This window comes from Danio aesculapii, chromosome 14, assembly GCF_903798145.1.
Source record: "Danio aesculapii chromosome 14, fDanAes4.1, whole genome shotgun sequence".
Classification (NCBI taxonomy): domain Eukaryota; kingdom Metazoa; phylum Chordata; class Actinopteri; order Cypriniformes; family Danionidae; genus Danio; species Danio aesculapii.
In genome coordinates, this window is record NC_079448.1 from 14,250,445 (window position 1) to 14,394,623 (window position 144,179).

Here is a 144,179-nt window from a genome sequence, read left to right on the forward strand (position 1 = left end):
AAAGGGCTGGGTCTGCCTCCTCCATGGGCAGCGCTCGCAGGCTTACTACCTGGCCTCTAAAGGGTATGGTAGGAACCTTGGGCACATATCCAGGCCTAGGTCTCAGGATAACGTGAAAATAAGCTGGCCCGAAATCCAGGCATGAATCACTGACCGAAAAAGCCTCCAGGTCCCCGACCCTCTTGATCGATGCCAACGACCATCCGAGAGAATAGAGCACTTCTCTCACTCGAAGCTTGGTAGAAGCACGCTGAGGAGTGGGAGGTCCGCAAGCCCAAGGGTGGTGGAATGACCCCCACTGTAACCCTCAGATCTGAGTGCCAACCGACTCTGCCAACCAGTCATGCAAACTAGTGCTTGTGCCCATCATCCGAGGAACCACCACATCAGAAACGCACGGTCGTAATGACATCTTTAAAAAGATGCGCACGATCATGTTGCTCTTTTAGGAAATTTGCTCTTATACAAACTGCTCTAGGAGAACCGGACCGGAGAACACCCATGGATTGGAGAATGGACCCAGTTCGACCGTCTGCCACTGCGTTGTCGCCCCACTCTGAGACCAGGAGAAAACTGCCCATCGATCCCCGGCAACTTCTCTTGTTCACTCTCTCAATGAAGGAACCAAAGACTCTCTCAGTACCATGAAGCTCTGAAAGCAAAAAGGAACTTAACAACACATGACTGGCATCTTTTTTCACAGCTGTAATTACTGCCAGCTGCGTATGCTGATGCCGCCAATTCATTGGCATTTCATTGGCCTGTTTTATTACTCTTTCAGATGATTGGCTTTCTGGTAAAATCCCCATAGTAAAAGTTTTCAACATAGCATTGGAAATCCCCTCCTGCTGGGGAACTACATAAATACAAGACACTAAAGTATTTTGATACAAAATATTAAGCCATTTTCATCAACCCTATCAAATACAAATTACAAAATACTAATTTGTATTTGAAATACGTTGTAGCAGCTTTCCAATTGCTGATAATGTTGGTAGAGTAAGCAATTTTTGTAAGCGTAAATGTTACAGTCCGTAGGCAAAATAGATACAAATAAAATGTCTTTATTTGTTTTCCAAAACAACTGCATTCTATTATCTGTACTGCACACTACTCTTTAGTATGTACGGTCAAAAACTGTGCTTCCTACCAACACACTTCCTCAGTGCAGTGATGCCACAGTTATATAGTATCATACTGCCACCTAGTGACCAGATGCAATTACAAAATGTATGGCTCCAACATACCGACCCCTTAATTGTTTGTCAAGATGGCATAACAATTACAAATTCATATAATATGGAGCATTACATTTGAATTCAAAATTCAAATATAAATGCACAACCTCTGTTTAGTTTAACACCTGTTTAACTGCTTATCCCATAATTTGCCTATGTTGCTTACAAAAGAAGGCAAAGCTTACTAATTGAACGTTCAAAGATGTTGCATTTGGTTTTAAATTTTATAAAACAAACTAAACCTCTACTGTCTGGATAATTCTCAATCATTCTTCCTAGAACCCATGATCCATGTTGTGCAGTAGAATCTGCAATGATCAAAATGTCTCCAACAGAAAGATTTCTATGTTTCTTGATCAATTTTGACACTTCTGCAACAAGGGTAGGTATTCACGTATATTGGAATATATTGCACTTGTCTCCATCTTCGTTTGCCATATACTGTACATCAGACCTTTCAAATAAATCAAGAGGTAGCGCAGGGTTTCCATTTAAAAGCAAAAGGTGGTAGGTGTGAGAGCTTCCAAATCATTAGGGTGGTGGGAGAGATTAGAAATGGGCTGATCATTTAGAGTTGCTTCAGCTTCACATAAGACACAGTTTGCAGGGTTTCTTTATCCAATGTTTGTTGTCGATGAACAACACACAGACTTTGTTTCACCAGTCGAATTAAACGTTGCCACACTCCTCCAAAATTAAGGCTTGAAGGTGGATTAAATCTTCTGTAACAGGGCTTGTTAAATCTTCTCCTTGCATAGTGCCTCTCTTAGCTCCCATTCAGCACTGAAAAAATTAGTCCCTTTATCAGATCTCATAAGTGAACATGTTCACAACGACAGATAAATCTCAGTAAAGCATTGATAGATGAGTCAGTGTCAAGTGACTATGCCATTTCCAAATGAACAGCACTCCATAGCTTTTCACTGTGCCACGTCCTTTTTTTACTTCTTTTGGGCCCAAATAATCTACCCCTACATTACTAAAAGTTATAAATCAGGAGTGATTCTTTCCACTGGAAGGTCTGCCATCCATTGTTTACCCAGCTTTCCCTCAAAACGTTCTACAAACAGAGTTGGCATTTATTAACCAATACTTACATCGAAGCTTAGAAAGCATTTCATTTCTGCCATTATGACCCAGTTTTAACCCATGAATCACTTGGGTGGGTTCTGTACATCACTTGGCTTCCTTAGAAAACAAGGATCATTTAGCCATCATTTATTATTCAAAAAAGATTTCACATTCAAACCATGAGATGCATCGTCTGCTGGGTTTTCTTTAATGTGGTACATACTTCCACTGTTGAGGATGTGGTTGTGCCTCTTATAAAGGACACTCTATTAGCGAAAAAATGTATGGAACCATTTGTTCTCACTCTTCATGTAATTAAGAACAGTGGCACTATGCTCTAAGACAGAATCCTCCAATGGTAGTTGCAGCATTTTCTTAAACATGATGTCCTTCTTGACAGCCAAGACAGCTGCTGTAAGTTCTAAACAAGGTATGGTCCACAGGTTTCAATTGTGTTACTCTGGACTTACCCATCAAAAAGTCACATGAACCTTGTCTGCACTGTTCAGCATCTTCAGGCAATAAACTGCGCCATACCCAGTCTCACATACATCTACAAAGTGATGTAAACTAGCCTCTATGCACATTGTTCGGCTCTGGTTGTTGCGTCTTCACAGAGAGACGGCTGGGTCACTGTGAGAGAATCTAAAGGTGGGAGAAAACACTATATCCGTTCCAACCTCAAACAAGTTTAGCCCCCTCAGTGATGCACCCACTGAGAAACCTGATGAAAGTGCCCTAGTAATTTGCAACTCCATAGCACGGAACGTGCAAATACAGACACCAGCCACCATAATCAAATATCTGCCGGGAACCAGAGCGTCTGACATCATGTGAAATTTAAAAATGCTGGCTAAATCTAATCTAGTGTTCAGTAAGCTCGTTATCCACGTCGGTGCTAATGATGTTCGGCTACGTCAGTCGGAGATCACTTAAAGTAATGTTAAAGAGGTGTGTGATCTTGCAAAGATGATGTCAGACACCGTGATATGCTCTGGTCCCCTGCCCTCCCCTGAGTTCCGCAGCTGACTCTCATTACTCAATGACTGGATGTCAAAGTGGTGCCCACTGAATAACATTTTGTAGACAATTGGCCAAGTTTTTGGGGTAGACCTGACCTGTTGAAGAGAGATGATCTTCATCCCACCCGAGCTGGGGTAGCTCTTCTCTCTAGTAATCTGGCATATAGATTTGGTGTTGACACTTGACTAACTGGGGCCCAGGGCAGGGAGCAGTCAGATTATCTTAACCAACTGTCTGCTAACCTTCACAGTTTACCTAACTCAGATAATCTACAGCACGTAGAGCCACCTAGATGTAAGAACACTGTGTCTGTGTCTGTTCCCTGAACCTCTAAATATAAAAAACTCCCAAACCCATTCGAAGGTAACAATCTAATTGATGTTTCTCAAATAAAAACGAAAGGTAATCAATAGATAAAATTTGGATTATTGAACATTAGATCAGTCTCCTCTAAAACTCTTTTTGTTAATGATTTGATAAATCATAAAGCTAGATGCGCTTTGTTTAACAGAAACCTGGCTAAAACCAGATGATTACATGATCCTAAACAAGTCTTCACCTGAAGGATATCATTATAAACACAAGCCGCATCTTAAAGGCAAAGGTGGAGGCGTTGACATAATATACACTAATATTTTTAGTGTTACTCAGTGATGTGACTTCAAATATAATTCATTCGCCGCTGAGGCTGCAGCTCTGCACAAGACATTTGGTCAGCGGAGAAATGGAAATGATCGTGCCCAACTGAGTCTGATTTCTCTCAAGGTTTTTTTCTTCACTTTCGCCAATTGATGAAGTTTTTTTTTTCCTCGCCGCTGTCGCCACTAGCTTGCATGGTTCAGGATCTGTAGAGCTGCGCATCGATGAATTTGCTCTTCAGTGTTTGGACTCTCAGTAGTGGACTATTAAACCATATTAAACTGAGCTAAACTGAACTTAAACTCTGAAATTAAACTGACACTGTTTCTATTTACTATGATCTTTTATGTGAAGCTGCTTTGACACAATCTACATTGTAAAGCGCTATACAAATAAAGGTGAATTGAATTAAATTGAATTAATAGTAATGTATATTTCAGTGTGCAATTTAAACAATAAATGTCAATCTAAAATTTATATTGGCAACTGTATATAGGCCTCCAGGGTACCATCCCGACTTTACAAAAGAATTTGTTGATTTCTTATCTGAAATAGTTCTGGCCACATTTAAATTTTAATTGTTGGTGATTTTAATATTCATATAGATAATGAAAAATATGCTTTAAGTCTGGCCTTCTTAGACATATTAGCCTCTGTTGAAGTGAAACAGCATGTCTCAGGGCCTACTCATCGGCATAATCATACCTCATACCATATTCATAAAGACTGTCAGTAACCTACCTGATCTTTCTACTTACCATAATATTCCAGGCAGCCTAGAAGAGCTTGACACTGAAACTACGGATTCTATCCTTTCTAGCATGTTAGACATAGTTGCTCCATTACACTTAAAAAAAAAGATTAGGGAAAAAAAGCTTAAAGAAAGAATCTTAAAGGCTTAAAGAGCCCCTATTATGCATAAAATAGGGTCATATTTTTATTGTAAACTTTACCATCCACACGATTAAGTTAATAATCAGGTACCTTCTCAGCACAGCCCTTGTGTATAATGTCATCAAGAAAAGGTGAAATTCTTGGTTTATTTCCAATTTCTTTTTTAAACCAAACAACCATTGCTTAGCAACACAAAGTTTAGTTGGTAATGTGACATCAGACTTAAATGGCAATCTTAATCTGTAATGTCCATCCTGGAGCATGACTGTACTGTTCATAATACTCATGAGCCAAAGATCTTCTCCTTGACATTTCCTTTTTCTCAACAGTCTTTTCACTGAAATTCTGATTAAACTGGTTGTTAAGCCAGCTACTCCAATCTAACAGCAGAAACTCTGTTAACATTAACAGCAGAATGTCCAAGTTCATTCTTATGGTCACTGTTTCCCTCTACAGTCCCATTGACAACCTATCCAAATATTGGACAGTGAGGCTGATGTTTAGTTGCTGACAGAATGCCTTCCATAATCTTGATGTGAATTGCGGTCCGCGGTCAAATGTAATGTCATCTGGAAACCCATAGAACGAAATACCAAATTTTACAGTTATTCTGCTGTTTTCAAAGCAGATGTTAATTTAGGGAAGGGTATCAGGTGACAGGCCTTGGACAATCTTTCGATGACAGTGAGGATGGTTGTGTTAACCTGAGAGATGGGCAAGTCAGTGACGAAGTCAATAGCGAAATGTGACCAAGGGCGGTTGGGGATGGGTAAGTGCTGTAACAAACCTGCCGGTTGGAGGAGAGAGTGTTTATGTGCATTGCAAAGGGTGCACTTACGGACAAACTGGATGGTGTCTTTCTGCATGTTGGGCCACCAGAAATGGTTTTGGAGTAGTTGTAAAGTGCCATTAATACCAGGATTACCGAACTTAATGCAGTGTGTACTGAGTGTAGAACGTTCTCACTGAGGGACTGTGGAATGAACAATGTGTTGCAGTTGGAAAGGTGGGTTTCTTGGGCTTGAGCTTGAGAAATTTCTGTCATCAGATCCGATTGTACTGGTGCGATAAGTGTCTTCTCTGATAATATGGGTTCATTGGTGGTTTGTTGTCTTTCACGCTCGAATAATCGTGAGAGAGCATCGTTTTTTGAACCAGGCTGATAGGTGACCGTGAAATTAAACTGGTTAAAGAACTGGCTTGCTGTGAATTTAATCTCTTAGCAGATTGAATGTATTCAAGGTTCTTGAGGTCTGTGATCACAGAGAATACCTCTTTAGCTCCCTCTAGCCAATGTCTCCATTCTTCTAGGGCGGCCATTATAGCAAGAAGTTCTCTATTACCTACATTGTAGTTTCTCTCTGCTAAGTTGAGTTTACGTGAAAAAATGCACATGGGTGGAGTTTAGCCGACGAATCATGCCTTTGCGATAATGTCACTCCAACTCCGCTGTCGGAAGCACACAATTCAACTACGAATAATTGTTTTGGGTTAGGAGGACACAAAATGGGTGCTGATGCAAATCTAGATTTGAGATTGTTAAATGCCTGTTTTGCCTCTGGTGTCCATTTCAGGTGTTTCCTCTCTTTTCTAGTCATAGACGTGAGGGACGCAGCTATTGTGCTGAAATTTTTAATAAATCATCAATAGAAGTTGGAAAAGCCCAGAAATCTTTGTAATTCTCTTAAGGTGGTGAGTTGTGGCCAGTTGAGCACAGCATCTACTTTTTGTTCTTCTATCGCAACTCCCTCCGGCCCGATCACATATCATAAATAGGTTACAGGTCTGATTAAACTCCAGAACTCCAAAACTACATTTTTCCAGTTTGGTGTATAGATGATGATCTATGAGATGTTGTAGCACTGCTCGGATGTGTTGAATGTGTTCTTCCTGAGAGTTTGAATAGATCAATATATCGTCTATGCAGACAATCACCCAGCGATTTAACATGTCCCTGAATACATTGTTAACAAACGCTTGAAAATTTGATAGACTATTTGCTAGCCCGAAGGGCATTACAAGATATTCATAGTGCCTGTTACCTGTAGAAAAAGCTGTCTTCCATTTATCCCCCTCCTTTATTCTCACCAGATTGTGTGCACTACGTGGATCAAGCTTGGTGAAGATCTTGGCGGAGCGAAGTTGTTCCAGTGCAAATAGGATGAGCGGAAGTGGATATTTGTATTTCACTGTTATCTCGTTCAAACCCCTGTAAACAAAGCATGGACAGAGGGCTCCATTCTTCTTCTTTACAAAGAAAAAACCTGCAGACGCTGGTGAAGTCGATGGGCAGATGAACCCTTTGTCGACCTCCTCCTCGATATACACTTGCATTGCTTCAGACTCTGGTTGAGACAGTGAGAAGATTCTGCCACAAGGGGGTATAGTGCCTGGTAGGAGATGATTAATCAGTGATTAATACAGCATTGATTTGAAGAGGCGATATGAGTTGTATGCACTCCGTGAAACAGGATTCACTCCATCGGATGATTTCTCCACTCCTCCAGGATATAATGGAATCATGTTGTTGTAACCATGGTAATCCTAGGATTACAGGGTGTGTGGGTGATTCGATGACGTAAAAACGTATTTTTTCAGAGTGTAATGAGCCCGTCTTTAGTGAAAATGGTTGCGTCAGATGATGGACTTCTCCAGTCCCCAAGGGGTCGCCCATCTAACAGTGAGACTGCTAAGGAAGAGTGAGAGAGAGTTAGAGGTATGGCATTACTTTTTACAAAAGTATAATCTATGAAGTTGCACTGGAATCAATCATAGCCTTAGTAATAATTTTCTGTTTTCCAAAAGACAGGATTATGCAAATGTCCAGGCTATGATTATTGATAGACTGTATAGCAGCTGAACTCATGTCTCTAGATGTGTCTGATGGGACAGGCATTTTTAATGTGCCCGGGTTGACCACAGTAAAGACACTAGTTGTGTTAAAATTGCCGATTATGCTCTTCTTGTGTCAGGTGAGTTCGCCCAACTTGTACCAATGCCCATCATCCGGAAATAGGAACCACCGTATCCAGAAACGCATGGTCAGAACAGCATCTAGAAAAAGATGCGTTGCCTGACAGTGTTGATCTTAGGGGAAATCTTCTCTTTTATTGGACTGTTCTTTTAGAAGTACTCATTGAAACACCCAGGGATGGGAGAATCACTGAGCTCATCTGCATCTTCACCCTCACTGGATACATGAAGCTTGATTTCTCTAGATTCAGTTCAGCAGATGTTGTTTCTTCAGTCACGTGAGGCTTCCGAGGTTTGCTCTCCTCCAAGGTGCTGGCTTTAAACTGATTAGATTGGCAGTATCTGTGAGGAGCAAAGGTATGCTTTGTCAATTCATAGGCATTCATTTTCTTACTCTTCAGAGTGATTGGTTATCTGGCTATTCCCGATGTGTCAAGTCACACAACATGAAAGCACCAACCCGAAACTGAATCCAACCTGACGGAATCACTAGACTGAACATCACGCTGCAGACAAACAACATATTATCTACCAATTTAGAAAACTGTAAAGGGATCTTCTTGCATTTTAAAGATGTGTTTTGAGGCCTGGCAAATCTGCGTTTGACTGACAAGGTCGGTAAAAAACCTCCATCTCATGTAGCCTAGTCAACTGTGCATGTGCACAGAGTCACTGTGCTGCAAGGGCCCTGAGTTTGAATCCCGACTTGTACAAATACTCTTAAACTATGACTTGATGTATTTTAATAATGTCACTTTTTTATGGCCAAACAAGACATATTTGATCCACAAAGTGTTCATTGGGATGTCAGACCAATGTTAAAACAAAACACATTACAAGAACAGAGCATTTAAAAACGAATGTCTATAGCTGCATCATCCTGGATTCAAAGCCATTATCTCAGCATGCTATTCTGGAACTCTCACCACTCTCACTAAATCACTTAAAGCTCAATTCTATAAACATGTAGTTTAATACCTCGATTTGCTTAACTGTTTCTTTGCTGAAGCTGTTCCAGGGCAATACATAAAAAACGACCACTAGGTGTCACTGTAGAGACAGGTTTAGAAACATTTTGAAGCTTCGACACATTTGCTTTGACTGTTTCAGTGTTTCATGAAGCCTCGCTTTGCCGACCACTACAAATGGGTACATACAAGGAAATCCAGCAGCATAGTCAAGGAACAGGTCAATGCAGGTGGCAGACAATGTAAACAATAAAACAAGGCAAGGGTCAAAACACGGAGAGACTAAACCAAGAAACACTTCGTACTGTTGCAGGGTTTGCACCAACAAGACTCAGCAAGGTCTGTGTGTGTGCTGTATATGGTCTATGTAATTAGTCTTCGCAGCTTCCAGCTGTGTGTATGAGTAATGAAAGGAGAACTGAAACAGGTGTGTGTGTGTGTGTGTGGTGGATGACAGGATTTGTACTTCCTATAATGACAGAATTGTTCTCCGGGTGTGGTGAATGTTCTCCAGCAATATATACAAGTTAGATTGCTGGTTATTGTGACACTAAGTAAGAAGCTAGCTGGAGTTTTTTCCCCTGACTATTTGGTTCAAATGCACAAAATGAAAATACAAAACAAAGTTGTAATATATTTTAATAACAGAGCCTTTCAGGCAGAGGTCCAGCAGGCTTCGACTACATTGCTTTGTATGTACTGTAGTTTATATTTAGTCCCAAAGAGATGACGACAGTTTTTATTTAGATTGTTATTTATTTTCAGTGTTAAAGTATTACTTTTGTGTGCCAAAAACCTTTTATCACTTTTCTATCATTCCAAAGAGGGAAACTGAATTTTGTTTGTTTTTATTATTAATTTGTACTACTTTATTTGTAACAAACAAGTAAGCTTCGGTCCCATGATTGAAGTTGACACCATTTTTATTCTTAAAAAATCATTTTGCAACAACTTTGTAAAAAAGACTGTTCCATGCACATTTATTTTAACTACACTAAGGGCTTTATCTACACCATTTTCTCTTCATCAGATTTTTGTAATTTTGAAACTCATGTCATGATAAAATTTCTCAAAAAAAGACTCAAAACAATTTTTTTTAGACCTCATAGTTAAATTTTTCTAATATCAAAATTCATTTAACACAACACTGACTTGTACATCAAGGGTTTATTTAAAGATTTGAATACTTTAAAAAGGAACAAATTCTTCATTTTGAGATGAAAACCCATTAAAAGCAAGACATTGTTCACGTCATCCCAAATAAAATGAATGCATCTGGCTCAGCATTCACCCTTTTTGGAGATTAATATGATGTTGACCTTTTCCTCACTGCAACAAGATGGTCAGTTTAAAGAGTACATTAAAACAAGTAGATAAACCAAACATTACAAAATTGAATTACATGTAGGTCTACTTACAAAATTTTCACACACAAATTACACTCATTTGCGTATGTATTTCCATCTGTACCGCACACAGGCTTATATTCCTTGGTGCAGTGGGGCAGGTGGTATTTAATGCAGTTGGGCTGTAAATAAAGCATATACAAATAGCTGGTAAAAGACAAAAAAAAAAAAAAAGATAGAGAGCATAAGGATATATTGCTCAACTTACCACTGTAGGACAATCATCAGCTGCTGTTGCCATGGCTGTTTATAAGAACGTAGAAGCAAAAAGCAATTATTAAAGTTTTTTCTACACAACTATAGCTTAAACTTTCAAGTAATGACTAAACATAAAAACAACATTACTTTTGATACAAAACATGCTGGAAACATCCTAAATGATGTTCCTTTAAAGTCAAAATTAGTTTTCAAACTCACCTGACAAACAAAGTAGAAGAACAATCTGCGCCAGCATTGTGGTTTGTTTACAGAGACGTGTTGAGAAAGTAATTAATCACTTTCAGAGGCAGTGAGCTCCTTTTATTGCACTTTATTTCCCACCCACAGACCAGAGTGGGTTCATATTTAGTTCTTGTGTAAAACTTCCAATGGGTGGAGTTTATGTGAATGGTTAAAAAATTAAAAAAAAAAAAAAAAAAAATATATATATATATATATATATATATATATACTGTATGAGATACATTCATACGTTCATATAATTATTAATCATGTAACCCCCCGTTCCCCCCTGTTGCTACACTACTGTGTATATATATATATATATATATATATATATATATATATATATATATATATATATATATATATTCATTCAATTTCTTTTCAGCTTAGTCCCTTTATTAATCTGGGGTCACCACAGCAGAGTGAACCACCAACTTATCCAGCACGTTTTCATATGTTGATGGAAGATAATATTACATATAGCCTATATAAATCTTAACAATTTAAAAGGGGAATAAACTATCAAATATTTGACAGCCTTTAAATTACAGATTATCATATACATTACAGTCTTTATTTTTTTTAAACGTCTTGCCCACTAAGATCATTAAAAACTGACAAGAAAAATATCACCAAAGGGCACTGAAAAGAAGTCTCTGTTTCAACCCACAATTAGCTTTGAATAACTTTTTTTAAGATACTGCAGAATAAACAGTTTGAGATTGATTCAGCATTTATAGTAAGAATTTAGAGTAATGTCTCATTCCATTGTGACACTGTTCTGGTCAATTAAATAACAAAACATCAATTAAATAACAAGTAATCAATTGATAAGTGGTATAAATAAAATATGAAAAATATATAATGATAAATTTTACAAATTGCTAATCATTTTAAAGTAGTAGGAAAAAAGAGCACACAAAGATAATTCAACAAAATATAATTTAACTTAACATAATATAATATATGAACAAAATATAATTGCTCGAACAGCTATGACATTACCACAGTAGATAAAATTGTTGATAAAATGCTTCATAAACAGTTGTAAACAAAATTCTTGCCAGCTCTTCTTACAGTCTGTTGACCAAACTGAAATTGAAATTCAGCTGTTTGTTAAATTTCAGCTTCTATGCTGGTAGTTGCAGCCCCTAGATGGAGAACTAACAGATACTTTTAGAGATAGTAAGCTAGAAAGATAAAAAAAAACTTTTTAGATCTGCAGCAATAGAATTACTTAATAAAATGGTAATAGATCAGTGAGTGTCATTCTCTGCCAGAGATGGCAATTTGTTCCTGGGTGTATGTGTGTGTAGGTTTTCATCATGACTTTCTTGTTTCTAAATTTATGCATTTTATATTGTGGTACAGTGTATTCATGTACATGTGGAATCAATTTTAGTGATGGACTGCTAAATTTCCTCTCTGTGAAACTAACTTACATTTGTAAAATGTATTTATATTAATAAAGACACCTTGATCTTGAAATAATGATCTTATTGTCCAGTCACAGAATGAGGAAGTGCCTTGCCCATTGTTTTTATCAGTGTTGTCAGTTTATCAAAGTCATGAAGATTATCAAAGTCTGTTTCATATTTTGTCGAATTACATTTACATTGTGTTCCACACTATTATGCAAGTGACAACAGTAGAAGTTTAGTAATGATTTGTTAAAAAATGTGATGACCTTGAAAGTGGAAAATATATTTAATCCCCTTCTTGTACAACTACATTTTTGGCCTAAATTCAGAACCGTTACTTGCCATTTTAATTAGAAGTGCCATACAGGGCATTGATTCAATAAGTTAAATTGTTTTCTGATATCAAGTTCAAAAATGACCTAGAAATGGTAATTTTTAACAATATGCAAATTTTTACCCTTAAATAGCCATTGAACCAGAAGCTCCTTGATGCCCATATTTGGAATGATTGTGAATATTAATAAACTCTGCGAATGTACTCTGAAAAAAAATTGCAAAATAATCTTCATTTACTTCGATAATATTTTATTTGTCAAAAACAATTAACGCATAAATGTAGTGTAAGGTCCACCCAGTTGGTCCAGTGGAGGTGTCCACTGGTGGATGAAGGTTCAATGCCTGTTCGGTCTTTCCAGTGCACAATGTTGATTTACTTTAAATTTAACTCACATCTGACTCCAATTTGAATATGAGGTGGTTTAGAACATTAATATATTTTTTCTTTTGTTTTATCTGACTCCAATCATAAAACATTAAGATTATATCAATATATAATTTAGATAAATGTTTGAACCTTTTATCTTCACTCGTAACTATCACATTTGTTCATTCGGGTGCTCATGTCGCTCAGAGAAATAGCCCCGGCTGTAGGCATCACTCACGGTCACACTCTTGTCAGTCTTGAATACTAAACAGAGGTAGATGACTACTACTTTTAGATGGCCGCTCCCATGCTTGCTCAGTCTACAGTATTTTTGATTAGTCCTCCTCAGATATACACCCTTGAGTAAAGACATTATCATTTCCAATCAGAGGTTAGGGCCATTATTATAAATGTAACCGACTACTGTACTCTATAATAATTTTGGTTTAGCCAAGCCCATGGTTTCCCATATACACTTAATTTAGAATAACATTACTTTCAAACCAGGGTCGGGTACCCTATCTAGGTTAGTCGTGCAACTCCTTGTTTGTCCTAGATGAAGTTAACGCCCTTTCCATCTAAGTACACTTGAATCAATACCAAGAGTCAGTCGGATCCCTAAAATACAATTAGTGTGCCCAATGCTCCATCTCAACTGGATTTTAGTCCATCTACTGACCTGACACAGGAAGTGCGGAAACAAGGATACAGCGTAATCTAATAGAATGAATAATTACAGAGTAAGCAAAATGTGTTCAAACATAACAATTTAATAGTCAGGTAAATGTGTATTATGCCAATTCATTCAGTCAATTCATAAACGATCAATATAAGACATCAATTTCTCAAAGATAAATCCAAGATTAAAAGATGCATACCTGACTTCAAAATATACGTAGCATGGAACATAAAGTTCCACACTATGGGCTGATCTGGATAACAGATTTGCCCTGAACATTTAGAAACTTTCCCTTAAGTAGTAAATCCAAGAATGCCCTCAAGGAAAGGGGTGTGTGAATAACAAAAGACATTTGCATTTAGTGGAAGAGTTTCTGCCTATAGGAAAGGCACACCCTTCACAGTGGTTCAAAAGATACCTGAAGTTACATATCTATTGTTTTGATTATGTCTATTTTTGAGGAAATGAGACAATTGTACCAGTCGCACTGAGACATTTCAAATGATATCAAACATGATAGATATAGTGACTTGGGTTGATTTAGAACATTCCGACTTTGAAATGACCATTCTGTATGAGTACAGTATGTAGAGAGGGTGATTGAACAAATGGTTGCAGGGGTGCTTCAAATGTAAATGAAGGCCCTGGGAAGGCTCTTTCTGGAACAGACACAGGACATTCACTATTAATAGTAAGGACAAGGAGTGACAGGATCTCATCAATAGACTTGGAAAGACTGGAAAATAACTCAGATAAGGCCTCTGCTGCAGAGTCAGTGAACTACTTGGGACTCAGCTCATCAGCTTTGAAATGGAGAGCAAGGTACTCGTGCTTGCCTCTGTGGCCATACCGAGCAGCCAGAGCCTCAGGGATGGTCTCCGTGGCCAAAATCTTGAGCAATCTGCTCAGGAACAGTTCCTGTGTAAAGAACTGACTGCGCAGATCGTTAGACTTAAGTTGACTGGCATCGGTGGACACAACATGGAAATAAGATAGTAGGGAAGGGTTCAGACAATTCCATTTTTCCCTGCCATCTCTTTAAAATATAAACATTTATTTTACCCCAGTATTTTCAATGGAGTTTCTGTGCTAGCCTGCTGCCACTGTTAGTGTTTACACAGTCTATCATCTCATTTTATGCTTGAACAACTAAATGAATGCTTAATTTATTTAACTGAATGTATTTGAATTATTGATATAGCCACATTAACCTTTCACCGGAAGTCTACAGTTGGCTGAAAAACAGTAACTGTGCATATAGCCCATTGACTGTGGTAGAGTAGAGATACTCTGGATTAACAGGAGTGGGATCAGGTAGTGTGATGACTGTGGTAGACTTTACTGACTTGGAAAACTTTCTTGAGTCTTTTTTGGAAACAGTGCTCATGCACAGCTCATGCCCTCACTGTAAAGGCGTTGCACAATTAAGAATTGCAAAAGGTTTGTTGTTTTGTACTTGCAAAAGAACAAGTCACCCTCCTTGCTTCCTACAGTGGAGAAAGCACTCTGGCTGGTTTGAGTGTTACAATGGGTCTAAGCTATCAGCCGAGTCAAGCCCCACACCCCCCCACCGCCCCACTCCAACATAGCTTGCTCTATTCAAGTTTGATTCTGAGTGGCAGTTCATCCCCCATTATGATCGCATTCTCATTCGATGACACCAGTGACATGATGTCCATCGTGGCATTAGAGGGTGAGCTGTCATTTTCAGAGGAAGGTCTAGATCCCCTACCACTCTTTGAGGTGCTTGTGGGCCAAGACACAAAGTCCGATGCTTCAATGGGAAAGAATTAATAAAAAAATGTGTAAAAGTATTTTTAAAAGATCCATAGACATATGGACATCCATGATGTGAAATTTTACAGTTGACAGAGGGTGAATATCCTGAATGGTGAGCACTGTACAAGTCAACATTAAAGGTGCAGCATGCAAGATTGACACTCAGTGATTTACAGTAACTAGACATTGTCTTTTTAATTCAAAACACTTTTTCACCCAAGTTACCTTGCCACTCCGCAGGAACTACTGGCGATCTAGCCCTATTATTTAAAAATGGAAAACATTGTAATCCCTCACTAATTACTAAAAATGCGTTACTGCAAGAACCCAGCATTATCAATCATGTGTGATGGTGCACGCTTAGATAACAGTATCTTTATCATATGTTTAAAGAACAAGCCCCATTGACATCCTTTTCCAATGCATTGATGAAATTAGCAATTGGAAATGTCAAAAATTTTATTTTCTTCAGTTAAACAAAGAGAAATCTGAAGTCATTGCATTTGGGAATAGAGATGAGGTTCTCAAGGTGAATGCGTACCTTGGCTCTAGGGGTCAAACAACAAAAAAATAAGCTCTACATTTCAGTAGTCATGTCAAAGCAGTGACTAAATCAGCATTCTATCATCAAAAATATTGCAAGAATTATATGCTTTGTTTCCACCGAGTACTTGTTCATGCTTTTATCACCAGCAGATTACTGTAATGAGCTCCTCACTGGTCTTCCCAAAAAGGCAATCAGACAGTTGCAGCTTATCTAGAATGCTGCTGCTAGGATTCTGACCAGAACTAGAAAATCAAAGCACATCACACCTGTCCTAATGTTAGGGAAGCAGACGGACAGACAAGGTGAGTAGATTATTTACAGTGTTTATTTTCAACAGTGGAGCACGCAAGGAGAACTGATGAGACGTGACTGGAGTTTGGTGAATCTGATGATCCTTGGTGGCAGGTTAGATGACAGACACTGAAGGAGACCGAATGCACACACCAGAGGGCTTGCGGGGAAGACAGACTGACGATAAACACAAGGCAGACAGGATACCGGGAACACTGGACAGACTAGGAGAAACAGAGAGTAGGTAAGTACAATATGCTGAGATCGAAGGCTAGTGATTACCAGGAGGTGTTCACTCAGAGTCCGCTTCGTAGGAACGAGACCGGACCATGAGTGAAGTGAAGGTGTGTGCTTATATAGTGACTATGAGTGATTGGGTGCAGCTGTGTGTGGTTAATACTCAGGTGACGGTGATCGTTGCGTGATGCTGGTGGAAGAGCCTGGCCAATCTGTGACATTACCCCCCTCCCCAGGGCCCGCTCCTGAGGGCCTATACCTCCGACGCCGTGGTGGTCTACCACGTCCACGAGGTGCTGGAAACTCGGGGTGATTGGAGTGGAACTCCTCCATAAGTGCGGGATCTAATATATCTGATCTGGGGATCCAAGACCTCTCCTCCGGACCGTATCCTTCCCAGTCGACAAGATATTGCAGCTGACCACCACGACGTCGGGACCGTAGAATGTCCTTGACCTTATAGATGGACCCGACTTCCGACATCAGTGGGGGAGGAGGTTCCTCTTCATGGCCAGGCTCTGTGGAGGGAATCAGAGGGTCGTGAAAGGGTTTGAGGAGTGACACATGGAATGTGGGGTGGATTCTATATTGTGGTGGTAACTGTAACTTAAACGTGACGGGGTTGACCTGTTCCAGGATGGTGAAGGGACCAACAAATCTGGGACTAAGTTTTCGGGAGGGCAGTCGCAAGCGGATGTCTCTGGTGGAGAGCCAAACTTTCTGCCCCGGCGCATAGATAGGACCTGGAATCCTCCTCTTGTCGGAGACCTCCTTGGCTCTGCGAACTGCCCTCTGGAGATGGTGATGAGCATCGTCCCAGACCCTCTCGCTCTCCCGGAACCAGTAATCCACTGCGGGGACATCAGAAGGTTCGCCATCCCAGGGAAAGAGTGGAGGTTGGAAGCCCAGAATGCACTGGAATGGCGTAAGTCCGGTGGTAGGTTGCCGCAGGGAATTCTGGGCGTATTCCGCCCAGCCCAGAAACTGGCTCCAGGAGTTTTGATGACCGTGACAGAATGTTCTGAGGAACCGCCCCACTTCTTGGATCTTCCTCTCTGTCTGGCCGTTGGTCTGTGGATGATAGCCAGACGAGAGGCTGACGGTCACACCTAGGAGTCTGAAGAAGGCTTTCCATAGTCTGGAGATGAATTGGGGTCCTCGGTCCGAGACTATATCTTCAGGTAACCCAAAGCATCGAAAGACATGGTTGAATAGGTTTTCGGCGGTTTCTAGGGCTGTGGGCAGACCCTTCAAAGGAATCAGACGACAGAATTTGGAAAATCGATCGACAATGACTAAAATGCAGGTATTACCTTCAGATGATGGGAGATCTGTCATGAAGTCAACTCCTAGGTGTGACCAGGGGCGGTTCGGGATGGGCAAGGGATGAAGTTTACCTGCAGGTAGATGGCGAGGACTCTTCGACATAGCGCACTCTCTACAGCCTTGAACGTATCTCCTCACATCCCTCGCCATGTTTGGCCACCAAAAGCGTTGGGATAGCAGCGAGAGGGTGTTGTTGGCCCCGGGATGCCCTGTGCCCAAAGATGTATGGGTGGAATGAATCAGATCTACCCGTTGGTTTTCAGGAATGAAGCGACGATTGGGGGGACAGCCCGGTGGAGTCCTGGATTCGGGAGTGGCGACGACCGTAGGAGCGGACCAGGTGATGGGACAGACTGTGATCTGTTCTGGGAGGATCCTGGCTGGGGTCTCCATGATTTCCGGCTGATCATAAATTCGGGAAAGTGCGTCTGCTCGGATGTTCTTTGACCCAGGTCGGTAAGATATTGAGAATTGGAATCGGGAGAAGAACAGGGACCATCGGGCCTGACGAGGACAGAGTCTTTTGGCTTCTTTGAGGTACTGGAGATTTTTGTGGTCTGTAATCACCTGGAAAGGATGTTTGGCTCCCTCCAGCCAGTGTCGCCATTCTTCCAGGGCAAGCTTGATAGCCAATAGCTCTCGATTTCCGATGTCATAGTTTCTTTCCGCCGGGCTGAGCTTCCCTGAGAAATAGGCGCATGGATGGAGTAATGCTGGTGTACCATGATGTTGTGATAGGATGGCTCCCACTCCAGTGGTCGATGCATCGACCTCGACCACGAACGGTAGTTCAGGATCTGGGTGAGTCAGGAGTGGAGCTTGAGTGAAGGATTGTTTGAGGGTTTGGAAGGCTGCGGCGGCTTCGGGAGGCCAGGAGAGTTTCTTGGGTTGGTTTCGGAGTAGGTTGGTCAGCGGAGCGGTGATGAGACTGTAGTTGTGGATGAAACGTCGATAGAAATTGGCAAACCCTAGAAATCGTTGGAGTTCTTTAACAGTTGTTGGTTCTGGCCAGGAGACAACGGCAGTGACCTTCCCCTCGTCCATGCGAACCCCTCTCTGATCAATGATGTACCCCAAGAACTGAACAGATGGTAAGTGGAAGGAGCATTTTTCAGCCTTGAGGTACAACTGATGGTCTCTGAGGGTTTGTAGGACCTCCGCAACGTGGTGGCTGTGTTCGGCCTCACTCCGGGAGTAAATCAGGATGTCATCAATGTAGACTATGACGGAGATATGGAGGAACTCCCGGAGGACTTCGTGAATGAAGTTCTGGAATACGGAGGGGGCGTTGACCAGACCATAGGGCATGACCAGGTATTCGTAGTGCCCTGTAGGGGTCACAAACGCCGTCTTCCACTCGTCCCCCTCGCGTATTCTAACAAGATTGTAGGCGCTGCGGAGGTCCAACTTTGTGAATACCTTGGCGGATCGGAGTTGTTCCAGGGCCGCAGGGACGAGAGGAAGGGGATACCGGAACTTAATTGTTCCTTGATTCAGAACTCGATAGTCGATGCAAGGACGCAGCCCTCCATCCTTCTTGGCCACAAAGAAGAAGCTTGAGGCAGCGGGTGACGTGGACTGGCGGATATACCCCTGACTCAGTGCCTCCTGAATATACTCCTCTATGGCCTTAGTTTCCGGAAGGGACAACGGGTAGATCCTACCTTTGGGCATAGGAGCATCTGGAAGCAGGTCTATTGCGCAGTCCCCATGGCCGATGTGGAGGTAGCTGGGAAGCTCTCTTGGGGCAAAAAACGTCTTCGTATGCGGAGTAGATCTTCGGGATTTGAATGGATCGTTTATCGACTGGACTTTCGACAGACGTGACATAGATGGTAAGGGGTCTCTGAGGTTGAACAGGTAGGTCGGGAAAACATCTGGATCTGCAGTCCTCACCCCATCTCTTTATCTCTCCTGTGCCCCAAGAGAGGATGGGATCGTGCTTCACCAGCCACGGACGCCCTAGTATTATATCCATAGATGCGCCCTCCAGAACCAGAAATTGGATCTCCTCCTTGTGGAGCAATCCCACTTGGAGATTGATAGGTTCGCATTTACGATGGATACGTGCCTGGGAATGGATATTGTTGGTTATGGGTTGAATCTGGTAGACATGCGTCGAGGCTTCGGTGTTAAGTTGGAGGTGGCGACAGAGGGCGTACAAAATGAAATTTCCAGCTGACCCAGAGTCGATGAGGGCCGTGACTGAAACAGATACAGAAGGGGTAGTTAACTGGACATTGGTGGTGAGAGGATGCATTTTTTCAATGGGAGAACTGAACACACTCACCAAGGGACGTGCTGGACGAATGGGACAGTCCAGCCTGACATGTCCATCGGCACCACAGTACATACATAGACCCCGGGTTTTGTTGTTGCTTTTATATAGAACACAATTTAAATCAGCCTTTAGCCTCAGTAGTTAAAATAGTCAAACAACAGAACACTATTCTAGATAGGTCACGTTATGTTTTAACAAAGGTGTGTTTTGTTTTTGTTCATATTTAAATCTAAATAAATAAAAATATGCAATGTTCTCTTGGTCTTTTTTAAAATTATCAACAAAAATACAAAGCTATAAAGTATACAACAAAGCCAGATTTAAACCTTAGTAACAACAAAAGATAGAGAACAAAGTGTAATTTGTCAGTTTCATCCACACAGCATTAACATGTGTTGTCAGCCAGTCATTTCCCATCATGCTTTTGGTGAGCAAAATCAGAGGAGTGCTCAGTGCCAGAGTTTTTTGGCACACATCAGCATGACATCAAAGCTAGGCGAAGACACATAAGACACATTTCTAACTGAGATGCATCTTTCGGTGATCACCAGTGATAGATTCTGCTCAGATTTTGCTCATCTTAAATAACCAAATATACCTAAAAATCTCAACTGGATTTTGATGTCGTCCATACATGACACTTTCACTCTCCGCGTTCTAAAATGATACCAGCAAACATAAACAATATTTTTCACATATACAACATTTTAAACCATAATTTAGAAATTAAACATAAACAACAATTTTTCACTCAACGGGCCTCAGTAAAAAACAGTTTGCATCATCAGATTCAGCGCTCATATGAACCCTTTTCACAAAACTGTTATTTCACGTTTAATGCTCATCTTAAATCATTGAATATTTTAATATTTCTATTTTTTTTAAGTATGAATGTTTAAATATATTTCTGTATGTACAGTATTACATCAACTTTGCATAGTGTATGGGACAGTAAATTTTACATCGTTCTCTCTTCTGGCATCCGTTATCAGTCTTTCACAATTTTTTTCCTTTTCTGAAGGTCTTGATAACACCATTGTGGCATTTTTTCATTTATAATTTCAGCAAATAGGATTGTAAAAAAATATTTGTTGTATTCTCCCATTCACTGCACTCTTTATCCAACTATAATGACTTCTGCTATTGAGAAACTCAGATGTGGCGGGGAAGATGTGGTCAAACACTCCGCAACAACGGAGAGCAGTTTAGGAGACCGGCGGCTGAAAAGTGGGTCAATCAGGGTTATGATCAACACCTGTTTCTTCTCAGTGATTGGGTCGGAGAGACGTGAAGAGAGGAAAGAGCCAGAAACAAGGCTCAAAATGTGTGTTGATTTGCCATATGACAAAAATTACCTTAATCGTCGACCCTGCCTTCTTCTTCCTTTATACAAAACGAACTGTATTACAGTGGAAATGTGAAAAGGAGATTGATGCTCAATGTAGCTGTTGTCAGAAAAGTGTCTGAAATCTTCTCACACTGCCAGAACTTAATCATAGCAAAAATCTGAACACAATGATCATTAAGCAGTGATCTATGAACACGTTAAACCAATGAACAAAAATTTGCTTAGGATTTGTAATATCAAATTTGTCTCGGATGATCAAATCATGGCTAAAATCCTACAGTGTGAGCAGGGCTTAAGACAATGCCTTTATAAAACCAAAATATTTAGCTTAATACACATTCAAATGGTTGTCAACTACAAGTTCAAGTGTGGTTAAAAACAGAAAAGGAAAAATGTATTATAACACCAGAGAACATTCATAAAGCTTTATTTTAATATAATTAGACACATCTGAGTTTTATTTCAGTAATTTTTAAGGATAGTGTAGAATACTATTAGCACTTTTAAACACATTTAAAATATAGGAAAAATAGAAAGTAAAGCAATAGAAATTACAATATGTGGAAAAGTCTCCCTTTATCTGAAGAGCTGTTGCAATCCGTCTAACAGTTTGAATTCTGTTAGAGCCAATATAGAGATAAAGAGTTTTTGAGCCCTCATTTTCCAGACTTTTAAAGAGTTTTATCTTGGCCAAATAAACTTATTTATTTATAGCTTTCAGATTATGTATACACCTGAATTTCCAAAAGTTCCCCCTTACCTTTTGTGGTCCAGGGTTATATTTGAATTTTGAATTAAACAGTTTAGTATTAGTTTTTGGTATCTAAAATGTTGTTATAAGGCTGTATATAACTTAAATACAATGAACGTTATAACTGCATTCGTTTAATTAAGCACGGATTTCGAGTCCCTGGCTTTCTCCACGTGTCTGCATTGGTTTCTTCAGGGTGCTCCGGTTTCCCACCACAGTCCAATGCTTTGTTAGTTAATGAAAAAATATCTAGACAAGCATTTTATTTAAAAAATATTTAAATATTGTTTTGTTTTGAGAAATAATGAATCAAAATTAAGTGAGTTTTTCCTTAAAACAAGCTAAATAATTTGCCAGTGTGGTAAGTACAATAATCTTCTTTTTGGTTTGAAATAACAGTATTTTTCTTTAATTTAGGTTGATAAAACTCCTAATATTGACTTAATATTTCTGAAAACATTTTTACTTATCTAAAAAATGCTTCTTTCTAAGAATTTTTAGACATTTTAACTAAAAACAAGACAAAAACTAAGCTTTTTTTTGCAGTGGACGCTATATATTGGTGCAGATTTAATAGAAAGTACCGCTTAAGCAATTGTCACTTACTACACATGCTCACACAGAGAGCTGGGATGAAATGGCAAAAATTTGTTGTTTCCACATGATTTTTATCTGAAAGATTTCAGAAATTTCACATTGCACTGATCTTTTATCTTCAGAAACACATTTCTTCCTCCGCATACTGCATTGAAAATGTGAATGTCTAAAGGATGAGAACCTCTTTAGGTGGCTTTTCAGGTTCATGTTAAAACAATGTTTTTAAGTGTGCACATCCCATGAGGTCCCAGTTATGAACAGCAGTGAAGTGATACAGCACATTAGGTTACATGATAATGGTAACATTCCAGATTCAGGTTTAGTAGCTGACATCTCAGAAATGCAAATAAACGTAGGGTAGTCAGGATTCAGGGTTGTAGGTTCAGCCAACTGGTAGTGCCTAACTTGTATTGATATGGCACTATTGCAATATTTTACAAAAATATAATCTGCTTAATTTTGAAAAAAAAAAAAAAAAAACTTGATCACCACTAAATAAAATGATTCCTTATGATCATCTTACTCCAGAAATGACATACCAATTAATAAGTAAATCAAGCAGTAAAAGAATTATCACAAGAAGTGTAACCAATCAGAATTGCACAAAACCAAACACAAAAACTGTTTGTAAAGGTATAAGTATGTCTTTTTAACGTGTGCGTGCATGCGTGCGTGTGTGTGTGTGTGCGTGCGTGTTATTTATGTGATGTAGCAGCCTGGTTTCTCTCAAGGTTTTTTTTCCCTTCACTTTCATCAATTGGTGATGTTTGTTACTTGCCACTGTCGCCACTGGCTTGCATGGTTTGAGACTTGTGGAGCTGCGCATCTTGCTCTTAAGTGTTTGGACTTACAGCAGTGAAATTTAAACCACACTGAACTGAACTGAACTAAACGGAACTTAAACTCTGAAAACTGGACTGACACAGCTTCAGTTTATTATAGTCTTCTATGAGAAGCTGCTTTGACACAATCTACATTGTAAAAGCGCTAGATACAAAGATGAATTGAATTGAATCAAATTGAATAAAAAAAATCAGTGTTTTTGAAACTAATGAAGACAGCAGAAGTCATTGATTTATTAGAATTTTTTAGCCTGACATGTTAACGGCTGCAGAATATTTGAAATGTTTCTTAAAATATATTGTATTCAATGAGGGCAAATTTTACCCATACAGTTAAGACATATTTTAGAGCAGTAATTACAATGAAACCGTGATATATTTATCCAAGGTTATCATACCATCAGAAACGTATACAGGCCCATACATTTTCAGTTCAAGGTAAACTGTCTGTAATAGTCTGCTGATTGAGTTAAAAAGGCAAAAAATATTTAAACATATTTCAAAGAGATTTTTAAAAAGTGGTTAAAACAAAATCAGGTTTGTGAACACTGGCTGTCATGCAGTTTCCACCTTTTTCATGTATTGGTATTTTGAATAGGTAATGTATATTTATAGGTGTATTATAAATACATGTGTACTGTTTGTTAAGGGAAGCAGATGGACAAGGAAGGTGAGTGAGTTATTAACGAAGTTTATTTACAACATATAAGCACATCAGGAGAACGGAGGAGAAGTGAGTGGAGTCTGGTTGTTTGTAGAGATCCTTGGTGGCAGGTTGGATGACTGATACTGAGGGAGACCGAATGCACACACCAGAGGGCTTGCGGGGAAGACAGACTGACGACAAACACAAGGCAAACAGGATACCGGGAACACTGGACAAACTAGGAGAGACAGAGAGCAGATAAGTACAAAATACTGATATCGAGAGTTTAGTGATTACCAGGAGGTGTTCACTCAGAGTCCGCTTCGTAGGAACGAGACCGGACCCTGAGTGAAGTGAGGTGTGTGCTTATGTAGTGACTATAAGTGATTTGGTGCAGCTGTGTGTGGTTAATACTCAGGTGATGGTGATCTTTGCGTGATGCTGGTGGAAGAGCCTGGCCAATCCGTGACATTACCCCCCTCCCCAGGGCCTGCTCCTGAGGGCCTATACCTCCGACGCCGTGGTGGTCTACCACGTCCACGAGGTGCTGGAAACTCGGGGTGATTGGAGTGGAACTCCTCCATAAGTGCGGGATCTAATATATCTGATCTGGGGACCCAAGATCTCTCCTCCGGACCGTATCCCTCCCAGTCGACAAGATATTCCAGATGACCACCACGACGTCGGGACCTTAGAATGTCCTTGACCTTGTAGATGGAACCGACTTCCGACATCAGTGGGGGAGGAGGTTCCTCTTCATGGCCAGGCTCTGTGGAGGGAATCAGAGGGTCGTGAAAGGGTTTGAGGAGTGACACGTGGAATGTGGGGTGGATTCTATATTGTGGTGGTAGCTGTAACTTAAACGTGACGGGGTTGACCTGCTCCAGGATGGTGAAGGGACCAACAAATCTGGGACTAAGTTTTCGGGAGGGCAGTCGCAAGCGGATGTCCCTGGTGGAGATCCAAACTTTCTGCCCCAGCGCATAGCTAGGACCTGGAATCCTCCTCTTGTCGGAGACCTCCTTGGCTCTGCGAACTGCCCTCTGGAGATGGTGATGAGCATCGTCCCAGACCCTCTCGCTCTCCCGGAACCAGTAATCCACTGCGGGGACATCAGAAGGTTCGCCATCCCAGGGAAAGAGTGGAGGTTGGAATCCCAGAATACACTGGAATGGCGTAAGTCCGGTGGTAGGTTGCCGCAGGGAATTCTGGGCGTATTCCGCCCAGCCCAGAAACTGGCTCCAGGAGTTTTGATGACCGTGACAGAATGTTCTGAGGAACCGCCCCACTTCTTGTATCTTCCTCTCTGTCTGGCCGTTGGTCTGTGGATGGTAGCCAGATGAGAGGCTGACGGTCACACCTAGGAGTCTGAAGAAGGCTTTCCATAGTCTGGAGATGAACTGGGGTCCTCGGTCCGAGACTATATCTTCAGGTACCCCAAAGCATCTGAAGACATGGTTGAATAGGGTTTCGGCGGTTTCTAGGGCTGTGGGTAGGCCCCTGAAGGGAATCAGACGGCAGAATTTGGAAAATCGATCGACAATGACTAAAATGCAGGTATTACCTTCCGATGATGGGAGATCTGTCATGAAATCAACTCCTAGGTGTGACCAGGGGCGGTTCGGGATGGGCAAGGGATGGAGTTTACCTGCAGGTAGATGGCGAGGACTCTTCGACATGGCGCACTCTCTACAGCCTTGAACATATCTCCTCACATTCCTCGCCATGTGCGGCCACCAAAAGCGTTGGGATAGCAGCGAGAGGGTGTTGTTGGCCCCGGCATGCCCTGTGCCCAAAGATGTATGGGTGGAATGAATCAGATCTACCCGTTGGTTTTCAGGAATGAAACGACGATTGGGGGGACAGCCCGGCGGAGTCCTGGATTCGGGAGTGGCGACGACTGTAGGAGCGGACCAGGTGATGGGACAGACCGTGATCTGTTCTGGGAGGATTCTGGCTGGGGTCTCCATGATTTCCGGCTGATCATAAATACGGGAAAGTGCGTCCGCTCGGATGTTCTTTGACCCAGGTCGGTAAGATATTGAGAATTGGAATCGGGAGAAGAACAGGGACCATCGGGCCTGACGAGGACAGAGTCTTTTGGCTTCTTTGAGGTACTGGAGATTTTTATGGTCTGTAATCACCTGGAAAGGATGTTTGGCTCCCTCCAGCCAGTGTCGCCATTCTTCCAGGGCAAGCTTGATAGCCAATAGCTCCCGATTTCCGATGTCATAGTTTCTCTCCGCCGGGCTGAGCTTCCTTGAGAAATAGGCACATGGATGGAGTAATGCTGGTGTACCATGATGTTGTGATAGTATGGCTCCCACTCCAGTTGTCGAGGCATCTACCTCGACCACGAACGGGATTTCAGGATCGGGGTGAGTCAGGAGTGGAGCTTGAGTGAAGGATTGTTTGAGGGTTTGGAAGGCTGCATCGGCTTCGGGAGGCCAGGAGAGTTTCTTGGGATGGTTCTTGAGTAGGTTGGTCAGTGGAGCGGTAATGATACTGTAGTTGTGGATGAAATGTCTATAGAAATTGGCAAACCCTAGAAATCGTTGGAGTTCTTTAATAGTTATTGGTTTTGGCCAGGAGACAACGGCAGTGACCTTCCCCTCGTCCATGCGAACCCCTTCATGATCAATGATGTACCCCAAGAACTGAACAGACGGTAGGTGGAAGGAGCATTTTTCAGCCTTGAGGTACAATTGATGGTCTCTGAGGGTTTGTAGGACCTCCGCAACGTGGTGGCGGTGTTCGGCCTCACTCCGGGAGTAAATCAGGATGTCATCAATGTAGACTATGATGGAGATATGGAGGAACTCCCGGAGGACTTCGTGAATGAAGTTCTGGAATACGGAGGGGGCGTTGACCAGACCATAGGGCATGACCAGGTATTCGTAGTGTCCTGTAGGGGTCACAAACGCCGTCTTCCACTCGTCCCCCTCACGTATTCTGACCAGATTGTAGGCGCTGCGGAGGTCCAACTTCGTGAATATCTTGGCGGATCGGAGTTGTTCCAGGGCCGCAGGGACGAGAGGAAGGGGATACCGGAACTTTATTGTTCCTTGATTCAGAACTTGATAGTCGATGCAAGGACGCAGCCCTCCATCCTTCTTGGCCACAAAGAAAAAGCTTGAGGCAGCGGGTGACGTGGACTGGCGGATATACCCCTGACTCAGTGCTTCCTGAATATACTCCTCCATGGCCTTAGTTTCCGGAAGGGACAACGGGTAGATCCTACCTTTGGGCATAGGAGTGTCTGGCAGCAGGTCTATGGCGCAGTCCCATGGCCGATGTGGAGGTAGCTGGGAAGCTCTCTTGGGGCAAAAAAACGTCTTTATATGCGGAGTAGATCTTCGGGATTTGAACGGATCGTTTATCGACTGGACTTTCGACAGACGTGACATAGATGGTAAGGGGTTTCTGAAGTTGAACAGGTAGGTCGGGAAAACATCTGGTTTTGCAGTCTTCACCCCATTTCTTTATTTCTCCTGTGCCCCAAGAGAGGATGGGATCGTGCTTCACCAGCCACGGGCGCCCTAGAATGATGTCCATAGATGCACCCTCCAGAACCAGAAATTGGATCTCCTCCTTGTGGAGCAATCCCACTTGGAGATTGATAGGTTCACATTTGCGATGGATACGTGCCTGGGAATGGATTGCGTTGGTTATGGGTTGGATCTGGTAGACGTGCGTCGAGGCTTCGGTGTTAAGTTGGAGCTGGCGACAGAGGGCGTACGAGATAAAATTTCCAGCTGACCCGGAGTCGATGAGGGCCGTGACTGAAACAGATACAGAAGGGGTAGTTAACTGGACATTGGTGGTGAGAGGATGCATTTTTTCTATGGGAGAACTGAACACACTCACCAAGGGACGTGCTGGACGAATGGGACAGTCCAGCCTGACATGTCTGTCGGCACCACAGTACATACAGAGACCCCGGGTCAGCCTCCTCTGTCGCTCAGTGATGGTGAGTCTACCAGATTCCACAATCATTGGTTCAGGTTCTGGAGGGACTACTGGCTCTGGCGAACGGAGGAGTGCTTGGGGTGCAGATGGAAGATCGTGCTGGTAGACCCTCAGACGATCTGAACAGCGGAGGGATTGTTGGATGAATTTCTCCAACCCCATGGTATCGTCGAGGGCTGCTAGCTGTAGTCGGAGGCTGGGCTCCAGTCCGAGCCAGTAGGTGGTGAGGAGAGATCGCTCATTCCATCCGCTAGCAGCAGCCAGAGTACGGAACCGGAGCGCATAATCCTGAGTGGACATGGCTCCCTGTTTGAGATGGTATAACTGTTCTCCAGCTGCTACTTCTGCATCTGCGCGACCAAAAACCTCCTTAAAGTACTTGATGAAAGCTTGAATGGAGCTGGTTACCGGCCCAGACTGTTGCCAGATGGTTTCTGCCCACCGAAGAGCCGATCCAGAGAGAAGGGAGATGAACGCGATTTTGGACCGATCTGTGGGATATAACTCAGGTTGCATGGTGAATATTAGAGAACATTGCAAAAGAAATCCATTGCACTCCTCCGCCCCGCCAGAGTAGGGCGCTGGTCGAGCCATGGGACTGGATGAGTGGGTGGACGGTGAAGAAGTGCTCGGTGCTGGTGGTGCTTCGGGAAGTGGAGTAGATGGCAATAACACTCTCTTCAGTGAGTCCACCAACTCTTGAATGGGATCGTGAGTGCTCATGCTGTTGATTGTAGAGGTCCGGTCTTCTGTTATGGGAAGCAGACGGACAAGGAAGGTGAGTGAGTTATTAACGAAGTTTATTTACAACATATAAGCACATCAGGAGAACGGAGGAGAAGTGAGTGGAGTCTGGTTGTTTGTAGAGATCCTTGGTGGCAGGTTGGATGACTGATACTGAGGGAGACCGAATGCACACACCAGAGGGCTTGCGGGGAAGACAGACTGACGACAAACACAAGGCAAACAGGATACCGGGAACACTGGACAAACTAGGAGAGACAGAGAGCAGATAAGTACAAAATACTGATATCGAGAGTTTAGTGATTACCAGGAGGTGTTCACTCAGAGTCCGCTTCGTAGGAACGAGACCGGACCCTGAGTGAAGTGAGGTGTGTGCTTATGTAGTGACTATAAGTGATTGGGTGCAGCTGTGTGTGGTTAATACTCAGGTGATGGTGATCTTTGCGTGATGCTGGTGGAAGAGCCTGGCCAATCCGTGACACTGTTTTAGTACATAAAAAGCCTAACTGGGCAAATTAGCCAATTTAGTTGAAAGCTTTGCTGGTTTATTTCACCGTCACTATACTGACTGGAATTATTGTTATAAAATGTTTGTCATTAATCAGACTTGAAAATGTAAATGGAATTAAAAGAGAAATCACCCACATAATGCACTCAAATATAGGGAATTTTCTTTTTTAAGAAGGCTCAGTCTAAAATTAAAAGCAACATGTATTAGTTTTACTTTGATTGTGATTTGATTGCTGAAAGAATCACAGTTCTTGGATTTTCACCTTGCTTTAAAACTTTTTTCAGTGTGCATAATAAAGCTCTGTTTAACGTAGTCCCTTTATTAATCTGGGGTCACTACAGCGGAATAAACCGCCAACTTATCCAGCATATGTTTTACACAGTGGATGCCTTTCCAGCAGCAACACAACACTGGGAAAAATCCATACACACTCATTCACTACGAACAAGCTTACCCAATTCACCTATACAACATGTTTTTGGACTTGTGGGGGAAACCGGAGCACCCAAAGGAAACCCACAGGAACACTGGAGAACATGCAAACTCCACACAGAAATGCCAACTGACCCAGGCGGGTCTCGAACCAGCAACCTTCTTGCTGTGAGGCCATTATTATTATTTCATATTATCTTGGTATGTGCATCTAAATCTAAAAACATGCATACTGATAAAGCAGTGTTAATACATTGCGTACATGTACAATACGTATGTGAACAATTAATTAACATAAAACCAAGTTAAATCACATTTTTAAAAATGTTTAAGAAAAAAAAAAAAGATCTGAACACTCAGCAAGTCTGGATATTCAAAAGTATTTTTGTTATGTTTTGTTTTCTGGTGTATCTCTTTTTGGTTTAAATACACAGGAATACAATTTGAATACGAACATGAAATTCTTGCTTTTACAAAACTTTGCCAAACATTTAGTTTAATATTCACTGTGGCCTGTCAAAAGATTCAAATGTTGTTTTTTGAGACAACTAAATTGTTTTAAGCTCAATCTACTTAAATTTGTAAAAAACTATTAAGTTAACTTAATCGATACGAGTTAGGACAACATGAAGGAATTATGTGTAACCCTGCATTTGTTTTACAGTGAGAAACGCATTGTAATACCAGTAAATGTTCAAAAAGCCCAATTTTAATAGAATTAGACACATTTGAGTTTTATTTGTCAATTTTTGTAAAAGTTAGGATACTGTAGAATAAACAATTAATAAGGAGCACAGTTATAAACAAATTTAAAACAAAGCAAAAACAGAATGAAAAGTAATAAAAATATGTGTTGAATTTGTGAACATTCACACTCCTCCCATTAGAACGTATTTTCACAAGAACTGAATACTACACAACACCGGTCTGTGGGTGGGAAATAAAGTGCAATAAAAGGAGCCCATCGCATGTGAAAGTGATTAATTACATTGTCTCGTCACCGTAAACAAAAAACGATGCTGGCGCAGATTGTTCTTGTGCTTTGTTTGGCTGGTGAGTTTAAACTAATTTTGACAATCAAGGAACATTAAAGTTTGATGTTTCAAGCATGTTTTGTGACAAATATAATGATTTTAGTCATTACTTGAAAGTTTAAACTACAATAGTTATGTAGGAATACACTTAAATTATACAATAATTGTTTTTCTCTTCTATGTTGTTATGAACAGCCATGGCAAGAGCAGCTGATGATTGTCCTATAGTGGTAAGTTGAGCAATATAACTTATGATCTCTTTCTTTTTTTTCCTTTTACCAGCTTTAATGTATTTATTTACATATATTATTATACATTATTTGTTAATGTATATGAACTATAATACATTTAATGTGTTTTGTGTGCTTTTATTTAAAGCCAAATTGCGCTGAATACCATGTCATGTGCCCCCGGAACTATGAGCCTGTGTGTGGTACCGACGGAAAAACATACTCAAATGAGTGCATGCTGTGCATGAAAACTTTGTAAGTAGGCCTAAATCAAGTGTGTTATGTTTAGTCTTTATCTACTTGTTTGAATGCTCTTTTTAAACTAACCATCTTGTTGCAGGGAGAAAAAGGACATCATATTAATTTCCAAATTAAGTAAATGCTGAGCCAGATCCACTCACTTTATTCTGGATGGGGCATAAAGACTGGAACCACATGTTGATGGTTTTAGTCACAAACTAAAAACAAATGTTCCTTTTTAAAGTATTGTGATCTTTAAATAAAGGATTGATATACAAGTGAATGTTTTGTTATTTGTACTTTGAGCGTCTGAAAAAAATACTATTAATTATATAATAATAATAATCTATTTGGGTTTAAATAATATATAGAAAACAAATGTTGTCAAAAGCAAAAGGACATCTGTCTAAAAAAGCTCTTTTGATCAACTACATTACAATTTTGTTCTGTATTTTCATTATGAAAAATTGACGCATGTGTCGTTCAGTGTTAGCACGCTAAAACAAAAGTATATTTTCAAATCAAGGTTCAAACTAGCGAGCCAGGCAATTGAGACAAAAGTGAAGCAAAAACTTTTTTGAACAAAATTCCAAATTAACAGGCTGCACTCTTCAGCTCTGTTTAAAAAAACGAATTCAATTAGAATAAAAAAAAATTGGATTATTAACAGTCATGTAAAGTTATTTTCATTTTGATTGATTTCTCTCAATACCGAAATGCTTTACACAATTGACAAAAAGAAATGATTTAATATAAACTGATATATTTTCAAAATGATGCGACAAACCTGAAAGAACATAATTAGATTCTACACATGTCTTGATTTTTTGTTTTTTATTAAATGAATTAAAGGGCACCTATGAACAGGGGCGTAACAGCCATTTTAAAAGTTTGGGGGGGGGAGGGGGGGGACAGCTGTATGGTCACCCAAAAGTGATTAATGATTTATTAGCAATAAAGTTTATTTTTAATCTTTTAACCAAAATTCTAAAATAATTACAAAATATTTATAATAACAATAAATAAACAGAACCACACACATTTAAATTAAGCATTTCTCTGTGTGAAAATATTTTTAAATACTACAATGCAATTGCAAATTTGCAAGTTGATACTACACATATAACGTGAGATGGACATCGCCATGTGTACTTGCGGCCGATGCGTCATTCATAAAAGCAGAACACGCAGGATTTAACATGTAAATTCACCAATCACTCCCCAAATACATGCAAGTAAGTGGTTGGTGAACGTAAAGAGGAGTAGATTCAACTTTATAGTTACTTTCAGTATGTGTATCTGATATGATTAAAACACATCGGCAAATTATATTTGAATGGATTGTTAGACTTCCTTGTGTGTTTTACAAACGCTAAAGTTCTTGTTTTACTAGTACTTGTGTGTATTTACATGTCTAAATCATAAATTAAGCAATAGACCGTAAAAAAGGCTGCATAATTGTGATAATATAACACGTCTTTCTCAGCAGAGTTAAGTTGGTCTTGTTTTCGGGAAAAAAAAACGAAAAAAAGAAGCACTTTTCCGACGGTCCCTTATTGAGAGCTTAGCTCTCAACGCATATAGACTGATTTCATGCGACCGCCATTTTTAAAAGCGAAATCGAGGCTGCGGTGGGAAGAAACCAGGAAGTATCGTTGGGAGTTACATTGGAACGTTGTGTACTTGGCTGTATATCTTATCAGCGAAGAGAAAGTGACACAAATTTATCATTTCACCACCTTCCAAGTGACCCGAAGGTCCGTTCTGAATGAATGGTGAAAATAAAAAGGCATATCAGAGCTCATTTTCAGCTAAGTTAAGGGAAATGGCACTAGTTAGCAAACGTTTTCTTTCCCAAACACACATTTTAGACACCTTTTATCAAACTCGAGTTAATGAACTGATTCTTTCACTATATTAGACTTGTCGCGATACTGAATTAAAACAAAAACTGTCAATTTCCCGCTAACATTTAAGCCACTGTTGATGGCTTTCTTAAAACAGTGCTGATTTGCCATTGTGTCACGTGCTCAACAGAAATGCTTGTGATTGGCCGAGAAGGTCATCAGTTCACCCTCCGCTGTTTACCGAGCACAAACACAGACGAGCGATCTGCTTGATGATTCGACTGGTCTTCACGGCTGCTTCGCACCCCAGTCTCCATGTATCTGTGTTTGCACTGGGTGAAGAGCGGTAAACGGAGTGCAAACACAGATACACTGAAGAGTGAAGTGAAGATCATTCGAGTCATCCGCGCTCAGCGGCGTTTCAATGTTAGCGAGAAATGGACTTTTTAAAACTTCAGTACCGGGACAACACTATTACAGACAACACAAGGGTGTGCTACAGAGGACTGCAGTGTTTTATCACTCACCGGGTTACATAGGCTGAAGCAGGAAAGCATCCCCACGGTGTTTAACTGGTGCTATGAACTGAAGCCTAGGAGGACACTTGAGCGTATTACTCTTACAGAGATTGTGATGTTGTTTGATGCTAAATTGCTTTTTAATTGTTTAAATTAAACTTACTGAATGATATTAAAGTGATGTTTATACCATTTCTGCATTTTGAAATCTCGGTAACAGCTGGAGGTTTGTAGTCCACAGCATGTTACTGCAATGTTTACAGTGCTGGTCCTATACTTCCGGGTTTCTTCCCACCGCAGCCTCGCTTTAGATCTTCAAAATGGCGGCCGCGTGAAATAAGCGTATTGCGACTGCTCAAGCAGTGCTCGTAATATCGAGCGAAAAAAGAAAGACAGCTGTGAAACATAACCAGCTTTGTCTTTTTGTAGGGAATACAGTTTAGATCTTTTTAGGGTAAGAGGTTTTTTAGTTAATGCCGTCTGTCACTGAATGTGTCAGGAATACCGAAAACAAAACCAACTTAACCCCGCTGTCTTTCTCTGGCTCAGCGCCAGAGACACCAGCACCAGGGACTTTACGGTTCTCACTTCGAAACGGAACAAAAGTAGGATTCTGTAACGTTAGTGATTTACCATGATTTACCCAGCTGTAGTTGTTGCTCCCTTCGGCATCATCCCTGTCTTTGACTACAAAGTGAATGAATGAAGCTTGTGGCAGACGCTCAAGAGATTCGGGCTGTGATTGGCTGAGTGATCGTTCACTCAAATAAAGTAACAAATCAGAGAACACTTGCGGCCGCTAGGTCAAATAAAACGTGTGGGCCAGTCGGAGGACAGAATAACCTGTTTCCATAAAGTAAGGGGGACGTGTCCCCCCCGTCCCCCCCCCCGGTTGCTACGCCCCTGCCTATGAAAATAGAATTTTGTAAGCCAGAGTCACTGTCACTGTGGTGTTCATCTGACATAAAGCATAATGAGAAGCAGACGCGCGTGTGTACACAGATGTACAGCAGGAAGACTGACAAGTTACCAAGAAAATAATAATAAATTAAGATACAGCAGTTTTTTTGATCGTCTTTAATAAACAAAAATAATTAAACATTTTCATAGGGGAATTCCCCTCCAGCATTAAAGTGGCAATCTGCTGAGCAGTATCCTGGGAAGTCAATGGTGGAGTAGAATGCTCGCAGGACTCCCTTCCTTGAGGCTGTGCCTGCCTGACTGGTGTCACCGGGGGCTGTGTCTGCTGGGCAGATGACTGAGGCTGTGCCTGCATGGCAGAGGTCACCTGTGGCTGTGTCCGCTGGGTAGACGATGACTGAGGTTGTGAATCCTGGACAGATGATGACTCAGGCTTGGTCTGCAGCACAGCTGATGACTGAGGATGGGTTGATGGGGAATGCTGGCTGGCAATGCGGTTTAGTAAATTTGCCCGAGTTAACACAATCACTGAACAATAGCAGCAGTGAAAGTGGGATTTTTCTCTACATTTTAAACCACATTTTACGACATTGAAATCTGAAGTAGAATAAAAAAACATATATATTTTTTAAATTATGTACAATAAACCTTACTTGTGTCTCACTCTGGCCTTTGGACAGTTGAATGACAAGCACATTTTATATTATTTAAGCAACAAAGACCCAAGATTTATGAAGTATGATGGTTCATGTTAAGTAGAAAATGAAGTTTGCCTGAGCCTTAATATAAAAATAATAATAATAATAATTACAAATAAGAATGCAAATGTAAATACAATTTGCAATTTTGGCTAGTTTGACAACAAATTAGACTAAAGTGTTGAAAGCAAAACCTTTAAACTCACCATGATGTTGTACTGCCCACTGTAAATGATTTTTGATGTGATAAAGCATAATTTGTGGCATACTAGTGTATGAGCAGAATGGGCACTTGTCACTGCAGTTTTTTAAATACTACTCACATTCATCCTTGCATAGCACGGTTTTATGCATATTAGCAAGGGGAAATGGCTCTTAAAAGAGCTGTTGGGTTATGAAATAAATTAAAAATAAAATAAAAAAAGTTGTAAACAAAAATGTAAAAAATAATTAAGAGCAAAATAAATAAATAAATCAAAATAAAAGAGGGAAAGTACTGAAGTAAAGCAAATGTACTCCACAAGAATTGTAGGGACGAATATATCAATGACAGGAATCTGCAAACAGAAGGTAGTACAGATCAATAGGTTAGGAATCAAACGTTTTATATTGCACATATTTAACAGTAACATTATCAGAGTAACATATGTAAATTAGAGAACAATCCATTGAGTGGATTTAATTCATAGAAGTAAATCCCAAACAAATTTATATTTTGTTCATATCTTTGATATCAATAAACTTCATGTGATAGACTGCATTTACCAAACTGAAAAAGCTGATTTTATATTCGCACATTTGTTAGGTTACAACTGATGACACAGTCCTTATATTGTTTGCCACGCTATTTTGAATATTCTGTATGAAATGACAAGTTAGACTTGAAAACAACATTAGCACTGTTTAATTGACCGTGAACAATGGTGTAGGCTACTTTGGCAGCCGTTGGCTGTTAATATGATTTGCCGATTTAGAATTAGTAAATAATATTTTTTTGAAATTATATTATAAAGAGGACGTCAGTATGTGACTGCGGTCACGCCATCTGCGGTTCCGAGAGAGACGGTCACGCTATCTGTGCTTTAAATTGTAGTGTGCGTCTACTTTGTGTTTTGCGGTAGATTAAAGACGCGTGTGTTTAATGCGCTGCAGTTTTATAATCTTGTTTCACTTTTATTCGCGTAAATGAATACAAATGAGGGATAATAAAAAAGCGTCACTTTTGTTCATATTTGGGTATAATATTAATCATGAATTTGCTTTTAGGCTATGCTATTATTTCTTTGTTTTGCTGTAATTGTGTTTTATTTGCGAGTTTAAAACAAAATTAATTGTATTAAAGTCATTACCCGGCTGTCATGACTATTCACATTCCTTTTCATATTCACAACTTACTATTAAGGTGTTTACTGTGTAATTATGACTGTTTTATTGGTTTATTTGTGTTTTTCTGTAAAAATTTTCCCCTTTTTCATGTGGAATGTTGAATTATAAAACTGCAGCGCATTAAACACACCCGTCTTTAATCTACCGCAAAACACAGAGTAGACGCACACTACAACCAAATTTACCTCAATACGATCTACCTGGAAAACACCAACACAGTAAACATTCGTTTTTTACAATGCTTTAAAACTTTACATCACCTTTTAATAAAACACTACACACTACTAATGAATAAAGGATTTAAATTAAATGATTACACATAATATGTAGCTTGTAACATATACTGACATAAGACGTGTACTCACCATGCGATGAAAACCGGAAATGAAAGCACATGCAGCCCCGCCCCATATGCAGCCCCGCCCCAATCTGCGGGCCGCAGACAGGGGCTTCTCCACGCATGTGGGAATGGTGGGCGGGGAGAAGCAGCTCATTTGCACTTAAAGCCACAGGCTACAAAAAAAATCTACAATGTACTCAGACCTCAAAATGGGCAAATTCTGGAGGCTATAATAAATTATCTGATGGGTATTTTGAGCTGATGCTTTACAGACACATTCTGGAGACACCCAAGGCTTATCTTATATCTTGTAAAAGGGGTAAAAAAGGTGTCATTTAACACTTACTGAACATGGGTGGCATTAATGATAAAGTTAATTATTTCTGTAATTATTTTTAAGTATACTTTTTCTAGAATAAGATTTTTGCTAAAAACAACAAAAGCATGAAAATAAATAACCATGTCTCACAACATGACTCAAAAAAACATGTACACATGAAAACATAGACTTAATGTGTATTCTCTTTTTGTGTGCATATGTGTGCGCGCGCACATTAGTTTGCACTGGGGTGTTAAGTTAAGGGTGGAATGGAACTTACAAATTGACAAGACAGTGGGATGGAACTTACAAATTGACAAGACAGTGGGATGGAACTTACAAATTGCATTTTCAAATAAAAACCTTACAGAGAAGTTCAAATTATTTAACTTAATTATTATTTAGCTTTAAATTATTAACAACTTAAATTAACATAACTTACATTTAAACTGCTGAAGTTATGTTTTAATAATTTTTTTGACAGGCTGCAGCAGATTTAATAGGAGGCTTTCATTTTAAATGTACCATATAGTGCATTGATTTAACAAGTTACTGCATTTCTGCCAGAATGGGTTGGATAAACCGCACAAAGATGAGGCATCAGACTGTTTTGCCATAATGCCTCTTCTGTGTGTGGTTTCATGAAGTGAAAGAGGGTCTCCATCCCTTTAATGAACATCGTCATCATACCATTGTAAACAAATTGCAAAATTCTAACTCAGGGGATGTATTCATCATCTAAAAGCTGAATAAATAGGCTTATTTACCCAAGATACAACTATTTGAAAGACTGGAATCTGAGGTTTTATAAAATCATAATACTGTAAAAATCACCTTTAATGTTGTGCAAATTAAGTTCTTGGCAATATAAATCTGTAATAAAATAAGTTTTTATATATTTATGGTAGGAAATTTACCAAATGTTTTCATGGAAGATCTTAACAAATAATATATATGAAAAAATCTATTTCATATAATGCATTTTTGGCTATTCCCACAAATAAACATGTGCAACTTAAAATGGTTCTTTGTGTTTGGGGTTCTTTATTTCCCACCTTTTTGTTTTTCAAACTAATAAGGCAACTGCAGCTCATTACTGGTTTTATGGAGCTCAAGCATCAACTACACAGACTATCAGCACTCTCAGGTTTAAAAAAAAAATCTTTCCTAGAATGTCTGTAAAGTTTAACTTTTGAATAGTAACCAGTATCATACCAATCTTTTTTTTTTTTTTTTTTTTTTTAACAGAACATGTGACCAGGGTAGGAGATATTGAATTTATGATTCGTATCAATATTTTCTCTTTAAATAAGATTTCTTTAAATATAAATTCTTTAATTATAAAAACAGAAAAACTTGACTTTTTGCTACTTTTGGCCTTTATTAACAAACTCACTTGCATATCTCCTAAATGGAAGAGACACTAATTTCAAACTCAGAGTTTCTCAGATGCTGTGAAATCTTATCTGCAGAAAGAAAATGTCACTCAGTTTCACCAAAACACACTCACAATGATAAACAAAGGCATCATGGATAATTGTGAAAACATTTAACTGGACTTAATTCTTTGTTGCATCTTCTGTTTGTTTCTTTTTTCATTTAAGTATTTATTCACGTTCAGTGTCAACCGTTATAATGTATTCAGCTAATGACAAGTTCACATCAATTTAAATAAAGCACCTCACTGACATGTGCTGCTGGGTATTTATAAAGGTTTTTTGTTTTTGTAGAAATAAAACAAATAATAAAATACAACATAATATACCCCATGTAAAAATTAAATGAAACTGATTCTACTGCGTAATATTTAAAATCATTTAAAATGTCTATCATGCTTTTAAAGCATGGTGCTTTTTTGGAATCTATATGAAAGTACATAATTAGTACCACAAAGACTCTGCCATGGTGACAAGCCCTATTAGAACTCTTTCTTAGTCTTGTTACTTGCCTTTTTTCCTTAAATACATTCAAACTGGTACACAAATTACAGGTAGCAAATTAAGTCCAAAACACCAAAAATGTACATTAACTTATAATTGCACATACAATTCCTGAGTGAAAATTGTTCCTACACCAACTTTAATTGAATTTTTAATTCCTTGAAATGTAAAAACATGTACAGAAAACTTGAAACTGAACACATTGTATTGACAGCCAACGTGACTAAAGTCATTTTTTGCTGTGTACAAACTAGCTTGTTCTATTTTAACTCAATTGGGAAATTAATCCTGTACACTAACAGATAAAGTCTGGAATTTCCCTTTCCTCCTCATATTTTGCTATGCTTGAAGACATTAAAAGCACTGTAAAAGAAAATGATTGTTCCAGACAGAGATTAATATTGTTTGACAAGTGTAAATCTGTATTACTGACAGTGTAGTCTAGTTTAGGAGCATCATGATGTTTTTTTTTGTTTTTGGTGTTGAAAATTACTACAGAATTTAAATTGTTATTCAGAAGTCGGAGTCAGTAGTAACAAAGCTTCTGTAATAATTTTGGATTCACATAAAAGTATCTTCTGTCACATTACTGAATTTCACCCCCCTTTTAACAAAACTTACTTTTATGAGAGAGAGAAGGCTTTACTTACACCATTTTCTTCTGATTCCATTTAAGTTTTTAAAAACCCCAACAGATGTTAGAATCACAGAGAAGGGAGAGAGAGAAAAAAAAAAAAACACACCATACAGACTCGTATATCAAAGTTTTATTTAAAGATTATATATAAAAAACATGAAGTTCTTCATTTTAAAACTAAAAAGAAAATTAAAAAGCAACATGTGGTTCCAGCCTTCATGTCACATTCCAAATAAAACAAGTGGATCTGGCTCAGCATGTACCCATTTTGGAGATTAATACGTTGATCTTTTTCTCACTGCAACAAGATGGTCAGATTAAAAAGAGCATTTAAACAAGTAGATGAAGACTAAAAATAACAAACTTAAGTTAGGCCTACTTACAAATTTTCCAGACACAGCATGCACTCATTTGAGTATGAGACTCCATCTGTGCCACAGACTGGGTTATAGTCCCGTTGACATATGGGCAAGGAGTGTTGAGAACAGTCTGGCTGTAAACAAAAGCACACAACACACATTAAATACATGTAGTATAGTTAGATTAATAAAAAGGCACACGTAAGGCTATATTGCTCAACTTACTACTATGGAGCCATCGGGGATAGCAGCCGCTCTTACCAAGGCTGCTCACAGAAGTAAAAAACAACTATTAAAGTGTTTCTTGCTCAATTACTGGACTTCAAACTTTCAAATAATAGCTAAACATGAAAACAACTTATATATATATATATATATATATATATATATATATATATATATATATATATATATATATATATATATATATATATATACACACTTTTTTTTTACAAAGCATCCTAAAAACATTTAACTTTGATATTTATTGTCAAAATTAGTTTCAAAACTCACCTGCCAAACAAAGTACAAGAACAAACCGTGCCAGCATAGTTATTTGTTTACAGCGATGTGTTGCCAATGTAATTAATCACTTGCAGGTGCGGTGAGCTCCTTTTATCGCACTTTTTTCCCACCCACGAACCGTTCACAAATGTGCAAAGTGCGTCACTCGAATTCTACAAGGCCAAAGGCTTGTTTTTGAATATTCATTAAGGTGCTGCACGAGTAGAAAGTATACTTCACTGATTGGCTGACAAAAAGGCATAGTCGTGGGCGGTTGTCAGCGTGGCGAATTAAAAATAAAGAGGGTACAGCTAATGAATATTGATCATGTTACGTGCCACTGCTCACTAATCAATGTCAGCAACGTGTAATAATCATGAGCTTGTCAGAATTGCAACACGCGTACGACATAAAAGGTCATTCAACGGATAGAGAACAGTGGTAAATACACACACAGCTCTATAGAACATAAAATTGTGATAACGATTATGTTTCGGTTGTTTTTAAGTCAGTTTTCTGCGAACTTTTACACTAGCGACTCTTATTTTGAAAATGACATACTCCCCACTGGATTTGCTTATTGTTTCATTGTTTACATTCACTATTGGGTCGTACCTGGGTCGTACTAAAGACGATGAGTGGTCTTCATTACAATAGGAAAACATATTTTTTATATATTTGCAGTGATTAATAAAATATTTTCGTTACAACAGGGGGACGAGGAGGTACGTGTCGTCATATTCAAAGACAAATAAATTCAAAGACAGTCAAGACATAAATGTAGTCAGTCGGCAGAAATAATATCTATCTATCTATCTATCTATCTATCTGTCTATCTATCTATCTATCTATCTATCTATCTATCTATCTATCTATCTATCTATCTATCTAGAACAAAAATTTATTTGAGGCAGAGGTGGTATATACTTGAAACAAACACATGTAGCATTTTCTTGTACGTTAATCTTATCAAGTAATATTATGCTATTTAAAAAGACTAACGTTATATGTAATTAAATGCATGGACAGTGCTTAAGCATCATTTGTGGTCTGTCAGTGTGACCGCCAGCCTGATTTTTGTTAAAGTTGTACGTACAAATTTGATGGAGGTGACCACCTTGTAATTCTCCATACAGGAAAAAAAAAAAAACCCTGTAAAAAAAACTGAGAATTCCAGATTTTTTAGTAATACATTTGTTGACCCATAATTTCATTCTGTGTAAATAGTCATATTATGCATAACATGTATATTCTGTTTTAGTCTTATATCAAGATGGACCAAACAATGCGAGATAAGCTATCTCAACTGGTTGAGGAGTTGACTACTTCTGGAGAACCACAGCTGAATCAAGATAAAATGAAAGAAGTGAAGAAAATTTGCAGGTATGTTTGGGAGTTTTTTTGGGGGGGATGAAATTGTTTTGTTCATACAGTTATCAAATTTACATTTACATTGTCATTTAGCAGACGCTTTTATCCAAAGCGACTTACAAATGAGGATAAGGAAGCAATTTACACATACTATACTATAAGAGCAGCAGTGAACAAGTGCTATAGACAAGTTTCAGGTGTGTAAAGTCTAAGAAGCAAAGCATTAGAAAAACACACACTAAAAAATTGAAGGAGAAAAGATAATAATGAGTCCTGTTATGTAAAAACAATGGAAAGTTCAATCAAATAGCACATTTATATTTGTTATGGTAGAAAAAACTAAATAAAAAAATTTTCAAATTCAAATTGCTAATAATTATGAATTAATACGAACAGTTAAATAAAGCAAAACACAAATATATATGTTGGCTCTCTTGAAGCAACTTAAAATGGGGTGGAGGTGGTCTCCAGATCATGAAATATTTGCTACTAGAGACTGGTACACGAGATAAACACACATTTTGCATCCGTCTTTCGGATGAGACGTTAAACCGAGGTTCTGACTCTCTGTGGTCATTAAAAATCCTAAGGCACTTCTCGTAAAGTGTAGGGGTGTAGGGGTGTCCTGGCCAAATTTCCTTCATCGGCCCTTAACCATCATGGCCTCTCAATCATCCCCATTCATCGAATTGGCTCTATCACTGTCTCTCCACTTCACCAATAGCTGGTGTGTGGTGAGCGTACTAGCACTGTTGTCCTGTGGCTGCTGTAGCATCATCCAAGTGGATGCTGCACACTGGGGGGGGATTCCGGGAGTTTTCCGGGAGACAGAACAATATGGGAGGTAGGCGGCAGATGGGTCTGAAATATGGGAGACTCCCGGGAAAAACGGGAGTGTTGGCAGGTATGTATTATCTTATTAAAAAGGCTAATAATAATGTAAATGTAATGTAATTAAATAGAGGACTAGTGCTTGGTTGTCCTTTCTGTTGGTAGCACTGATTGTGACCACCTCATAATTCTTTATGCAGGAAAAACCCTGCACACACAAACAGCCATACCATTATCAGTAGATAAAATGCACAATAACTGGCCTTGTCCAATGTTTTTATTAATGCCGTGTGTTTATCTAAGAAATAAAGCTTATCAAAGGGATATCTCAAGCTTATCAGGTTTCATGATTTGTCAAATGTTTAGAGTGTAATGGTACACAGAAGTCACGTTTCATTACGTACCTTGGCTTTGGGGTTTTGATACGAGTTGGGTACAACAAGAATAATCAACAAATCCCCAGTGCTTGCTTGTTTCCCTCAAACAGGCAGAAGTGTTTTGTTACAATCAGGCAGAAGTGTTTTGTTACAATCAGCTACAGTACTGAAAAGATTTGGGTGATACGAATATACATACAAAATAAATAGAATAATGACAAATAAAACTATTATAACTTATAAATGATGAGGATACTGTTTGTTAAACTTTCAAGGGATAACCCAATCCTCTCCTAAAACAAACTAAAAATATTAATTGTGCAATAAATTTTAGATAAGATAATACGTTTCAAAACTGAAGATCTTTAATAAAAATGCTAGCACCTTAGTTCAATCTCTCTGTTGTTAATGTAGTAGCAGGTGCGGCAGACACTGTTGTTGAATTACTGCTCTTGTGCATGTGTATGCCACAACTTTATCTGATGTAAATTCGATCAAAATAATGCAATTAAACTCATAATTTCAATAAGCATAATTGTCTTGACATTTTAATCAGAGTATATTAATCAGGTTTTAATCAGAGTATACAGTATAGTAATCAGAGCATACAGTAAATAACTCAACCACATTCTTATTACGATTCTAAACAAAGTGGGTATGGGGGTGGCTGCATTTTTTTGCGCTTTCAAAGCAGTTTGCTGCTCCAGTGGTCAGGTGAATGAATGAAAAACCCCGTGGACTCATTTAGGGACAAACAAGTTCACACAGATCAATGAATTAATGATATCTGTGACATTCTGACACTTTCCCTTCCTGAAAACTGTTAAACACTACTCACAGCCACCTCTGCTCCATCGTCCACAAACGGTGCACAGAACTTGACAGACAAACCCAGCTAAAGTGGGACTTTAATAAAAAGTATCCATTACTACTGCCTGTTTTTGTTTCATGCTGGTAACCAGATCTTACGTCATGATAATACATTTAAACAAAAGAATTTACATTTCAAATTCTTATGTAAAAATTGCCAATTTTCAGAAAGAAAGTAGCCAAGCAATATCGCACTGCAACTCTCCGCGTTCAGCATGTAGTTTTGAGGCTAAAATAATAAGTGCTGCCATCACTAAAACTGCTGCCATTCATGCCCATACAATGTAAAAAACTAATTATGTTGGCCTATATCTTATCTTAAATAATAAACAACAAAAATTTAACAATTAATTTTGTCCAAAACATATTTCTTTTTTTCTTTTGCTATATTGAATATTTTTTGTATTTTTTGCATTATGCTAAATCTGCATCATTCTCTTCAAACAGCAGCTCTCATTAATATTAAATGTTTTCAGTAATTGTTTGTTTGTTTTTTCATAGTATTGTGGTGGATATATTTTTATTTTGGATATAGTCATTAATGCTGTTAATTTATTTATTCTAAGCAAAAAAAGCATCATACACAGGCACAATTATACCCTCCCAAACTTTTTGCATGAACTTTTTTTTTACATGTGATAAATTACTGATTCTTTTCATTATAATTCATCCATTCATATAAATCACCCAGTATTATTACTTTCAATGTTCTAAAATGTTTTAGCCTACACTATAATTGGAAGTGGACAAAAGACTCAACATGAAGATTTTTAGCTCAAACTGTTGTACTTGCTTGAGGACTGTAGAACTATATTTCCAGCGAGTGTGTTACTTGTTATTTCTTTCTTTTTTTTGTTCTTCTTTCTTTTTTAAATATGGAAACAGATATATACATATATATATATATATATATATATATATATATATATATATATATATATATATATATATATATATATATATATATTATAGGTGACAGATCTAACATGAAAAAGATCAACAAATTCACATATTTCTTTATAACTGACATTTGTAAATACAACTGTGAAATTTGCTAGCAGTGCTGAGTGTAACTTGTTCGTAGTCAAACTTTCAGTGAATTTGATTAAACTGATAAAACAATCAATAATGTGATCACCTTTAAAATGTAACAAATACACACAGTAAACTTGGAATTGTTTGTATTGATTGACGAAAGCTGTCTGAAGTCTCTTTTGCTGTGTTCAAACCAGATTGTCATATTTTAACTCTTAAATGAATCTTGTATACTAATAGATATAATTTTCATTCCTGACACAATTTTAAGCTTAGAGATCATAAACCACTATAAAAGAAGATGATTGGTCCATGCAGTGGGGGTAATATTGTGTTTAACCTGTGTAAATCTGGCTATGCTGACAGTGCAGTCTATATTAAGAGCACTGTGACAGAATTAGTTGTTTTTGTTCAGTTATTATCACTCATTGTCCTTCGGCTTAGTGCCTGATTTATCAAGGGTCGCCACAGTTGAATGAACTGCCAGTTCACTTCAATTATCATATAGTTACATTTTCTATATGATACTATCAGAATGCAAATAACAAAACACAAATTTTTATTTATCAAGGATTTATTTATAGATGAGAATACTTTAAAAAGGAACAAATTCTTAATTTTGTCAATGAAACTATTCACGAACAAAACTTGGTTCCAGCCTTTATTCCACATCTCAAAAACAAACAAACAAAAAAAAAAAAAATGAGTGGATATGGCTCAGCATTCACCCATTTTGGAGATTTGTAAGTTGAAGTTTCCCATACTGCAAAAAGACAAAAGAACATTTAAAAAGAACATTCAAACAAGCATATGAAGACTAAACATTACAAACTTGAGTTAGGCCTACTTACAAAATTTCCCAACACAGCATACAACGATTTGAGTATGTGACTCCATCTGTACCACACACAGGGTTATACTCTCTGGGACACATACCATTAGAGTATATAAAGCATTGTGACTGTAAATATAAGCACACATAACACATTAAAAACCTGTAGTTTTTAAAAACAGAGAGAGCATACAGTTAGTAAGGTTAATGTTGCTCAACTTACGTCTATATCGTTAAAGCCAGATAAGCCAAAAGGCATTGCAGCCGTTTGTGCCAAGCCTGTTCATAGAAGCGAAAAACAATTATTAAAGTCTTTCCTACACAATTATTGTTGTTTAAACTTTTATGTAATCACTAACAGAAAAACAATGTTAAATTTGATATAAAACACATATGATGTTTCTTGATATTATAATTTGATGTTTCTTGATTGTCAAAATTAGTTTTAAAACTCACCTGCCAAACAAAGTACAAGAACAATCCGTGCCAGCATAGTTGTTTGTATACAGCGACGTTTTGACAAAGTAATTAATCACTTTTACGTGCAGTGAGATCCTTTTATTGCACTTTATTTTCCACCCACAGTGCATCACGTGAATCCTACTACAATGAAGGCTCATATTTGAATATTCATGAATTGCTGTACATTTGAACAGTATACTTCACTGATTGGTTGACAAACAGATATGTATGTGAGGGTGGCGTAAGAATAGTAATTATGTACCAATGCTTACTAATCAATGTCAGCAGCATTTAATTAGTAATCATAATCTACTCAGAATTACAACATGCATACAACATAGATGAAATGATTATTGCTTTGTAATAGGCAGAGGAGGTCAGACCTGAGAGAGCGGTAATTGCATCAGACTCAATTTCAGCACGTAATCTTACAATTTCAGACATAGAGAGGACTTTTAGTTTAAAATACTGCAATCGTTCAGAATTCACTGCACACAGTTGTTTACTAGGTTTGTGTGGATCCCTGCACACGATGGAATTCAAGGCAAATGAAAATCAAAACAAAATGATGGACGTGAAGAAAATTAGCAAGTATGTTGTGAGTTTTGGGGGACGAAAAGTTGGTTTGTTCATGGACAGATAAAGCAGGTAATTCTGTTAGATTGAAAAAAAAAAATTTGTCACTCTAAAGTATGTCTAGATTTAAAAGTTTGGTCATTAAATCTTGTACTGTGGCCATCCGATTGAACTTTTTCTTGAAGTGAAGCAAAAAATTAATTGTTAGGTTAAGTCCCCACTTCACATGTAATCATGAAATTAAACAAAAATACAAAACATTGACTATGTTTACATGGACATCAGTGATCAAATTATTTGCCTTAATCTAAATAAGACAATAATGTGATTAAGGTGTTTACATGAGTTGCTTTTTAAATGTTCCTTTCATGATCTCGTTTTACATGTTATAGCACATAATACGAGTAATGTCATTGTGCAACCCACTTTTCCTCCGGAGTTTCATGTCATTTCGGGTGTTTCATCGTTAATTTTTCAACTTTAACTGCAGTTTGGCACTTTCACTTTCATTCAGGATCATTTCATCCATGCCCCTGTGAAAAACGAGATATTGGATGCGAGTATGAACTGCTGGAAGAGTGTTGTTTTAAAGGGGAAATGAAGCACTCAGTCAAGTTTATTTTATTTTGTACAGTGGATTCCACTTTAAATAAAGTAAATTAAACAAACTCAATTAATGTATCCATTTAGAAGAAAACAGCATGTTTTACTATAGATTTTTGACCTAGGGCGCCGCCATTTTGGAAGGTCGCTGTGTCTTGATGTCATGGGGTTGGTTCTGTTCGCTCAGCTGAAAAGATACAGTGGAAATAAAGGAGACTGTAAAGCCTAATTTAACCCAAAGTGAAGGTACCCGCCCCCATTACGTCAGTAGCGGACCTGGTTGAAACCTGGCAGTCAGGCAGCGTAATACAGAGAGTGAATCATTACTGGCATAATGGGGGCGAGTACTTTCACTTTTCACTGCTACAGCCCCTCACCTCTGCATGTGTTCAAACCAAACTGAGATCGGCACGTTTTTTCACATTCCAGGTTTTATCCTTCATATATGTTGAGAGATCGAGTTGATCGACTTGTAAAAGGAATATGTCTTGACATAATCCACAAAGACGTTACTTGGTAAATCATGAAGTCATGTATGATTTTAATCGTTGCATTAGTCTGAACGTAAATCCCCTTGTCAGGCAGCGCTGGAGCAGCATGAGAGAGTGGACCACAGCGCATCAAACCAAAGGTATTAACAAAAGAAAAATACACAACTTAAGACACCTAAATACTTGTATTTGTTGTATTTGCACCAGCTCTGCAATGCACGTCCACTACTTCATGCATTGGGTTAAATTAGGCTGTCCAGTCTCCTTGTTCATTTGATTACAATCATGGGTGAAACTCAGACAGACAGTCAGGCAGCGAGAGAGTGAAGCAAAGCACATCAAATGATCGGTACTTAAAAGGGAAAAAAATAATAAATAGATTAAATATATATACTTTTATATTAGACACACTTCTGATGCTTGTATTTGCACAAGCTCCACGTCTACAACTTCACGCATTAGGTTAAATTAGGCTTTACAGTCTCCTTTACTTCCACTATATCTGTTCAGCTGAGTGAACGGAACCAACCCCGTGACGTCAGACACAGCGACCTTCCAAAATGGCGGCGCCCTAGGTCCAAAATCTATAGTAAAACATGCCGTTTTTATCTAAATGGTTACATTAGTTGAGTTTGTTTAATATATTTTCATTAAAGTGAAATCCAATGTACAAAATAAAGTAAACTTGACTGAGTGCTTCATTTTCGCTTTAATGGAATTTGATACCACACGTTGTATGGGGAAAAAAACCCTCTGCATTTCGTGATGCAGGTGTCTGTGCTCCTTCACTGACTCTGTAGGTGCAGAGAATAGTGTCAAACAGCCGTGTGTTTATAGACGATCCTGTCACAAATTGCTGCGAAAATCCTACTCGACGGTAATAGTTTGATTAAGGTGTTTACATGTTTTTACTGCACTTCAATAATGTGACTAAAATCGGCATACTCCAAATGTCTTCATTTGATTTCTGTTTAGTTTGATTATGACATTAATCAGATTAAATTAATCAAAAATCGCTGTTTACATGAAAGACTCTTAGTCGTAGTATTGGCTTAATCTTATTAAAATCGGATTATTGGTGTCCATGTAAACGTACTCATTGACTTTGTTTACATGGACATCAGTAATCAAATTATTTGTCTTAATCTGAATAAGACAATAATATGTTTAAGGTGTTTACATGAGTTGCTTTTTGAATGTTCCTTTCTTGATCTCGTTTTACATGTTATATCGATTAACAACATTGCCACCATGCTATACATCGTTTTCTTTGGAGTTTCATGTAATTTCGTATGTTTCTTTTAAATTTTTTTTTACTTTAACTGCAGTTTGACCTTCCATTCAGGACCTTCCATTCATTCATGCCCCCGTGACAAACTGAGGTATTGGATCTGAGTATGAAGTAAGGACTGGGTGGAAGATTATTGTTTTGTTTTTTTATGGAATTTGATACCGCATGCCGAATGGAAAGAAAAAACTTCCGCATTTTTCGATGCGGGTGTCTGTGGTCCTTTACTAACTTGGTTGGTGCAGAGAATAGTGTCAAACAGCTATGTATGTGTAGAATATGTCACAGAATGCGGTGAAAAGTCCTACATGACGGTAATAGTTTGATTAAGGTGTTTACATGTCCATATTGCACCTCAAGAATCCGACTACTATAGGAATACTCCACATGTTTAATTCGATTTCTGTTTAGTTATGACTTAAGTCGTATTAAGGTCATCCAAAATTGTTGTTTACATGGTAGACTCTTAATCGTATTAAAATCAGAGTATTGGTGTCCATTGTTACCATAACATGCTTAATAAACACTGGTTAGACTAACAGTGTTGGTCACCAAAATTCCTGCTTGCTCTTCTTACAGTCTGTTTAGCAAATAGCAATCTCATTGTCCAGTCAAACGATGAGGAACTGGCCTTGCCCAATGTTTTTATCAGCATTGTAATTTTATCAAAGTCATGAAGCTTATCAAATTACACTTACACTGTGTTCCACATTATTATGGAAGTGACATAGCAGTAGGAATTTTGTAATATTTAGCTCAAGAAAGTCATGAACTTGTGAGTGATCTGCTTCTTGTACAACTGCATTTTTGTCCTATATTCAGCAGGGCTATTTGCAGTTTCAAATTATATATTTATTTATTTTTTCAAAATTGATTTTGATTATTGTCTTTAAATGCTAATTTTGATGTTCTATGTTTTCTGCTTACAGTGTTACAGAATTATTTGAAAAATAAAAATGAAAACTTAAGCAGATCAGTAAATTTAAATGAGTTTGTTTTCATGTGACTGAATATGTTCAATCTGTATTTTGTTGGATAGTAGAATGTCTGAGCAGTGTGAGTTGACAGAATAAACTTGAATGTCATAATCGAATCATTGGACAAAACTACAAAGCCTTTTGAATATTAAGTTAACTTAATATTAAATGAAGTATTACTTCAGAGCAATAAAAAAATGTGTTTTATATCAGTGGTCACCTCAACAACATTTTTAAGTTCCCTAAGCTCAGCCTTGCTGGCGGGATCCTGCTATAATGACAGGAAAAATGAAGCAGTGTGCATTTGAGACCTTTAATTTAGTATTTCTGAGCTACAGTATGTGACATGCACTTGTTTAACTCACTTTTAAATGAGGCAACCGTCTGTGGAAATGTGGGGTGAAAATTTGGATTTTCTATATTTTTGTAGGCATTACATTAGTATTTTATAAATGAGCTCTAATAAAATAATAATAACAACTACAACAACAATAATAAACATTTTAGACCATCATAACATAATTCAGCAATTGTAAATGTTGTTGTACCATATTGTTGCAGCCCTTATTCACAGTGTTATAAGAAGGCAAACTGCTGCTTGCAGCTGCATAATATTGTGGTGGTTCATGACCTGATCACACCAAACCCATTGTTTGAGGTGAGAGGCATATTTTTAAAGTAATTTCGGGTGCTGTTTATGTGCCCTGGGTGCCTCACGTTTTTGCAGGAGCACTGAATGCCTGCAGTTCAAAGTCTACGTGAATTCAAAATTTAGAATGTTTTTTTTATCGACATGATCTCGTGAGTGGAGAAAAAATTTATCTCCTTGTACAATTGCATTTTTAGCTCTATTATTACTCTATTATTATTGTTGTTGTTTAAAAACATCTAATTGTGATTATTGTCTTTATATGGTCATTTCAATGTCTTATTTTTTACTTATAGTGTTACAAAATTATTTGAAAGATAGAAATGGAAACTTAAACAGTACATTCCTCCTCCTTTTATTCAAATTCTCATTCCATTTCTGCATCACCATTTGATTAGCCAGTTCTTAAAGATATAGGGCTCTGTTTTAATGATCTAGGCGCAAAGTCTAAAGTGCATGGCTTAAAAGCATTAAGGACGTGTCCAAATCCACTTTTGCTATTTTAAAGAGGAATCTGCGGACATTTTTTGCTATTTCTGTGCAGAATTTTGTTAAAAATCTGCAGATTTATGCAGAATGATTTTGGGAGTATCATGACTAAAACCTTAATATATGAAATAAAAAGTAATACCTTTATAACTTTTATTTAATGGTTACAATGCAAATCCATCTAGATCCACTTTATGTGTTAAAAAAAAAGCAAGTCTCTCATATAATATATCTACTAAAAGACAAACTTTATTGTAAATAAATAATATGAACATTTTCATATTAGTCAATAATGTTACTGAAATTAATTTAAAAACTGAATAAATATAAATTTACACACATTAACACAAGTAAATAAATGTCAATAATCAATTGTAGGCAATAATGGGCTAAAAATCTGCGGAATTCTGTGTGCGCAGTTTCCCGTGTGGGCCTAGTTATGGGTGTGTTTTGAGCATAACATGCATTAAACCAATCAGAGTCTCATCTTCCGTTATCTTTAAGAGTCAGTTGCTTTGCACCATGGTGCATTTGCTATGTACATGGTGGACTTTGTAAGTGGAAAAACTGAACGCTTCATTAGCAAGAAAACAGTTAAACAGACCATCTGCAGTAGGGATAAAGCACGAGCCTCCTCCATTCGGCCTCTTTAACTTTTCTGTTTACTTTTACTCTTTACTTTACTCCTTTACTTTCGTGGATAAGAAAACTGTGTTATACGCACTCCACTGAAGACATCCATTAGCCTACATATTATTTTTTTGTTTATTAAGTGCAAATATTTGTTTAAAACTATTTCTAAATTGTAATTTCCAGCAAACAAATTAATGAACAATAATAATGAAATGTGGTCAAAAAACTGATTATATCCAAACACGCGTCCTATTCTTATGCCCCATATGGTAATGCATACATCTCCAAAACTTGACAGGTGGACAAATCTAAACTAGTTTTTATTAAAACAAATATAAATATGCATATAATAAATAATACTGCTAATAATGATAACATTATACAATTGCAAATTGTCATGAATAAACTGAAAAAGCCCCCCGAGATGAGGCACAGAGGCAATAGTTTTTATATTTAAGTAGAAAATAATTATTTTGTATCATTTTATTCCTTTATATTTTTTCATATGTCAAGATATTTGTGTATTTCTGTACACCCTGTGTGTATTAAGCAATGTGTAAGTGTTTGAATCCACATGGCACATAACTAATGCTCTCTGTGCTGGACTTTAGACCTGCTTTCAGTTGGTCAATGGTGCGATTTCAGATGCGCCTTAACACACATCTATTTTAGACCAACACGTCCATGAGTCCACAAAGTGGCACAATTGGATTTGCTATTTAAACAACATGGTGTAAAAGCGTAAAAATTAGGGTTGCGCTGGTCTGAAAATTGCAACAAATCGTGCCAAACACGTCTTGCGCCTTATTGCGCTGGGTGTATGGTGGGGCCCATAACGTTAGTTCACCCAAAACTGAAAATCTGCTTTTAAACCACTTGCTCTCAGTCCATCCAAGATGTACAGTAGAGGAAACATGAAGATTTTTTAGCTAAAACTGTTGTACTTGCTGAAAAACATAAGTTAACAGCTACACTATTACTTGGAGAGTGCAAAAACCATAAGTTCAAGAACCCTATTTTGAAGGTGTGTTACTTGTCGTTTGATTTTTTATTTTTAGAATATTTTAACACATACAAATTACAGGTGACAAAATGAATACAAAAAAGATTAACAAAACAATGAATTCACATATTAATTCTTTACATTTGACATTTGTGAATACAACATACACTAAGTTCCTACACCAACTTTTAGTGAATTTGATTAAACTGATAAAAACAATCAATAATGTGGTTACCTTGAACTAAATTCTTTAAAATGTACCAAATGTGCATAGAATTGTTTGTATTGATTGAAAAAGGCTGTCTGAGGTCTCGTTTGCTGTGTTCAAACCATTTTGCTCTATTTTAACCTAATAGGATAAAATGTACACTAATACAAACATTTTTCATTCCTGACACTTGCTTTCCTTTATCATATCTTGCTTTTGCTCAGAGATATTAAACCACTGTAAAAGAAGATGATTGGTCCACGCAGTGGGAGTGATATTGTGTTTAGCCAGTGTAAATCTGGCTTACTGACAACACACTCTATTTGAAGAGCATTGTGTTATAATTTGTCTTCAATTTGACTTCAGTTTTCTCTTAGTTTCATTTATCAGCGGCGGACTTTGTAAGTGGAAAAACTGAACGCTTCACTAGCAAGAAAACAGTTAAACAGACCATCTGCAGCATGAGGATAAAGAATAAGCGTCCACCAGTCGGGCTCTTTACTTTCTCTGTCCTTAACTTTTACTCTTTACTTTACTCCTTTACTTTCGTGGATAAGGAAATGGTCTTGTACGCACTCCACTGAAGACATCCATTAGCCTCCATATTTAATTTTGTTTGTTAAGCACAATGATTTGTTTAAAAAAATATTTCTAAATTCAGTTCTAATTTCCAGCAAACTAATAAATGAACAATAATAACAATGTGTGGTCAAAAAACTGAGTTATATCCAAACACGCGTCCCATGCCCCATATGGTCCAAAACCCAACAGGTGGACAAATCTAAGCTTGTTTTTATTTAAACAAATATAAATATGCATTTAATAAATAATACTGCTAATAATAATAACATTATACAAAAGCAAATCGTCATGAATAAACTGAAAAAAGCCCCCCAGAGACGAAGAAGGCATGGAGGTAGTGGCTTTTATATTTATGAAGAAAAAAATAATTTTTGTAATATTTTAATCATTTAATTCTTTTTCATTTGCAAAGATATTTGCATATTGCTGTGCATCCTGTGTGTATTAAGCAATGTGTACGTGTTTAAGGTGCACAACTAACGCATTCTGCCCTGGACTTTAGACCAGCTTTCTTCTGATCAATTGCACAGTCTATTTTAGTTCCTCAAAATAGCAACACACCAACAATGCACTTTAACGCCTCCTTTCTAGACTGGAACAACCATAAGTCCACAAAGAGGCGCAATTGGATTTATAAACAACATGGCACAAATTGGGAAAATTAGGGTTGCGTTGGTCTGAAAATAGCAACAAATCATGCCAAACACATCTTGCGCCTTATTGCGCCCGGTGTATGATAGGGCCCTAAATCTCTAGATTCAAAGATTTGCACAGTAGTTCAAAGGCCATTACTGTGGCCATCAACTGAACTTTTCAGTCACAGGATGAGGAACTGGTCTTGCCCAATGTTTTATTAGTGTTGTCAGTTTATCAAAGTCATTTATCAAAGTTCATATCATGTTACTAAGTAATTACTTCAGAACCATAAAAAGTAAGTTTTAAAAAACATTTTTAAGCCCAAGTTCCCTTACCTCTGCCTTGTTGACAAGATCTACCCATAAAAAATGGACAAAAAATAAAGCAAACCTATAATTTAGCATTTCTGAACTATGTCAAATGCACTAGTTTAATTCACTTTTAAATGATGCAACCATATGTTGCAATGCACCTGGATGACTTTAGAAGGGGTAAACATTTCGGATGCCATTAGCAGCAATCAAATGAAATGCCACTTGCTTTGTTTCCATTCACCTATTTTATGCGCATTTTGCATATGCGCATAAAAACCGGTTGATGGAAACGCCATGATGCGCATACATTTTGAAAATGCGCATAAAAAACTTATGCGCATAACTGAGTAGGATAAACTTTTTATTCGATGAGAAAAGATGCGCATAAACTATCATAGAAACACTTTTACCACACAAATTTCAGTATGCGCATTAAAAAAGGTCATGTGATTTTGTTATAAGAGATCATGTGATGATGAAAATGTCCGTAAATAGACAAACCAGCAGGCTGAGCACATTGTAAAACATCTGAACTGTTGTTTTGGTCATTCTAAAACACCTTATCGTTAAAGTATTAATGTTATTATATTATTAATGTCCTCCAGAATCAAGAGCGTCTGTGCTCCGCGTCTGACACCTTCAAACGCCACCGTGCGTTCACTGCGTGTCAGGATTGCCTTCTGGCAAGAAGTGCAAGTCATTTATTAGATGAAGAAAAGATTGATGCCGCTTCTCTTACCACAGTAAATTAAGTTTTTACTGTTGATTTTTGGCGCCAGTTAATCAGGAAGTGATGATTTTGTTCGCTTTGACTCGTTTCACTTTTAAAACGCTGCTTTATTCGCACATCTTTAATGCGATATTCCAGTTTTGCGCATAAAGTTCATTCGCATTTTTGGATGGAAGCATAGCTACTGTAAACTAAAAAACTATGGTAAAATAATTTTCAATGATCTTTGCATTACATTAATATTTTATAAATGAGCTGTAATAAAATAATAATAATAACAACTACAACAACAATAACAAACATTCTAAAACATCATAACTTCACTCAGTAGTGGTAATTTTGGTTTAACATATTGTATATTTGTATCATATTTTGCAGCCCCAGTTCACAATGTTATAAGAAGGCAAACTGCTGCTTGCAGCTGGATGTTATTATTGTGGTTTAGGGCCTGATCTCGCCAAACACATTATTTGAGGTGAGATGGACATTTTTGGGTGCTGTTTATGTGCCCTGGGTGCCTTGCTAGTGCACATTGTTATTTTATAGGTGAACAATTAATCCATTCAAGTAGTACACTGAAAAAAAAGTTTGATTAGTAATCATCAGTCAAAGTCTGACCACACTTCTCAGTTGACATAAGCTTGATGGCTTCAGCCACAGTATTCGTAACCCTTTCCCAGGGTGCAAATTTCAGGAGGGTTTGGGGGGGGGGGGGGGGGGGGGGTTGCACTGGGAACAATGCACTGTGATCAGATCTGATCATATGATTTGCCACATATGATTTGCCACTTAAAGGTAAAAAAAGATTGCTAAAATGAATTTAAAACATTATTCTGCTTGTAGACTACTAGGTAGCATTTTATAAATGAGCTGTAATATAATTCTGCAAATAATAATAATAACAACTACAACAACAATAATAAAACTAAACACACTAAAACAATGTAATATAATTCAGCAATTGTAATGGTAATTTTGTGCCATATATTCCAGCATTAATGTCAATGTCATAAATTTTATTTATATAGCACTATTTAACACAACCAGAGGTTGACCAATGTGCTGCACAGTACAAATCAAAATGGATAAAAAACCAAATGTATATATAAAATTATTGCTAAAACAGACAATTTCACTGAGTAAATGTCAAATCAAAGAGGTAAGTTTTCAACCTATAGATTTAAAAACAAACAGGGATGAAACAGATCTGATACAGAGGGGCAGAGCATTCCACAACCTAGGACCAGCTACTGCGAAAGCATGGTCACCTCTTTCAGCCGCATTTCAGCCTCGACTTAGGAATGCATAACAGTCTCTCGTTAGATGACCGAAGAGACCGACCAGGCTGATGCTCAATTAAAATGTCTGACAGATAAGAAGTTGCCAGGCCATTTAGAGATTTAAAAACCAAGAGAAACATTTTAAAAGTGACTCGATAGTGCACAGGCAGCCAGTGCAGAGAGCGTAAAACTGGTGTAATGTGGTCATGTTTCTTGGTACCTGTTAAAAGCTTTGCAGCAGCATTTTGAACTAATTGTAACCAGGATAAGGTTTTCTGACTAATCCCAAAGTATAATGAGTTACAATAGTCCAATCTAGTGGTAATAAAAGCATGGATTATTTTTTTAAAGTTTTTTCTGGATATAATAGATTTGACTGTTTTAAAAGTCGAAGCTGAAAGAAGCAGGATTTGACCACTGCATTTATCTGTTTGACAAAGCTCAAGCCATCATCTAGAATAACACCCAGGTTTTTTTACCCAGGGCTTCAAAGAAAATTGTATTTATTTATTTTTTCTAGATTAACTATCGGTGCTCTGGAAGAGTTTGATGGGCCGAACAAAGTCATTTCACTCTTACTTTCATTAAATCTAGAAAGTTAAAGGACAACCAGTCTTTCACATCTGACAAGCATAGCATAAGGGTCTTTAGCCCATTTAAACTTTGTTTTAAAGGCAGGTAGATTTGGGTGTCATCCGCATAACAGTAAAAAGACAGACCATGTTTTCGAAAAATAGAGCCCAGAGGAAGCATATATAAGGAGAAAAGAATAGGGGCGAAAATAGATCCCTGGGGAATACCACATGACAAATGTGCTGCGTCAGATGAATGTTTTCCAATAGTGACTAAAACTGCGATTGAACAGATAGGATTTAAACCAATCCAGGGCACTTCCTTTTATCCCCACAACATGCTCTAAGCAGGCCAACAAGATGGCATGATCTACTGTGTCAAATGCAGCACTCGGATCTAACAGCACAAGCACCGCACAGTCCCCAACATCACCAGTAAGCAAAATATCATTTAAAACCTTTACAAGCGCTATCTCGGTTGAATGATACTTTTTGAAACCTGACTGAAAGACCTCAAAAATGTTGTGATCATCTAAAAATCTTTGCAGCTGCTGCAATACTACTTTTTCTAAGATCTTTGTGATAAAAGACAGATTTGAAATGGGTCTATAATTGGCTAAAACAGATGGATTTAAGTTAGGTTGCTTCAGCAGAGGTTTTACAGTGGCAAGTTTTAAAACATCAGGTACATTACCAGTTTTAAAACATTGATTTATTAAAGCTACAATAAAAGGACCTACTGTGTCAAAAACTGGCTTCAAGAAATATGGTGGAAGAGCATCAGTGGAAGAACCAAACAGCTTTAATTGACACACTATTTCTTTAAGCTGTGTAAAAGAAATTTGTTCAAACTGGCTGAAGACAGTAGAGCACACCGAACACTGAACAAAAGGATCAAATTCACATCAATTCACAAAGTTAAAGGAAGGCGAACTGCTGCTTGTTGTGGTAGCTTAGAGCCCAATCACACTAAACACATTGAGTACGTTTACATGGACAAAAATAATTCAATTTTAACATGATTAAGACAATACTCTGATTAAGAATATTTTATTGTATAGCATAAATACAGTTAAGTGTATATTATGTTAGAAACAAATTAGCTCAATAGTTTTACCATGAACCCAAAAAGTTACTTAAAGAGTTTCATAATTTTGCAATTCACATTTCCTATGCAGTATGAGGAGGAGGAAAGGTGTTTCTGAAGATAAAAGATCATGGTGCAATGGGAAATAGTGAAAATGCAAAAATTATTAAATTGTTCTGATAAAAACAACTAATATGTGCAGATTCATTCTAGCGGGGTCCAGACTTCTGTGGGAGAGTGTGTTGCAGAAGACCATTGCCTCAATTGTCCCTCTTTTTACATCCCAAAAAATATCCTTACTATAGTAAATATATATATATATATATATATATATATATATATATATATATAGTACGCCCAAAGTAGCATGCCAGGTATCAAGTTAATACAAAAGTAAAGTTATAAACAAGAGATTACATTATTCTGACTCAGGGCACAACCCCATGGATTTTACTTAAAGTATTAGTCAGATTAGATTTTTTATTTGCCTGCCAAGCATTCACTGGCCTTGCCTAATTAAATAAATAAATGCAGTTATAGCTTTCATTGTAACTGACTTATCTAGCCTCATAATATCAACATTTTAGATACTTGTCTAATTTCACAATTGCCAATTTACAGTCTTTTTTTTTTTATAAATATTGATTTAAAACCTCAATGGAGTGACTCCAGTGTCTTCCTTTTTTTGTTGAACCTCAGCACTGAACAAAATGATCCATAATCCAAAATGATCCACAGAGGGACAACACAATAAACCAGTGCCAGGCCGAAGTGGCAAAACCCTGACAATAGCAGAAAGTTTACAGTTATTATCTCCATACATCTTGCAGAAATCCACCGCATCTTCTGGTTCACAATGGTGTTGGAACCAAGGTTATTTAAATAAATGATAACTAAAATCAAGACTGAAACTATTGGTCAAAAAAAATTAGGTTACTGAAATAAAATAAATTCACAATAAAGTAAAAACTGACGTTAACAACAGTCACTGAAAAAGGACCTGGAATAAAATAATGATTATCAAAAATAATAGTGGTTTTCAGAATTATTAAGCACTCTTTCTGCGGAGAATATAACCTGCAGCTGTTTAGAGAAGTGCTTTTTTAGTGTGTTTAACTATCGTCACCTTAAAATTATAATGCTCTATCTGTGTATGAGTTATTCATATGTTCTTATTAAATGACAACTTATTTACATTATGTGATTTTTTTTTTTTTGTAAGTTGTTTACATTATAAGACTTTTTATTTGAAAAAAACAAAATGGTTTTATCTACAAAGTCGAAGTCTAGCTTGGCTCTAAAAGGTTCTTGGCATTTCAAATGCATGCACCAATCAGGATCAGCTTTCTTTGTCATTTCACCAGACTGCTCTTTTGACAGCAGGAAAGACCAGAAAAAAACACAAAATCATAGTCCACTACATAATGCCGCACCACAAAAAAATGAGAAGAAACCTGAAACTGAAAAGATGTGTGTAAATGTGATGATTTAGAATCATTTGTTGACATTGAGATGAAATGTTAAAATTTACATTGGTGAAAAAAATATTTTTATTTGTGTATATATCGTCAGTGGAACATTTTCAATGTTTATTAAACCCATTTGCTCATTTTCTTTTTTTAAAATTAATATTAAACCTTGAAGGGCAAATACTTAAATACTTATCATAAATATGATTCAATAATTCATATGAAGCGTATAATTCAATAAATATTACCATATTAATTACATAAAATAACAGCTGCGCTGGACAAAATATTTAGCACAGCATTGTATGCTTAATTTGAACAAGGAAAAATATTCATCCTAAAACATTAAATAAATGTTATAGAAAGCAAAAATGTAACTTTCTCAAACATCAACATATTGTTACGAAACCAATAATTATTTTTAATTAAATTAATAAGCAGACTTATTGTATTTCTTGAAAGTAATGTTTTAATTAATGATCTGCCAGATAGACCCTTATAATTCCAAGTGGAAAATGACTTTTAGAATCAGAAGGTTCTGTCTGCATTTGACCTGTTTTTTCTTTTTAACTCCAATTTTCAAATTTAAGAGAATTTTGATCATTTACATTAAGAGTACAATATAGGGTCTCTGTCATGTTAATGTATGAAAGAGAAATGTTACACACATATTGTTTGCTATATGGAATGTAAAAGCTCAATATCTCAAAATCAGTTAGAACGCAGACAGAACCTTATAATTCCAAGGTGACAATATGATGAAGTTTGTCTTAATTCGTCACGATTTTTAATGATTCATTTTACGTACTAAGAGGTTTGCACAAGAGTTAATCTTATAGAGTTAATAAGAGTTAAAGAGTTAATAGATAATCTGTGCAAACACAACATTTTGCTTTGATCAACATTTGGATGTGTCGATCAAAAAAAAAAATCCTCACTATTTACTCCTCCTCAAGTAGTTTCTTTATTTTAACACTGAAGATATTTTGAAGAAAACTGAAAACCTGTAACCATTGACTTCCATAGTAGGAATAACGAAAAGAATAGAATGCCTTTTATTGTCACTGTACACATATACAATGTACATTATATACGTGTGCAATGAGAATAAGTGTGTCTCACTACTCAGTGCAAACATGTATATGTATCCTTTCAATACAATCACACTGAACAACAAGTTACAGTAGAAATAACTGTAGACTGTAGACAGTAGTGCAAAAATGGCATGGGGGAGGGGGGTAGGGTGAGGTGGAGTAAACAGTTCTGAGTTAGAACGAGAAAGATATATATATAAGATGTACTATGTAAATGTAAAGTGATGATAATAATAATGCAAACTGGGGTATGGGGGTAGGGTGAGGTGGAGTAAACAATTCTGAGGTAGAACGAGAGAGATATATACAATATGTAATATGTAAATGTAAGATGATAATAATAGTGCAAAAATAGGGGATCAGAGGGGATGAGGGGGGTGAACAGTTCTGTGGCTGAATGAGAGATATACAGTTGAAGTCAGAATTATTATTATTATTTTTTTTCCCAAATGATGTTTAACAGAGCAAGGACATTTTCACAGTATGTCTGATAATATTTTTTCTTCCGGAGAAAGTCTTATTTGTTTAATTTCAGCTAGGATAAAAGCAGTTTTAAATTTTTTAAAAACCGTTTTATAGACAAAATTATTAGCCCCTTTAAGCTAATTTTTTTCGATAGTCTACCATCACTTACTTGATGCATACAATAATGCATACATACAGTACAATAACTTGCCTAGTAAGCCTAATTAACCTAGTTAAGCCTTTAAATGTCACTTAAGCTGTATAGAAGTGTCTTGAAAAATATCTAATAAGATATTATTTACTGTTATTATGGCAAAAATAAAAGAAATCAGTTATTAGAAATGAGTTATTAAAACTATTATGTTTAGAAATGTGTTGAAAAAAAATCTTCTCTACGTTAAACAGAAATTGAGGGAAAAAATAAACAGGGGGCAAATATATCAGGGGGGCTAATAATTGTGACTTCAACTGTATACACGATGTATATGATTAGATGTGTTTTACATGGAGTCCAGTCCATATGTGTGCATATGTGGGGTCAGCGCATGTGTAAGTTGAGGATGGTAATGTTTTTTGGGAAAAAGCTGTTTTGAATCTGCTTGTCCTTGTTCTGATGCACCTGTAGTGTCTTCCTGAGGGCAACAGGTCGAACAGTTCAGAAGCTGCATGAGAGCTGTTCTTTATGTTCTCAGCTATTCTCAAATACTATGGAAGTCAATGGTTACAGGTTTCAAGCACAATATCCCCTTTGTGTTCAACAGAAACTAACACCATTAATTAAACAAATTACAACTAAAGTGCACATTTTAAAATAGAAAATAAAAACTAATTGCTAATCTACTGTATAATAACCTTGGTTGGAACAGGGTGGCTGTTCTGTAACTATCCAGAACTCCACCTGTCTTGACTATCCATTGTAGCACAGCATTTGCCGGTACACAAAAATTAATCTATGCATTTATGAACTGTATACACCCACTGTACATGTTTCTCATTGTGAGCTTTGGCTAGGAGTGGCCGAAATGCAGCTTTAAATGAGAGCCTGAATATTGAAAGAGATGTACAGTTGAAGTCAGAATTATTAGCCGCCCTTTGAATTTTTCTTTTTTAAATATGTCCCAAATGATGTTAAACAGAATAAAGAAATGTTCACAGTATGTCTGATAATATTGTTCTTCTGGAGAAAGTCTTATTTGTTTTATTTTGGCTAAAATAAAAGCAGTTTTTCATTTTTTAAATGCCATTTTAAGTTCAAAATTATAAGCCCTTTAAAGATTTTTTTTGATTGTCTACAGAACAAACCATCGTCATACAATAACTTGCTTAATTACCCTATCCTGACTAGTTAACCTAATTAACCTAGTTAAGCCTTTAAATGTCACTTTAAGCTGTATAGAAGTGTCTTGAAAATATCTAGTAAAATATTATTTACTGTCATCATGACAAAGATAAAATAAATCAGTTATTAGAAATGTGTTATTAAAACTATTATGTTTAGAAATGTGTTGAACAAAATCTTCTCTTTGTTAAACAGAAATTGTGGGAAAAATAAACAGGGGGGCTAATAATTCAGGGGGGCTATTAATTCTGACTTCAATTGTATTTGTTTGAAATGTTGTAAAGTTTTTTTTGTGGCCAGAGATCAGCACTAGACGTAGATGCTCCTTATTAAATCATTCTTTCTTTTCTGTCTAGAGTTTCCGATGACTACATTGATCACTTCTACCACTTAATCATGACCCAGCTGAACCAAGAGCATGCCGAGATCCGTCTTTCTGCCTTTCAGATGGTCAATGAGGTTTTCAGCCGGTCGCATCACTTCAGAGTTCTTCTCATCACAAACTTTCAGGAGTTTCTGGAGCTTACAGTAGAAACTGATGCTGAGCAGCCATTGCCTCCACCCAAAGAGGTGGCAAGAAAACTGAGGACACTTGCCATTCAGACTGTCCAGTCATGGCACGCCATGTATGGAGAGGCGTATAAGAAACTGTCTTTGGGATATCACTTCCTTAAGCAGATTAAAAAGGTATTTATCAGGCTGTACCTGTTCTGTTATTATAGTATTCAGGTGACACCGGTTAGCACCCTGGAACACGCCATTGTTGTTATGTAATTAAAGGGATCATTTAAGAAAATTAAATCACCCAAAAATAAAATTTACTCACCATTTACTCATCCTCAAGTGGTTCCATACCTTTATTTGTTTCCTTTTCCTGTTGAACACAAAAGACAATTTTTTGAAAAATGTTAGAAACTTGTAACCATTGACTTGCATAATAGGAAAAACAAGTACTAGTACTATGGAAGTCAATGGTTACCGGTCTCCAACATTTTTCAAAAGATCATAGGTGCAAAAACTCTAATAGGTTTTTGACAGGTTGATGACAGAATTTTTATTTTTGGGTATATACTAAAAATAAAAATACTATTCCTTTAAAAAAGCAGAGTTTGGTAAACAGCTAAAATAATAATGTCTTAATTGCATTGTATTCCTTCATCAATGTGTAGTCAAATGTTTATTCACTATAATAATAATGTAAATTGCATTGCATTTGGTTTCTAGGTGGATTTTCAGGATGTTGAAGCTAGAACACTGGCTGAGAGAAAGAGACAAGAGGAGAAACAGAAGAGATTGGAAAGAATCTACAAAGAGAAGCTTGACAAGGCCAAACAAGAGATGGAAGGTAAACCGTTATGCTCACAAATGGCAGCTTTCTTGAAAATAGTTGAAAAGGTTTTCTTGAAAAGGTTGCAGCTAAATTTCTCTAAAATATTCTCAAAAATGTTATCATTTTGTGAGTCCTCCTTTGGCTCCTTGTCCACTTCAGGATTGAGTTATAATTCTATTATTTGTGTTGAAATGTTTACATAAACAGACATGTTTTCCATTTAATAAATGTAGATCAAGTATTGATAGTGTACAACATTGTTTCGTTTCCACACACTTTCACACATTTTCCTATTCTGAATCTGTGTCTGATTTATGGCATCCCTATAACCTTCCTAGAAGTTAAGGATATCGAAATCTTAATTTATTGAGATTTATTAGAATTTAATTTTATTTATTTTATTAATTTAATTACATTTTTTGAGACTTTCAATTTTTATAAGGTTCCTTTTACAGCATTGATGTTGTAATGCAATTCAAATATAATTAGTTAAATAGACTTAAGCGTCCATTTGGTTGTTGAAGCATTAAAAGAGACAAAGGACCGTTTAAATGCAGGCGCCATCATTGGCAGCAGGCTAGCACAGAAATTGCATTGAAAACACTGGGGTAAAATTAATTTCCATATTTTAAAGACATGACGGGGGAAAATATATTTTAATGCAGTTCTTCTTGTTTGGTCTTTATATCGTATCTCAGCCAGGCAGTGAAGAAAGAAATCCGATCTAAAACGCAGCAATTTTGTATGGAATGACAATACACCAGATACCCTGGGGATGGCTGACTGAAATTAAAAGTCTGTGTGCATATACCCCATTGTGGAATACTTTGCCTGTACAACTTAATGTGCTCTTTATGTGTTTTCAAATGTCTGCTTAATTTTTTTTATCTTTGCTTTTAACGAATGTTAGTTTGTTAGTTTTTATATGTTTGCCTATGATATTGCTTCAGCTGTTTTGAAAGTGATTTAAATATTAAAAGTAAGCTAAACTTAAGCAGAACCTATTTAGTTTAGTGGCTGCATTGATTTAAATCATATTTTTATGCCAGCAGTAGAATAGAAGTACTAGTTAAGTGACAAGAGAACATACAGTTAACTTTTTTAACAGTCTAGTGTAGAGGACGTGCAGTTCTTTTGATAACAGGCCTACCGTGTTTGTACCAGTATTATGAAGTCTGTGATATGAAAGTAAAAAAAAAATTTAAACAGTATAGTAATGTATTGTTTATGTTACCGTTTGTTTATGTTATAAATACAATAAATAACATTAGCTAATAGAACCTGATTGTAAAGTGTTATCTTAATTTGATACATTTACAATTAGTTTTTTTTTTATGTTATGTTTATTGCTATTATTCCACCTTTCTTCTAAAATTTAATGGCTAACAACAGTGGCAAGTGACCCAGTAATGCCACATCACAGTTCACGTGTGAAGCAGCTTTACAGTCACAGAGCCAATCCAGTGCAAGTGCAGTTATGAATTGTCCAAAATTATAATTAACTTCAGATTACTTGATGTGGTTCTATTGGCTTGATAGAAAACAATCTGCCTATTTGGCAAAATTACTGCTGATCAAAATTTGGAAGAAAGTTTAGTTAGTCTTCAGTACAGTATTAAATATCAGATCAGCTACTTGGCGAGGCACCTAAGCAAATATATTTAATGTGTTATACATAAACAGTTTTGAGTTTAGAGCGCATAACAGGCTCTTATTTATATTTTTGACTTTTAGAGATTACTATTCCATATACTTATATTCTATAAAAGTTAATATAATCCATAAGTATAATACAGTATACAATTTGACACCATAGGTATAGCAGTGAATATTATACATGTCTGTGGTGAGTGAGGCGTGAGTCACGGTGGTGTAAGTGAGATAATCAGATCTTTTGGGCCTCGTCTCATGGAGGAGCCCTGGAAGCAGGGGCAGATTTAGGGATTTGGGGGCCCTAAGCAATTCCAGCCAAGAGGCCCAAAAGTTTTAAAACGCACCTTTTGTACTTTATATTTTTATTTATTTTGCTGTTGTTGTTTTGTCTTACTCAATCTCATTTTCTACATTTTATCTTAATGCAAAATAATAATAACGTGTAAAGCATCTTGTAATATCTTGTGAAACTTTTGAAATGATTTATTTTCTTAATTAATTCACAACTGAAAGGAATAAATGAACTATTTCATTTTTAAAACTAAGATACTGAGGAAAAAGATACTGATTTGCCTGATGGACGGTCCAAGATTGAGGGGAGGGGACACAAATACAAAATTTTAGACCCTCACCATACGAAATATGAAAGAAAATATTGTTATATATAATTTATACTTATAGGTATTTATTTGGGGGCCTTTAGATTTTCTGGGGCCCTTAGTGGCCGCTAACCTTGCCTATTGGTTAAATCCACCCCTGCCTGGAGGCTAAAAGGAGAAGAATATAAAGCTCGGAAATATTATGTAACTGTTCAGTTTGTTTTCTCGTCCGTTTGTTTTATTTAATTTTTTATTAAATTATTTTAAAGTGCGTTGGTTCTCCACCTCCTTGTTCCCAGTGGGCAGCTGGCCGTTAGATTTTTTTTACAATGTCAACAGTAGCAATCATTTAGTTTTGTCCTGAAAATGAAAACAAACTGTCCCCAGTTAGCCTTTGATGACCTCTTGTGGTTGGTCTTACTAGAATGCTAATGCTAACATGTGCAGTATGTTTTCGCTTTCTGTGGTTTACACTTCCATCACCAATTCTCAGATTCTCAGTTTATGTGGTTAAATGCATAGACATAACATACAGAAATAATGCTAAAGTAAACCTTTAAATATATGTGAGTATAAGGGTACAATCATGTATTTAAATTTTATGCCACATGCTTCCACAGCTCCACCAAGAATCAATATTCCCTGTTAAGCTGTGTTAAACAAATCATTTTTATGATGGTTAAACATCAAGGGACAGTTCACATGACACGTTGTAAAATAAATGAACAATATCCTGAAAAGGTAATCTCAAAAATAATGATGTAAAAAATCTACCTAAATATTGACCTCAATAAATCAGTAACTTCAATTAATAACTATTTGACTACAATGGCCTTGTCAGAAGTGTTTAATGATTTCAAAAGTCAAAATAGTCTTTACATTTCAGGCAAAGTAAAACGTTTAGACTAATACTATATGTACTGTGTTTAACACTTTATAACACTTTAGTTTAAGTAATGAGTAGGGCCAGACAGAATCTGTCTAACGAAAAACTTAATATATGAAATAACAAATAATACATTTTTAACTTTTATTTAATGTTTACAATGAAAATCCATTTAGATCCGCTTAAACAAAGCAAGTCCCTCGTAAAATATCTCTACTAAAAGACATATCACTTTACAAACTGTATTGTAAATAAATCATATGAACATTTTAATATTATTATATAAACAGTAATATTAGTGAAATTAGTTTAAACTGAATAATTATAAATTTACACACACTTACACAAGTAAACACATAGACTCAATGATGAGCTAAAAATCTGCGGAAATCTGTGGATATCTTTGCACGCAGATTGGGTGGGCCTAGTAATGAGTCACATCATTTGCTGCCACCTTACCTGCTATTAAGTTATTAAGATATTAACTATTAACTACCACTGATAAGCTATGATCTTATTTTACATCCCCAATCTTATTCAATACCGTACAGTAAACCTAAATACTACCTACCAACTATTAATGAGTCACTAATTAGTAGTTTAATGACTCAATACTGTACTTGAATCCACTAAGAAAATTGTTAAATACATTAAATAATCATAAAATGGTTTCATTATGTTAATAATATTAAGTTTTTTTGTTCTTTTACATATTAATAATTCGGTTATGATTAAAAAAGAAACATACAAATCAAACAGTAAAATGAATGTTCCTTAATAATAAATTATTTTAACCTGTTCGTCCGTAAGTGCAAGGTGTCTTTAGATATGAGTATACGATGTGAAGATATAAAAAAGACTTAAATGGCCTGTCGCATTTTTCTTGTTGTGTGTAGAATTTAGAAAATTTTACCTAAAATACTTTGCAATAAATGACAAAGTGATAAATGAAAGGCAAACACAAGGAACTTTTAAAAATAAAAAAAACTATGAGAATCAAATTCAAATCACTTAAGTATGAAATTACTTTAGTCAGTATAAAAAAGTTGTCATTATTAACAATGGTTCAAGATTAGCTAAAATACTTGCTTTGATTTCTCTTTCATTAAGAAATGACAACTGGGATTGAGGAAACCTTGACTGAGATGAACAACTGCATAAGACTGCTGGCAACCGATGACTTAAACCTGTTTGATGAAGACTCAGCAGTCGCCAACATCTCTACGACAGCCGAGGACCAATCTGACCAGCCCTGCTGCAGTAAAGACCTAAGCAATGAGCACAATGGAAAGATGGCAGAGAAGAAAACTGACAAAGAGCAAACAGATGAGTCTAGTGATGAGAGTGAAATGGAGGAAGTTCCTGATGAGGATGCATTTCTTCGCAGCACCGGCCTAATGTCTTACAGATATCAGCTGGAGTTGGACGTGTCCACAGGTGCATCGGTTCATATAGTCATTCTCATGATATGTGTCAGTTTACAGCATGTCACGGAGGTTGAGTTCAGATTGGGAACTTGTGTGAATAACCATCTGAATTGTGTCTGCAGATTTAAAAGTGAGAGAGACGGAAGAGAATGAGGCATTAGTAAACACGGTGAGGGATCTTCATAGACTTGTCACAACCAGACATCTGCCTTTGGTGCAGTCATGGGTCCAGGTAATGCTCTAAAGAATGGTTTATTTCCAAATGAAAAATCTGTGATTGATTCAGAGGGAAATGTTTAGCTGAATTCCCAGATATTCTTTCCCTCAACTTTTTGGTGCATGTTCAATATTTTGCCAATGAAAATAATTTTGAGAGGAGACTGATGGGACTGTAAAAAAATTCCGTTATTCTACGCGTTTTTCCAGCTGCTGGGGTTACAGAAATTTACTGTAAAATAACAGACATTAAAAAACTAAAATTACTGGTAAATTTCTGTAATTTAACGTCTGTTATTTTATAGTAAATTTCTGTAATTTGATGGCCGTTTATATTTATTTTTCCAGGCACCCATCTGCCGGAAAAAAATGTAAAATAATGGATTTTTTTTACAATGTGGATATTGTTATACATAAACAGTGACTTCATCAGTATGCAATATTACTGATTACATTAATTTTACATAAATTAACACAGATACAACGCTTTTTAAAAACCACTGAAAAAAAAGTATATTTTTCAATCTAATATTTGACTATCATAAATTATTAATCTTTTCTGAAGAAATGTTTAGCTGTGTGTGGGCGAGGGAATCTATTTGCATAAGATGAAAGAAAATCACCATGAAATAATCACCATTCTTTTTTTTTTATCTTAATTGTTTATTTTCTGATTACATGTTTAATAGGGTTAGAGCAAGGGAATCTATTATTCACCAAATATAACGACCCCAATATCAAAATTGTGTGTTGATCGTACTTCATCCATCAAGTTGAAAATAAAAGGTTGAATTAAGCCCAGTCTTTGATGTAGTCAAATTGAATTAAGCCCAGTCTTAAATATTATGGCTTAACTGTCTGTATCCACAATAGTCACATTGCAGGATTATAAAAGATAAGGATACATTTTTTTTTATTATTTATACAATGATGACCATGTTATTTTACATTTGATTGTTCAACTTCTGTACTTGAAAACGCTTAGACTCCACAGAAAACCATAAAGCACTGATTATTTATTTATTTTTGCTGGTAATTTATTATTTATGCAGAGTAAAAGAGTTGATCACCTCAGTCGATCTAAACAAATGAAATTTCTCCAATAAGAGCTATTCATATCCCAATATATATCGCAGCAAAACAAAATATCGCAATGTCAGATTTTTTCATTATCATGCAGCCCTACTAAATGCATTCTGGCCAGTGACATTTAGATTGTAAACGTGTCTTAAGAAAAGTGTGACACTAGATGGTTCACCCCAAAATGAAAACTTTCATTTCAACTTGTTTCATTTACTAATCCTCCACTTGTTTCAAAAATGTTTCATTTTTTGTCTTCATTTGAGCAAAAGCGAAGGTATATCTGCGTACTGAAGAATGCTGGAAAAAAACAGCCATTGACTTCCATAGTATCTTAATTTTTCATTCCAAATAGACGCTTATCAAAGTGCTGTACATAAAACAATGAGCAAAGGTTAACAGCCAGACACAAAACACATAAAACCAAACAAATAAAACTAAAACTGAACAATTTCTTTAAATAGGCCTCAAAAGCATGACTGTAAAAATATGTTTTAAACTTGATTTAAAAACAGCAAGAGATTGAGCTTGTCCGATGCACAGAAACAGCAGACCGTTCCAAAGCATTGGGGGTCAAAAAAATAAATAAAAACATTGGTGCTAGGCGAAGATTAGTCACATCCAAAAAAATAAATAAAAATCAGATACTGTGCTTAGCAAATATAAGTACACTCCTCATAAATCTATCTTTTAAATTCAGATTTTTAATAGTAAGCTATACAATATTACATTTGTGTTATAGAAAAATATTAAAAACAAATTTTTAAAAAAAGGAAAAATCAAGAGGATCAAAAATATTTACATTTTGCAGGTTTTTTGCAATATTTTGCTTAAATTTAATTGTATTATCCTTCACTTTCTAAATATGTTTGGTGACTAAAATATTATTTTAATAAATATATCTGTTTAATAAATCTGTTTTGTATAAATGCACCAAAATACATTGCCTATATTCACTGAGAAATTAATTAAAATATTCATTTTCAAAATGGGGTGTACTCATTTATGCTGAGCACTGTTTGTGTGTGTTACAGTATATTTATTTATTATGTATTTGTAATAGACACACATACCTGTACATAAAAACAAAGCTATACATATTTTTTTCCATATAGATATTTAAATGTATATATAATTTGTATGATGTACATATATTTTTATCCATTTTAAAGTTAGAATACATGATGACACCTAGATTCTTTACATTAGGCTACACATAAGAGTTTATTACAACAAGGTCTACAAAATTGACTCAAGTGAACATCCTGAGGTGAATAGTTAACTTCTATTTTTCTTTCATTAAATATTAGGAAATTCAATGTCACCCAGACCTTCTCACAGCACTCCAATAAGGGTGCTAATGCAGACGCATCATTAAATTTCAACCGCAGGTAGATTTGATTATAATCTGGATAAAATGGAATTCCAAATTTGCTGAAAATACGACCTAGGGGGAGCATATACATGGAGAACAAAATAGTCCCTAAAAGCCTTGAGGGACCCCACATGCAAATGATACACAGTTACTAATATTGATGTCAATTGCCGCTTTTTCTTAACATTCTTTAGAATATGTGTTTGTGTTTAGCAATGTAAATACATCCAAACAGTAAAAGTTTAAAATACTGTTTAAAATTTTAAATACAATGAGTTTATAAATGGTAAGTGAATTAATTTTTTGGGGGGTTGAACTATCCCTTTAAGTTTACATTAAGGCAGGGCTGTACAACCCTGTTCCTGGAGATCTACCTTCCTACAGAGTTTAGCTCTGACTGATCAAACACAGCTGAACCAATTAATTAGGACCTGAACAGCACTTGCTAATTGCAGGCAGGTGTGTTTGATATGGGTTGCTACTGAAATCTGCAGGAAGGTAGATCGATTTTTTTTCTTTACAATGTGTTGTTTCTAGGTCTTTACAAAGGTTGGTGTTGAGGAAGAAATGATGAGGAGAGCCACGGAGTTAAAGAAATCACTGGAAAACGTCTTGAGAAAACATGAATATCTTCATATAGATTACAAGAACAGAGAGAGATTAGTGGTGAGTATGTTTTGTCATACTAATTGAAATAATATGTAAACAGAATAAAAGTCCATGTATATTTACACACATGTGCATAAGTAAATAAATCTGTGGAAATCTGCAGATTTCAGCGGGCACAGATTCCACGTGGGATAATACAATAATAACTTAGGATAATATCAATATATAGTAATAATCATGATATAATACATTTATTTATATAATATATAACCCTGCATGGTTACTAATTCATTTTATCGTTAAGTTACTGAAATTAAACATACCACTGTAAAAAAGTTGTATGTGCTATTTACTTAAGAAAATAGTGGTAACAATATTACAGTGTTATTTTATTATTAGCGAAATGTGCTTTTATAATTTAAGTAAATCAACAACAATTTACTCATATTTATTAACAAAATAATCATTCAAAAAATTTTAAATACAAAATTTATAATTAAATAAATACACAATGCATTTTTTGCCTAACCTCTTTTTATTACATGTTACACTGATAATTAAATGGAACATACAGTTTGTTAAATAACTCTATTTAAAATGTACAGCAGTTTAAAGCTCTTTAAAAAAGTTATGTAAAACTCATGTTCTCTCATTTTTTACTCACATAATTATATTCAAATTTTAGACAAAATCGGATGGAATTTGTGTAATGCTTAACATATAAAACCAGTAAACTAATCAAAGCTGTATCATAATGTACCATTCTAAAAATAGCAAATAATAACTGTAATGTCTTTAGTAATGCGTTATAGCCAGAGGAGGGCGCCATTTCCTCACATATTACACACTGACTTAATGTGTACTGTTAAGGAAGAGTAAGGGAGCCATGAGGAGAGTTAAGAATATTTGTCTAGTTACTCTATTTATGGTATTTGGTGAAACTGCATCCACACTGAGGGATTTACTTCAGTGTGGTGAAGCTCTGATCACATGCTAATGGAGATTTGCTCACTGTTGGGTGGAATGGGACACAGCGAGCAGTTAAGAGACATCATTATGACACATGCCATCCGTTTTTAACTGGGTGAAAAGAACAGTCAGGGTAGAGAGAAAGGAGGGGCATGACATTGACAAAGCACTTGACTGCACGCCAGAGAGGTTTATCACTCTCAGTGACGATTTTCAATGCAAAAAGTCAGTGCTTTGTGATAAAGCAACAACTAAAAGGGCTTTATCATAATTAGGTTTTCCATTTTGCCCTTAAAAGCATTCCATTACTTTATTCCCGGTATCATTGCTCTGACATGGGTGGAATTGCTTTCAGCTCTTTAAACTCCTGCTTATTGAGGAACATGAAATAATTTGAATAATTGTTCCCTTTTTCTTTTAGTTGTGCCTTTATCACATTATTATATATTTTAGATTAAAGCAGTAATATTGAAAAATGTCTTAATTAAATACAAAATCCCAAGAAATTAATGCAATGCTAAAAAATATAATCTACACATACAAAAATATCAAAAACAAATATCAAAAACGTCAAATTATTTGCAAAAATAGGACCCAATATCATTATTATTATTATTATTATTATTATTATTATTATTATTATTATTATTATTATTATTATTATTATTATTATAGTTGTTGTTATTATTATTGTTATTATTATTATTATTATTGTTGTTGTTGTTGTTATTGACAATACTAAAAATTTATGTGTAAGCCTCAAATTAGATCTTAATAAACAAATAAATTTGTGTATCTTACAAAATGTAACAAAACACAAAAATATCAGGTTATTTAATTTTATTTTCTAATGTAAAATGGCAAAACAAACCATATAAATTGGTCAGAGTGGTATTTTCTGGTTACTCCACTTTGTGAACTGTATGTCCACTAAAGTCACTTCAACAACCAACTTTTTAAAAGATAATCTAATTAAGAAATGTGAAGCTCCAGCTATATTTAAGAATGACGTAAACCTACACTTACATTTCTTTTTGACTTAATCAAATGCATAGCAAAGGCCAATAGCTCAATGTGAACTGCAGTTTAGTCTCTCTGTGTGTTTTAGTCATAATAATGACTCGTATAGATCCTGAGATAAACTCAGGATCCTATATTCATGACCAAATGGAATCCTCTGGGTGACAGAGAGTTAAGAGTAAGGGCCCTATCATATACCTGGTGCAATAAGGCGCAAGACGTGTACGGCGCGATTTGTTGCTATTTTCAGACCAGCGCAACCCTAATTTTTATGTTTTGCACCACATTAATTAAATAGCAAATTGATTTGCGCCATTTTGTGGACTCATGGGTGTGTTAAGGCGCATTGTTGGCACGTTGCTATTTTGAGGAACTACCTCAACAATAAAAACCAATGCCTCTATGCCTTCTTCATCTCGGGGGGCTTTTTCAGTTTATTCATGACAATTTGCAATTGTATAATGTTATTATTATTAGCAGTATTATTTATTATATGCATATTTATATTTGTTTTAATAAAAACAAGTTTAGATTTGTCTACCTGTCGGGTTTTGAAGACGTATGCATCACCATACAGGGCATAAGAATAGAACGCGTGTCTGGATATAACTCCAATGTTCATTTATTAGTTTGCTGGAAATTAGAAAAATTGAATTTAGAAATGGTTTTGAAACAAATCTTTGCGCTTAACAGATGAAATGGATGTCTTCAGTAGAGTGCGTACAGCATTGTTTCCTTATCCATGAAAGTAAAGGAGTAAAGTAAAGAGAAAGTAAAGAGGCCGAATGGAGGAGGCAGATTCTTTATCCTCACGCTGCAGATTTTTTGTTTAACTGTTTCTCGCTAATGAAGCATTTAGTTTTTCCACTTACAAAGTCCGCCATGTAAACAGCAAATGTGCCAAGGCGTGACGCAACTAGCTCTTAAAGGAAATGGGAGATGAGACTCTAATTGGTTTAATACATGTTATGCTCAAAACTCATTAAGAGAATAAGCACAACCCTGTTAGACCATGCGCCAGGGTGCAGAGCGTATTTTTCCTCCTTAAAATAGCAAAAGTGGATTCGTACATGCCCTTAATGCTTTTGCGCCATTCGCTTTAAACTTTGTGCCTTGTTTTTTCTTTTGTTACATCTTTTGTTTACATGCACACACAATCTCTCACATGAACGCGCTTCCTCTCTGTCTACCTATGATTGATTTAAAGCTGGGAGATCTAACTGATGTCAAAACTTGTGATGTGCCTCAAAGAGCAAAATTATGTTTAACTTGATTAACAGGTCCTCTTTAAATTTAAAATATTTGACCAAAAAATAAGCATGGTAAAAAACTTTTTTTTTTTATTTGCGTTATATTATCATAATATTTCTATAGTTTTTATATTTTTCCAAGAAATCTCAATGTATACAACAATAATGTGCCTATAATACATTGTTTTCAAAATGAAAACAATTTAATTAAAAGAAAAAAAATATATGCATTATATATATATTTAGTATTTTCTTCTTAATGTTTGAGGTCTGAAAACTTGGAATAATTTATATAGGCCTATTGTCATTTTCTACAAATAAATGCTCTTAAATTATCTTCTTTTTAGTGGGCTTTTTTTTTTCTTGGATTTAAGCCCAAAGTATTTTTTTCAGATTGTTTGGGTATTGCAATAAATGCCTGCATACAATAAAGTTCAAAATAAAAAGGAAGATAAAAAACACTGCTTTATATTATATTATATTATATTATATTATATTATATTATATTATATTATATTATATTATATTATATTATATTATATTATATTATATTATATTATATTGTTTTCCATACAGTTATTACATTATATCCAAGACATTTTCTAAGAAAATACAACAAGAACGTGATTCTAATACATGCCATTGTGTTTTCAAAATGAGATATGATGGTAAAACTTCAGAACAGTCTCACTCCAGGCTGTCTAGAAGGTGTCCTCGTGACAAAGCGCTTTTCATAGCGTTCTGCGGTCAGCAAAGCCTGCTATTGTCCATACACCTGAGTTATTGGTTTGCCGTAATAATTTGCAAGACCTTCCCCGTAAGAGAGGAGATTAGCATATAAATAGCAGATGCACGGAGGACCATCACAGCTGAGTACATTTAATTTTTGGTTTATAAGATTGAATGGGTTTTTAAACGCATAGCCATCAAACTTGGCCAAAGACAAATGAAGTGTAGGGCTCAGTTGTCCGAGGCTCATTTTTTAAAAGGATAACAGACTTGCTTAAGGAGTGAGCCTGGCCGTCGCTTCCCTGGGCACAAAGTAATTGAGATTGCTTACTGAGTTAATTAGACCGTACAAAATATATTGGAGGGCGCAAGGAGCACTTTAGCCCCGCTGGAATGTGTTTTTCCCTGTAAGTGGAGGACATTTAACCGGAAACTCATTATCTGGACTCTGGCTCACAGGGTAGAGGCTGGAGGACACCGGCTGATCAATAGAGTTGACTGTGAACGTCTGACATGACAGTTCATTCAGTCAATACAGCGTCTAAATATTCAACATTATTACAATATGCTGTATCTGAGAGACCAATCAGAGAGGTAACAGACAGTAAACATTTTTATTAATATTACGAATGCATTTTTTTGTTTTGTTGCAGTTTTCATTTTACAAATTAAAAGACTAATAATGTCAAACTATTATATTAATGTTTTTACATTAGGTTGAAATGTTTTAGTGCATCAAGTTAAACTAATTTTCATTAACTTTAATTAAACATTAAATTAGAGGATTGATATGTTAGCATTTACTGTACATTTCAGTGGTTTTTAGGTTGTTGATTACATATTTAGATAAAAAAAATTTCAATTCATAGTAGTAAAATACAGTACACAAAGATTTGTTTAAACTGTAATTGGTGTTAATTTACAATGAACGTCATTATTTTTTATTTGTTTTGTTTTGTTTTGTTTTGTTTTGTTTTGTTTTGTTTTGTTTTGTTTTGTTTTGTTTTGTTTTGTTTTGTTTTGTTTTGTTTTGTTTTGTTTCTTTAGAACCAGAGGGGTTTTGCATAAAAGCAAGATAAAGAAACTAACTGGGATTTTCATACTATCCCAGCTGAATTTAGTTGCATGAAAGCAGTTGCATGAAAGCAGGCTAAATTAAGCTAAATTAAGTTACTACTGAGGTTTATTCTTTGCAGCTAGCCTACTCCAAAGTGAATTATATGTTAGATTTATTGTCAGTGCTAATAGAAATTAATGTATTTTACAATCACTCCACACTCTTGACAATTTACATATATTTTCCAACGATTAGAATTAAAAAATATGTACAGTTGAAGTCAGTAATTTTCACAGTATGTGTAATAATATTTTTTCTTCTGGAGAAAGTCTTATTTGTTTTATTTTAGCTAGAATAAAAGCAGTTTTTAATTTTTCATTAACCATTTTAAGGTCAAAATTATTAGTCCCTTTAAGCAAATTTTTTTTCGACTGTCTACAGAACAAACCATCGTTATACAATAACTTGCCTAATTACCCTAACCTGCCTAGTTAACCTTATTAACCTCGTTAAGTCTTTAAATTCTAGTAAATATATCAACTAGAATTTAAAAATATCTAGTAAAATATTATTTACTGTCATCATGGCAAAGATAAAATAAATCAGTTATTAGAAATTAATTATTAAAACTATTATGTTTAGAAATGTGTTGAAAAAAATCTCTCCGTTAAACAGAAATTGGGGTAAAAAATAAACAACAATAATTCAGGGGGGCTAATAATTCAACTGTATGTTCAATTGTATTAGCAATACTTTTTATATATTTTCATATAAGACCACTTTAGATTTAAATATAGGGGAGATAAAAATAAGAGAGATAAAATAGATTAATGGTTTGAGAAAAAAAAGTTATACAGTGCTCAGTATAAATGAGTACACCCCTTTTTGAAAATTGATATTTGTATCCATTTCTCAGTGAATTTAGACAATATATTTTGGGGTACAAAGCGGTTTTATTAGTTGTATCTATTAAAATAAGAGTTTGGTCACTGAACATCCTTAGAAACAGAAAGATTATAAGTTTTAAAAACTCGAATGAGTTATTGCAAAAGAAAAAATTGCAAAAAAGCTACAATATTTCAACTAGTTTTTGTTTCTCTTGATTTTTCCTGTTTATTACAATTCTATTTAATACTTTTCTCTAACATATTAACTTTGGTGTACTAATTTTTAGACTTTAATTAAGATTTCTGGATCTTACTTTTTTTTTGTTAGATTAGTTCATCAGTTTTGTCTTTAATACTGACTATAATGTATATGCACAAATATATTACTGTAGAAAATATTAATGTAAAAGAGAGATCTGTGAAGGGTCAGCTCATTTATGCTGAGCACTGCAAATACGTACATACATGCATGTATTGTGAGAAAGAAAAACAGTAAAATAAAGCGATAAATAAATGAACAGATGGACATAAAATAAGCTAGCTAAATAAAATAAAAGGTATGGAATATTGGGTATGTAGCATGAATGTCCACTAGTTAAATCTAAGGCAAATAAACAACAGTTAATTTTTTAATACATCTATTCATGTTTCTATTAAATCTCTGCATGGAAGTAAAGAGAGTTCCCAGGTCAGTCATAAGTACCAGTTTGGTACCACTTTTTCAACTCGTTTCCTGATTGGCTCACATCGGGTTTTATCCATATTTGCATCACTGATTCTGTGATCATCCCGTGGTCTGTTAACAAATGCCATGAATGTGCACTTATCCTGGCTATCTATATCAGGCTTGACATAGCGGTTCTTTCTCATCTTGGATCAGCAAATATGCAGCAGACTAAGCCAGGAGGAGCCGGTTAAACTAGGTCAAGCCAGGCTTTTTCTGTTATCCTGGCTTTCTGGATTCAACTTTTGTGCAATACCCCCGTTCTTTTTATATTGACCTATTGTCATTTTTTGTTTGCGCAGAAATTATAATTCTTTATTATTATTTTTTTTTATCAACTATGTTATTTTAGTTAAAAACGATTTTAGTCATCTGACTTTATTTTGTTAACTTTAATGTCAGAGAGAGAGGAGTGCATTATTTTTAATAATTTAATGCTTGTTGTTGTTGTTGATTACGCATTTAGACATCTAATAAACACTATAAAATACAGCAACATAAAACAGCTTAAAATGAACTAATATTATTTTAGATTTTTATTATAATAACTATTAATCATTTCGTTCAAAACAAACCACTAGAAAATCTAAATCACTAATAACTTTGAAGTTTTCACAAAACTGTATATTACTATTATGTGTATTATCTATTTTTTTAATAATATCTGGATAATCATCATTGTATTGTGAACTGTGAACCCTAATTCAGAGTCTCTTGTTGCATTCCCTGCAAACTCCCTAGGTCTCTTTACCTTATTGTCAGAGGGTTTTGTTTTCCTTGCACACAAATCATGGTGGAAGCCAAGAGAGTGGGTGTTTTAAATGCAAAGGAGACAGTTGGAGGTGGGCTTCATATGTCAGCTACATCTGTGTCAGCAAAAAAAAGCCTCCAAACACTCCAGTCCAAGAATTATAATACTGCCTTTGCAAGTTGACAGAGCTGATTTTATCACAACAGAATTAAAGTGATTTAAACATAACAGCTACAATTTCCATTGTGCAAGTATTTTTTTAGCTGTACTTTAATCTGTCAAGGAAGTAACTACATTGGGTTAAATAAAGACAAGGTAAATAAACTATCTGCTGGCTAGAAGGCATAAAAAAGTCTAGCTGAGATTGAAATGATGTTTAAAGTTTGTAATTAGCTGCAGATTCAGAATGACAGATCATGTTTCAATTTAAGTAGGATGTTACCTTGCTTTTTTAAAGTGGTGATAGAGTTTTCTGTTAATCTCTTTTCCCCAGTGGACCCTATCAGCTATTAGCAGTGTTGTTTACATGTGTTAAATACTATGAAAAATGTGTAAGTAACTAATTAATTCAAGTGCCAACACTGCTGTGTGCTGAAATAAAACTACATATTTACATGAAAAAATAATTAGCCTGATTACTAGGGCCAGACAGAATCTGTGGACTTTTTTTTGCTTTTTCTTTGCATAATTTTGTACAAAATCTATGGATTTATGCAGAATGATTTTGGGATTGTAGTAACTGAAAACTTAAAACATAAAATAACAAAGCATAACTTTTATTTAAAGTTTAGAATGCAAATCCAATTAGATCCACTTTGGTAAACAAAAGTTCTGTAAGTCTCTTATTGCTTCATACCTACTAAAAGACAGAAAATATTGCTTTACAAACTTTATTGTAAATAATTCATATAAACATTTGCATATTAGTTAAGAATATTAGTTATGATCAAATATTGAATTTTATTACTTCATACTGAAAATCCCTATAAATCTCAATGCAATAGAAATAAAACTTTTAATTCTTTAAATTTGTGTCAAAACAGTGTCTTTTAAAAATAAATAGTAAATAATTCATATAAACATTTGCATATTAGTTAAGAATATTACTGAAATTATATAAAAACGGAAAAAATATCTAGTAAAATATTATTTACTATCATCTTGGCAAAGATAAAATAAATCAGTTATTAGAAATGAGTTATTAAAACTATTATGTTTAGAAATGTGTTGAAAAAAATATACTAAAAATATGAATTTAAAAAATTGATTTGTGAGGGGTGTACTTATATATGCTGAGCACTGTACACTATAAAAAATGGACACTATAGCCACAGAAAACATTTTACTTTTAAATTAGAATTAGTATTATTTGTTTGTGTACAGCATTGGTTAAAGTACTTCGAAAAGTAAATTCATTACTAATTGCATCTTTAAAGTTGTATTTAAATTTGTTTTCTAATTACTTTGTCTGAAAAGTGTAATAAATGCTCAATGATCAAATATTGAATTATATTACTTCATACTGAAAATCCCTATAAATGTCAATGCAATAGAAATAAAACTTTTAATTCTTTAAATTTGTGTCAAAACAGTGTCTTTTGCTTAGTTAAAAAATAACATTTAAGCATTTTAATAAATTGTTTAGTTGACAAGTAGAATTCCTGAATTGTCATGCAGCGAATTCTGGGATAGTGAATTTACAGTTATTTACTATATATATATATATATATATATATTAAGACAAAAATCGCTAATTGAAATAAGTTAGTTTAAAATGTTACTTTTACTCAATGAAAAAGAGTTGTCATAACTCATGAACAGATTATATAAAGCAGAACTCAAAACGAATGAGTTATAAATAAATAAATTTATTGTGTTAACTCTAAAACTAGAAGCAATACCAAACTACTTGAGTAGCTATAGTTGTTTGGACTTAATTTGTTGATCTTATAGTGATTTGATAACTGAAATTAAAAGTTTAAGTTACTAATACTCTAAAAGTTTGACTACACAAATTATCAACACAAATAATATGTGTGTAAATGACTCGGGTTTTACTGTGTGGCTGTTAACTATAGATTTTTTCAGTAGTATTATTAGTTTTTATACCGATGAAATCATGAACAATTTTTACAGTTTAACAATCAATGTGCATAAAGGACTTAAATAAGATTATTTTTGATGTCATAAAAGCTTAAAAGAATTCATTGCATTGCATTTTTTAAGATCACAACTATAGGACTAAAGATGTCTAGTGTTGGGGCTATTTTATGTCCACAGAAAATGCACAGGCACAGTTGTGTTCAGCGTAGAGGACAGGCTCATTTCTGAACCATTTCGACCGGCACACATAATTGAGACCTCATGCAAAGACAGTTTATACCTCAATCTGCAATTGTCAACACAAGCCTGCCTGCAATAATGAAAAAGAAAATAAAAAACCAAAGCAAAGCAGGCCAGAATCTTTAGTGCTTTATATTGAGGTAATCACAGAGACAATTAGACAGAATAAATGGAAAAGGCACACTAGAACCGCACGCTTTAGCAATGCCCTCGAAAAGGAAGGGCACGCAGATTATATATGCCATTTTATACCAACGACCCCCATATTTAAAAACCTGGCATTCTGTTATGCATTGTAGCGCACGGGTCGCTTAAGCACCTTTTGAGTAAATTAAAAGGCATAAATTCTGTTTAGCACTAATGCAGACATCGTCTCCCCAGACCTGCGAGTTTGAACGCCCTCGCCTAAGGAGGGGGTAAAATAGCCTTGAGTTGCTTTTCACCTTTCATAAATTCCAGCCTGGGGATTTCTGTACCTTAAAAAAAAAAGAAAATCATTTGCAGCCCGGTGGCTCATTGCTATTCTGTGTAGATTGATGGTGGTCATTTACCCGGCAGTGGAAGTTAAGTGCTCCTGTCAGTCTTGAAGACCATAATTGGGAGGTTCCACAGGTCAGTGGCGGTGACAGTTTTCTCTTTTGATTAGTGTTAGAGTGATAACAAAACTTACAGCGCTAGTGATGGATGAGCAGGTGCAGACGCTCGGAGGGAGAGGAGAATCAAGCTCACCTGCCTCCTCAAACCATGAGCCGCTCGCTGCCTCCTCAAACCATGAGCCGCTCGCCATTCGTCTTCGCCACTTAAAAAACCTGCAGGATTGTTATAGTTTTCTATAAAAAAAAAAAAAAAAATATATATATATATATATATATATATATATATATATATATATATATATATATATATATATATATATAATAATTCCTTATATTTATATAGCATTTTTTCTGGACACTCGAAGCACTTTACACATTTTTGGGGGAATCTCCTCATGCACCACCAGTGTGCAGCGTCCACCTGGCTGGATTACACGACGGCATATATATATATATATATATATATATATATATATATATATATATATATAATTAATTTATTTATTTATTTATTTTTTTTATATATTTTTACAGTTTTTCTTCTACATATTTTTAAACCATCATCATCAAATTGCATAATAATGTTCATTGTTTTGTACAAGTCAACATTTTTATTGTTTTATAGATTTTTTTAAACATGCAAAGATTTGTTCTGGGATGAAACATTTATAAATCACATCTGCCTTACACAATAAATATTAAAGTACAAAGCTGTCATTAGGACGATACTATTTCAAAAAGACTAGACATTTGTTCCTCACTGACATTTGTTTCACACCGCAAGCAGCGCGTGAGTATTTATTTAGGCCTGAACTACAAAATGACATGATATCACAGGCGAATGACACTCCTCAGAGATTAAGAAGCATGCAGTCCTATAGGATCTATATAATTTGTAAAATAAAGACTTGCAGGTGAAGGAAACAGCATAGGAGGAAGTTGCCTTGGTACAGATAAAAAGTTTTTAAAAAATTGTAATTATAGATCGATAGGTAACTAGATAGAATAGACAGAGAGAGATTGATCTGTGCAGCAGCTGCCATTGAGCTGCACACTGCAGACGCAGTCGTGTGAAAGGCAAACGCCTGCGCGCTGCTTCTGCTCTCCATACTTGCTGTGCACGCGCTGCTCACACGCTTGCGCTTGCGGTGTGAAACAGGTGTAACAGGTCCACATTTGCATCTCAAGGGTACATGTTAGTAAAGTGGACTTTTGTTATGTATAATTTTGCACTTTTGAAAAGGTACCACCCCAACAACAACTCTTGTACCTTTATTTCTGAGAAATATTGAAATATGTTTGTAAAATCAAACCAGTCATATAAATGTTAAAACTATCAAATGTGGCACTTTTAAGATAACATTTACCAGACATGGAAAATGCAAGCATTTGCTGTTGATACTTCCCTCAAATCTTGAAACTTACTAAAGATTTTCAGCTTACCTTGAGCACAGATACACATAAGATCAGAGAAACCTTGATTTTTCTTCTAGTCAAGGCTCATAAAGCCTGGATCTGGTGTGAGTTGCTTTTAAGATGGCTTTATCTGGTGCCTGGTGTTGATCTCCTTAAAGTGATTGCATGATGTGAACACAGAACATAAGAGTAAGAATCGTATCACCTTGTTCGCCCCTCTCTTTTGTAGAACAGCCTGCACAGAGATGTAATCAGTAACAACTCAACCTCACTATCTCTAGCCCAGACTAAGACACCCAATATTAAGCCTGAATCCAACACCAGCTTATTTCAGACTGTCAGCAGTTCCATGTAGCCCCACTTTCAGAAATATTCCAAATTATGATTGTCTGCTTTGTATGCTGTCAGATATTAGGGTAATTTTTTTTAACATAACAAGCAGTATTTTATACTGTCACAGTTAGCTGGGACAATACAACCACTAGAAAAAAATTGGATGTGGTCAACTGGAAATTCTATTAAGGCCTTGAATTAAAATGCTAAGACGTCTCACGTTACTGCAGAGTTTGCCATTCAGAGTGCTGTAAATCTCAGGAATATCCTGAGGCCACAGTGAACATCCCATCTGAGTGTTAATCAGCGGGAAGAGAATTACACACATCCTTTGTAAACTGTCACCCAACGCGCATTGTTTTGAGTACGGCAAAAATAGGAAGTGTTTTGCAAGAGTAGTTTTTATGGCATTTTCAAAGTGCTGGAAAATGCTAATAAAATACATTTCTATCTCAATTGAATCATTTAGCAGACGCCTTTTATCCAAAGCGACTTACAAGCGAAGATAAAAGAAACACAAATCATCAGAGAGCAGCAATATATAAATGATTTGACAAGTCTAAGAGGTCAGTCACACAGAGAGTTTTTTTATTCCAATGTGCTACTTTTCCATTGTTTTTCTAGGCAAGCATAATTGAAGTGAATTACCGTTATAAATATAAATATGCACACAGTGAAATTGACTGTCATATAAATATGTACACAATGCCTTAAGTCGTTAATATCAAAATTTAAAGAGCCATTGCTTTATATTGTGTTTTCATTTTATTGTTAAAGTCACCTAGTTTACCCTCTTTACAAGATGTAAGATATGTCTTTGGTGTCTCCAGAATCTGTCTGTAAAATTTGAGCTCGAAATACCCATCAGGTTGTTTATTATAGCCTCCAGAATCTGCCCATTTTGGTGTCTGAGTATACTGTAGCTGTTTTTGTAGCCTGTGACTTTAAATGAAAATATGCTGCTTCTCCCTGCCCGCCATTCGCATGAGCAAAAGTTGATTTTCATCATAGGTGCCCTTTAAGGTAGTAAAACAATGTAGCTAGATTCATGTGAATGACTTTATAAAGTACACAGTTTTATGTGAATATTTACCTGATATGTCCTTGTGTCCTCGAGCATTGTTCGTATCAAACTTGCGAAGTCTGAATTTACAATGAAAGGATGCAGGTGTGAACTTTGTCTACTTGATACTGTGAAATGGCCCCTATCAGGTAGCGAATGTCGACAGCCACGCCTTCATTTTCAGATGTCTCCATTTTCCTCCATTCACACTGATACAGCACCAGCGTTTCAAAATGGAAACGACCTCTTCAACATTTTTAAAACATTTTCAGCTGTCAAACATCCAGGGTAGTGTGGACAGAAAGCGTACAGTAGCTGTAGCAAAAGTTATGCATTTTAAAACCTAAAACATATTAGTGTAAACAGCACTTTAAAAATCTACTAGTTGAACTCAAACGCAACAATGCGACCTTCCATTTACAGTAACTGTTGACATTTAAACTTTTTTAAAAACCATTCGTAAATGCTTTGTCTCATGTTCTTAAACACAAAGATGTGTTCTGTGTGAATGGCCCCTAAGTTTGTTAACTTTTTTTTCTCAATGTTTATACACCCCAAAAATACTTTTGCTGTTTGTTCAAACTACTCATTAAAAATGAGCTGAAACGATTCAATTTTTTAGATTTTTTTGGGGACAACTTAATTGTTTTATGTTCAGTCCACTTCGGTTTGTGAAGTGTTAACTTAAAGGATTTGTGTTGGGACAACATGATTGAGTTTTGTGGAACCCAGCGTTTTTTAGTGTATGGAGAGTGTGTCCTACAGGTGGTCTGTCACGCCTATTCTGCCGTATGAAGCAGAATTGTACAAGGTTTTCCAAGAAACATTGATTGTTTCTAAGAAAATGTCTTGTGTAAATCAATAAGTGCTGTTGTCGAAAAATGAAATAAAAATAATGTTCATTATTATTTAATTCCTTCAAATTACCATTATTTAAGTGTTATTTATTATCACAAATCTCTTTTTTTCTGAGGTAGATGAGAGCTCCTGAGGATGGAGAGGATGACGAAGATGATTTTGTGGATGTGCCCGAGAAGGAAGGATATGAACCTCATATTCCTGAACATCTGCGGGCAGAGTATGGTGAGTTTATTCAGGTGCTCATGGTTTTGCAATAAGACAAATGTGTTTTGTGGGTAAAGGGACTAGCTTTCTCTGTAGGACCGTGCTTAATCCAAATAATCTCTCATAGGATATCACCACACACTTATAGAGCCTGCTTCAAAGCAGAAATGAGCTGGAAAGTCCTCTGGGGAAGCCTGTTTGTTTGTATATGTTGACTTAAAGACAGCAGGGGATATTTAAATGTGGAATGAAGAGCACAATGGTGAAACGGTTAGCTGAAAAGCCTCAAAGGACAAAGCAAAGTTTGTTTTTAGAGTTGAAGTGTGAAGTTTGAAAGGTCTCTGCTGTTGGAGATATGGTAGTTTTTAAAAGGGTTCGAGTTTTACTTTAGAAATACATAAATAAATACATAAATATTGTTATATAGTGAAAAATAAATAGAATGAAGAAATAACTAACACATACATACACAGCTATGGGAAAAAATTAAGAGACCAGTTTTTTGACTATTCGTGATTTTAATTATGTGTTTGAATAAAATTTATTTTGTGATTTATTCTATGGACTACTGATGACATTTTCTAAAATAAAATGTAATTCAAAACATTTATTTTTGCTACAATAACTAAAAGGGTGCTTTGCTTGCAGACATCAATTTCAAAAGAATTAAGGAATCAGTATTTGGTGGAACAACCATGATATTCAGTCATGACAAAATAATTGTTTGTTATTTGACAAGTTGTTATTTTCTTTAAAAAAGCTCTAATTAATCAGATTTTTATAATAAATGAATAAAATATGAGGTCTCTTATTTACCTTCATTTAGTTCAGTCTTTTGTGCTGATTTTCAAAAGTCACCGAGTAAAACATACTGCATTGCTGAAATAAAAATGACATTTCAATACGCCACAGGAAAGGACACTAAGTGCTGAAGACAATGTGGGACTCGGGAACCTAATCACTGGCACATTTTTTGGGAATGTCCAGTAATAAAACAATTTTGGGTAGAAGTACATGGAATAATAGAAAACATACGTAATATTACACTACCCTTTCGATTCATGGTTATTTATTTTGGAAGCTCTGATAAATAAGTAAATCAGAAAAATACTTGCGTGATATTTTAATAATCGCAGACAAAAATGCAATTACAAGTCACTGGTGACTTCGTGAATCCCAACAACCCAAGAATGGCTAGAAATAATAAATAGTATTTACAGTATGTGATGGAAAAAATTACATTCTCCCTTAGACTCCAGATTAATGCAAATAGAAATATCTGGTCCAAGTGTACTGAAAACATTTGATTGCTCCATCGAATCTTCGAAGAAATCTAAAAATATTACTATCAAATTCCCATCCACAGAACAAACATTTTTTCAATTTACAACCCATTGCACTCCCCCTCTTAATTCTCTCTTGAGATTGGGAATTTACAGTTGATAATAACTAAACTAAAGTTGAGTGAATAAATAAAGATTTGACCCTCTCTGACCTATGTATATTTTATTTTATGAAACCTTTGTTTTTTTTATTGTGTTCTGTTACTTTATAGTTTGTAAAAAAAAAAAAAAAGTTTAGCAATGGGAAATGTACACTCTCTTAAGTGAAATCATTGTACTGTTGTTATTGCTACAATAGATAAAAAAATTCTACAAAATAAATTGACATTTCAGAAAACTTTTGAGGATCAATGTATGAGCAAAATAACACACCATCAGTGTGAAAGCAGCTGCACATCTAATAAACCGGGATATCTTCTTGAACGGTTATAAATTGCTTTAAGCTTGGTTTAAATCAATTATAACCTGGGGCTGCCAAGAGAAATCTGTTTTGACAGCTGACAATTTGTACATGCAAAAGATTCTTGTCCATCCGGGCAAGGACAGCTCTATTGACAAGAAGCCACAGGCAAAAGACAGAGGTCAAGCAATAGGTCAGACACAAGCTAGATTGTATTTGACCTCAAATCCTGTCCGATTTTAAAATTTACTGTCATGACAGTCATCAGTTGTAGTAGCTAATAGGATTCATACACTTCTGGAATGGCATACATTTACTGTAGTAGTTTCCAGATGCATGGAAAACTAATGTAATCCCTTGAACTCATTATGAGATTATGCGATATGATTTCACTGCCTTCTCCTGTTCTCTTTTATTCATTTGTTTCCTTTCAGCATCTCTAAGCAGGCACTAACTGAAGATTCATTAGGATGTAATTTCTACAACTTCCCAGAGCCAAACCACTTTCTGCTGTAAAGTATGTAATGATCAGTGCACTGGCCATGCCAAATTAACAAAGCAATGGTGTTAATGAGCTCCCATTAGCTTAGAGCGGTAATTTACAATGCTCACCTCACCTGCCTCTTTGCTGAACTGTTCAACAGCCAAACCAAGTGCTAGTCTGAGACCGGAGTAATATTAGCTTAATATTAGTACTGTTTAAAATTATTCACTATTGTTTTGTTATCATTTTGCTATGTGGTTGTCAATAGTTTCAAAAGTGCTTTCTTCAAGTCTGCACGAAATGAAAAAGTGCTTTTATTTTTATTCAAATTTTCAATTCAATTCACCTTTATTTATATTGGCGAGGAAAAAACTTCACCAATTGGCGAAAGTGAAGAATTAAAAAACCTTGAGAGAAACCAGGCTCAGTTGGGCATGACCATTTCTCCTATGGCCAAACGTCTTGTCCAGAGCTGCAGTCTAGGGGCCTTAGGCTGGCGAAGCTGGATGTCAGCGAGACTCGTCACAGGAATCAGTCTCATGCTCTCCACTCCTCCATGGCTACCACAGCAGCTGCTCAGGATACGGCCTGGTCCAGTATTATGGAAACGCTGGGATCATCTCATCGCTGGTCTTGGATTGCATCAGTGTCGCTGCATAGTCTCTGGGGGCCTCGGGATGAGTATGCCCAGGTGGAAATATAGAATAAAGAGATTAATTAGCGTAGCTGCTGTCATAGTGTATATAAACGAGATGTAAAAACTTGCGTGGAGCACATTTATGTATCATACCGTTATGTGATGCATTGAGTGTTTGCTTTACTAAAAAAATAGGTCTTTAATCTAGTTTTGAACTGTGAGAGTTTCTGAGCCTCTGACATTATCAGGAAGACTATTCCAGAGTTTAGGAGCCATAAATGAAAAGGCTTGACCCCCTTTACTTGACTTTGCTGTTCTAGGTACTACCAGAAGCCCTGAGTTTTGAGATCTTAGAGAACAGGTTAGATTGTAGCGAGACAGAAGGTTGGTTAGAAAAACAAGCTAGATTATTTAAAGCTTTATAGGTAAGAAGCAATATTTTAAAATCAATACGAAACTTATATGGATATAGTAGTGCTTGTTATAAACGATGTATCTCTTTACTTCGTTACTTTGGAAAAATGAATTTGCCCTCATAATCTTTAATCAAATGTCAAACCCTCCTTGAAATGACTTTTCTTTACTTTTGATCACATGGAATGCCTTTAGGGCGGGGCTATCTGTGCATGTCTTGTTTCTGCTCTGCCTGTATGGTAGGCAGTGGTTCGAACAAATTCGGTGCGGTTCTGTTTGTAAAAATGAGCTATTCCTCTTGTCATCATCAGGATCTCAAAAAATTCTGTACAAGAGGGGGCCCAATGTTGATTCCTCTGTGGTGGACCGTAATCATCAACAGCTGTGCAAACTGGCATTCAAATCCTTGTCCTTGTCCTCTATTTTGTTAGCAACATCCATCTTTTCAATTTGGATGTACATCACAATTGGGGGAAAATGGAGTCTTAAGGCTGATTTATCCTTCTGCGTCAAGTGCATGCATATAGTCCGATGCAGCCTTCGCATAGTCGCATAGCCCTCACCGTGGCTGACGCGCACCTCTCAAAACACGTAACTACACGTCGCAACGATCTGTGATTGGTCGGCTTGGTGGCGTTGATGAGTGTGGGCGTGACCGAGAGCCACGTGAGTGAATGTTTACAAGTGTTGAGTCCCGTGAAGGAGCTTCAGGTGGAAACTTTTGTTTTGTGTTTACCTTATGATTAAAGTTGTTGCACGTCTGCCAGTTCCCGCCTCAGAATGAGCGAGTTTTAGCTACTTGTACATTAAGGTAGCATTCAGAAAAAACAAAACACCTGTGAAGAAACTCGACACAGAGGAACATCAAAACCTCACTGCCAGCTAGCCTTTTGAAAGTGTTATTGCAGAGCAGCAAAAACAACACGCAGAAGTAAAAATGAATGGCAACGCGCACAGCATGCACCGTGGGTCACGCCGATCACTTGACGCATAAGTATAAACCAGCCTTTAACTTCCACTTCATGCTGACTCTAAAAGTAATCTCAAATTATATCAGAGTTGCTACAGTAGGTCCACGTATATTTTTTTCAGCCCAATGATAACTCAAAACTTTTTACAAAGGGAAAGGGAAAAGTGTTATGGCTTATACTCTTATTTCTTCATTGACATTAAGCTACTTTGAAACATTACATCTACATTGTTACATACATACAGCGCTTAATAAATAAAGATTAATTGAATTAAAGGTTTACCATATCTTCTTTGATATTTTGTGAAACAAGTATTTATAGAGAAAATGTATGTGTTAAAGGGACTGACTGACTTTACACATACTAAACAACACTTATAATTCCTTTCTCCAGTGTGATCCACTCATTTAATACATGATGTCATCTGGCAGTTTAATCTGGCACTTCCAGTTATTTTTGGGTCGCCAGTTATGTATTTCAGGATCAATATCCATTAAAGGAACAGTCCACTTTGGTAAAAAAGGCTCCTATTACATGTTATGGGGGAAAAAAGTTGATTACTACACTGAAATGAGAGCGTAGTTCCTAGCCATATCAGCCTAGAAAATAGTCACTTTTAATTTTCCATCAGTCTTCATTCACAATATATAGAAAAGTCAAGCTTTAAATAGAAATGTATCAAAATTCCTTGGTCATTTAGCAGGATGCTAATGGTGTTATATGATTAAATGGTCTAAGCTAAGCTTAGTTAAAAGTGCTCCTGCCAGAGCTGGAGATCTAAGATTTTTGATGAACTCAAATGTTTTACTCTTGAGAAGTTGTAAAATGAGGCTATTTTGTTCCTTCAAGAAACAGTTCGGTTTTGCATTTGCATATTGTCATTCACACAAGCATAAAGTTTAATGTTTATAGTTAGAGGTAGGCCTATATTTGAATCTTAACCCCCAAATATGATCTGTAGTAATACTGATGCATTCCTCAGCCAATCTTTTACCACAGTCAATCAAACCTGAGGCTGATTTGAGCCATGTGAATGTCATTTCTTTTCTATTGAATTGAATGTGAAAAGCAGTTTTTGGTGCACTCCACATGCAGAGGAATGTAGATTGAAAATGGAAATTGCGCATTAAGAGAGCAACCATTCGCAGCATAATTTAAACACTCCTAAAACGGGACGCGGAAAATATCATTCTGATTTACTGCCAAGTTAACTCCATCATTTCAAATTTATCAATCAGCGCAAGTTAGCATCAGCAGTTTCATTTAATATTACATCAACCTGTCACGGGACTCCAGCTCATCTGTGGCTAATCTTTTCCCTTTCTTTTTTCAAAATGACATCGGCTCTCTCATCCGAAGAGAAACACTTTCATTTGAAAAGCATTTTGTCTGTTCCTCTCCTCCTTTCTCTCTCTCTTTCTCTTTCTCGCCATTCCTTTCACAACAGAGCTTTTATCTCTCCCTTTATCCCGGCGTTCCTGTCAGGACGTTATCTCTCTCAAAATTTACATTTTAATTACAAGGCCTGCTGAACTCAGGAAAATCAATAACGCCACCATTGGCAGCTCAACTCTATGTCTACTGCTGGGCCTCTCTATTTCCTCTTATTGATTTATCTCTTTAGCACCTGCAACTTTATTGCTTCAGACAAATAGCTACCATTTTGGTCAATTTGAACAGAAAAAGAGAGGATTTGGTCGTATTTCATGATTCTGCACACCCGAGCATTGCTATGATGCCGTAAGTCATTGAGGGAGCGAGTGAAGCTGGATTAACTGTAGGATCAAGATGGGGATTGTGGTAATTCGGCCATACGTTTCTCATCCTGTCGTAGGACTGTCGTTTATTTCCTTTGGTTTATGTCTGTTGAATTGGACGACATTGCGTTTGCTAAGACATCACTGTTACTAGATGGTTTATGTTTAGGGTTAGTGATTTGTTGAAGTAATCAGTACACAATGTTTGTGATCGGACTTAAATCTGAAGGAGGAACTTGACGATATCCAGAGAATAGAAAAGACTTTAGTGATTAACCATCTAGTTTTGCAAGTGCAGATGAACAGAGATGGGCATGCATATTAAAAATAAACAAAATACTTCACTTATCAATTAAAAATATATATCAAAATATAAATTTCAAATAAAGAATGTATGAAATGCCTGAAAATTGGCAACCGAAGGATGAATTAATTTATTTTAGAAACAAAGTTTTGCTTCAAGTTTTTTTTTATTTCATCTACTGCAAACACATAAACACAAACACACGCACACAAACACATACATATACAGTGCTCAGCATATATAAGTACACCCCAACAAATCTATCTTTTAAATTCATATTTTTTAATAGGAAGCTACAATATTATCTGTGCATATACATTAGATTAGTCAGCACTGAAGCCAAATCTGGAGCTTATCTAACCAAATAACTTATGATAATGGTACAAAAACTAGTACACCCCAATGCAATGTATTTGTTATAGAAAAATATTAAATACAAATTTAAAGAGAGAAGAAATCGAGAGAAGCAAAAAAAAATATATGTAAAAATGTAGTTTAAATTTTGTAGGCTTTAATTGTTTTTTTGCAATATTTAGCTTGAATTTAATTGTAATATCTTTCCATTTTTAAATATGTTTGGTGACGAAAATATTATTTTAATAAATATATTTGTTTAATAAATCTGTTTTGTTTCAATGCACCAAAATACATTGCCTTTATTCACTGAGAAATGGATAAAAATTAAAATTTTCAAAATGTGGTGTACTCAATTATGCTGAGCACTTGATATATATTTTCTCTATATACATAATGCTTTTTTATACTGTAAATGCTGTTTATTATATGGCCTTACCCTACCTCTACCCCTAAACTCAACACTCACAGGAAACTTCTGAATTCTGAATGTTAAAAATAAGGTTTAATTTTTAAGCAATTTGTCCTTGTAAACCACCTTAGTAGAGTACAGTCATGTTATAAAAAAAGACACAATCACACTTGTTCCTAAATCCCAAACTTATTAATGATAGTTGGACTGGTTTTCTGGCTAGCTGTGGAAAACAATCAATTGAAATTGACTTGATTGCAGTCATTCTATTCATTTTAAATATTTAGATCTCTTGCTGCAAAAAAAAAATAAAAATAGTAAAAGAGTTGTATGAGACAGATATACTGAAACTGACAAGGACAAGTGGAGTTGTGAAAATTATCAAATGTTATACAGTTAATTTAGAATCAGAATCAGAATCAGAAGCCAACTGTGCTTTACACACACAAGGAATTTGTTTTTGGTACAGAAACTTCCAGTGTACATAAAGTGACAAGTGACAACACGAAATAAATATGAGAAAGATGACAAACATTAGACAGAGATGCAATTAGACAGAAGAGCTCTGGAGGATGAATTGTATGGACAGATTTGAAATAAATACACAAGTTATAAGGTGCTATTTACAAATGCATATAAGAAAGTATTTTATTATATATTGTTATAAGGTACTGTGTACAAGTGCGTATGAGAAAGTATTGCACATGTTAATTGCACAGTAGGGCAGTATTTAACTGTTTATGAGGTAGATAGCCTGAGGAAAGAAACTTATAAAATTATATTATATTGTATTGTATTGTATTATATTATATTATATTATATTATATTATATTATATTATATTATATTATATTATATTATATTATATTATATTATATTATATTATATTATATTATATTATATTATATTATATATTCAGTATTATATGGATTTGAATAAAAATTATAATAATTTATTCATTCAATCAATCAGTTGAATCAAAAATGCTCTTTTTAATACATTTTATTAAGTTTTTTTTTATTTTAAATAATAGTATTGATTCTCAAAAATAACACCAGTCAGATAAAGAATATATTTTGAATCAAGACAATACAAATATAACCCTGACGAAGCAATTAGTCCTCAAGATGTCTACTGAAGTCTGGATACATTTTTCATGATTGTTAATAATTTTTTTATTCATTTAGCTGCTTATATCTCACCCTGCATTTATTCACCTTTAAAAATTGTAACTTCACTCTGGAAATCCTGTTTTCTATCAATTAACAGCAACGCTTTCTTTGGTCTTATCAGACATTTCAGTAATTTTTTTTTTGTTATTATTATTGCTGTAGACTATATTTAAATAACCTTTTCTAAACGAACAGCAGCATTGTTTATTATTATTATTATTATTATTATTATTACTAGTAGTCGTAGTAGTAGTAGTAGTAGTAGTAGTATTAATATAAGTAGAAGTAATAGTAGTAGTAGTATTAATATAAGTAGTAGTAGTAGTATTAAGTAGTACTAATACTACTGCAAATAGTAGTAATATTTAATTTGACCATTTCTAATTATCCTCGTCAATATCTTTGGCAGTTATCTGAAACTACTGCTCATGAAATAAAAACAGACTAAGGTTCTTATATGCCCACCCACATGACTGTTTATTCATGTCAGGTGTCTTTAAATAAGGTGTCTTAAGAGGACTTTATGGTACTTTAATGTTTTTTATTTGATCTCTGTCTGGAAGCAGAACAGCTTTAGAGTGACTCTCAGATCTCTTTGTCCCGCTTAAGACCACCTTAAGCCCCTGCACACTCCTGCTAAAACCCCCTCAGTGCATTAGACTACAAGAGGATGTGTTGGGTTTTTCATGTAGAAGCATTAATTAATAAAGCTGGTTGAATTTTGTGTTCACAATATTTGAATCCTAAACATTTATAAAGCTTTCTTCTTATTGTTTCTCATAGGGCTTGATGAAACTCCTTCGACATCAACCTCTGGGACGCAAACAAAACCTTCAAGACCTGTGGTCAAATGTGCTGTTCCTCCAGTATCCTCCAGTCTCTCTCGGCTGAAGAGGAGAATGTGTGATGAAGAGCAGGATCCCACCTGTGCTGCTGCAACCCTGCGTGTGTTAAAACAGAGGCTCCACCCGGCACCGTCCACAAGGTGATTTCTACATCCACATGCCCTGTTTGATCAATATGAAGTAGACAAGAAAATTGATAAATAAAAAAACAGTAGGAAATTGAGTGCTAGCAGTGATAGACTAAAATATTTGAAAGTTATCCAATTCTCAGAACAGAATTTCATAAAATATTGTGTAAATATTACGTATTATTTTCAGCCTGATTTCACAAGGAAACATGACTATTTGGGTAATATCAGAAAAGTGACTAATTTGTGTAAATTAATTTGTATAAAAAAATAAGATTTTAAAATCTAAGCCTAACCTTCATTGGGGGATGAGCAAATCATACTAAAATGTAAGAATGAGATTGTATGTCGGCGCCAGTGGGGTAGTGCGTCGACACATGCACTCCGGTCCTATGCCGATCCTTCCCTCTCTCTGCTCCCCATGCTTTCCTGCCTCTCTACTCAATACTCTCTACTGTCCTGTCAAATAAAGGTGAAAAACCCCGAAAATGTATTATATATATATATATATATATATATATATATATATATATATATATATATATATATATATATATATATATATATATATTTAAAAAAAAGAATAAGAATTTACAATTAGCCTTGAAATAAAAAAAGTTATAAATTGCTATGTGATTGTGTTGATTGTTATATGTCTTTGAGTTATTATGTAACTAGTATAAGTATTATGAGTTACATCATTTGTAATTAACAGTGGTGTAAAGTAACAAATTAGAAATACTCAAATTACTCTGTGTAGTTTTTCTCAGAAATTGTTATTTAGTAGTTTTAAAAATGTGTTCTTTTACTCTCCCTTAAGTACATTTTTAATGCTGTATTTGTACTCCACTACTTTTCTTCAACCTGCAGTAACTACTTTATTATTTCCTCTCTATGGGGATTAGTAAAAGCAGCACATAGAAAGTAAATCGCATCATACTGAACTACCTTAAGACATGCAGCAAACTGTTTGGAAGCATTAAACATGTCCAAGAAGATACTTTACACGCAATGACCCAGAGACTGTTTAGACTGAATGTCACCAATGAGATGGTTTTATATTCACACGTTCGCTCATTTAACGATCTCTATATTATTTACCTCGCTACTTAGAATTTTTGATCTGAATTAGCATGTAGGTATGTCTTCAAAACAACATTAGCACTATCCAATTGACTGTGAACAATGTTGTATTTTGATAGTAATTGGCTGCAAGTATGATTTCCCTATTTAGAATTTGCAAAGAATACTTTTCTGAAATTATATTATTTAGGAGAATATCTGAATATAAAACCAACTTTACCTCTATACCGATGAGAAGATGACAGACGTTTACTGTATGATGACCGAAATAGCCTTAAACAATAACTAAATGCACTACAGAATGTCACGTTTACACACTCACGCACACATTACATGTAAATGCAGCAACCTTTCCCAGCGTAATACTCACTACTCTTGAGTACTTTTACAAGGGCTACTTTTTACTCATGTTTTGAGTAATATTTACAACAGATACTTTTAAATCTACTTGCACTACATTTTTGGGCAAGTAATGGTAGTTTTACTTGAGTATAATTTGTCAGTACTCTTTCCACCACTGGTAATTAGTTACTGTAATTAATTCACTTCACTAAAAAACTAAAGTAAGGAGTTACTTACTTATTCATTTTAGGTCATTTAATTACCTATAACATACTTTCGTAAAATACTGTTTGTAAATTCAACAGTTCTGTAAAAATCTGTTTAACAATTTACACAAATGTTTTTGCAGAATAATTCTTTTTCAACCAATGAAACTTATAATTGTAAGACAGTTGCGAATGTTTAAGAAAAATAAACATTGTAAAAATGATTAGTTACTTTGCTTAGAAAACGGTTGTCTTAAAAATGACGAATTGACTTTAAAGTAGTGAATTGAAACTTGGAACTGTAAAGTTAACTTAACTATGCATGGGATGACCGCGGTTTGGAAAAGTCAAGGTTTTAAAACCTCTAAAATTTTGTTATATCGTTTCTAAGGTACTGTATATGTAAGGTTTTTTTATGTATTTTTATGTGTTGTAAATGAAATCTGTTTTTGAAACTAATTAAAAGAGCAAAAGTCAATAATTTATTTTAACTATTTAGCCTGACATGTTTACTGTTTCTAAATATTATAAATATTTCCTTAAAATAAGGTTATACTGTCAGAAACTAATACCGGTCCATGCCTAAACTTAACTACGTTTGTGTAATTATGCACATATTTCATACTTCATTTTTAGTGATGGTTTTACTTACTTTTTTAAAATAAAACCAGCAAATTGCTTTTCTCTGAGTATTGTAACTACCAATATATGCTATGTATGAAATACGGTGTCATTGCTTAAACGTTTCAAAATTGTAATTCTAATTTAATGATTCTCTTTGTTCATTAAACAAGCAGTGTTTTGTTCGCTATAAAAATGTTACTTATTTAATAATTAAATATTAATTATTTGTTAAAAGGTCCTGTTTAAAAGAGTTTGATTTATATTGTCTTTATTTTTACTTTCTTATTTGTATTGAGTGCATTATTGTATGCCTTATTAATATAGAAGACGAGTAATTAAATTACTTTTCTGGCATATTATTTGGAATTTAAATACAATTTTAATTATGTCGTTAGTATTTATTTACTTTTTTAAAGACCCATCACTGGTTGAGCACTACCAAAATTTATTTTAGATATTTAAAAATATGCAATTTCAAAATTATTAATTCACTTTTTTTTCTTTTTTTTGTGACCCTGGACCACAAAAGCAGTCAAAAAGCTTTTTTAAAACTGAGGTTTATACTTAAAAGGCTGAATAAATAATCTTTTTCTTTGAAGCTTTACCTTATTTTATTCATATTTATTTACTTTTAATGTTACTAAATAAAATACAACTCTGTTATTTCATCTAAGCTCAGGTCCATTACATAATAATAACTCATACAACGTTTAATTTTAATCCTGTATCTGTAAATGCTAGAATTATCTTTAGCCTTTTTCATCGTAAATAAATTTATGTACAGCGTTATTTTTTTTATCTAAAGAATCTAATTTAATCTTTTTTTCAGTGTGTCTGATGGCTCTTCTGAGTCTCCGGTGAGCAGCAGTGACCAGAGCAACATGACCAAAAACAAAGCCTCATTCAAGGCCCCTGTCGTCCCATTTGGAATGGATCTTTACTACTGGGGTGAAGAGCAGCCCACCGCCGGCAAAATAATCAAGTATGCTCTCCGAGAATGTTTCAAACGTGCATTCATCAGTCTCTTATTGAAGTATGAATGGATTGTGTGAACGGCCACTAGAGAGCACCATTGTATGACCACAGACTTCAGATCAATTCCTATTCACCTAAATGAAGTGCTGAAAACATTGATCTAAACCCCGATTCAGGATTTACGCTCATAGTATAAAACTCTCTTATGGTAATGGAAAACCTGGAAATATTTGGGAATAGTCATTTTAAGGGTTCTCATGGAAATCAATAAAAAACATGAAAATTTCTATGGTGAAAACACATTTTTATACACATACTAAAATTCATATTGTAAAGGCATTTCTGTATGAGGATTGTTTTCAAATTTTCTGAAGAATCATACAGTTCATGCAGTTCCTTTTATAAAAACCCTGTCTTTACTGGTTTTCAGGCAAACCTCACAACATCAGTTCTGGGTTCCTCATGAGGTGGAGGAGGAAGTGGAGAACAAGGAACTTTCTGCACAGATGAAGTCTAGATGTATCACTTACGCTGGGAAATTCAGACCAGTGGAGCACAAATGCAAAGCACCAATGCCCAATGGATCTTTGTGTGAGCGTCAAGATAGAGTAAAGGTCAGAAAAAGAACTGTAATAATGTCCTAATAAAAAAAACTATAATAATAATGAATGTTTTGGCCATATTATGGCTTTTATTGTTACTGCATGGTGTAAATAAATAGATATGAGCAGGACGCTGATCAAATAAAGCGCTGAATTGAAATGGGATGTGATTTCAGTGCCCGTTCCATGGACACATTATCCCTCGGGATGAGCTGGGCAGGCCTGTTAACCCTGAAGATGCACTGCGATTGGAGAGGGAGAAGAGGAAACGTGAGGAGGAGCAGCCAGGTTAGACAATTGATACAACCTGTTTAACAATAATCTTTTGACTTTATTGATGGGACACAATTTTTCTTTTGTTTTTTTTTTTTTTGTTTTTTTCAATATGACAACAGCATAAACACACAAACAAAACTATTTAAAAAATCTTTATTTCACCCCAATATTTTATCTTTTATTTATTAAAAGGCACTAAAAATGATCTTATTCCTATTTTATTTATAAATTTATTGTATGTGAAACAATAACAGGTGACGCAGTAGGTAGTGCTGTCGCCTCACAGCAAGAAGATTGCTGGTTCAAGCCTTGGCTGGGTCAGTTGGCGTTTCTGTGTGGTGTTTGCATGTTCTCCCCGCATTCGCGTGGGTTTCCTCTAGGTGCTCCAGTTTCCCCCACAGTCCAAAGACATGCGGTACAGGTGAATTGGGTTGGCTAAATTGTCCGTAGTGTATGATGTTTCCCAGAGATGGGTTGCAGCTGGAAGGGCATCCGCTACATAAAACGTGCTGGATAAGTTGGCGGTTCATTCCACTGTGGTGACCCCGGATTAATAAAGGGACTAAGCCGAAAAGGACATGAATGAATGAATGAATGAATGAAACAATAACAAGAATTCTTCAAAACAAATGACAAAATCTGGAAAACAGCTTCTTTTTATATTTGTGAAATCTCCTTTTTCAGCTGAATGATTACTCACTATCCTTTGGCTTAGTCCCTGATTTTCATTATCAGGGGTTCCCACAGTGGAATGAACCACCGAGTGATGAATAATTAGAGGATAAATATATACTTTCAAATATTTTAAGAATATGTTTTAATAATTTAATGATAGATTTGCATGTTCATGATTCTCTGATTCAGGTTAATTGTCATATGTTGGTCTAGACAGAATCTGCAGATTACATTTTGCTATTTCTGTGCCAAACTTTGAAAAAAAAAAACAATTGTGGATTTATGCGGAAAGATTTTGAGAGTATAGAAGCTGAAAACTTCAAAACACAAATTAAATAGCTTTTAAACTTTTATTTAAGGTTTACAATGCAAATCCATTATAACTATTTATTTGGTAAACAAAGCTAGCAAGTCTCTGATATAATTCATCCACTTAAAAACAATAGAAATGATTACTTCTACAAAATGTATGGTACATTAATTAGCTTAACATTTGCATTATTATTCCTTAATCGTACTGAAATAATTATAAGAACTAAATAAATATATATGTAGACACATTTACAAGTAAATACAACAGGGAAATAAGTATTAAATACGTCACAATTTTTTGGAGAAAACATATTTCTAAAGGTAGTGTTGACTTTTCCCCGGATGTTCTAAACAACCAAATAAATCCATATATGCAAAGAAAACAAATCTAATTAGTTTATAAATTAAGTTATGCATAATAAAATGAAAAGATTGAACACATGAAGAAAGGGAAGTGTAGAAAGGCAGTGATGGTCCAGACAGCCGCTGAAATCTCGCAGTATTCTTTAGCAACCATCTGCCCTTCATCATTGTAAATTAATATCAGCTGCTTCAGTCCAACATCTACATTATCAGGATGATGAAGATGAAACCAGGGTGGACATTTCAGCAAGACAATGATCCAAAACACGGCCAAGAAAACTCTCAAATGCTTTCAGAGAAAGAAAATCAAGTTATAGATTGGCCCAGCCAATCACCTGATGTTTGAATGCAATAGAAAACACAAACTAAAGATTACTACTAAATATTAGATAGATAAGACCAACAGAACCTTCAAGATTTTTACACTCACACTTGTTGAAGCCTGTAAAAAAACTCACACCAGTGAAAGTCATGTGACTTTATTCTACATATGTGAGGTGTCTTTCAGCTGCCACCACCAAATGAGCCCATTATATAAAGTATTAAGTAAGTTTTAGTAGTTTAGTATTTTCCCCTTGTGTCATTTCATTGTTTTACAGAACAAATTTTTCAAAGATTTTAGTTTTTTTGTTTTATTTTTATTTTTATGTTTGTTTTCTTGGGTTTTTACCAATCTCTGGTTCAATTCCATGTCAACAGCTCCTTTAAAAATATTTTTTTGCATGGAATAACATTAATGACCTGTTCAATACTTATTTTTCCCGCTGTAAATAGATTCAACAATAAGCTCAAAAATCTGTGGAGGTTTTTGCTGATTTCTGTGGGTGCAGATTCCATCTGGGCTATTCTAGTAAATAATTTATATGAATAGTTTCATATATTTTTAAAATAAGATATAAACCTTTAATATAAACCTTTAACCGTTTTTAACCTATTAAAATGGTAAAATCTAAATATTCTAATGCTGCAAATCAAAGATCTAAAAATATCATAATTGTAATCATTATCACAAGATAAAATGTTTTATATTGAAATTCTAAATGCTGATCTGCAGCAATGTTGTGTTGAAAATGATATACATGTTTGAATAAAGCAAGCAGCATTTAGCTGTTTATGCTTTTTTTGAAAAGTAAAAAGCATTTGTCGCATTGCCAAAATATGTATTTATCCTACTGCATATTCATAAGGATATTCATATACTGTAAACCATACACGCGTGAAAGTAAACACTCAGAAACATGCAGTACATCCATTTTATACTCAATTAAATGCTAGCTTTTGATCGGATTATTGCATTGACTACACTGCAGAATTGGTTTTATTCAAAATAATTGTTCACCCACATTTATTTATCTTAATATATGAAAAAATAATTATCTTTTCATCAACTCACAAACACTCTGCTGTTCCTTCATGAACCTGAAAACCATGCGGCCTTACGAAATTGACATCAAACCTGAAAGCTTGATAATCTCCTTTCATTTTCCTTCATTTTAACAAAGACCCAAGTCCTCTTACACTGTCAAAAGCCCTTTAGTAACCTGCATCCAGGCCAAATCCTAGACATCCATTACCCACAATCCCTTCTTTTAACGCGCCGAGTGGACAACAGACCAATGAGGAGGCTGCGTGACTCCAGGAAGAGATGAACTGATGGAATCCCATCCAAGTCATCATCAATACTGGGATAATAGGACAGGCTGCATCTCACTCTGCCGCTCCGCTTTTCACTTTTCTCTTTCTCTCTCCGGCTTCTTTTCTTGTGGAGTCGGGTGCTAAAAGCCAATTAAGTCGCGTCTCCGTGCTGTCACTGGAGCGTCGGATGTGCTTTCTTTGGCCACAGTTTACTTGTTAACAAACAGTTATCTGAGGCAACTGACTTCGGGGGCCCGCTGACCACTGGCTTGTGAAATAGCATCTTTTGTAACTAAGTAAGCTATCGATCCACTTGACTCCATCACGCCCTCTGCCCGTCGACATGCCGGTTGTCAAGGTAACCACAGGACACCCCACCCTGGTGATGCCCATCAGTTCCCTGACTGAACACTTGCTCCCCTGCTGCGCCATTGATTTCTGCTTCAGCCTTCCCCAAATACTTCAGCTGCTCTTCATTCTCAACACTGTATTTGTTTCGCTGCGTCTAACGTCACATTTATTTGGTGTGAATGTCATTTAATGGTTTGAGTTTTGAATTAGAGTTTAAAAAGCAGTACTCTACAGTAAGTGTGGCCTAAAATCGAGCATCTGTGCTGTTAGATTTCAATGTGGTGGAACTTTTGTGGTGGAAATTTGCTGAAGCGTGTAAAAAAATCCTTTGAATTACAGTAGGGCTTTTCACTCTGCTCTTATGCTGTCTTCATATTTGATGTTGGAATTATCATGCATACAATTTCAGTTCTTGTCAAAAATTGGACATTTGTTTTTATTTGTTTGTTTATTTACAATGCACTTGACATTGTTATAGGAAGCTGCGTACATAGGGCATATAGCATGAAGCTTGCAGCTTCGCCCCTGGTTTGACTGTACTTGACAAACGTACAGTATATACAGAGCCACAAACAACATGTAATTCAGTCTGCATACTAAAGAAAAATTTAAACCTGACCAGCCTGAATGAATAATACTTAAAGGGGTGGTGCAGAGTGTATTTTTAAGGCTTGGTTGTGTTTATAAACTGCAAAGCAACCTGTGCTCATCATGCTCATGAAAATCACATTATTTCTTCATATATCTTATTTTGATTATATACAGATACTCAGCTACTCATATTTCCTAGTTCCTCCGAAAGGCCTGCCCTTAAGAGGCTGTGATTGGTCAGCTAACATAATGTGCTGTGATTCATGGATCAGCTCTACGTCACTAGGAAAAACATCACGCCCCTAAACCTAAACGCGCTTTTGGTTCTGTGTAAATGCTGCCAGTCAGAGTAGCTGTTAACATATCAGTTTGTGCCTGAATTAGACAGAAAATGACACCTCATGCCTGCTCTCTAAAACAAAATCTGACATGTCTTTTACATGTATTCGGAATAAGCTAGTGTAAGTAATATGAAATGTTCACATATCTTTTGCTAGTTTGTTATTTAAGATGTAGACCGTACTGAAAGCGGCCGCATAGAGAGACACTCCAGCGCTGCTGAAGACTGTGGGTGTTTACAGGGGTTTGAAGGATGAATACGAATTTGCAGATAAACTGTTAACTGTGGCAAACAGCATATCCCGTTGTTTACATTCTTGTTTACGTCCTTGCTACAATAAACTGTTAACGCAAGAAACTGTGCATGTAATAGATCAATTTTAACAAGTAAAAATACTTACAGGTTGTGGCTCACAATTCACAGCTTCATCTATTTTGGTTGGAGGAGTTTTTAGCCAAATCCAGCACTAAACTGGGAAAGATTCTGGAAGCTGTCCTTTGTCAAATGCTAGCTATATTATTTTTTATAATTGTCTGGTACATAATTAAAATTAAATTGTAAGCTCTTCTCTCTGTTTGTCATGTCATTTGAAAGTCCAAATACAGAAACAAAACAAGCTCTGTGGAAATAGCAGTGTTTGGATGGCATTTTAGCTTTCTCTGCTACATTACAGCGCCTCTGGCCATGTCCCTTTACTCCGCGGGGTGTATGGGCATGGTGAATGCACCTAACCTGATGCGTTTGTGATCTCACTAACCCGGATGTATTTTGTAGTCCCCAAACTTTGTTCGCTGTAGGCTTTGCTAAGCTAATTCTGTAAGAGCCAATGTCTCCCTTTGCATTAAACTTTGAGCGTATTACATTTAGAGATGTTGTTTATATTCACATAACTACATTACACATAAACTAAAGTTTAATATATATTGTAGTGGACCACCCCTTTAATTTTCACATTGCTGTAAAGATTTTAACCATTCTTTCAGTTTTACCGAAAAACACTGGCAGTTCTGTTTGTAACTTTAAATCAGCAGGCATGTCATTCCATTGATGTGAATCAATCTATCTTAGCATGCATTTGCGCTGCTTTAAGATATATATATATATATATATATATATATATATATATATATATATATATATATATATATAGTCTTGTCATACGAAAGTAGTTTAAATTTGTCTTAATAGACATTTTCTTAATATGGGCACCAGACTAGATATTTAAATAATATGATACCTAGATATTTAAATTCACGCACTTCTTTGGTTTCCTTTTGATCAATTTGGATTTTAAATACATTCAGTGCTTTGTTTAACGAAAAACACATAGAAACTGTTTTGTTGTAATTTAGAGTTAAACAGTTGTCCTGCAGCCACTGGAAAAAACAGACCAGTTGCTTGGTTAACATTTTTTGCAGCCTTCTGTGAAGTTACAAAAATGTATTATCTGCATAGATTTGACAACCAACTTCATTGCAACTTTCAGGTACTGTAAATCATTTATATACAAACAGAAAAGCAATGGTCCCAGTATTGAGCCTTGTGGTTTGCATTTTTGAAGTGTTGACTTCACACTGTTGATTTAAACACATTGCTGTCTGCAATCCAATTATGATTTAAATCTGTTTAGAGCTTGTAAAAAGTTCATTTGTTTCAATTAATTTATGAGAACTTCATCATTCAAAGTATCGAAAACCTTTTTAAAGTCTAAAAATACTGCTCCCACAACCTTTTTTTGATCCAAACTGCTTTTTATCATATCTATAAAATAATATGTTGCCATTTCTGTTGAATATTTTGATCAAATTTCAAATTCCTTAGGGTTCAGCAAATTATTCTTCATTCATTAATTGTTCAGCCACTGACTTTTCTAAATCTTTGGAGATTACTGGAATAATTGAGATGGGCCTATAATTACACACCTCATCCAACTCTCCAGACTTAAAAACAGGGGTCACCACTGCTGTTTTAAAATGTTGTGGAAACTTGTTAGCAAGCCTTAACAAAACTGAACTATGTTTTTTAATAAAAGAAGCAAATAATCCAAATATATCTTTAGCTTTTGAACTATTTATTTGATTAATAATTTTGCTAATTGGATTTTCATCAACCTGTGAAATATAAAAAGATGATAAGTTTCTTACTACTTCATGTGATATACACAGAATTAAAATTTGTTGCGAGTTCTTCTACTGATTTAATTAAAAAAGTATTAAATTCATTTGCAATTCCTAAATTATCATTACTAACTTTCCCATTTATATTCATCTTTGATGTACGTTGATGTTGACTACATTTCTAATTGGTGAGTTTATGTATGAATGAGCTCATGTTATTTAAGTTTTTAAGTTCTATAAGTTTTTAATCACACCAGCTACATCACCTTATGTTGTCAAAGTCCTAAAGTAATGCATATTGACATAGATGAATAACAATTTAAATATCTTCAGTACATTTTGACTTTAAGCCACTGCACCTTTGTTTGTTGTTAATATGCTCCCTCTAGTGGTAAAAAGTATAAAATGTGCCTTTAAAATACTGTTTCAAAGCATGTGGACATGTGGTGGAACTTAAAACTTGAAAAAAAATCCTTTCAAATACAGTAGGGCATTTCACTCTGCTCTTGTACTGTCTTTATATTTGCTGTCAGAATTATCATAAATACAAGTTTCATTTCTTGTCAGAAATTGGACATAAATGGACTCCCATGTTGTATATGTGCTATTCGTAAACTCCAAGATAAATGTAATATCCGAGTTTCTGTCACACCATGCGTCACCTTGTGTTGTCAAAGTCATAAAGGTAATGCATATGTACATGTTGATATGATATATCATTGGTACATTTTGACTTTGATAAGCCACTTCGCCTTTGCTTGTAGTGCATACACACCCTCTAGTGGTGATGTATATACTGTGCCTTTAAAATACTCACTGTTTCAAAGCACAGTCAACACATGTATGTTTTACGCAGCGGATGCCCTTCCAGCTGCAACCCATCACTGGGAAACACCCATTCACTCTCATTCACACACATACACTACAGACAATTTAGTCTACCCAATTCACCTATAATGCATTTCTTTGAACTTGTGGGGGAAACTGGAGCACCCGGTGGAAACTCACGCCATCACAGTGAGAACAAGCAAACTCCACACAGAAATGCCACCTGACACAGCCGAGGCTTGAACCAGCAACCTTCTTGCTGTGAGGCGACAGTTCTATACCCACTGCACTACCGCCACATTTCTGCATTTCTTCCATTCTAAATGTGTGGACCCCAGTAGCATCCTCATGGCATTTTTGTGTTTACATGTATTTTCTGTAGATAATGGAATGGCTGTCTGCAGCTGCTGTCTGTGATGCGCATGTCTTATGCAGATGCGAGCTGTTGACAGAGTAGTGAGCCCTTCTGCACAGCTTAAGTCAAACGCAGGGCCCCCTATCATCCTCAAAGTGAAAACCGGCCCCTGAAGGCACTCGTGTAACGCAGGCCTTTCACCTCCATAAATCCTTATAGGGACGAGCAGCTCCTCCATATTCATCTGAAAGGCAGTTGAAAAAGCTGTTTGTTGCTTGCATGCGCTTCACTACAGACTGATGAACCGCAGTGCTCTGTAGCAATTAAACACTTGGGAGATTGTAAATACTTTAACGGCCCCCATTTCATCATTGCAAGATATGCATGTATCAACAGTAAAGGACAGGCTTAATGAAAAGTTGATGCTTTTAAGACTGGAACTCGCACAAGAAAGATTTATGAAGCATGTACTTGGAGAAATCAGAAACTCTTTAATAGATGAAATGTAACCCCCAAACTTCACCCCTGAACCTACCCCTCATTAGGGAATGAGCAAATCATAATAAAATGTACTAATAAATTTGTACAAATTAATAAGCTAATAAGGCTAATAGATTAGTGGCTAATAGCCACTAAATTAAAAAGTTATGACTTGGCATTTGAGATTGTGTTGGTCTGTTTCAAGTTTATTTTCAGTAAAACATTACTTCATTACCTCAACCTTTTCTATTCCACTGCACTGTACCTTCTATTCTATTTCAATTTTTTTTCTATTCATGAGAAAATGTCTATATATATATATATATATATTTCCCAAATTATGTTTAACAGAGCAAGGAAATTTTCACAGCATGTCTTCTTCCAGAGAAGGTCAAAATTATTAGCCCCGATAAGCTAACTTTTTTTTCGATAGTCTACAAAACAAACCATGGTTATAGAATAAATTTCCTAATTACTCTAACCTAGTTAACCTAAATAACCTAGTTAAGCCTTTAAATGTCACTTTAAACTGTATAGAAGTGTCTTAAAAAATATCTAGTAAAATATTATTTACTGTTATCATGGCAAAGATGAAATAATCCATTAATAAGAAATGTGTTATTAAAACTATTATGTTTTAAAATGTGTTCTAAATGTCTTCTCTCTGTTAAACAGAAATTTGGGGAAAAAATAAATGGGGCTAATAATTCAGGGGGGCTAATATTTCTGACTTCAACTGTATGTATACCATCTCCATTTTGGTCTACTACTTTTTCTATTTTGTTTTACTGTATTAAAGTGTATTTTAACATAAACTGTATTTTAACATTAAACTGTATTAAAACATATTTTATATAGTTATTACCACCATGGTAACAATGTACACTAATAAATTTGTTGCTGGCTTCAATTTTTCAGTTGAATCAAATTAAGTTTACAAGTTGTTTCAACTTTCCCAAAGATGGGTTGCGGCTGGAAGGGCATCCCCTGCGTAAAAACGTGCTGGATAAGTTGGCGGTTCATTCCGCTGTGGCGACCCCGGATTAATAAAGGGACTAAGCCGAAAAAAAAAATAAATGAATGAATGAAGTTGTTTCAACTTACATAAATTAAACACGCCTAAAAGATGAAGTTAAAAAATTATATAACTATTACATATAAACGTTACTTAAAATAAGTTAAAGTAACATTAACATCATATCATTTTCATTAACATATCAACATATAAATTTTTTTATTAACAATTTAAAAAAAATGTATACAATGACATATACAAAATGTTTTTATACAATAACTGTTACATAGCACAAATACACGTGTTAATGTATTTATTAATATAGACAAACAATTGAACAATACATTTAATGCAGCAGTTATTCATTTTTGTTAGTAGTACACTGGAAAAAACTTTCATTCATCAAAAAGATTAAAAAGATTTATGGTAATGATTCACATCTAAATTTTATTACTTGACCCAATGAAAAATAAATAATTTGCCTGACTATTTTATATCTCCATGAGAACAATTTTATATAACCTGGTACAAAGCATATTTGACTTGTTGAAAAAAGTAAATTAATTTAAATTATCTTATGTTCTAAACAAGAAGATATAGCTTTAATCAAAACAACAATTCCCATGAAATGTTCATTCATCCAATTAAAAAGATTTAGGGTTATGGTTTTGCATCTAAATTTGATCACCTGAGCCAATAAAAAATAAATAATTTGCCTTAAACAATATTTTTTAAGTCCATGAAAATACAAAGCATCTTTAGCTTCTGTTTAATACGCATGCACTGGCCTGTGTGAGTAATCTTAACATTTTACATTGGTCAAAACAAATATTTCTTCTTTGAGCTCTTAATCAAAAACATTTATATTTAACTATGTTTTGAGCTTTGTTTTGAAAATGTTTTGAAATATATTACTTGAAAAATAAAACAAATAATAATAAACTGAAATGAATGATAATTGGATGCTTTACATTTTTTTTCAGAGTAGTTAATGAAAATAAAGTCATTTGTTTTTGGCTAATGTTAACTCACAGTGCATTAACTAATGTTAACAAGCACTACTTTAGAGCTTGACTATGTGTTTGTAAATGTAGAAATTAACATGAACTACACTGAAAAAAGTGTTGCATGCAAAACTTGCAAACAATTTATTTGTGTTGAATTTAAACAAACAAATTAAATTGAGCACTGTTCAACTTAATTTGTTTGTTTAAATTCAGCCCAAATAAATTGTTTACAACCACTTAACGTAAAAAAATTGAGTAAATCCAATGAATCATTTATGAATAATTTTTTTCAGTGTACAATTAATAAATGATGTACAAGTATGTTCATTCTTAATTTATTTTAGTAAATATACCAAAATGAAAGATTTAGACTCCAATCAGATCATTATTAAATAGCAAAAACATTTAAGCATAATGCATACAAATTTAGATCTATTTTTAAGTAATGAAGTATGGCAGAAGTGTGTGGTGCATTGTTGGGATTTCACAGAATCTTTCTCCTATTGGTTCAGACTGGCGAGACCCAGAGCTGATGAGGGAGATTGAGGTCGCAACTGGAGAAGATCTGGGCTCCTCTAAGACATACGGGAAGGGGAAGAAGGGCAACAAAGGAAAGTCAAAGAAAAAATACCCAAACCTTACAGACTTAAAGCAAAAAGCCAATACCTCTCGCTCCAGATTAGAGAAGAAAGTCTTCAACAAGTAAGTAACCCACTATAAAAAGCCATTAGTTACTTGAATGCTCTTGAAAATTCTGTCATCATTTACTCACCCTTCACTTCTTCAAAACTTATTTAAGTTTCTTTCTTCTGTTGACACAAATAAAGAGATTTTGAAAAATGTTGGTTGCCGAGACCCATTGACTTCATTAGTTATTTGTTTGTATTTTATTTATTTGTATCTGCATTCTTTAAAATATCTTTTTAATTTTTGGTGATCTATCCCTTAAAAAAGTGAGTAAACCCATTGTCTTAATAGTGAGAAGTTGACTTTACAAGTTGACTTTACTTAAAAAAAGGTGAGTAAACTTGGAACTGTTACTGTACATTGACTCTATTTTAAGGCAACAAGTTTACTCAGTTTTTTTAGGTAGAGTCAACTAATCACTTTTTACAGAAGTCTCAAATAAAAAAAATCACTGAATTTGTTGAACTAATGTCAATAAATGCATTTAACGGTTGAGTAAATGAAGAATTTGAGTTTCATTCACATGGTTTTCTTGTAGGAGCTCCATGAGACGAGTTACCGAGGTCATGAACAAGATGGACAAGAGGAAGCATGAGAAGTTTGCAAATCAGTTCAACTACGCACTGAATTAAAGGATAAAGCAGCACTGCCACATGCAAATGCTTGGGTTATTCCACAGAAAATAAACTGAAGCTCTCCTCAACAACATATAACTGTGCCTCAAATGAAGTACTGTATTTTTTAAAAATGATTTTTAATGCTTGTTATTTTACTTATTTATAAATTGTTTTGTATGTACTTGGTGTATAATGATTTAAATTTTGACCATTTGTATTTAATGAATCCTAATTTTGAATATGAATGTAGGTTTTGTCAATGTATCTGTGTCAACTGTAATGCCTGCGTATTAATGGAGTAAATTTTCTACTTGCTTTATTAAGACATATCTTTGGTCCTTTCCATTTTGACATGAAGATCAAAAACATTTGACAGAAATAATTGAAGGAATAGGTGTAAGTCAAGATTTCCTTAAATTGAACTTTCAGTGTTTAATGTTTGCATGTTCTTTAATAGTTCCACTAAAAACATGCAATTTTCCAAAGTAGTTACTATACACATTTTTATTATTACAATTTGTCACTTTTAGATTAATATGGAAAAAAGTTTACAATAAATTTTCATTTTCTAACATCATTGAACTAAATGAGTAAATGTTTAATAACAATGAGCAGTATTTTCATCAGCTATTTTATTTAGTCTTGGTTTTTGTTCATGAGTGTTGAAGACCAGTTGTATGTAGATGTATTTAGGCTACTTATGATAAGGAGTGATACATTTTTATAAGTGCTACCATTATTATATTTCATCTATAAATTAGGTGTATAGATATTACATAGGCTGTTTACTGTTTAAAGCAGCTTTTCATTCAAACAGGATGAAAAAATGTACCGAGGTATGTTTTTTTTTTTTTATTTGTTGATTTTAATTGTCTATTTATTTTTTATGTAAGAAGAATTATCAGGATACTTGTAGAAAACAGCACTGGTGATGATATAATGGTTCAAATACAATGATTCCTTCTAACATTCTGTTAGCCGGTAAAAGGAATGTGACTGTTACCAGAAGCATCAGGTATAACATAAGTGGGAAGTAATTTTTCCTTAAAAAAAACAAGAGAACCCATCATCAACTAATTTGGACTCATCGCGTTGGTAAAACGCTTTAAAGCTGGAGACCGCATTTATTCTGCTGTTTAAAGAACATTCAGGAAACCGAAATTCCTAGAAGTATTAAATTGTCGGTCGGAGAAAAAAAAATGTTTCTGTATTTGAAATGATTGCTAATATTAGGCGATGGTTATTTTCGTGTCTTGGTAAAATATTGTCGTGTAGCCTAGAACGTAAAATTAATGGTCATTTAAAAAGCAAATCACAAAAAAATAAACTTCGACTATTATGAGTATAGAAATATTAGAAAATGTTCTTCATAAATTCTAACTGTAATAAAAAATACAAAACGTAATTAAAATAATATAAGATTTTAAAAGGTAGCTTTCGAATTCGTAGAATTTTAGGACATACAATTGCAATCACTAACATGTTCCCTGATGAATATCTTGTATTAAATAAATAGTAGCCTATGCTTGCGTTATTTATGCAAAATATTTATTGAAAATGGCCCTTTAAGAAAGGCTCAAATTCTTTCAAAATGTGGCTCCAAATTGGACATTTTAGTCTCAAGAATTATGCGCTAACCGGCCTATTCATTTTTCAACCGATTTAATCCCGTGTTAAAACAGTTAGTCTTAATTACTTTGACTAACACAAAAATTGCAAATACATTAGATAAATAAATTACAGATTTGTTCAATATATTTTAACGAACAATGAAATGAAAATGCAATCCAGATATTTTCGTACTTTTTAGTGCTTTTTAAGTGCCTTTCTGAAGTCCTCGTTATTGATAGTTAACTATCAAATCAATAAATCGATTGAAAGAGGAAATTGTGTCTCATTAGCGCTCCAGATCTCTATACCTAACTACAATTACAGCGGCTAATTTATCGTTAATACTTTTAAAAACGAAAAAGGGTCTAAAAATCAATAAAACAAGAACAAGGATAAATATATACATTTTCTACAGGATATCTATATTTTTTTATTTTTAAATCTTTCTTTACTTTATACTGAATCAACCATGAGCTACTATTCAGCCATTTCACAAGCCTTTACATATAAGGGTTTCAAGAAAAAGCAAAAAAAAAAAATAATAATAATAATACAAACACAAAACGTCCAAAAACACCTGTTCGCGATTCCTTAAACGAAATTTAACGAATAAAATTCAGAGTTAATACTAGGCAATATTTGGTGCAAGGTCAAGAACATCAGCCTTCTGTTTACTGAATTTCTCTCATATAAAGCCAGGCCCACGGAATTGATGACAACTGATCTTTGTCACCTGCCATTTTATTTCAACCCTTTAATTGTGAGACAAACAATTAAATAATAGCATAGTCTATGCAAATTCAGATTTAAATATATGGCCCACAGTAAAAAAAAATCAAGATAAACTTTTCTTTAGGCCTATGTTTGTACACAAAATTAGTCCAACAATTTTCTCATTCTTTGCTTCAATACATACCATTTTATTCCCTACTACATTTGCATCCAAAGTTAATGTCTAAACACATTTCATAATAACTGAATATTTACAGTTTGACCTAGAGAAATATTCACATTTTATCAAAACGAAGCAAATCGAAATTAAATCGAATTATTAGCACATATTGCCGAATGATTCGTAAACTTAATTCTGTATTTGCCACAGTGCAGCAAGGTTGAAATACATTTCGCTTTTCAAGAGACAAACCTATCAAATGTCTTTGCAAGTGTGTGTCGACGTAGTGCTTCAAGTTAAAAATGTTTCTGTCCCGGGTTTGACCGGATATTTCTCCACCCTCCCCGTAGTTCTGTTCTTATAAGTGCGGCGCGTAAAATGTGGGCGCCCCGTAAGTCTGTGAGCCCAGCATGAAGGGTGACAGTACCGCGTGACCCGGCAGAAATGGTAACTGCGTGGTGCAGACGAGGCCACCGGGCGTGTGACCCGGATAGCTGGTGTGCATGGACAGATGGCCGCCCATAGGAGGAGACGGGCTCAGGGGACTCAGGCCGCCGAGCCCGTTGCTCGGTCCGTTCCCGCCTCCGCCTCCGCTGGTCGGCGCGCTCGTGTCCGCGCCCGGGTTCTGTTTCTTCCACTTGGTCCGGCGGTTCTGAAACCATATTTTCACCTGAGTCTCCGTCAAGCTCAATGACAGTGCCAAGTTGAGGCGTTCGCACACGGACAGGTACCGCGTCGACTTAAACTTGTTCTCCAAAGCCACCAGCTGCTCGTACGTGAACGCAGTCCGGGCTCTTCTGGGTTTGCCAGACTTTGAGTCTGATCCGGAGCGCTTCCGTTTGGGTTTTACTTGATGATTCTGTCCGTTTGACGAGGACTGCTGTGTCTGCTGTCCATCTGGACTTTTGCTTAACGAGTCGTCGTCCTCGTGCTGTCCGAACTCAGCCTCGTTGTTCCCGGTCAGGGCGCTGCTCTCTTCACTGCACAGATCCTCCTGGAGTTCACTGTCCGACTGATTCCCTCGGGTGAAATCAGACTCACATTCATCTGACCGGAACACGAACCCGTCCTCTGTAGAAACAAAAAACACCACAGTCAACAAATGACCCTTAAGCACAGGTGAATTTATACCACACACTTACATGGGTTTGGTGTCACCAACAGGTTTTTAAATAGATTTTATGAAAAAGGAAAAGAGAGGAAGGAAAAAATATTTCAGCAAATTTCGTTTGTCTTTATCCTACAGTCGTTTCTATTTTTAATAATTATTGTTTTTTTTATTATTATTTTGAATTAAAAGAAAATCATAGATTTTTTGATTGATTATCGCAGAAATAATTTATTTAAGCTGTTTACATTTAACAGATATAGCTTCAGATGCTTAAACAGTTTTAGTTTCATTCGCTAAATATGTTACAGCATTTTTATATATAGGTCTAAATAAAGTTTAAATCTAAAAATAACCACACACGACAAAATATTTTTTACACCTTAAATTAAAGTAATATTTCTGTTCTGTCCGCTCTTTTCCCTCTCTTTATGAAGTGACGACTGAATAGATGACACTTCCTTTGGCGTGTCAATTCGTCTTGACATCTTAAATCACAGCATGGCCGTCTAATCGATAACTCTCAATTTACTCATCCATTTAAAGCGGCTGTTAAAAACAGCACAAACCTTATCAAATTATTGCAGCCTACAATTACTGTTTATTGAAAATTGCTTTCGCGCTCAGCCTCCAATCAATCATAGGGGTTGACACATATTTGTCCTTGCAAATACAGGCACAGAAGATAAGATGATGCCCACGAAGACAGTGCTTGCTATTTTCACCATTTAGACTAGAGACAGAGCTCTAACATATCTAAAGAAAAAACAATTAAAGGCAATTCGATTGCGCTTAATTTAACGCAAGTTGCTGCGTAAAGACGCTGATAATGTGGAGGATCTGCTCCAGACTGGTCGATATCCTATTATAGAAATGAGTATATCTCTTTCAGGCAGCTGCAAACTCTCCTTCTTCAACATCTAAATTATAGGGACAAAATTCGGATAATTACAAGATTAAAACCTATTATATTTATTAAGAGAAATATCGATCATTACTCTAAAAAACCCAAATGGTGCCCGGAACACAAGACTTGAAACTCTAAACATAATCTGAAAATTTGTTCTAATGCAGTTTACACGAAAATCACTCACACACAAAATTAAAAAGTTTTTAAAAATTAAATTAAAAAAAGTTTTTATCAGTTTAAAGAATTACAGATTTTTTTTCAAGCATCGACTTGATGTGCGTTTACATGGGTTTAAATGATTAATTTCGTTCCTTCTGAAAATACATTTGGTTAAAGTCTTTCTTTATAGCTCTTTAAAGTTAAAGTGGACTGCTCAGCCCCAATCGTGTTACTTTAAAACAAATAAACAATGTAGTTATGAAAACTTTTATTATATTGTAATAAACATTTACCAAACAGGTCTGAAAATGCTCATTTGATATGATGTTTCAAGCAGTATCCCACAATAGACCGGCTATAAGCTACTTTTTAAATATGATATAATTATAGGTCAACATTACACATATATTATCAAATTTGTAGGCCTACTTAATTTTAGATGACATTGATTCGAGCAAAAAGTGAGATACAAAGGTAAAAAAAAAAACTTTATTCTTGCATATGGTCATTCAAGATGCAAGAACATTTTCATTAAAATGTAACTATTTCAAAATGTAACTATTAACTAAATTTTCAAACATTTTAAAATGTCTTAACAAATTAATGTCCGCTTTATTTATTAGCCTAATGTGCACTATCAATGTTTTTATGCTGTGATGTGATGTGACGATAATTTTATACATAACAGATACAAAAGTCAGAAGATAACGAGGTCACTTACTTAAAATCCCTGATGTTTTTTTACAGTCATAGTCCTCTTGATAAGACTTGTGCTCGATCGTGTGATTTGAGTCATCACTTCTATTTTCTGCACCAAACGCGAATTCACAACCTGTCCGGTTAGGCGTTTGCCTCTTACTAGTAAATTTATTTGGGTCCAAAATGTCCAGAACCGAGAATGAGGTGGTCCGGTGGACGGTAGGCGGCGCGCCCGCGGGAACCGGCTCGTGTCTCGGTGAGGTTTCTCGGCTTTCCGCCGGTAAAGCGTCTCTTCCTCCGGCACAGTTAAACACTGGCAGTTCTCCGGCAGCGAGGCGCTTGTCGTCCATGACGTCCTGCGGGGCGACCACGATCACACCGGCCCCGGCTGGCGCGATGGAGTCGCCGACCTGCACCTTCTCCCGGTTCATAGCTCTCCAGAGGGTCTGACTTCTGCTTTCTCTCGCCGTTCTTCACTCAACAGGAGACATGCTGGAGAAAAGACATAAAATAAGTGCGGTCTGCTGCTACTCGGAGGTTGTTCAGGACTTGATCCAGCCGGTCTCTTGACGGTGATGCTGATGTCCCCCTGCTCAGGTCGTTTTTGGGTTTGAACCGTCCCCCTCAGGACACCCCAGTGTTTATGTCACACGCACACACGCGCGCGCGCCCGGCCGGCTCTCCTCCCCTTCACACTGCTCCGATCGGCTCCAAAACTTAGACACAAGCGCTGGCTTATTTATGCATTCATATTCCACTGTGAGTGGTAATTGGCTACAAATTAATCCCATGCCTCTAATAGCCTATTATCTCTGTCTGCGGGTGTGAGGAGCTCCAGAGGAGAGTGAGCGATGATGTGGCCCCTGATATACACAGCTGTCAACGGCAGAGCACTGGACTGGAAACACACTAAATAGCCTTATTTTTCCTTACTTTCTCCCGCCCGTCTCCCAGCTCTAGCTTAAGGTTAGGATAATCATTGTTTCCAGAGAAATTAATGAGAAAAATTGCCCACTTAAAAGCAGCCTTGGGGTGTTTAGAACATAAATACAAACTAATTGTAAATATAAAACAATGTATCCAGAATATCTTAAGTACCAAATCTCACTGTTAACTAGTGGCTTATTACCTGCCTATTATTAAGATATGGCTGTTTATTAGTACTGCATGATCATATTCCTTAATCCTAACCTAACTGCTAATTACTATCAATAACCAGAACGTTAAGAGTTCGTTAATAGCAAGAATTGTATCTTAAAATAAAGTGTGAAATTCAAATCCCAGTTTACAATTATCACCCAAGAGTAAATGAAACCTTAGATTCTGTATTAAACCAAAATGGCATTAAAAATATTAATTAAACAACATTGAGTGCAAAAACCTAAAGGTGAAAATCTCCACAGAAGTGTGACAAAATTTAATTTAGTTTTTTTTTTCTTTGGACGACAAAAACAAGGTATTTTCTTCACAATTATCAAAAGCAAGGATCCTTTAAAAGTAAGAAGTTAAAAGTTGCACAAAATAATGGCTAAAACAATCAGCTAAGGATGAACATGATTATCACATCATGAGGAGACCCATGGGAGTCCCGATATCAGCCTCAACGAAGAGCCTGCATCACAGGCCATGACATTCAACTTTTAATCTGATCTATCGAGGGCCAAATAATAGCATTATAATAGGCTTTCCCATGAGTGTTTCTCAGATGTGTAGCCTAAATTTGCACGTACTCCTTTACAGAGGATCATCCAGTTTTACCAAGCTGATTAAATAATGTACTGTTTACAGCACACTTTTATTATGTTCTGAGATTTGTCTGTCCATGCACAATTCATCAGTCAGGCTGTTTTGTCAGCTGATTATGAAAATTGCTGTTGTAATTAGAAAATCCTCCCAGTATAGCCCACTGAATGATTTTGGCAATTTAATCATATTATGCAGATCATTTGCATGTAAATTGTCCAATTCACAGACACCCTCGGTCTGCAACATACAAGCCGACTTCCTCACGGCTTCACTACATCATGTCGGAAAATCATTGACAATAACATATTCATTATTGACAAGTTAATAACAACAGCTTCTCAAGGCTTTCTGCATGAACACACCTTTTGTGACAAGTTAAGCATGAATCAGTTACATTCCAGATCATGTGACCAAGCTAAAATAACAAAGATATTTTTTTATAGAATAAACATTAAAATCAAAATAGACCTGAATAATGTTCAATCACAAATCCTGAGTTGAAAAATCTAGAATTGTTGAAAGCTTGATTGTTTATCTAACACTATATAGTGTTCTTATATACAGTTAAAATCAGAAATATTAGCCCTCATTTAATTTTTTCTCTCCCTTAAATATTACTCAAATTATGTTTAACAGAGTAAGGAAATTTTCACAGTATGTCTGATCATATTTTTTCTTCTGGAGAAAGACTTATTTGTTTTATTTCGGCTAGAATAAAAGCAGTTTTTAATTTTTTAAAAATCATTTTAAGGTCAAAATTATAAGCCCTTTTAAGTTATATTTTTTCCCATAGTCTATAGAACAAACCATCTTTGAACAATGACTTGCCTAATTACCCTATCCTGCCTAGTTAACCTAATTAACCTAGTTAAGCCTTTAAATGTCACCTTAAGCTGTATGAAAGTGTCTTAAAATATCTAGTAAAATATTATTTACTGTCATGGCAAAGATAAAAGAAATCAATTAGAAATGAGTTATTAAAACTATTATGTTTTAAAATGTGTTCTAAATGTCTTCTCTCCGTTAAACAGAAATTGGGGGAAAAAATAAACAGGGGGCTAATAATTCAGCAATTACAAATATTGACATATTGAAATACACTGGAAAAAAGATTCTGCAAAATTTTTGCAAACAATTTGTATTGAATTTAACAAATTAAATTTAGTAATATTTAACTTATTTTTTTTTGTTTAAATTCAGCCCAAATAAATGGTTTACAGCACACTTAACTTAAACAAATTTAGTAAATCCAAGGAATCAACTTTGAATCCTTTTTTCAATGTAGTTATTTAAACTATTTCAGCACTCTCGTTTATACTCTGTAAAAATGCTGGGTTCCACACAATTCCTTCATGGTGTCCCAACACATATCGATAAAGTTAACTTAATCGTTTTTAGAAATTTAAGTGGATTGAACATAGAACAATTAAGTTGTCCCAAAATAACATACGAATTGTTGTTTCAGCTCATTTTAAACAAGTAGTTTGAACAAACAGCAAAAGTCATTTTTTTGAATGTACATAAAGCAAAATTATTAACACTCCAGTGAAATTTATTATTTTTTATTTCCTCTTTTCTTATGGAAAGAGACTATGTTCTTTTAGTTTGGCTAAAATAAAAGCAGTTTAGGATCAATATTATTAGCCCCCTTAAGATATTATTGTTTTCAATTAGCTACAAAACAAACCACTGTTGTCTAATGACGTGCCTAATTACCTATCTAGCCTAGTTAAACTATTTAGGGATAACAATAATAATAATAGTAGTATCTTGCAAAATACCCAGTAAAATATTATTTACCATCATCATGGCAAAGACAAAATAAAGTAGTTGTAAGAAATTAGCTATTAAAACTATTGTTTAAAATGTGTTGAAAACAAATCTCTTATAAACATGGGAAATATAAAAAAACACTCACTGGAGGGCTAATATAATCTAATTTGGAATTCAACTGTAGATATATTACATTACATCTCAGTTATTCATTATTTTGACTATGGCAAACACACACACAAAAACATACATTTCTACTGAGACAACCCAACTGCAAATTCATTGTCAGTTTGTGGAGTATAAAATATAATGTGGTTCTAGTGTTCTGGGAGCAAAGACGGCTTTAGTCAAAGCGTCAGAAGCAATCTAATGATTTTAAATGAGCACAGAGCAGTAAAAGCCTGACAATTCTCCATCACAACAGCAGATGATGGTTAAAACGACTAGAAATCAATATTCTGACCGGGTGTCTCCCACTGATAAGAGCTGCCAAGACAATGTTGACTATTAAAGTCGACAGCTTGAGATATTACACTATTACTTATGCTATTTTTAATAATCTATAATATTTGGGCTATAATTAATTAATTCTATGGATCAGATATTATCTCCGGCTGGGATGAGGTCGAAGGGGTCTATTAAGACTGGTAATGAGAAAGGAGAATTCCAATCTTAGCGCCGAGAGCTTGTGAACGGACAAATATACAGCAGGCAGTTTCAAACACACTGAGGAGATGAAGAGAGAAGGAGAAAATAACAACTGAGATTTAATGCCTTATGAATCTTAGGAATTATGCAGCATTTATGTTGGGAAAAACTTCAGAAATGTTCTGGGATATAAAAAAAAAAAAATTATAGCACATAATTATATTAAAGTTGAAGACTTGTTCATGAAATTGAGTGCACAATCTAATTTTATATGCACAGTTTTAAATATTATTGTGGAAAATTATAATGCTGATGTAAAACTGCTTTGGTGGGTGGTTATAGTTCTCAGAAATAACCCTAGTAATGATTTCTACATTTCTTTTTTTCTCCAAAAACCATTATGTTAATTAACTCAGCAGATTGAGCTGCCGTTTAAAGCCATTTAAAACAAACTGCCCAGAGGGGGGCGCAATTCTCTTCAGTCTTACAACTCACTGTCGGAATGCACAGAAGACAATTTAAGATGAATAATAATAATAAAAAAAAGGTAATAAAATGAATACATGAAAACTTTCCCCACTGTAAATATAGAAATATGAAGCTTAAAATACTTTAAAAATATATTATTACATATCGAATAATATTTTCCATCTATAATGTGACCTGTTTTTGAAGTGGAAGCTGTTATTAAGCATTATTGCACAATTAACTTTAAAATTAAATGAAACAGTATAAATTATACATAACATATAAGCTTTAGGTCTATTAAGATAGAAACAAGGGGTACTCATACATTATAAATCATACTACTGTAAAATACTATAAATTAAAGGAACTTTTTAAAAATGTTATCTATTTTTCTGTTACTCTAATTAATCTCTTTGTGAAATAAACATTGGGGAAAATTTAGATAAGCAGATTTATGCTCAAGAAAATGTCATCAGATACTTTTATCTGATAATAAATACAGTAAAACAATAATATTGTAAAATATTATAATTTGACAGAAAGGTTTCTTTTTAAAATAGTTTTAAATGTAAATAATTTTTCAGTTACTTTAGTTTTTTGTCAAATTAACTTAGATTTTTGCTTATGAAATATTTTTTATTAGTAGGAAACTATTGTGCTGCTTAATATTCTTTGTGGAAACTAATAGGTTCATCGTTGATCAATAGACATTTCAAAACAATAAAAAAATTCTCTACTTTCTGTGTAATGCATCTTTGCTAAAAGTTCGTTTTTATGATGATTAATGGTTTATACTATATTTCCACTGACAATTCAGACAGGTTTTAATTACAAGGAATTTTGTTTAAGTCTAATCAAAACAATCCCTCAATGCAAACATTTCTCCAAATAAGTCATTTGAATTATTCATAAAATATGCTTTACTTTCATTATATACTGTAAACTACAGTGCTCAGCATACATAAGTACACCCCTCACAAATCACAAATCTTTTAAACTCATATTTTTAATAGGAAGCTACAATATAATATTTGTGCATATACATTAGATTAGTCAGTACTGAAGCCAAATCTGGAGCTTATCTAACAAAATCACTTACGATAATGGTCCAAACACTAGTACACCCAAATTTATATGTTATAGAAAAATATTAAATACAAATTTAAAAAGGGGAAAATCAAGAGAAGCTAAACAAATGGAAACATTTTGAAAGTTGAAATTTTGTAGGTTATTTTTTTTCTGCAATATTTATCTAGAATTTAATTGTATTGTCTTTCAATTTCTAAATATGTTTGGTGACTAAAACATTATTTTAATAAATATATATGTTAAATATTATGCTAAGCACTGCACATTCTAAATTATGATGTTGTAAAATATTATAGGCTGCATGGTGGTGCAGTGGGTAGCACATTCGCCTCACAGCAAAAAGGTCGCTGGTTCGAGCCTTGGTTGGGTCAGTTGGTACTTTTGTGTGGAGTTTGCTTGTTCTCCCCGTGTTTGTGTGGGTTTCCTCCAGGTGCACTGGTTTCCCCCACAAGTCCAAAAAACATGTGGTATGAAAAAAAAAATGTGTGAATTGGGTAAGCTAAATTGTCCGTAGTGTATGTGTATGAATGAGTGTTTATGGATGTTTCCCAGTGATCAGTTGCGGCTGGAAGGGCATCCACTGTGTAAAACATATGCTGGATAAGTTGGCGGTTCATTCCACTGTGGAGATCCCAGATTAATAAACTTAGCTGAAAAGAAAATTAATGAATGAATATTATAAATTAAAGGAACTTTTTAAAAATGTGATCTATTTTTCCGTTACTCTAGTTTACTATGTCAAATTAGTTTTAGGGAAAATGTAAATATGCAGAGTTACGCTCAAGAAAATGTCATCACATGCTTTTATCTGATAAAAAGTAAAACAATAATATTGTAAAATATTATAATTTGAGAGAAAGGTTTTCTTTTTAATGTAGTTTCAAATGTAATTAATTTTTATCAGTTACTCTAGTTTTCTGTCAAATAAAAAAAATGCAGATTTTTGCTTAAGAAATATTTCTTATTATTAGCAATGTTAATATTCTTTGTGGAAACTAATAGATAAATCTCTGATCAATAGAAATATCAAAAGAGAAAAAAAATGTTTTTCTAACAATTCAAAATTCTTTACTGCCTATATTGATCTATTTATTGCAGCTTTGCTAAAGAATAAAAAGTTTATATTATGTGATATTATATTACATTTATATTATATTTTCACTGACAATACAGATGGGGTGAAATTACAGTAAATTTTGTCTTGAACTCAGATTAAAACAATCATTCAATGCAAAAATTTCTCCAAATAAGTATTCTGAATTATTCATAAAACATGCTTTATTTTCATTATAAAACTACAGTATATATGAGCCCCAAATCACTCATCATTCTTCTTCTGTATCCAACAGATGCATTTGCTGACATCTCCCTTGAGGCCAGAAAAAGGACACAGTTAGCGCAAAAAAACAACAATCCAGGAGCTATAAACAAAGAGCAGTTCGAAGCCAAGAGAAAAACGTACAGCGAGGGCAATTGTTTCAGGTTAGAGACCTCTGCTATTGTGTCACGCTGAGGTTATGCTGCTTCAGTCAATATGCAATACGGCCGTTTGGCTCACTGATAACCATTCCCTGGCGAGTGAGGCAAGGGGACATATTGATGACAGTCGGAATTTTTCTTACCTTTGCCGGCCTCTTATTTGTCGACATGCTGAGAGACTGTTTGTAGGATTTATGCAGAGCTGCTCGAGTATCTCCTACTGCACTTGCAGATGGAGCTCTAAATTGTGCATCACAGCAGACAGAAGCTGTTTAAATGCATTGAAACCAGGATTCCTATAGGCTAAATTAACACAGAGAATGCGGCCAGTAAATCCACTTTATGTAAACACTTACACCGAAGAGAGAATGGCATTCTGGGGCCTTACTTTATCACTTCATCAGTCAGTCAGCATTCATTTGATCACAGAGAAAGCACTGTTCAAACAATGCAAAATGTCAAACATTTATACAAATGAAGCTTGTTTAATGGTAAACAAAGACAGCGATTGACCAATGGAGCCATAAACTGTACAAATACAAATATTTACTCTTCGGTGAAATTTTAATTCTTGTTCAAATATTTCCCAAGTGCTGTTTAACAAACATTTTCTTTAAAACATATCAGTTTCAATTGTTAATTTCTTATATAAACTAGTTTATATTCTTATATGAACTGTAAACTCTATCACTTTTTTTGTCTTTGCCATGAAGACAGTACATAATATTTTACGAGATATTTTGCAAGATTCTAGCACAATTTTAAAGCTCATTTTTTTATTCCAAAATATGATTCCCTTGCTCTTTTAAACATCACTTGGAAAATATTTTTAAGAGTAAATTTCATGCTACTGTTAATAATTTTGTCTTTAAACGTAGCTTATTAATGTAGTAAGTTAAATGTGATGCATCTTCAGGGTTTGTGTGCATTGATTTAACACAACTTTTGTGCAGGTATAAATGCACAAAGGATGCTTTGATTTGATTTGAAAATGATTTATTGCACTAAAAGAAAAAATGGTAATGCTCAGCTTAAAAGTGTTTTAAGAGTTCACACTTAGCTGATGATTCATCAAAAGCTTGTTTGGCATGCTGTCCCGGGAGAGAGCCCCGAGCTCAAGGGATCCTCGAGCCCGGGGCTTCCTCCCGTTTGCAGAGCGAGAGGGGAGCCTGAGCTCGGTGGATCTCAGAACTCCCCGTCTGCAGTAGCTAAGGGAACATGTGAGGAAAAAAGAGGGCTAGACAAATGTTTCATTGTTATGCATGATGTATATATTTGGATGGTGGGAGGAAACCGGAGAACCCGGGGAAAACCCACGCGGACACGGGGAGAATATACAAACTCCTCACAGAAACACCTACCGACCTGGCAGGACCAGGGCTGGCAGTGTTCTTGCTGTGGGGCTAACAGTGCTAACCACTGGGCCTCCGTGCCGCCCGATCTATAGTGAAGGAGGAGAAAGGGGAGGAAGGGGGGTTATTTCCAAACGAAGATAAAGTGGACTGAAAACTGTGGTTATTTATAGTAGCTTATGGCTTATATGATTGGATGATACTGATTAGCTTAATATGAGACCGGCTGTGATAAATCATAAGCACGTGATCCTCTCGAAATTAGTTTATGAATAAACCCCACTTTTTGAGATGTTGACAGTCATAATTATGTCCCATGCCGTAAAAAACACTATTAGGACAAATATTTCGAAAAAAAAAGTGAAAACTGGTTGTTCTTGCATTATTTTGTACAAATTCGTTTTTCCGGTTTGAAAAGAAATTTTGAAGCTGCGTCACGGCCATGAGATCATTATGTACATTCCAGCGTGTCTGTACTGGTCAAAACAATGTGATGTCTTTGAGTTTTCAGCATCAATTCTTGAGAAAAACTTGGTTCGAATCAATCAGCGCGATCTATTGTGAATGAGATGCAACTTCATTAATATGCGTAATATAGCTTCGACGACTGTTTTTACCTGTTACAGCGTTAAGAGGGCAGAGAGATGCCATGTTGTGTTTCCAACTGTAATTAAAACATGGAAGAAGAAGAATGGTTCGGAGACATGGGTTGTCAGTGTTGCGTTTATAAGTGTGCCACAACAAAGGTTTTGTTTCCATTTGCCTGCGGTGAGAGCACAGCTGTGTGTTTGTAAATGTTTGCAAGGAATATTTTTACCCAAGAGATTTTCGCATCTGTAAATGGTGAAATTCAGATGTTCCCCTTGTCTTATTTTAAAAAAGACGCAGTTCCAATAGGTGTTGATTGTTCTGTCTCAATGGATTTGGTAAGTGTGTGATCAATGTTCTTTGTTTATGTTTATTCCAGCCTGATCTCACAAGAAAATGTAAGTATTTTACGTTTTGTCAGTTTAGTGTCTAATTCGTACAAATTTGTACGAGTTCAGTCGTACGAAATTGTACGATTTTAAAAAGGAGGCGTGGCACCTAACCCCACTCCTAAAACCAACCATCATTGGGGGATGAGCAAATCGTACTAAATTGTTTGAATTAGATCATACAAAATCATACGAATTAGCCACTAAATCAAAAAGTTACAAGTTGCCGTGAGATTGTGTTGGTTTATTCAGACGGCAAAGTTAGTTAGTATCGTCAGCAGTACTCTTTCGGTTTTTAAAGACATACCTTAGTCAGAATGATTTAGTTACTAAGTTTACAGTAACATCACTACAATATTATGGACTGAAAGATCCGCTGTAAATGCTGTAAACATGTTAAGACCTTAATCAAACTATTACCTTTGTGCATCACCTGCATCATGAAATACAGAGTTTTTTTTCTCCCATTCAGTGTGCAGTATCAAATTCCATTAAAACAACACTCTTCCAGCAGTTCCTCGCATCCAATATCTTGTTTGTCACAGGGGGCATGGTTAAAATCTCATGAAATTCACAGCAGATGAGTCAGTGTACTGTAACTCAGTAACTCAGGATATTGGTTTATTTCAAGTCAGAGGGGTTATACGGTATGCTAGTACTAAAGACGTTAACTGTTTCTCGACAACTCAATTTAATGAACTGGTCGATCAGTTCACTTAGAAGATCCAGTTAAAAAACAAACAATTCATTCACGAATCGCCTGCTATCACTACAGTCAGAAACAGAAACAATGGCAGGTCGGAGACTTACATTTTTGCAATGGATTCTTGTTATTTTGAACTCCTTACTCAAAGAAAAGAAATGGATTGTTGTTAAGTGTAGATTATGTGTAAGCAAAACTCATGCTGGCGATGCGGTGGCACAATGGGTAGCACTCCTGCCTCACAGCATGAAGGTTGCTGGTTCAAGTCCCAGCTGGGTCAGTTGGCATTTCTGTGCGGAGTTTGCATGTTCTCCCCATGTTCTCCCCATGTTGTGGGTTTCCTCCGGGTGCTCCGGTTTCCCCCACAGCCCAAGGACATGTGGTACAGGTGAATTGGGTAAGCTAAATTGTCCATAGTGTATGTGTGTGAACGACAATGTATGGGTGTTTCCCAGTGATGGGTTGCGGCTGGAAGGGCATCCGCCGAAAAATGAATGAATGAATAAAATTCATGACAACTGAAAGAAACACGACATTGAAAAAAAACAAAACAAAACTGAATGCAAAGCACTTCACCCGCACCCCACCTCCAGCTAAACAACAAATGGTTGACATCAGTTCACGTTCTCCAGGTAAAACAATTACTTCAACTAAACAAAAAAAAATGGTTCTTGCTTTTATCGTTGAGGAGATGCAGCCACTGTCTACTGTAGAAGCGACTACGTTTTGTAATATAGTATGATTTTTTTCTTTTGAGAAATGATTTACACATTTGTTAAGGCCCCGTAAAGCAATTTATTCAATGTATAAAGCTCAAAGATTTATTTTGATCTTACTGTTAATTTTGTTATTAAACATTTTAAAGTTTAAAATATGTCTTTGCCTTAAATTAGTTCATGTTAATTTAGGCTTTTATCTCAATGAACAGTGAATTTAACTGATAACACAAAAGTAGCAAAAACATTACTTGACATGCTGTCATTAATCTGTACATATAGCATGTTTAGCTCTAGGCTCAGAAAGTTTTCAAAATAAAATTTTACCCTACTTTTTTTTTTAAAGGAAAATGAAGGTCTAGGTAATATACTGTAGGTGGTGTGTTAAGGCAGAGGTTCTCTATAAAAAGGTGAAAAAACACCTGCATGTTCTTAAAGAGATCAAACCTCAGCCAGGTAAGGAAATGTACTGCAAAAGTAACTTAAAAGTTATATAACGCATTACTTTCCATAAAAAGGTAACTAAGTAACGCAATTAGTACCTTTTTGGGAGAGTAACTCAATATTGTAATGCACTACTTTTAAAAGTAACTTTCCCCAACACTGTTAGGGAATAACCTACATTGGAATGTCGTGATTGAAAACGAATAACCATTGACTTACATAGTAGGAAAAACAAACACTATGGAAGTCAATGGTAACCGGTTTCAAGCTTACTTAAGAATATCTTATTACAGAAGAAAGAAACTCAAACAGGTTTGAAACAAGTAAAGGGTGAGTAAATGATGACAGGATTTTTTAGTTTTGGATGAAGTATCTTTTTAAAAACCCATTTGTTTGAGGAGGAACTACTTAATTAAATTCCACAAATTTAACTTCTACAAATTACTTCTACTATACAATTTTATTTATATTTATTTCAATTGAATTTTATTTACATAACTAATTATACTTCATATTAAAACACTATAGAGACTTTCAGCATAGTGTCCGTGGTAAGGCTACTCTCAGTGGGTAAATGAGTGAGCTGCTACTCACAGCTCCAAAATCATCCAAACACATTTTCAAATAGGCGCTATTCCTGTAAATAATATGTATGTTTTAAGTCTAAAAAACAACATTCTCATTTAAAAAAAAAAAATATTTAATGATATTAACCCTGAACTGGGTAAATGTGAGACCTGTGAAACTCATGTCGAAACGTATGAGATTACTGGGATCTTTACTCAGGAGAAATATCAGAGAAGCTGGAAATTAAATGAAATTTAAGTAGTTTTCTAAAAATTATTGTTTCAAAGGTCATTTCATGTTACTTTTTCTTTCTTTTTTATTTTCATTACATTCATATCTTGAATTAAAAGACATTTACATGTCTTCTTTTTACATATTTGACTCATACAGTACATATTCTCTTTAGACGTTGATGTTTCAAACTAATAACTGTGGCAGATGTCTCTAATATATTCAAGCCATGAGTGGAGAGACATTTTCAAAAGTCTCTTTAAAGAGGTATATTATCATTATCTCCACTTCTGAGCATATCTATTAGTCATCAAATATAGAAGATAGAGCCAAAAAGATGCCTTTTTGTCAGCAGATAAAATCTGGACTACGACAAAAGAAAACAGGCAACAAAAATAAGTTGTCTTCAGCTATGCTGGTTTCAAATAATTGGTTTCCCCTTTTATTGTCCCTCCCAGCTGAAACTACCATTAATCCTTTTTTATTTGGCTACAATGTTACAACCTGTAAACCATCACTTTACTGTTGTCAGCAAAAGGACATTTGGTGTGCTTTACTTTAAAACTAGTGAACGAGATGTGTAACTTATGGTGTAAGGAGAGACTGGTAAATAAAATGGGTGTGCAAGAATACAGAGCTGAACAATGGGTTTCTTGACACTTCACAACACATACAGATGATGAGCAGTTAAAACCAGAGTATGGAAATTAATATTTTTGAATGGTCATTAGCATTGCGCTGTTGTAATCTTCTTTCACAAATTCTTCCCCTGTTCATGTCAAATTCAATCAAGCCTCTGAAAAGCTCTATCCATGGCTTCAGTGTGGATAATTAAGACAAGATGTTCCACTCTGGAGCAATTGTATAATATTCTCAACTTGTACATGAGCTCTTAGTCAGTCAAAAGTGTCTGGTGTGGCTAATGACTGTTCATCTGGATGAGCTGATTGAATATTGCTGAACAACTAGTGATGGGGATTATGAAAGCTAACAATGTGAAATGATGGTGTGTGAACAATAACAGATGTTTTGCTTTAGGAAATGATGTAGCTAACGGTGCCATAGAATGAAAATCTGGATATACCTATGCATAGCTGAATAATACAGTTCAGTACAGGGAAAGGACACACCATGAGCCTTAAACAACATGTTTTTGTCCTTGTTCTCTTGTAAATACAGCGAGAGTAAAATCCTGGTGAAAACCGATCAATCAGATCCAAAACGGGATCATTCGTTTAAGTGGCCAGATTTCCCAATGAAATTATTTTATACCTACTATGCATGTGAGACACTTTGAAAACAAGTTCAGCATCATAAAACAGGTAATGCAATCAGTACTATGTATCTCATCTCATCACAGCTTGTTGTTAGAACACAAAATGTGGGATATGTGAATTATAAATGAAGGTTTGTTTACTTTATCTTTTACAGTTTTTACAAATTTGGCATGTATGTTTGTAATAATACAACAAACACATGTAAACTGCTAAATATACAGGTATTGGACAATAAAACGGAAACACTGGCCAAGTGTTGGAGGTTTCTTGGCTAAATCTGACCAGCTTGGTCAATAGTATCTCGATGCAGCCTTTATGATGCAAACTGAGATTGCATCACTCAGCGATGCAATGTCAGACACAACGCACTCAATGGAGTGAGTGATGTCAATGTGGCGGGTAGGGTAAGGGCTGGGGTTAGGTGAGTGCATTAAAAGCATTGGATGCAGCTCAGATTGCACTGCACCAGGTCCGCATCCAGACCCTTCTCAGCTTGGCGGCCAATTTTTACTGAATAAGTAAGAGCAGAGTGTGAAGGTTTTAATTAGTAGAGTAATAGCACAGTTTTGCTTAAAACATTGCAATGCACACAACATTATGGGTGACATATCAGTGTCAGCATACCACCAAGAAGGACGAATGACGAAGGATGTCTTGGTGCTAAGCCAGATTGTAATCAAAAAACAAAAAAACGCAGCTGCTCAACTCACTGCAGAATTAAATGTGCACCTCAACAGGGATGGGCAGTATTTATGACACAAGTATTTAAAATACATATTTTAAATACAAAATAGTATTTTGTAATTTGTATTTGATGGGGTTTATGAAAATGGCTTAATATTTTGTATCAAAACACTTTAGTGTCTTGTATTTTAGTATTTTAAGAAGTTTACATGATGACATCATCAAAATGCGGCCTCAGATTGGTGCTTTCTCAGTTATTTGCCTATAGGCTTGAAATCAGAACAGAAATTTGATTAAGGTCATCAATGATTGGAGTATGGATGGAAAATATGCACACAAAAAAATAAGAGACAAACATCATGTGTATATTGAGAGCAAGACAACAATTATTGAAAATAGTATACTGTGCAATGCTAAGACCAGTAATATTGGCAGTACAGTGTACAATTCAGCATCAGTATCAGTGTCTTTGCTTAAGAAATTAGATGGAATAAAATATCAGTCCTTAAGAACAGGATGTGGAGCCTTAAGAAGATTATCAGTCTCAGTGCTTCACCTGGAAATGCAAAGGAAGTTTCAAACTTCAAAAAAAAACACCTAAAGATGGTGTACTGGTGTTCACTAAGGGGATAGACTGAGACACTTCCAGTTAAAGAAGAACTGAAAAACTCTTGGGAGAATAAGTTAACCTGACAAATAATAGTAGTTTTGGATGGATTGCTGATGTAGATGCCAAGAACATAAAACAAACAACATAAAAATAAGTCCTACAGTGGCAATATCTTTACTTCATTGGTTGTTTCAAATGTCAGTAGTTGATCTGCAGGTATAGTTAATGAAGAGGGAAGATGCTTGTCTAAAGATGTCAAAGTGGCACAATCCAGTATATTAGACACAAATATATAATAATACTCTAGTCTATACAGACTGCTCAAAAACTCCAGACTTTGAAAACTGATAACTCCATTTTTTTTTTAGATATCATGTTTTATGTTGTGCATTGAAGAGGATGTACGCAAAAACGTGATGTATGGAAATTACAAAATTAAAACTGTATAATTTAGTAGTTTTCAGAAATCATGTTTTTACATAAAGTATTGAAAATTTTAAATTGCAAAAAAAATATGTGAACAAAAAATTTAAATAACCTTTTCATATATCACCCTCTTAAAATATGAGACTGTTAAAAGATAGTGGCAATTTTATTGGCCATGCAATGGATGGAAACTTCATTCATTCATTCATTCATTCAATAATTCATTCATTCATTCATTTATTTTCGGCTTAGTCCCTTTTTTAATCTGGGGTCACCACAGTGGAATGACCCGCCAACTTATCCAGCATATGTTTTACCCAGCGGATGCCCTTCCAGCTGCAACCCATCACTGGGAAACATCCATACACTCTCATTCACACACATACACTACAGACAATTTAGCACACCCAATTCACCTATAGCGCATGTCTAACCGGAGCACCTAGAGAAAACCCACGCGAACATGGGGAGAACATGCAAACTTCACACAGAAAAGCCAACTGACCCAGCTGAGGCTCGAACTAGCGACCTCCTTGCTGTAAGGCGAATGTGCTCCCCACAAATATATGCATGCCCCAGGCTACTTCACAAAAGACATCACAAAAGACTTCACATACAGAGATATTCATTAGCATGACCTCGAGATTTGCATGTACTTTAGGTCACATTCTACATCATCCGGACCTAACCAGCAGTTGCGTCATTAGGAGATCAGCAGCCAAAACACAAACTTATAAGTTGCACAAAAATCTTTATATGCGTACCCCAGGCTGTGAAAACACAAGATGTAGCAAAGTCAAAGCTAGTCGCAGTCTGTTTTCTATGTGTTACTTACTACTTGTTAAGAAATACAGTGCATTCGGAAAGTATTCGCTTCACTTTTTCCACATTTTTTAATGTTACTGCCTTATTCCAAAATGGATTAAATTCATTTATTTCCTCAAAATTCTACACACAATACCCTATAATGACAATGTGAAAAAATATTTTTTTCACATTGTCATTATGGGGTATTGTGTGTAGAATTTTGAGGAAATAAATCAATGTAATCCATTTTGGAATAAGGCTGTAATAAAAAAGATATGGAAAAAGTGAAGCGCTATGAATACTTTCCAGATGCACTGTAAGCAAGTAGAGAAACAATTAGAGCTTGCATAATCTATAGTTTTAGTTATGTTTCAGTGCTCAGACTTCATTTGACCCACACAATCCTTCATCGCTAAAACAAAATGAAGTGCAGATGTTCTCTTATGTCTTACTCCAACCACTAAACTGTAAGATTATACAATATGGAAATAAAGAAAATAGTTAGTAAAATGTATATAACATATAAATAATACATTAAAGCAATAAAAATGAACAAATCATGAAACACAAAGTTAATAATTAAATAAATAGAATAGGCAATTATAATTATTAGAAATGATCATTAAATTAAAGAATACATTTAAAAATTAAAATAAATGAAAGTAAATGAAAATGTTATTAATTAAAATAAAACAGGGTCACAGCAAGAAGGTTCTAGCTGGGTCAGTTGGCGTTTCCGTGTGGAGTTTGCATGTTCTCCCCAGGTTTGCGTGGGTTCATTCCACTGTGGCGACCCCGGATTAATAAAGGGACTAAGCCGAAATGAAAATGAATGAATGAATGAATAAAACAGGGTCACACTTTATTTTGATGGTGCGTTTGTTGAATTTAAGTTATGCCAACTAATTCTAAGATTATAAGTAGACTGTTAGGTTGGGGTTAGGGTTGGGGTTAGTGTAAGTTAACGTATACTTGCAAAGTTTCTTATTGTACAGTACGTTAACTGTCTGTTAAAGGAGCAGTATCAACAGATATTAAGCAGACAGTCTACTAATACTCAAATCGACCATCAAAATAAAGTTTTACCTAAACCTAAAAAAAAGATGATCACCATTTTTAATATAATAATTACAGTTTCCATTCATTTAAATGAAATAAGTGACTGTTTAACTCTGATTATGACTATTATAACAAACTAGGCTATAGTCATTTATGTATTCATTTATTTATTACCTTCTGTGATTTAAAAAAAAATTGGGTTATATTTTATATATAACTATAGTTTTATATATTTATGGAATTACAAAAGTGTATTTATTATGTTGGGTTTTTATTGTGTTTTTTTTTATTTAATTTTTTTACTTGCTGGGTCCGATGTAAGGGAATTTCATTCAACATTAAATTTTTATTGTGATATTTTAAATATAAAAATAAAAAATATATAAAATAAAAAAAATATAAAAATAAAAAATAAAAAAACTGAAGCTGAATTAACTAACCACTTAAACTAAAACATATTTCAGATTCAGTTTTCTCTAAAATGAAATACAGTTACTGACATTCTGAGATGTAATATGCAATTTTATAAACTGCATGTTATTCCCCAACCCTGGTTGTACTTACAGTGTGATATCTGCAAAGAGTTCCACACTTAATGGTCTGCTGAAGATAAATATGCTGTTAAAGATACTCATCTAAACTGTTGTCCTCTAGCTCAATTAACCACAATGGAGCTCTAAAAAGTATTGTGGAAAATTTGCATCTGTATCATCATACCTCTTTAAAGCATGAGTTGGTTTACTGGATGAGAAGAATATGGGTTATTCATTGACCCTGCCAGGTATTGCAGAAAGGAACCTCAAAATATGTCAAATAATATTGGCCTAATGAAGTTTTATAGATATTTTTCATGATGATTTTAAAATTCTTTGAATCATGAAGTCAATCAATCAGAAAATGCTTACTAAAAACTAGCCCTGGCTATTAAACCGACGGACAAATTATGACCAAAAATGAAAATTAACTGTAACAGAAGCAGTAAAATCCCAATATATCTGTGTTAATCACCAGAGGCTGGCAATTACTGGACTCATTTATGGTTCTACTGCTCTGCACATATTTTCACAGCCATTGTTAATTAAGACAATGCTCATTGAGAGCCTAATTAACAATTAGCATAAACATAATTAGCAAGTGGTGACATTTCACTCGTTACATTGTTTAAATCATTTTTAGAAATTGCCCTCAGAGAAAAACTGTCACGCTTGCATAATAGCTGCACTTTGTCAAAGCGCGCAAGTGACTGCCATGGCTGTGTTCTCCCTGTCACTTTCTAACCAGGACGCTTTATTTTAAGATGCCCAGCACTGGCATTTAACTTAACACCAAGCGAAAAATCCGTCCCGCAGTTAATATGAAGCCATGGGTTACAATTTGTAAATCACACCAATATCGTAGAGTTCAAACCATCTGACAATAATAAATCACCTATAAATGATTAATCTGTCATTTCCTCACCCTTATGTTGTTGAAATCTGACTTTTTTCCATGGACCACATAGGAAACTTTTTGCATCTCTATGAACTTTAGTAACAGCTCATATTGACCACATATATATATATATATATATATATATATATATATATATATATATATATATATATATATATATATATATATATATATATATATATATAAATTGTAGAAAATAATAAAATAATTAATTTACTTTGAAAATGTAGTAGATTACCCTATTTAATAGATCTTATGACCCTATGTAATAGATTACCCTATACAAGACTTAAAACACATCTGTTACGCTGCCTTTACCAAATGAGCACTGTGCTACATCCGACAGATCTATTACTATGTCTTTCTTTTCTTTTTCATTCTTTTATATCCTGTTTTGACACATTTTAACCTGCTTTTTATCTGTTTTAATCATTTTAAATTCTTTTAATATTTTTTATTTTTGGTTTCTTTATTCTTGTTTCTGTAAAGCTTTTTGAATGGCCATTGTGTATGAAATGTGCTATATAAGTAAACTTGCCTTGCCTTGACTATTTAAATGTAAAAAGTCGTATAACTGTACAAATGAGCATATAAAAGAAGCATTTCAAGCAACTAGAGAGCACCAACATATCGATGCCATGACAAGTCTAAATTAGATTAGCAGGATTTTTGTATTTTTTATTATTTCTTATAAGTGTTTATAAGAGAGTTTCTGGTGCATGCGGAGAGGAAAGAGTGAGTGTCCTACAGGTGGTTTGTCCAGCCCACTTACCTGTGTGAAGCACACATTTGGTTAAATATATAGTTTAAATCTATGAAAATAACAATTATAAAAACGATGATACTATTTTGTTTTTTAATCAATGACAGCAAATACTAGCCTCTTAAAAACTGGATTCATTGTGCAGAACAAAAGCAGGCAAAGTAACACATTTATATAAAAAATATCTTAATTACAATGTAATATAAATATTACATTTATATATAAATATCTATCCTAGTTCTATCCTAAAAATATTCAGATGTAAGCAACTTGTAATCATTAACATTGCTATAAAAACTGTAATTTAATGACACTTTTTCTTCTACATTTACGTTTTAAATTCATTATGTAATGCATTATGTAAAGAGTAAAATTTAAGACTTTTTAAGACCTTTTTAAGACTATTATGAATGAAATTTCAGACTTGAAATTAAACACTTTTCTGAGGGCCCAGTTAAAACATTAAAAAACATTAAAAACAAATGTTATTATAAAGAAGATAATTAAACCATATTGGTTTAATCATTAAAAGTATTGGTAAAAAAATACTATTGTTAAACCTGTTATTGAGATGGAATGTAGTGATTGGATAGGTGTTTGCCCCATTGGGTATAGCTTTATATATGGATATTCACCTTATTCTTCGCATAAAAGAGGGAGCAGCCATTTGTATCTTTTTGGCTTAAGACTTCCGGTCTTATTCACTTACATTTATTTATTTTCCATTTATATATGCTGCTTGATGTTGCAAACTGACATTTTCTTATTATGTGATTCTGCTTTGTCTGTATAATCATGCAAACACTTGTTCGTAGACATTATTATTCCTAGTCATTTCTCCCATAGGGAGCTGAATCGGAAGTTCAAAAACAATAGCAAAAAACGAGTGCACTTCCACACTGAAGAATAAGGTCAATAGGAAAATTACGACCTGTTTAAAATGATTTAAGACAATATTTCAGTGAGTTTAAGGCTTTTTAGGCCTTAAATTTAGATTTAAAATTTTAAAACATTTCAAGACTTTTTAAAACCCTGCGGATACCCTGGTAACATACTGAAAAGTAATGGAACTAAATGCATGTAACAATGTAAACTCCAAACAAAAGTAACAGTACTTCACTATAATTACATTTTAAATAGGTTGCAATCAAATTACAGGTAGACCCAAAATATATTTTACTTTGAATTTTAATGTAATTTCTTCATATGATATTTCTCAGTTAAAAACCTGCATGCGGTCTGTTCATTTAGCAACTGGTAATAGTGCTCCTCATCATGACACAAAAATGGATGACATAGAAAGTCATTCACAGAATGCATTTCTCTCAAGCAAATAACAAGATAATTTACTTAGGAATTTGAAAAAAGCATATACTTTAATCAGCATCAACGGATTCAAGGTCCAATTCTAAATGTTTTCTAATAATTTTAATAAAATGTCAATATTTCTAAGACTTTTGATAAAAATAACACCAAATTCTCCAAGAATTCACTGTGTTCATTTAACAGATCCATTGGAATCCTTTTTGGGCAAGGGTTAGAATCCATGATCTGATTTGTTGTGAAGAGATGATTCCTTTGAGTCAATTTTAAATAAATCATTTCTTTTGTTTAAAAAAACCAGTGTGAATGATTCACAAACTGGATAGATCTAGGGGTGTCTTTCCCTAAAGCATCGTTAGCGAACCGTTCAAGTTAAATTATATTGAACTGTAATGACATTACTTGTGACCGCAGTTGCTTTGGCCGTCAATTGTGACTCAGCAACTGTTTTGTGTTATTTGATTCCCTGTCAGTTTTGACTCAGCAATTCTTTTGTGCCATTTGCTTCTCCACAGAACAGTAATCACTTAAAGTTTGGTCCATTAATTAAACACATTTTTTGTTCCTACTATGAATGCCTGGTTTGCATTATCTGTCAGTACATTTTCTTTTGTGTTCAACATTTCAGAAAGCGAAGGATGGCAGAATTTTAATTTTTGGGTAAACTATCCATTTGACATGTTTTTTCAGGATTTTTGTTCTGTGTTTTTATATTTCAGTTCATAAAGATTTTGAGTAAATGGTTTGAAAATTTTACCTTTTAACATTGGTTCTAATTATTTACAAAAATAATGTATTAACTAAATATATTATTTGCTATTTCTCACTGGACCAAAATAAATTAATTTACACCAAGAAAATAATTTTATAAGTCAAATCGGGTAGAAATAACAGCTTGCCACTTTTTTATGATGTAGAAATGTCGTTTGGAGCTTGAGGGTGTTTGGCAAATGACTTTTAGCTTATCTGTTGTAGCCATCAGTTTGGAGGTGTTTATGGACAGACATGCAGAAATCTGTTGTGGGAAGTCTGTTCTCTACCAACAGCCGGAGCAGATTAGCTGACAGTCAACATTCAAGCACTGACAAAATCTGTATCTGCCAGAGGTAAACTGTTTGTCTTGGAGGTATAAGACACTTAGACAAGACAAATTTGCTTTAAGAAGACAAAGTACAACGGGAAAGTTCTGTGGTCTGAGAGGAAACCTCATTGTCACATGAGATAAGTGAGTACAAGTGGATTAGAGCTCCGAGGAACAGATCTGCTAGTCTTTCTCAGCAGGATTTCATTCTGTCCGTCTGATTCATTCTTCAGCTGCATTTCGCTCTACCTTGCTATGAAAAGACAATTCAGAGCCATTCAGCCTTGTGTAAATAAGAAATCTGATTATTTTTTTTTTTTATTAAAGAGTGATATTTATATCTGAAATTGATTTCATATGGGCCCTTATTTTATTAAATCAATGGCATCTTTTTCTTATTATTTGTATCAGTTTTATCTATTATGACATAAATAAATAAAATTAACCAATAACTTTAATTTATCACATTATTTCAAACTGTTAACAATAACAGTGCTACTTTTATTTGTATGTAAACAACACAATTTTAACAAAAAACGTGTAAAAAGCGACAAAATGTCTGCCAAACTAAATGTTATGCTGCAAATGGATACTTACAGTATTTTGACATTTTAGTTTAACTGTGAAAGTTTTACTTTATTATACAGAACATTTTTGCTCCCTTATCTTGAATTCGTGACATTTTAGTTCAATTTTGTATTTTCATTCATTTTTAGCCCTGCAGCCCTGAAGATTTTTCCTGAAATTTGGCATGAAATGAAAATGACAACTTGAATACATGACTTTTTTCCCTTTTTTCTATAATCTACACTCAGATGACAGTCAAAAACTATATGAAAAAACTATATGAAACAGTTATTGCAAAACACGATGACATTTCGTGACTGAACTGTACTATTTTACAGTACTTCCTATGTTTTTCTTCTGGAAAAAAATAATAATAGAAATAATAATACATGAATAATAGACAGACACACACACACACACACACACACACACACACACACACACACACACACACACACACACACACACACACACACACACACACACATTACAGATAAAGATTTACAAAGATTTCTGTTATACTGTGCATACTGTACAGTGCTCAGCTTAATTAAGTACACCCCATTTTGAAAATGAATATTTTTATCCATTTGAGTGAATATAAGCCATGTATTTTGGTGCAGTTAAACAAAACAGGTTTATTAATCAGATATATTTATTAGGGATGTCCAGATCCAATCAAATGATTGGAAATCAGGCCCAATCACGCGGTTTCAGACTTGAACGGAATCGCATGTTACCTCCCGATCAGGAGGTTATCAACATAAAAGGACACACAACTCAGAAGTACAAGTCCCTATTTATTTAGAGACCAGAAAATAGGTGTCCTATCAAAATAAAGTGGCAACAAAATTATAGATAATTAATTAAATCAATCAAAATAATTACTTAAACAAACAAACAGACATACAAAGAACATAACACATAGAAAAATCATAGAGAAAGCATAGATCAACAATGAATTTAAAAAACAGCAACAACACCAGCATGGCTCCTCAGCAGCGGCTGCACAAGACGTTTTCTAATTTTTGTTTAACACATCTATAGTCATGCGGTGGCACAGAGTTAGACCTCTTTCTTGACACACAGAAACAGCAACGCGTGAGGCATGACATCACTTCGTTGCTTTCTCTATTGGTTAAATGCTGGCAAAGTAGAACATGTAAGAAGCTTAAAGCAGAAAGCGTCAACAATATTTCCATAGCAATTGGTGAGATAAGTAAATTAGATAATGCCAGTCGGGTATTTTAAGTTGAGGTACTATTGGTTTTATACTCAATCTTTTTTATATGTACTGTTGCACTAAAGTCCAAAAGTGAAGAATTTATTTTATTTATTACTTGATTGTTTAAGCTACCTCACAGAAGTGATCTGTTTGTTAACAGAGTTGTTGAATGTTAAAATAAGGTGAATTAAATAAAAAAATAAGGAGCAACCTGGATCTGTTTTTCTTCTTCTTTTTTATGTATTATGGAAGTATCGGATCGGGTTTCGGTATCAGTAGATACTCAAATCAAATCAAATCAAATGACTCTGACTCGAGGGCAAAAAAACCTGATCAGGACATCCCGAATATTTATGAAAATAATATTTTAGCCACCAAACATATTTATAAATTAAAAGATGCAACAAAAATATTGCGACAAGCAATTACAACCTACAAAATTTCAACAAAATTTTAAAATAATTTTTTTGCTTCTCTTGATTCTTCCTCTTTTTTTATATTTGTATATTAAAATGTATTTTTTATACCATATAAATTTACTAGTTTACTAGAAAATACTACTGTTTGGACCATTATCGTAAGCTATTTTGTTAGATGAGCTCCAGATTTGGCTTCAGTACTGAATAATCTAATGTATATGCACAAATATAATATTGCACAGCTTCCTATTAAAAATTATATATATATATATATACTTACATATGCTGAGCACTGTATACTGTATCTTTACATCTAGATTAAACAAGCTGCTAAAGGTACAAAATAAGATTCTTTATGCAAAAATGTCATTTAAAAAATGGATCCAACTACAATTAAATATGACCAGGTCTCATCTCTGCAAATGAGAGTTCATTGCAGGTGACAGGATGCTCTGATGCTCTGAGTCAGTGAGAACGACTAAACTGCTCTCGCCCTATTGCATCTGCTTATCAAACATTACCTCAGCCTCAAATGACAATCTCGTGTGCTCAGAGAATGTGATTTCTGTATTAAGGAAGGTGCAAGCTAGACGAGAGGCCATCATAACCTGACGTTTGATTGACAAACTCTGATATGCATTGTGACAAAGAGATCATTGTGTAAATACTTTACTGAGCGCACCAGCGAGAAGATGGAAATGTTTTAGTATGATCCAATACAGCCAGCAAAAGTGATCCGAGTGTCCTCGGGAGAGAAATTTCACCTCTTCCAAAGTAGATTCAGGAGAAAGAAATGTCATTCCAACGGTGTGTTTCCAAGAGCTATGAAGCCATTTGGTGCAGGACAGTTCCTGTAGGTGGTCTGAAAGTGTTTGCGGAGGTAGAAAAACTCAGTCCCATCTTAAGCCCACTGGCAAATTTCTAATTTCCGTTTGGTGGGCGAGCTGTCTAATTGCTATTTAGCTTCGCCAGTCAAGTAATTCAGGCCAATGTCTTAAAAGCAGCCACTTGTAGTTAAGCCTCCATGCCAAAGGCTCGGCTGAACAATAGTGACATCTCATCAGGGCCCCAGGCTCCTGGACAGGAGTGCGAATCAGGTCCCTCTCCTCTTGAATGGGCAAGCAATCTTCAGAAAATTAAGTCTGAAAAGCCAGGGAAGAGCTGTGCGATTCATCACGACAGACTCTGTCAGGCAGAGGGCTATTAGAGGATCTGCTGCTGCTCGGGTGCCATGTTGTCATCTGTGCAACAACTGCATCAGCGGACTGATGTGCATAGCAGGAACAGGAAGGACGACTCGCGTTGAGCTTCATACAACCCATGATGTCTCATTTGTCAAGCGGGGAATCCTTTCACCAAAATCACTTGCTATAGCGTTTCTGCTAACTGATGGCAAATGATTGTCTAAAGACATCTGATGAAATGTGCGGCTCACAAAAGCCACTTATTCAGGTTAACAGAATATGTGTCAGTGACGTGTTTATAGCCAAATTATGTGTAATCTGTATATTATCAGAATCAGAATCAGAAAGAGCTTTATTGCCAGGTATGTTCACACATACGAGGAATTTGTTTTCTTGACAGAGCTTCTACAGTGCAACAGGATTACAGAGACAGGACAAAAAACAGATAATAAATATATAAAAAAAATAAAATAGAAGTAGTGAGTGCAAATATACAGATTGACAAGTGTATGTACATGTTAATTACTATATACAACGTTATATGTGCAGCTGTTATGTGCAAATTGGCATGTAAGTGTGTGGTTAAATAAGTGTATACGTGTATAAAAGTGTATGGCAAGTAGTGATGTTGGTTCCACAATTATTATCATCAAGTGTTCATGAGATGGATTGCCTGAGGGAAGAAACTGTTTCTGTGTCAGGCTGTTCTGGTGCGCATTGCTCTGTAGCGTCGACCAGAAGGTAAAAGTTCAAAAAGGCAGTGTGCTGGGTGTGAGGGGTCCAGAGTGATTTTGGCAGCCCTTCTGCTCGCTCTGGATAAATAACTGGATTGCTCTGGATTGCTGTTACTTTAATTGTTTATTTTTTATGAGTGTTAATTCGTAACTGTAATTCAGTGATTAAAGTTTGTGTGAAATCAAAATTTACAATGTTCATTTTTTTAGCACTCATTGCTATTCTTTAGGTGTACAATTCATCCGTACAAGATAATCCTCAAAAAATGTTTGTTTAGGTAATCTTCAATCAAAGTCCTTCTCTGTTGACGTAAGTTTGATAGCTTCAGCCATACTATTCTTAACCACACCGCTCTTACCGTTAGTTTGCAATAAGAGAATGACGCACAAAAAGACCCACCACTAATCAATAGTCCTTTTAAGTTGGAAGTATATCAAAGTCTCAGCAACTTCCTTTTCACCTACACTTTAATGTTCACTACAATTAGTAGTTCTCCAACTCACACATAAATACTCACACATAAAAAAATAGATGCAAGGACTTGAGGGAAAATTTTAAATTTTAAATAACAATTTTACATAAAATTCAATACAAGTCATCTTAATTTTTAAAAGCAATTTAAACAACACAGATCGTTAAAACAGCTCTACAGACATACAAACAGGCAAACATAGTACAACCCCAAGTTGGGACAGTATAGAAGACGTAAATAAAAATAAAAAAAGGAAGCAGTAATTTCCAAATTGACTTTGACTTTTATTTCATTGCGGACAATATGAACACAAAATAGTTCATGTTTTGTCTGGTCAAGTTCATTTTATTGGTAAGTGTACATTCTTTCCTGTCATTCAGCCTGCAAAAAGTTGTGACAGAAGCCAATTAGGGCTAGTAATTAGGTAAATTGGTTAAATAATGATGTAATTTGAAACAGGTGATGTCAACAGGTGATTGTAATTATGATTTGGTACAAAAGCAGCATCCAAGAAAGGTCTAGTCCTTTAGGAGCAAAGATGGGCCAAGGGTCACCAATTTGCCAGCAAATATGTGAGAAAATTATTAAACTGTTTAAAAACAATGTTCCTCAAAGAAAGATAGGAAGACATTTGGATATTTCCCCTACAACAGCACATAACAAAATTAAAAGATTCAAGGAATCTGAAGACATTTCAGTGCGTAAAGCACAAGGGCGTGAGCCTAAGTTGAACTACTCTGATCTCTGATCCCTCAGGCAGCACTTCATCAAGTCATTCATCTATAAGCGTTATCACCACATAGGCTCAGGACTACTTTGGCAAAGCTTTGTCAAGTACTACAATGCATAGCTACACCCACAAATGGCAGTTAAAACTGTACTGTGCCAAAAGGAAGTCCTATGTAAAGAGTGTCCAGAGACACCGTTGACTTCTCTGGGATCGAAGGGATCTGAAGTGGACCATCACACAGTGAAAACATGTACTGTAGTCAGATGAATCAGTATTTTTTTGAGAGAAATGGACGCCGTGTGCTGCGGACCAAGGAAGAAACGTATTCTCCAGACAATTCAAAAACCCTAGGGTCTGTCATGGTATGGGGTTGTGTCAATGCCCTTGGCAAAGGTAACTTGTACTTCTGTGATGGAACCATTAATGCTGAAAAGTACATAGAGATTTCAGAGCACAATATGCTGCCTTCAAGAAGATATATTTCCAGGGATACACATGCATATTTCAACAAAACCACATTCGGCTTGCTTGCAGTCCCGACCTGTCTCTAATAGAGAATGTGTGGCGCATTTTGAAGCACAAAATATGTAAACGAAGACCCTTTACTTTTGCCCTCCTTAAGACTCGTTTGTTGAAAGAATGGGTGAAAATTACAGCTGAAACACTTCACAACTTGGTGTCTTCAGTCCCTGAACGACTTTTAAGTGTTGTGAAAAGG

General features: G+C 35.3%; 6 protein-coding genes across 6 annotated transcripts; 2 read left to right on the forward strand and 4 right to left on the reverse strand.

Annotated features, from left to right (window-relative positions):
* Positions 1 to 10,045: 10,045 nt before the first annotated feature.
* On the reverse strand, positions 10,046 to 10,725 carry LOC130241027 (trypsin inhibitor ClTI-1-like). The gene is made up of 4 exons (XM_056472740.1): positions 10,630 to 10,725; positions 10,421 to 10,455; positions 10,225 to 10,334; positions 10,046 to 10,135 (listed from the first exon to the last, which is right to left on the reverse strand). Exons 1-4 carry the CDS (start codon positions 10,664 to 10,666, stop codon positions 10,087 to 10,089), a joined length of 231 nt encoding a protein of 76 aa, XP_056328715.1. The 5' UTR covers positions 10,667 to 10,725; the 3' UTR covers positions 10,046 to 10,086.
* A 19,997-nt stretch (positions 10,726 to 30,722) lies between these two features.
* Positions 30,723 to 31,453, forward strand: LOC130241052 (trypsin inhibitor ClTI-1-like). Its single transcript, XM_056472766.1, has 4 exons — positions 30,723 to 30,813; positions 30,990 to 31,024; positions 31,173 to 31,279; positions 31,365 to 31,453. Exons 1-4 carry the CDS (start codon positions 30,777 to 30,779, stop codon positions 31,408 to 31,410), a joined length of 225 nt encoding a protein of 74 aa, XP_056328741.1. The 5' UTR covers positions 30,723 to 30,776; the 3' UTR covers positions 31,411 to 31,453.
* Positions 31,454 to 39,985: 8,532 nt separating this feature from the next.
* On the reverse strand, positions 39,986 to 40,906 carry LOC130240864 (trypsin inhibitor ClTI-1-like). The gene is made up of 4 exons (XM_056472525.1): positions 40,743 to 40,906; positions 40,455 to 40,495; positions 40,254 to 40,363; positions 39,986 to 40,168 (listed from the first exon to the last, which is right to left on the reverse strand). The coding sequence occupies exons 1-4, from the start codon at positions 40,777 to 40,779 to the stop codon at positions 40,123 to 40,125; spliced, it is 234 nt and encodes a 77-aa protein (XP_056328500.1). The 5' UTR covers positions 40,780 to 40,906; the 3' UTR covers positions 39,986 to 40,122.
* Positions 40,907 to 41,335: 429 nt separating this feature from the next.
* uvssa (UV-stimulated scaffold protein A) lies at positions 41,336 to 111,498 on the forward strand. Its single transcript, XM_056472837.1, has 14 exons — positions 41,336 to 41,458; positions 41,995 to 42,116; positions 63,353 to 63,683; positions 64,221 to 64,341; positions 68,575 to 68,901; positions 69,014 to 69,123; positions 72,100 to 72,228; positions 86,287 to 86,392; positions 95,405 to 95,606; positions 98,679 to 98,831; positions 99,255 to 99,438; positions 99,603 to 99,714; positions 110,284 to 110,473; positions 110,997 to 111,498. Exons 2-14 carry the CDS (start codon positions 42,007 to 42,009, stop codon positions 111,088 to 111,090), a joined length of 2,169 nt encoding a protein of 722 aa, XP_056328812.1. The 5' UTR covers positions 41,336 to 41,458; positions 41,995 to 42,006; the 3' UTR covers positions 111,091 to 111,498.
* LOC130241109 (serine protease inhibitor Kazal-type 1-like) lies at positions 45,809 to 46,572 on the reverse strand. The gene is made up of 4 exons (XM_056472838.1): positions 46,506 to 46,572; positions 46,273 to 46,328; positions 46,069 to 46,178; positions 45,809 to 45,980 (listed from the first exon to the last, which is right to left on the reverse strand). The coding sequence occupies exons 1-4, from the start codon at positions 46,540 to 46,542 to the stop codon at positions 45,935 to 45,937; spliced, it is 249 nt and encodes an 82-aa protein (XP_056328813.1). The 5' UTR covers positions 46,543 to 46,572; the 3' UTR covers positions 45,809 to 45,934.
* A 2,005-nt stretch (positions 111,499 to 113,503) lies between the features above and the next one.
* On the reverse strand, positions 113,504 to 117,009 carry nkx1.2lb (NK1 transcription factor related 2-like,b). The gene is made up of 2 exons (XM_056472563.1): positions 116,477 to 117,009; positions 113,504 to 114,649 (listed from the first exon to the last, which is right to left on the reverse strand). Exons 1-2 carry the CDS (start codon positions 116,883 to 116,885, stop codon positions 113,937 to 113,939), a joined length of 1,122 nt encoding a protein of 373 aa, XP_056328538.1. The 5' UTR covers positions 116,886 to 117,009; the 3' UTR covers positions 113,504 to 113,936.
* Positions 117,010 to 144,179: the final 27,170 nt, after the last annotated feature.

What these genes read in the sequence shown, in the direction of transcription:
- LOC130241027 (XM_056472740.1), bottom strand. Translation starts at nt 10,666, where the DNA reads ATGCTGGCGCAGATTGTTCTTCTACTTTGTTTGTCAG. An exon ending in TCTTCTACTTTGTTTGTCAG is followed by an intron (nt 10,456 to 10,629) that starts GTGAGTTTGAAA and finishes TCTTATAAACAG; the next exon opens with CCATGGCAACAGCAGCTGAT. An exon ending in CTGATGATTGTCCTACAGTG is followed by an intron (nt 10,335 to 10,420) that starts GTAAGTTGAGCA and finishes CTTTATTTACAG; the next exon opens with CCCAACTGCATTAAATACCA.
- LOC130241052 (XM_056472766.1), top strand. Translation starts at nt 30,777, where the DNA reads ATGCTGGCGCAGATTGTTCTTGTGCTTTGTTTGGCTG. An exon ending in CTGATGATTGTCCTATAGTG is followed by an intron (nt 31,025 to 31,172) that starts GTAAGTTGAGCA and finishes TTTTATTTAAAG; the next exon opens with CCAAATTGCGCTGAATACCA. An exon ending in ATGCTGTGCATGAAAACTTT is followed by an intron (nt 31,280 to 31,364) that starts GTAAGTAGGCCT and finishes ATCTTGTTGCAG; the next exon opens with GGAGAAAAAGGACATCATAT.
- LOC130240864 (XM_056472525.1), bottom strand. Translation starts at nt 40,779, where the DNA reads ATGCTGGCACGGTTTGTTCTTGTACTTTGTTTGGCAG. An exon ending in TCTTGTACTTTGTTTGGCAG is followed by an intron (nt 40,496 to 40,742) that starts GTGAGTTTTGAA and finishes TTCTGTGAGCAG; the next exon opens with CCTTGGTAAGAGCGGCTGCT. An exon ending in ATGCTGTGTCTGGAAAATTT is followed by an intron (nt 40,169 to 40,253) that starts GTAAGTAGGCCT and finishes ATCTTGTTGCAG; the next exon opens with TGAGAAAAAGATCAACGTAT.
- uvssa (XM_056472837.1), top strand. Translation starts at nt 42,007, where the DNA reads ATGGACCAAACAATGCGAGATAAGCTATCTCAACTGGTTGAGGAGTTG. An exon ending in CACCCGGCACCGTCCACAAG is followed by an intron (nt 95,607 to 98,678) that starts GTGATTTCTACA and finishes TCTTTTTTTCAG; the next exon opens with TGTGTCTGATGGCTCTTCTG. An exon ending in GAGAAGAAAGTCTTCAACAA is followed by an intron (nt 110,474 to 110,996) that starts GTAAGTAACCCA and finishes GTTTTCTTGTAG; the next exon opens with GAGCTCCATGAGACGAGTTA.
- LOC130241109 (XM_056472838.1), bottom strand. Translation starts at nt 46,542, where the DNA reads ATGCTGGCACGGATTGTTCTTGTACTTTGTTTGGCAG. An exon ending in CTGGCTTTAACGATATAGAC is followed by an intron (nt 46,179 to 46,272) that starts GTAAGTTGAGCA and finishes TTATATTTACAG; the next exon opens with TCACAATGCTTTATATACTC. An exon ending in ATGCTGTGTTGGGAAATTTT is followed by an intron (nt 45,981 to 46,068) that starts GTAAGTAGGCCT and finishes GTCTTTTTGCAG; the next exon opens with TATGGGAAACTTCAACTTAC.
- nkx1.2lb (XM_056472563.1), bottom strand. Translation starts at nt 116,885, where the DNA reads ATGAACCGGGAGAAGGTGCAGGTCGGCGACTCCATCGCGCCAGCCGGG. An exon ending in AAAAACATCAGGGATTTTAA is followed by an intron (nt 114,650 to 116,476) that starts GTAAGTGACCTC and finishes TTGTTTCTACAG; the next exon opens with AGGACGGGTTCGTGTTCCGG.